Source organism: Artibeus jamaicensis, unplaced genomic scaffold (genome assembly GCF_021234435.1).
Source record: "Artibeus jamaicensis isolate MK-2021 breed Jamaican fruit bat unplaced genomic scaffold, CSHL_Jam_final contig_3214, whole genome shotgun sequence".
NCBI lineage: Eukaryota > Metazoa > Chordata > Mammalia > Chiroptera > Phyllostomidae > Artibeus > Artibeus jamaicensis.
This window is the reverse complement of record NW_026521760.1, coordinates 4,528,880-4,673,058: the sequence shown is the minus strand read 5'-3', so window position 1 is coordinate 4,673,058 and position 144,179 is coordinate 4,528,880. Positions and strand designations below refer to the sequence as shown.

General features: G+C 35.5%; 1 protein-coding gene across 2 annotated transcripts; it reads left to right on the top strand.

The window, feature by feature from the left end:
- Positions 1–41,274: 41,274 nt before the first annotated feature.
- CHD1 (chromodomain helicase DNA binding protein 1) lies at positions 41,275–120,275 on the top strand. Of its 2 annotated transcripts, XM_037153819.2 has the most exons (37): positions 41,275–41,744; positions 43,799–43,992; positions 63,841–64,042; positions 64,987–65,112; positions 66,884–66,945; positions 68,831–68,980; positions 69,120–69,388; positions 70,997–71,222; positions 73,509–73,609; positions 73,812–73,990; positions 75,313–75,440; positions 76,188–76,404; positions 77,063–77,152; positions 78,398–78,588; positions 79,270–79,458; positions 81,325–81,487; positions 82,712–82,864; positions 85,238–85,309; positions 85,670–85,819; positions 88,364–88,512; positions 88,873–88,969; positions 89,105–89,200; positions 91,121–91,297; positions 96,319–96,479; positions 97,787–97,828; positions 98,929–99,059; positions 101,957–102,095; positions 102,309–102,459; positions 103,318–103,440; positions 104,454–104,579; positions 105,054–105,326; positions 105,687–105,827; positions 110,763–110,941; positions 115,937–116,033; positions 116,892–116,943; positions 117,486–117,696; positions 119,068–120,275. In XM_037153819.2, the coding sequence occupies exons 2-37, from the start codon at positions 43,940–43,942 to the stop codon at positions 119,411–119,413; spliced, it is 5,412 nt and encodes a 1,803-aa protein (XP_037009714.2). In that variant the 5' UTR covers positions 41,275–41,744; positions 43,799–43,939; the 3' UTR covers positions 119,414–120,275. The 2 variants fall into 2 exon arrangements, with proteins under 2 accessions (XP_037009714.2, XP_037009713.2); XM_037153818.2 differs by lacking the exon at positions 105,054–105,326.
- Positions 120,276–144,179: the final 23,904 nt, after the last annotated feature.

Below are 144,179 nucleotides of genomic sequence, written 5' to 3'. Positions count from 1 at the left end.
CAGAGCCAGCAGCTGGCGGAGTGGGGTTGCGCAGGAAAACTCAACCAGACTGACCCAGGTGTGCTGGCGGTTGGCAGATTCCAGGCATGGGGTTGTGAGGGGCAGACCCAGTGAGGGCGCAAGGCGGCAGGCTGACCGGGTCATACATTCATGCACAGATACACCAGCAAAGTAGTGAGCATTGAGACAGACTGCTCAGGCCCCAGCAGTGGGAAGCAGCAGAAGAAACTGCTATTGCCCCGCTCTGACCCCACCCCCACATACAGCGTCACAACCGAGTGACCTGGGCAGCCCCGCCCTGGTGAACACCTAAGACTCCGCTCCTCCTACATAATGGGCACAAACAGACCAAACATGGCTCAAGAAGAACTCAAAGTCCCAGAGCCCATAACTCTAAGTGACGAAGAAATAGCCAAACTTTTAGATGCATAGTTCAAAACACTGGTGATCAGGATGCTCACAGAACTGGTTGATTTTAGTCACAAATTAGAGGAACATAATGAAGGCTAAACTAATTGAAATGAAGGAAAATGCACAGGAAAGAAATGGGGATGGAAAGGAAACTGGGACTCAAATCAAGGGAGCAGACCAGAAGGAAGAAAAAAATGACCAAACAGAAAAGGATGAAGAAACAAGAATTCAGAAAAAATGAGGAGAGGCTTAGGAGCCTCCAGGACATCTTTAAACGCTCCAACATCTGAATTATAGGGGTACCAGAAGGGGAAGAGGAACGGCCACGAGTGGAAAGCTTATTTGAACAAATAATAAAGGAGAATTTCCCCAATCTGGCAAAGGAAATAGATTTCCAGGATATCCAGGAAGCTCAGAGAGTCCCAAAGAAGTTGGACCCAAGAAGGAAAACACCAAGGCACAGCATAATTATATTAGCCAAGATTAAAATGAAGGAGAGGATCCTAGAAGCAGCAAGAGATAAGGGGACAGTCACCTACAAAGAAGTTCCCATCAGACTGTCAGTGGATTTCTCAAAAGAGATCTTACAGGCAAGAAGGTGCTGGAAAGAAGTATTCCAAGTCATGAAATCCAAAGACCTACAACCAAGATTGCTCTATCCAGCAAAGCTTTCATTTAGAATGGAAGGGCAGATAAAGTGCTTCTCAGATAAGATCAAATTCAAGGGTTCATCATCACCAAGCCCTCATTATATGAAATGTTAAAGGGACTTACCTAAGAAAAAGAAGATAAAAAGGTGAACAGTGAAAGGACAGCAAACTCACAGTTATTAACAACCACACCTAAAACAGAAGCAAACTAAGAGGACAGCTAGATCAAGAACAGAACCATAGAAATGAAGATCTCATGGAGGGTTAGCAACCGGGGAGTGGGAGAAGGAGAAGGGGGGAGAAGGTACAGAAAACAAGTAGCATAGACAGTAGGTAGAAAATAGATAGGGTGGAGGACAAGAATAGTATGGGAAATATAGAATCTAAAGAACTTGAGACACATGGTCATAAACTAAAGGGAGGGAATGGTGGGGGAGGGGGTATGCAGGGTGGAGGGGAGTGAAGGAGGGAATAGAACAACTGTAATGGCATAATCAATACATTTTTTTTAAGTTTCAAAAATAAAACAATAATAAACCCTTCAAAACCAAAAAAATGGTTCTCGAGCCATAGAAATATCTGTAGCCTTCCTGCTATGTAGTAGCAATTGTCATTTAATGTTTTCTAGCATATTTTTTTCTTTCAAGATAGATTCCCTTATTCTAAAAAAACAAGGACAGAATCCCACCATTTTAAAAGAACTACAATCAGGATGCTTTAGAAAACTTATGATTAAAGTTATCTAGAAATCCATTTGATGACTTTATCTTATTAACGTGATATCCTGTTTTTATTTTTGTTTGTTTGAATGTCTGACCCAATTGGATGCACATGCTGTTAGATTGATAAAATACTGGTAGCTTTTTGTTTTCAGAATAAACAAATACTATTCTTAACTGTGTGTCTTCAAAATATCTTCCCATTGTATTATTCTTTATGAACAATATCTAGTAGAGGGGAAGTTTTAATGCTTCTTCCTTCTTAGTGTCTCGTAAATTATTTCTCTTTTCTTCTTTCTGACACATCCTACTGAGCTTTAGATCAGCGTGACTATGGCAGATTCCTAATTTCTCTATCCCTCTCTCTCTCTGTCTCTCTCTTTCTCTCTCCCAGAAACTCCAGTCTCTTCTGTACCTAATGGCCTTATTATTTTTTCTAAAATTATTCCATTAGATCATTTTATTATTTAATAATTTGCTATTTCTGGCTGAAGTAGCGATTTCTTTGTCAATTATCTTACTCATTTTTGTAACCTTCATTCCCAGTACCAAGAATGCCTATATTAAATACATTTTTTTAATTAATGGCTTTGAAAGTATTCCAAGTAGGTGCTAGAGGAGTACAAAGCAGAAAGCAAGTAATGCTGCCAGGAAAAAGGACAGCAAAGTAAAATAATATATAATGAGCTCTCACCGTAGTTCTCCAAACATTCTGTGAGCTAGATATCATTATTCTCATTTCATAGATGAGAAACTAAAACTAAAAAGTTAAGTGATGACCAAGTGGACACAGCTTAAAAGTGTCAAGACAAGAGTCAATGACAGATCTGACTATAAAACCTGTTTGTGTCTTTTTTCTGGCCTCAGGTAGTGCCATCTATCTTTTCAATCATGAGTATTAGTTTCCTGGCTGGAACAAAAGAGGGAATTATATGATAGAGAAAATAGTATGAACAAATAGGTCTTCTTATACATGAAACATTCAGTTGTCAACTATTTGAGTTGTCAAATATTTTTGGAGCAGAGTTCCACCACCACTTCCTTTGCTAAAGTAGGTAGACAGACAGACTGGGGATCCTGCCAGTGGTCTACAGCAGGATTTGGGGTAAAGAGTAGAATTATCCACTAAGGAGTTAGCCATGGTAGTATGCGTTACCAGAGGTGTTTTAGAGCAAGATGGAGCTATTTTCTCTCTCATCCTCAAAGGTAACCACTGGTCTAACCCTTAATACTTAGTTTCTGAAGTTTCTATTAATAGAATCGTGCAGTTATATTATTTGTCTGGTTTCTTTCAGTCAGCATTATATTTGAGAGATTCACTCATATATGTAACTATAAGATATTTTTATTTTTGCTGCTGAATGATATTCTATTTTATGAATACACCAAATATTACTTATCCACATTTTATTATTATTTTATGAGGGGTACCCTAAAACAGAATTTCTTTATTAAAAAATGTGCATTTACCCTGGCTGGTTAGTTCAGTGAATTGAGTGCCAGCCTGAGAACCAAAGGGTCACTGGTTTGATTCCCAGTCAGGGCACATGCCTGGGTTGTAGGCCAGGTCTCTGGTTGGTGGCACATAAGAGGCAACCACACATTGATGCTTCTGTTCCTCTACTTCTCCCTCCTTTCCCCTCTGTCTAAAAATAAATAAATAAAATCTTTTTTTAAATTTGTACTTACTCTTACACACTTAAACTTCAGTCACCTTCAAACTACTCTCCATTGGGTGCAAAATACCTATGAAGACATTTTTCCACTGCTCAAAACAGTTTTTGAACTTGTCAGTTTTGATGCCTTTTGTGTTCCTAAATCACCCAGCATGAAATGGGCAAACATGGTAAAAGAGTCTTCAAAAAAAATTCACTGAACCTGAATGCAGCCTCTCACAACAATGCCAGCTGGTATACTTATACATTGGGTTCCTAGAACAATCAACTAGCAAGGGAAACCTATATTACTTCAGGTTTCGGGTGGTTCCCCTCCCCCTCACATTGTGCTGAGAAAACTTAACATGAGATCTATTTTTTTAACAAATTTTAGGTGTACAATATACAGGATGAGCAAAAACAGGCTTATAGTTGAGCAAAACAGAGTTTATTCTCATATTATTATTTATTAATTATTATATTGTTTATTTATATTGCAACTAAAAATTCCCTTTTGCCCACCCCTGTATTATTGCTTACTATAGGTACAATGTTTTACCAAAGATTTCTTGAGCTTATTCATCTCACTTAATTGAAACTTCATGCCTATTGGTAAATTACCGCCCATTTCCTCCTCTAACCAGCCTCTGGTAACCACCATTCCAGCCTTTAACTTTATGAATTTGACTATTTTAGATATTTTATATGCCTGGAATCATATAGTATTTGTCTTTCCATGTCTGGTTTATGTCACTTAGTGTAATGTCCTCAAGGTCCTTCCCTGATGTTGCATACAGCAGAATTTTCTTCTTTTTAAAGGCTGAATAGAATTCCATTGTATGAATATATGTGTGTGTGTCTATATCACACTGTTTTATAATTTACCCACTCTAATTCCACCTGGGTTTCTTCTAGTTTGTAATCATAATAAATAATGTCATGAACATTCAGTATAGGTTTGATGTGTATGTGTGTATATTTCTGTTGGGTGTGTACATAAAACTAAAATGCTGTTCACTGAGTATGTGTATCCATTCAATTTTAGAGATCATGTCATTTTTCCAAAGTTGTTGTACCAGTTATACTCCTATTAAATATGTATGAGAATTCTTTTTTTTTAGGATATGTCATCAACTGTTCTTTTAAAAAAATATTTTATTGTGCCTTGGCTGGTGTAGCTCAGTGTATGGAGCATGGGCCGTGAACTGAAGGGTCTCCAGTTTGATTCCCAGTCAGAACATATGCCTGGGTTGTGGGCCAGGTCCCGAGTGGGGACCACATGAGGAAAAAAAACACACACTGATGTTTCTCTCCCTCTCTTTCTCTTTCCCTTCCCCCTCTTTAAAAATAAATAAATAAAATCTTTTTAAAATTATTTTATTGTTGTTCAATTACAGTTGTCTGCATTTACCCCTTACCACTTACCACCCACCCCAGCCAAACCTCCCTCCCTCCCTTGTTTCCATCCCCTCTTGGTTTTGTTCATGTGTCCTTTATAGTTGTTCCTGAAAACCCTTCACCCCTTCCCCCCCATTACCCCCTCCCTCTTCCTCTCTGGTTACTGTCAGTTTGTTCTTAATTTCAGTGTCTTTGGCTATATTTTGCTTGCTTTTTTCTTTTGTTGATTAGGTTCCAGTTAAAGATAAGATCACATAGTATTTATCTCTCACCGCCTGGTTTATTTCACTTAGCATAATGCTCTTCAGTTCTCTCCTATCCATGCTGTTGCAAAGGGTAGGAGCTCCTTCTTTCTTTCTGCTGCATAGAATTCCATTGTGTAAATGTACCACGTTTTTTTTGATCTAGTCATTTACTGAAGGGCACCTAGGTTGATTCCAGCACTTGGCTACTGTAAAGTGTGCTGCTATGAACATTGGGGTGCATAGCTTCTTTTGGATTGGTATTTCAGGATTCTTAAGGTATAATCCCAGCAGTGGAACTGCCAGGTCAAAAGGCAGTTCCATTTTTAGTTTTCTGAGGAAATTCCATACTGTTTTCCACAATGGCTGTACCAGTCTGCATTCCCACCAACAGTGCACTAGGGTTCCTTTTCTCCACAGCCTGGCCAGCACTTGTTTGTTGATTTGTTTATGATGGCCATTCTGACCAGTGTGAAGTGCTATCTTATTGCAGTTTTAAGTTTCATCTCTCTGATGGCTAGTTATGCTGAACATCCTTTCATATGTCTCTGGGCCCTCCATATGGCCTCCTTGGAGAAGTGTCTGTTCAGGTCCTTTGCCCATTTTTTAATTGAGTTGTTTGTCTTTCTAGAGTGCAGTTGTGTGAGTTCTTTATATATTTTAGAGATTAAACCCTTGTCTGAGGTATTATCAGCAAATATATTTTCCCATACGTTTGGTTCCCTTTTCATTTTGCTGACGTTTTCTTTAGCCATTCAGAAGCTTTTTAAATTGATCAGGTCCCATTTGTTTATTCTTTTTTTTATGTCCCTTGCTTGAGGGGACATATCAATGAGGATACTGCTTTGTGGAATGTCTGAGATTTTCCTGCTGATGTTTTCCTCTAGGACTTTTATGGTGTCATGACATGTATTTAAGTCTTTTATCCACCTTGAATTTATTTTTGTGCATGGTGTAAGTTGGTAATCGAGTTTCATTTTTTTTGCATGTAGCTATCCAGATCTCCCAACACCATTTGTTGAACAGGCTGTTTTTACTCCACTTTATGTTTCTTTTCCCTTTGTCAAATATTAATTGACCATAGAGACTTGGGTTTATTTCTGGGCTCTCTGTTCTGTTCCATTGGTCTTTGTGTCTATTCTTATGCCTGTACCAGGCTGTTTTGATTACCGTGGGCTTATAATGTATGAGAGTTCTAGATCAACACCAATTCTTAGTATTCAAACCCACATCACTTTTAGTACTGACATTTTACATTTAACAATTTCGGTCACTCAGCAATATTAACTCACTGTAGTTTTAGTTTTCATTTCCCTATTGACTAATGATGAGTGCTTTGCCATATATTTATTGATCATTTGAATATCACATTTATTATAATGTACATATTCAAGTTTCATGTCCATTTTTCTATTGTTACTTTTCTTTCTAGGGTTTCTTCTTAATAAGCAACAGAAATGTCTTTTTCTGTCTATAACTTGCCTTTCCACTCTCTTAATATCTTTTAGTAAACAGGGGTTCTTAATTTTAATATTATCCACTTTGTCAATATTTACCAATCTTTTCCTTTATGGTCAGTTCTTTTTGTAATACTGACTATGGAATATTTGCCCATAGAAGTAGGATGATAAATAAGAGGTGTTCCTAAGAATCACGAATCAGTTAAATATACAATCAAAGCAGGCAGAGAATGGGAACAAGTGAGCAGTGTCCAAGTCATGCACCTTTAAGTTCATGATATGTGGGTTTGCTGGGATGACATAAAGCTACAAAGTTTAACTGGACAATATATCTGACTCAGATTTCCCTGACAAATAGGGTTCAGTCTAAGTTTCTTTGGAATGACCTAAGGAAAATCTGCCATGCATTCAGGAGCAACCTTGATATGGGAGGCTGGGTTGCAGCACATCAGGTTGCCAGGGCACTGCTTTCATGATGTACTCTGATTCCCCACCCAAAAAAGCTTAGGTCCTAGATGTCAGCCAGGCTTGGCATGAAAAAATAAAAGATAGCATAAATGAGCTGAGGAAAATATTAAAGAGTTGGTTAATTCGATGAATTACCTTAAAAACCCTGAATTGTCCTCAAAGGGGTATAAATGTAAAGGCCTATAAGGTAGGGAGAGGAATCTAGTATTTCCCATGTAGTCTTTCAGCCTTGATATTTAGTATAGTTTTCTATATACTTTATATTGTTCCTTACATATTAGAGAGTACATTACTTAGGTTTTTTTTCCATTTTAAGGGTCAAATTCGCTTCTGACAAATACAGGTAGATGAGAGACATTTCTTTGCTTATTTAACTGAGAAAAAAATCAATCAGTTCATTGACTAGATCCAAGGAATGAAAGACAAATAACTAGGTCTCTCTCTCTCATCATATTTATTAGCAAAAACACATATTGAGGCAGTGTAAGATAGTGGTAATGAACACAATTTCTAGAGCCAGATGGCCTAGTTTCAAATCTCAGCTTCAACACTAGCTGTGAAATTTTGAGTGAAACATTCAGTCTCATTTACCTCATCTCTAGGTTGAGAATGAGAAATGCTGACCCTGCCACTAAGGTGATATAGTAGGGATGATTAATTTTGTGGTTACTACAGAGCAATTGCTTGACAATATTTTCTAGCCATGTCCATTCTATTTTCTTCTGCATTAATTTCAATCCCAGATAGCCTCTCCTCAGACAGGCTCTCCACAGACAGTAGCAAAATTGCCACCAGTAGCTTGAGGTTTTTATTATTGCATTTAAATCTGTTATAAGGAGAGCTATTCTGCCCCCAACAATACCAAAATACAGCTCAGAAATTATCTTCCTCTATTCTATTGTGTAGAGCTATCCATGACCCAAGCTCTGTGGCTAGGTTAATGTGATTTTCTGACTGAATCATGTAATCACTCCTGGATTAAAGCTTGGGGGATCAGTCCCAACCAAACAATGTGGGTTGACAATGAAAGAGAGGCAATGCCCTAAAAAATGCTGATGGATGATTGGAAGGAGAATGTGTTGGCTAAGCTAAAACATCAAATTTCCAAGAACAAAGGGGATCATGTAGGTTTTCTTGAGCAGTTCATCCATGTATCAAACAAAGGCTTATTCTTACAGGGGCCGAAAATGGGGAAGTAGCAATGGATGCTGTGGTGGCAATAAATGTGACTAGCTGAATTGGTGGAGTAATATACTCTTTGAAATTTAACTGTAACGGACTATTTCTTGGGCCTGTAAAGCATATAGCAGTGGAAATAATTTTTTAGAATATGATTGGTGCAGTAACTGGTCTAGATGATGGATGATGGACCAGTGGATATGGAAATGGAGAATTTTGAGCAGTGACTGCTGAAAGCACATGGAGAAAGGGTTCAAATGGTAGGTTATCAGTGTTATGCAGTTTTTCTTAATAAATCATATGACAACGACTAGGGGTATTAGAGGTTCAGGAAAGAGAATAAAGTCTACCACTTTGGTGAATGCATTTACAAAGACTGTGATGTGATCTTTGAAGAGATGCAAATATTTCATGAAATCTATGGTGATAGCTTTTCAGAGGGGTTAGAGGTTTGGGATTAATGAGAAAAGTTTTCCTGGATTTCCTAATTCCAAGAAGTAGATGACCGGGTGGTGCTGTAGTACAGGGCATTGTGTTGGAAGAAGGAACATATGAAATTTCTAAGAGTAATATGAGCATGAGGATAGACAATTAAGCTCATATTTGTATTTCCTCATCTGAATCATAGGGCACAGTGTTTCTGTCTAGTTTAGTACCTGACTGGGGCTGTGTCTGACTCATACCAGACACTAAAAGATATAATCTCCACTTGCTGTTTCTGCCTAATGGTCTCCGTTATTGTCAGCTGTGGCCAAATAGGGAACTCATAGGCTGGGCCAGCTTCCCAGTCAGTGCTCTCTTGAGGTCCTCCTCATCTAAGCTGTAAGTGCAGACCAGTTGCTGATACAAGAACCTAAATTCTGCTTTCATGTTTTCCAAGACAGATGTGTAAATTATTCTGTTAGGGTAAGTTGGATACTTCAAACATAGGCATGGCCAGAAACTCACACATAATCCCACAATGGGAAACAGGTTATATAAATAAAATTACTAATATGTCTATGATTAATTAGTAACAGACTTTAAAATGTCATTTTTTAGATTCTATATTCATTCATTCAAAAAATATTTGTTGAGCACTAACGTCCCAGAAAAAATTTTACAGTGCAGGGAATGTCTCTTGAATATAGCAGATAGAAATTGTTGCCCTGATCCAATTCATATTCTATCTAGGAAGGTAAGACAGACATTAAACAAAATAATTAAAGTCAACAGTATGGAAGAAAATGCATTATGTCTGATATTTGCATTAAAATATAATAGAAATAAAAGTAGTGGGAGTGTAGGTTAAATAAGATTGATAAAATATTGATAATTGTTGAAGCTTAGTGATGGAACATGGGAGTTTGTTATACCATTTATAGACACAGACACAATTGCTTATTTATAATAAATGCTATATAGAGAAGTAAAGCAAAATAGAAAAATAAGGATTAGTTAGTGTACAATTATAAACAGAGTAGTCAGGATAGGCCTGCTGAAAGGTGAAATCTAAGTGAAGATCATATGGATAGGGTCACAAATTTACTCACTATACTCTAATTTATATAATGACAATGAGGTCTTTTCATTTTCTGTAACCTATCTGACCTACCTTGTGAGCTCCTATCCTTTTGAAAAGCAGGAAAAAAAAGAACATAAATTTAAATCAACCAGAAAACCTCAGCTTAATCTACTTGTTGTCTCAAAGGTGTAGGATGAGACATGTTCATGAGGCAATGTGGAGACACAAACATCCATAGTGAACACAATGTTGTCAGTTAATTATAAGAGACCTAAAGCACTCAGGTATATTTTTATGCCTAGCCCAAGTTTATCATTTTTATGTTCTCATCTTTCTTGCACAACTTCCCTCTCCCACACCCCTACAATTGCTCCCTAGCTTTTCCTCAAAGTAACACTAACCGACCCCAGATGGCTCTACCACTCTTTAATAATTACGTCATTTTCTTACTTTATTTTCTTATTAAAATATAATTGCCATTAGAAGGAATTCCATTGTCCAGACCATCAGGAGGAGGGCCTCTACAGTGTATCCCTACAGCCACCCTTCTTTTGGTTAAACTCCAATTGTGATTTTAGCTCATTCTATGCTTATCATTATAAGAAAATAAACATTCAAGGACTTCTGACCAAGATGAAGGCATAGGTGGAAACATAGTGCCTCCTCGCACAACCAACATTAAGGATGACAAAGATTTAGAAACGGAAACACAACCAGAACAGACAGAAAATTGAACTGTATGGAAGTCCGACAACCATTCAACCAGATTGGTAAGAGGGGCAGAGTCAGCAGCTGGCGGAGGGGGTCGCAGCAGGAAAAGGCAGTGGCTGCCACACCCAGGAGCGCAGGCAGCCCCAGGCAGACCAAGGTCACACATTCGTACTCAGATAAACTAGGCAAAAACAGGCAGCAAGACAGACCATGCAATTCAGGGCTCTAGCACCAGGAAATAAAGCCTAAAAGCACCGATTAAAAAGGTGCTGTAAGAGACTCCAAGCCTCACAGGAGAATTCCTTGGAGAGACCCACAGGGTCCTAAAATGTACACAAGCCCACATCAGAACCAGCATCAGAAGGGCCCAATTTGATTGTGGGAAGCGGCAGAGGAAACTGAAATCTGAGAGAGAGCAGAACAAGTGCTACTGTTCCCTCTCTGACCCTGCCCCAACATACAGTGTCCAACCCAGGGATTGGGTTGCCCTGCCCTGGTGAATACCTAAGGCTCAGCTCCTCACTATGTAACAGGCACGACCTGACCAAAAAATTGTGGCTCAAACAGAAGAACAAATCAAGGCCCCAGAGTCAATACTTTTAAGTGACCAAGAGATAGCCAACCTATCAGATACACAGTTCAAAACACTGGTGATCAGGAGGCTCACAGAACTGGTTGATTCTGGTCACAAAATAGATGAAAAAATGAAGGCTTCACTAAGTGAAATGAAGAGAAATGCACAGGGAACCAGTAGTGATGGAAAGAAAACTGGGACTCAAATCAATGGAGTGGACCAGAAGGAAGAAAAAAATAACCAAACAGAAAATGATGAAGAAACAAAAATTCAAACAAATGAAGAGAGGCTTAGGAGCCTCGAGGACATCTTTAAATGTTTCAACATCTGAGTTATAGGGGTGCCAGAAGGGAAAGAGGAAGAGCAACAAGTGGAAAACTTATTTGAACAAATAATAAAGAAGAACTTCCCCCAATCTGGCAAAGGAAATAGACTTCCAGGAAGTCCAGGAAGCTCAGACAGTCCCAAAGAAGGTGGACCCAAGGAGGAACACACCAAGGCACATCATAGTTACATTACCCAAGATTAAAATGAAGGAGAGGATCCTAGAAGCTGGAAGAGATAAGGAGATAGTACCTACAAAGGAGTTCCCATTAGACTGTCAGCTGATTTCTCAAAAGAGACCTTACAGACAAGAAGGGGCTGGAAAGAAGTATTCCAAGTCATGAAAGGCAAGGACCTACATCCAAGATTGCTCTATCCAGCAAAGCTTTCATTTAGAATGGAAGGGCAGATTAAGTGCTTCTCAGATAAGATCAAGTTCAAGGAGTTCATCATCACTAAGCCCTTATATGAAATATTAAAGGAACTTATCTAAGAAAAAGGAGATAAAAAAGATGAACAGTAAAAAAAACAGCAAACTCACAGTTATTAACAAGCACACCTAAAATAAAAGCAAACTAAGTGGACAGCTAAAACAAGAGCGGAGCCACAGAAATGTAGATCACATGTAGGGTTAGCAACAGGGGAGTGGGTGGAGGAGAGAGGGGAGATGGTACAGAGAATAAGTAGCATAGACAGTGGGGAGAAAATAGACAGGGGGAAGGCAAGGGTAGTGTGGGAAATGTAGAAGCTAAAGAATTTATGACACATGGACATGAACTAAAGGGGGGGTGTGGGAAGGGGTGTACAGGGTGGAAGGGAATGGAGGGAGGGAAAGGGGACAACTGTAACATCATAATCAATAAAATACATTATAAAAAATAAAATAAACGTCCTGTACTTGCCTCAACCTTATCTATTTTCACAATGTCTTGGTGACCTTAATTCAGTGACTTGATACATTCTGCTTTTTGTAACTTGCATTAATATAATTTCATTCTACAAAACAGATATTTTCACCCTCATCAGTTCTACTCAACATCAAGAATTTTAACACTGATCCTTCAGATTCCCTCCCTAAGCACTGCCCTCAACTCCTTATTCCCTCCAGAAGCTGCCTTAACCTCTTCTTCTTTTTCTATTTCATTTAATCCTCTCTTTTGAAAAACCCCAAGCTAGTTTTTCTTAACTTTGATCACACTTCATGGTTGTGAATAGTGCATTAAAAATAAATGAAATTGTAGTGGATAGAGTATATCAAAATTTATTGCAAGTAATGAGTAAGGTTTTTATGTGAAACTTTTGTTTCAGCTTTAACATATATACTGAATATTACACACACATGTGAACTGGGTTATAACACATTTCCTATTATGGTTACTGGTGCTTTGAAAGGCTAGCTATCGGGCTTAGCTTTTGATATGTTAAATGCAAGTAAAAAGAGTTTGAGAAACCTTTTCACTCTCTAGGTTTTGCAAGACAATTATCTTCTTAGAGAGGTCAGGAAAGTCAGCTTTTGAATCTAAAGCTCATCTGGTGTAGCTTCTTTTGTGCAATAGCCTCTGGCTCCTTTTGTGCAATAAGCCTCAAATCCAGGGGGAGGAAAACTGCAAAGAAGCACTAGGTTGTATCAATATAATATTGTAAACTATTACCCTATTAAACATGCCAATTATGAGTCATGGGTTCCAAATAGATTTTCAGTTGCCTAAACAATAAGAGAAGTTTTTTCTTTTTGACCCCAGGACATTTGAGGAGATGATGCAGTGATGGTTTAGAAATCCCTTGGACAGCTTTTAAAGGAGATACTAGTACTTGAAGGACAGTTTATTTTCAACAAACTCATTCAGCCAGGTGTTTATGTATAAGTATGGTCATTATTCCACTTCCTTACTTCTGGGCTTCAACAGATGCACTTTTTCCCACTAGAGTGTAAGAATTTTTGTTGACTGCTATATAATTAGTAGCCAGAACAGCATCTAGCATATACAGCATGTACTCAAAAATATTTGTTGAAAAAAATTGCTGATTTAAAGTGTAGTTTTGCATGTATCTTTAAGAAAAGTATATTTCTATGTTACTGTCAGTATTTAACTAGATATTGGTAAGGAAAAGAAAGCAAAGGGAACTAGATAGATATTGAGCTCAATAAAATAGGAACAAGCCTGTTTGCTTCACCAGGAAGCTACAGTTTACCACTGCAGAGGACCTTGGACATCGTGCACTGCCAAGAGGATTAACACCCCCCCCTTCCCTCCTCCGGTACCAGATTATCAGGGGGTAGCAGGGGAAGGCAGGCACACACACAATAGAAGTCAAAATGGTGCAGAGGGAGGTGCTGGACCAATGAGGCCTGTCAGCGTGGCATGGGACAAGAAGAGACTGGTTAGGAGGTGAGCCCCTCCAAAGCCCACAGAAGCCCGGGAAGTTGATCAGTTCTTTTGAAAGAGTACCTGGTTCATCCCAAACCCAAACTAATATAATCCCAGGGGAACAAAGAAGCACTCTCTCTCTTTAGCTCGTGACATGTACTTGCATGATGTACTTGTTCTCCATGGCTATGTGGCCCTAGCAGCCACATGGCGCTTGGATGTGCAACTCTACATGCTGGGTCCAAGAGGGAGCTTGAAATGGACTGCAGCTGAAAACGTGATACACTAGCTGGATGCTGGACTGGACTGTAATCTGGAGAATAAACTCTGGGCAGGGTCTTCATCCTGGCCCTACTGGAGACAAGACTGGACTTTTTCCATGGTGAAATGGACGAAGATGGAACATTGAGAAGTCAGGAGGGGAGTTTCCTTAATTATACACCATCAATAAACCATACCACAGAGACACATCCTCCTGTGCGGGTCTCAGGAAATTCTTTGCTTTAAACGCCACAAAAGCCCCACTTGCATTGTGTATCTGATGTAGGTCAGTAACACCTATGTTGGTGGCAAAATGACATCAGTTATTATGGGCAATTGAGCTTCAGTTCAGCAACCTCAGTACTGGAGTTCTGGCTAAAAAAGAATTCAGAACCAAGACTCAAATATAAGAAAAACTATTTAGAAAATCACATAGATAAAAGAAGTGAGTCGTAGAAGAAACAGGCACAGAAAACGAGTTACAGAGGCAAGAGGACTCTTGGAGCTTAGGGGCAGGTGAGAGACAAGGAAAACAAGCCTGGGGAAAGGGGATGGGATGGGGTAGGCACTGGTGAGCTCCACAGAGAGACACACTGGGTCCTCCAGCGGGAGGGTATTTATCTGGAAGTCTCAGGGGAGGATCCCAATAGAATATTCATCAGCTTTCCAGGTGTCTTTTCAGAGTCGTGGTCTCTACTGATTGGTCAGTATCAGAACAGGTGCTCATTAGTCAATGCAGCTGGTACTGATGTCAGCCATGGTATCACTTGTCTGGTTTTGCTACTTTTCTGGACCTGGAGCTGAAACAGGACTGAGGCCTGGATGTATTTGGTGTGGGTCAGAACCTTGTTGTCCTGGGGGCTTAATGCTTAAGGCCTATTCTCTGGCCTCCTTGTTCTTCCCTCACCCTAAGGGTATCTAACCCAAATGAGTAGCAACATGTCAGGGGATGAAAGGTCAGGGGAGGGTCTGAACTCCACAATCAGTGATATGAAAGGTCACTGGGGTGGGGGGGTATCTAACTGTATGACCAGAGATATGAAAGGTCAGGGGGCCTAAACTGCATGACCAGCAATATGCTGGGGGAGGAAAGGTCACCCTGGGGGTAACACCTTGTTTTCCCATTTTTGCCCATTACTAGGCACCCAGGGCTTTCCACCCTGTTAACCTTCTATACCTGGCCAATGTCCTTGCTCTGCTCATATCTGTCTAACTGCCTACCACACCTAGAATCAACAGTTAGCAACAAAATGGTCATTACTCCCACATAGTCATTGGGTTTTAAGGTGCTTGTGCTGTAGACTACTGGGCATGACAATGGTGATGGTGTCTACATTACCTACAGAGGTCCAGAATACAGAAATACAAGTCAAAATACCAAGATTCAAGATTTAAAAGCCAGAACTTAAATATAAATGCAAAGTTTAGGAAGTAGAGGAGATGGAATGAGAACTCAGGATATGTGTAATAAATGGGCCCAGAATTGTTTCTGCAAATACAATTGAGTAGTTTCTTAGACATATTTCTGTTAAGAATTTTCAAGACTTGGTGACTATTAATTTGGTATGGAGGAAGAATAACAATGATTAAGGTCATTCATTTGGGAGAACTGGGAATATAGTGATTGCATTAAAAAGAGACGGAGACTAGGTGGGGGGATAGTTTTGTTACCCCACAGACTCATTATCTTCATGAATTAGTTTGACTACAATGAATTTGAAGTCTCTGTGGAAAATTCAAGTTGAGAGGTCAAAAAGGTCTTCAGAAATTCTCATCTAGATCTCAGAAAGGAGGTAAGAGTAGACTTAAAGATTTAGGAATTCATTTGTGTATAAGTGCTAATTAATTTCAAGGACTAATTTGAATGCAATGGAATAATACAAAGAAAAGAGAGTGAAGGATGGAAAGAAGAGGTAGTCTAATATTTAGCAGAAAATGGCAGAAGATAATCCAGTAAAAGGAATGTATATGAAATAGGACCAGTGGTACTTAAGAAAATAAATTTGATATCCAGGCCTTGCTTTCTTGTCCTTGACACATGTGATAACCAAAATGAATCAGCTTATTCAAATTTCTTTCATTCTCTTTATTTTCACATATACATATGTTTACTGTTGCTAGTTGAAATCCTAGGAAATGAAATCTGAGATTCTGAGATCTACATGTTGGAGGCATGCTGGAGGTGGTAGTTACTCCTGGGAACAAGATCAGTGAGAGATAGGAGTAGGATTAGATACAGATGGAATTCTAACAGAGGCTTCTCTTGACCTACTATAGCACTGAAGCTTTTTGGAACTCTGAATCACCGCAACAAGGCCAAGTTGTTTTATTTCCACATTGACAGACCAAGTATAAACTTGATTCAGTAACTTTTTTAGGTCAAAACAATTTCCAGAATAAATGTAGCTATGAGCAGTTAGCAGCCAACACTGTAGGCAGATGTAGCATGAATGCTCCAGTCTTCAAAGGGTTGCAGATTCAAATTTATATTTTTTATTTTATTTTTTTATTATTGTTCAAGTACAGTTGTCTCCATTTACCACACCTCCCATCCCCACCTTCCACCTTTGATCCTACCCCTCTTTGGCTTTGTCCATATGTCCTTTGTACATGTTCCTTAATGACCCCTCCCCTTCTTTCCCCATTATCCCCCTCCCTTCACCTCTCTGGTTATTGTCAGTCTGTTCTTTCTTTCAACACCTTGGTTATATTTTACTTGCTTGATTGTTTTGTTGATTAGGTTCCACTTATAGGTGAGATCATATGGTATTTTTCTTTCAATGCCTGGCTTATTTCACTTAGTATAATGGTCTCTAGTTCCATGCATGCTGTTGCAAAGGGTAGGAGTCGCTTCTTTCTTTCTGCTCCGTAGTATTCCATTGTGTAAATGTACTCATATACACAATGTTTGATCCACTCATATACTGATGGGCACTTGGGTTGCTTCCAGCACTTGGCTATTGTAAACAGCGCTGCTATGAACATTGGGGTGCATAGGTTCTTTTGAATTGATGTTTCAGGATTCTTAGGTTATAAACCCAGCAGGGGAATTGCCAGGTCAAAAGGCAGTTCCATTTTTAGTTTTTTGAGGAAATTCCATACTGTTTTCCACAATGGATGCACCAGTTTGCATTTCCACCAACAGTGTACTGGGTTCCCTTTTCTCCACAACCTCACAAGCACTTGTTTGTTGATTTGTTTATGATGACCATCCTGACCAGTGTGAAGTGGTATCTCATTGTGGTTTTAATTTGCATCTCTCTGATGGCTAGTGAGGCTGAGCATCTTTTCATATGTGTGTGGGCCCTCTGTATGTCCTCCTTAGAGAAGTGTCTGTTCAAGTCTTTTGCCCATTTTTAATTGGGTTTTTTGTCTTCCTGGAATAAAGTCATGTGAGTTCTTTATATATTTTGGAGACCAAACTCTTGTCCAAGGTATCATTGGCAAACATGTTTCCCATACATTTGGTTCTCTTTTCATTTTAATACTGTTTTCTTTAGCCATGCAGAAGTTTTTTATTTTGATGAAGTCCCATTTGTTTATTCTTTCCCTTATGTCCCTTGCTTCAGGGGACATTTCAGTGAAAATATCGCCACCTGGAATATCTGAGATGTTCATGCCTATGTTCTCCTCAAAACTTTTGTGGTGTTACATCTTAGATTTAAGTCTTTTATCCATTTTGAGTTTATTTTTGCGTATGGTATAAGTTGGTGGTCAAGTTTCCTTTTTTGCATGTAGCTGTCCAGATCTCCCAAAACCATCTGTTGTAGAGGTTATTTTTACTCCATTTTATGCTTCTGCCACTTTGTCAAATATTAATTGACTACAGAGACTTGGGTTTATTTCTGAGCTTTATATTCTGATCCACTGATCTATGTATCTGTTCTTATGCCAGTACCAGACTGTTTTAATTACCATTGTCTTGTCATATAGTTTGGTATTGGGTATGGTGATCCCAACTACTTTGTTCTTCTTTATCAAAGTTGCTGTAGCTATTCGGGGTCATTCGTGGTTCCATATAAATTTCTGAAATATTTGTTCAATATCTGTGAAATATGCCATTGGTATTTTAATAAGGATTACATTGAATCTATACATTGTTTTTCATAATATGGACATTTTGATGATGTTAATTTTTCCAATTCATGAACATGGTATATGCTTCCATTTATTTGTGTCTTCCTTAATTTCTTTCTTCAGTGTTGTGTAGTTTTCTCAGTACAGGTCTTTTACCTCCTTGGTTAGGTTTATTCCTAGGTACTTTTTTGTTGTTGCTATATCAAATAGGATTTTTTCCTGATTTCTGTTCCTGATATTTCACTGTTGGTACACAAAAATGCCTTTTATTTCTGAATACTGACTGTGTACCTCACTGTTTTGCCAAATTTGCTCATTAGGTCGAGTAATTTTTTGGTGAAGTGTACAGGGTTTTCTATGTACATATCATGTCATCTGCAAACAACAACAGTTTTGCTTCCTCCTTTCCAATTTGGATGTCTTTAATTTTGTTTGCTTGTCTGATCACTGTGGCTAGGGCTTCCAATATTATGTTGAATAGAAGTGGTGAGAGTGGACATCCTTGTCTTGTTCCTGATCTTAGTAGAAAAGCTTTCAGTTTTTACTCATTGAGTATGATGTTGGCTGTAGGTCTCTCATATATGGCCTTTATTACATTGAGCTTTGCTCCCTCTACTCCCACTTTGCTGAGTATTTTTATCATAAATGGGTGTTGTACCTTATCAAATGCTTTTCCCACATCTATTGATATGATCATGTAGTTTTTATCTTTCCTTTTGTTTATGTGATGTATTACATTTATTGATTTGCAAATATTGTACTATCATTGCATCCCTGGGATGAATCCCACTTGATCATGGTGTGTGATCTTTTTAATGTATTGCTGGATGCAGTTTGCCAATATTTTTTTGATGATTTTGGTGTCTATATTCATTAGTAATATACTCTAGTTTGCAGGCCTGCGCTCAATTACTGGAGGTATATTTTTTCAGCCTTCTTTTGCCTGGGAAATTTCTTATTTTGCCTTCCATTTTAAATGAGAGCCCTGCTGGGTAGAGTGGTCTTGGTTGTAGGCCTTTGTCTTTCATTGCTTGGAATGTTTCTCACCAGTCCCTTCTGGCTTGTAGTGTTTGTTAAGAAATTCAGCTGCTAGCCTTATGGGAGCTCTCTTGTATGTGATTTCCTGTTTCTCCCTGCTGCCTTCAAGATTCTCTCTATGTCTTTAAAATTTGGCATTTTCTTAGAGTAGGCCTCTTTGCATTAATCTTGATTGGGACCCTCTGCATTTCCTTGAACTTGCATGACTTTTCCCCTCTCCAGGTTAGAAAAATTTTCTGTCATTATTTTTTCAAACAGCGTTTTTATCCCTTGCTCCTTTGCTTCTCCTTCTGGCATTCCTATGATTCAAATGTTGTTATGTTTCATATTGTCTTGTAGTTCCCTTAATCTATCTTCATATTTTTTGAGTCTCACATTTATATCTTCATAGATATAACCAAGGTTGAGGGAGCTCTTCTCTTCCCTAAGAGAAAGTCAATGAAAATGTCTCTCCTATGCTTTTGACCTTTACGGTTTCCTCATACTGCAGTGCTATCATGGGTACTATGTTATGTTATTTAGAACTATCTAAATAATAACAAATACAATTTTTGCCAGAAATTTTCAAAGCCTATCAAAGTTCTTTCTAATTTTAACAGACATAGAGATGTCATGATAATGTGCTATAAGTAATGATTTTTTTATAGATCGTCTAAACCTAATACTACACAGTACAAACCAAACCTAAAAATTTTGTTTAAAAAAGTATGTTTCTGGGTCACCTTCTTTGTAAAGAGTTCAGATAATGTGAGTTAATAATTTTCATGTAAGTAATTATTATTAATTCTGAGGGGGTAAACTTGACATTGTTCAAGCCTAAATTTCCCCAGGTCTCTTCTCAATCTACTACAAAATTCATGACTAGTTTACATTTCATGGACATATATTAAAGAAATGGTTCATGGGTGGGGGTGTAGTAAGAACAAAATTAAACATACTCTGCCATCAAGTGGCTAGGTTATCTGAGATACATCACATAAGATCTTTAGGCTTTTATTCTCTTACTTATAAAATAGGGGTTTAGACAATTACTAAGGACTCTTCATGCTCTAATGGATACATCAGAGGTATAAATGATCCATCAGTAATGATTTTAAGTACCATGTAGCACGTTACTGAAGGAAGTGCTTTAAAAGCAGAATTGTAAAATTTTGCCTCAGACATGTATGTAATCTATAGAACTCTTGAAAGTAGTCTATGACTGCCCTCTCCTGTTAAATATATAGTGAAGATAAAAAACAAACCCAATACAAAGCACTTTCATTTTTAAACATAGGATTCCTACCTCACTTCCCAAAAAATATGCATTTACTCAGAAAGGAGAAAATATATTAAAATACTCCATTAATGTGAGTTTGATCAGACGTTGAGAATTTTTATGGTTAAATGAGAAAGCCCATGGCTATCATTGTATTTAGAAATTTACCCAAGGAAATAATAAGCACCATATTAGGCATCATAATTTGATGTCATTAAATGTGTGATACATACAAAGCATGAAAACATTTTAAATGTCATAAAGGAGCAGAGATAGACACTATTTGCTAGACACTAGACACTATTTGCTTCTGAAAAAGCAGCAGTTTCTGTTAGTATATATGCTTGCCAAAATCTCAAAGTTCAAGGATGTATCCCAAATATCTTCGTCTCCTGACAACCAGTGGTGTTATTAGGTATTTGATTTAAATTTCCATTGTTTTTATTATCAGTTTTTGGTTGTTGTTTTGTTGTGAGCATCATAAATCAGCATTTTTAAATTGCAACATGGATTCCCTTACTTCTATGTTCAAAATATAACTATTTCATTTGTTATTATAAAGTTGAGATACAACTCACATACCATAAAATTCATCATTTAAAAGTATACAAGTGGTTTTTAGCATAGTCACAAGGGACAACGACTCTTTAATGAATGCCTACTATGTGCCAGGTTTCTGTTTCATTTGATATTCATATACTGGAAGTGAGAGCATTCAAATTACAACATAAATATTCCTTATCTATTCCAGATAAACTGAGCAATGTTGGAACAATTCTTGACTAGAGATTAATTTAGCTAATGTGGGAAATGGCATATGCTTCCAGAGTTAGAGACAATGCAGAGTACAGAGTCAAGAATCATTTCCCTTTTGGCATAGCCTGGCTTGCTCATGAGCTTAGATTAAATCTCTCGTATTCTTTGGATAGATATGGAATAGTTTGTCACGAGGTAGAATGGGAGATCACAGAATTTTAGAGCTTGGAGATGCCTTAGAGATCATTTATATCTTATATCTCCACTGTACAGATCAGGGAACCAAAGACCAGAGAGAGTTAATGACCAGCTTAAGGTCACAAACTGGAAGCAAAGCTTTGCGATTTTTGCCCAGCGCTTGTTCCTCTATAACAATTTCTTACCTGTACTTCTTCAGGAACCCAGAATTATTGGAGGAGCCTACAAAACTTCTGGGATGATGGAAGAGTGGCTAAGTGGAAGACCCTCTGCATCCCTCCCTAACTTCAACTCTGGTATCTCTACTTTTACTTCCTTCACTTCATAAGATTCTATTTTTAAAAATATATTAATTATGCTATTGCAGTTTCCCCCTTTTTTCTCCCCTTTATGACCCTCTGCCATATACCTGTCCTTCAACCTTAGTTCCCCCACCTTAGTTCATGTGCGTGGGTCATACATTTAAGTTCTTTGGCTTCTCCATTTCCCATACTATTCTTAACCTCCCCGTCTGTTTTGTACCTACCAATTATGCTTCTTATTCCCTGTACCTCTTCCCCCATTTTCCCCCCTGTCCCCTCCCCACTGATAACCCTCCAGGTGATCTCCATTTCTGTGAATCTGTTCCTGTTCTAGTTGTTTGCTTAGTTTGGTTTTGTCTTCAATTGTTGATAGTTCTGTGAGTCTGTTGTCATTTTACTGTTTATAGTTCTGATTTTCTTCTTTTTCTTAGATAAGTCCCTTTAACATTTCATATAATAGGAACTTAGTGGTGATGAACTCCTTGAACTTGGCCTTATCTGGGAAACACTTGATCTGCCCTTCCATTCTAAATGATAGCTTTGCTGGATAGAGTAATCTTGGATGTAGGTCCTTGCTTTTCATGACTTTGAATACTTCTTTCCAGACCTTTCTTGCCTGTAATGTTTCTTTTCAGAAATCAATTGATAGTCTTATGGGAACTCCTTTGTAGGTAATTTTCTCCTTTCCTCTTGCTGCTTTTAAGATTCTGTCTTTATCTTTAATCTTGGGCAACTTAATGATGATGTGCCTTGGTGTGTTCCTCTTTGTGTCTAACTTCTTTGGGACTCTCTAGGCTTCCTGGACTTCCTGGAAGTCTATTTCCTTTGCCAGGAAGGCTCACAGCAAGGGGAACTTGGGGAAGTTCTTCTTCATTATTTTTTCAAATAAGTTTTCAATTTCTTGTTCTTCCTCTTCTCCTTCTGCCACCCCTATGATTCAGATATTGGGCTGAATCATAGAACAGATCAAAAACCTATGATTCAGTTTAAAGTTGTCCCAGAGGTTTCTAAGCCTCTCCTCATTTTTTCAGTTCTTGATTCTTCATTCTGTTCTGGTTGAATGTTTATTTTTTCCTTCTAGTCCAAACTGTTGATTTGAATACTGGTTTCCTTTCACTGTTGGTCCCCTGTACATTTTCCTTTATTTCCCTATTCATAGACTTCCCCTTTTCCTCTATTTTTTTTTTTACCATACTCAACCATTTCTGTGAGCATCATAGCAGTATTTTGAATTCTGCATCTGATAGGATGGCTATCTCTTCATAACTTAGTTGTATTTTTTTCTGGAGCTGTTTTGTTCTTTATTTAGGGCCATATTTTTTTTTGTCTTGGTGCACCTGTTGTGTAGTGAGCAGCAGAGCCTTGGGTGTTTGCCACGGCGGGGCAACCCACGTTGCTGCATTGTAGTACTGTCTGTGGGGAAGGGGTCTGAGAGGGAAGAGTGCCTCTTGCTCAGCTCTCAGCTAGCTTTCAGTCACCTCCTCCGCTACCCAAAAGCAAATTGGTCCCTTCTGGTGCTGATTCCCAGGTGGGTGGTTTTCTGTACATTCTAGGACCCTGTGGGTCTAATGAACTCTGCTATAAGGTTGGGAGTTTCTCCTGCCACCTCAACCCCCACAGGCTTTTTCAGTCAGAGCTTTTGAGGCTTTATTTCCCTGCACTGGAAACCTGGGTTGCAGGGTCTGTTTCACTCCCCAGTTATTCCTCCCGGTTTATCTGCACACAAACGTGGGACCACCTGCTCCTCCAGCTACCTCCCTGCCTGCCCCGGTCCCCCAGCTGCCACCTTGCCATGAGTCCTCTCCACTTCAGCTGCCTGTCTCCACCCTCCTATTGGTCTGGATGAATGTTTCTTAACTCCGAGGTTGTCAGACTTCCATACAGTCAATTTTGTCAGTTCTGGTTGTTTTGTTTTTAAACCTGTTGCTGTTCTTCTGGTTGTGTGAGGAGGCAAATTGTATCTACCTACGCTTCCATTTTGGCTGGAAGTCCCCCACTTCATAAGATTCTAAATGAGGTTTTGTTTAGATAGCATCACTGCTAAAAAGCAAATACATTAAAAAATTGGGAATTGCTAAACAGCTTCATAATGTCCACAGAAGGTATGTGCCTATTACTATACATACAGTTTATTCTGTCTAGAAAACTGCTCAAAACCACCTACACACTTAACGTGTCTCTTAATAAATGGTATATGTCTTGAGAATTGCTTCTTTTTCATACTAGCAGAATTTAAAAATATATGTTGTGTATATTTGAAAAACCAAAAAAATAAATATTTTTTTATTGTCCTCAAATGCAGGTACAAAAATTACAGAAAAAATACATGTGGGTAGGTGATTGTATTTACTAACTGAATGCAAGTCTACCTACATTTGAAAAGCATATTTCTGACCAGTTTCTGTAATATTAATGTAAACTGCAAAACAGTATTATCTTCCCTAAACCACTTCAATTTAAAAAATAAAGTACTTATAAAGGGTTTAAAGTCAAATGATGCCTAAAGGAGTAATAAAGATGCTTTTCTGATAGTCTGCTCAAATACATGTTCTAGTACTAGTATAATACTACCAGTAGCATAGTAAGTATTTATGTTTCCTTGGGGGACAGGTTGTTAAGGCATACTCGGTACCTGGAATAACCAACAGGCTTATTAAGTGTCATGAAAATGCAGGTAGGCAAAAAGAATCACTACATCAAAGCTCTTTAAAAGCCTTTTTATTTTTTAAATATTTTATTTATTTCTTTTTTAGAGAGGGGATGGGAGGGAGAAAGAGAGGGAGAGAAACATCAATATGTGGTTGCCTCTCATGTGCCCTCAACTAGGACTTGGTCCTCAACCCCGGCATGTGCCCTAGACTGGGAATCATATTGGTGACCCTTTGGTTCACAGACTGGCACTCAGTCCACTGAGCCACCTGAGGCAAGGATAAAATTCTTTTTAATAAATTTACTTCTGTAGAACTTTGATACTTTCTTGGGTAACTTACTATATTGGTTTTCTATAGCTGCCATAACAATGTACCACAGTCAGGGTGGCTTAGACAGTAGGAAATTTAGTTCCTCAGAGTTCTGTGATGCTTGAAGCCCAAGATCAAGGTGTCAGCGTGGCTTTCTTCTGAAGTTTCTCTCCTTCCTTGGGTTGTCAATGGCTGTCTTCCCCCAAGTGTTCACATGGCCTTCCTTCTTCTATACCCTACTATTCCCAATTTCTTCTTATAATGGCACCAATCAATTCCATTAGGGCTCACTCTAATGACCTCATTTTAACTTCATTATATCTTTGAAGACTCTATTTCCAAATACAGTCACATTCTTAGGTGCTGGGGGTTAAGACTTCAATGTATGAATTTTGGGTAGACACAATTCTGTTTACAACACTTACCATGTAGTAGTAAATGCTGCTGGTAAATCTTTAACAAGAAGCTGCTCTAAAAAAAAAGCCCCAAATTCTAATATTTGCTGATTTCTGTGGTAAAAATTCTCCCATCATAGCCAATTTCAAGTTACCAATGTGATTCCTCTGAGTGCTGAGTTGGAAAGAGATATGCAACAGAACACCACTTTATGGTAGTTGTAGCATAGAAATACAAAGATGTAAATAACCTCAAGAGCATAGATCAGGAGTCAGCAAACTTTTCTGTATAAGGCCAGGTAGTAAAACACTAGTTGCTCAACTCCATGTTGTAGCAAGAAAGCAACCACAGATATGTAAACAGATGGGCATGGCTATATTCCAATAAAACTCCAGTTGCAGTTGGCCTTTGCCTAGTGATAAAGAGCTGCGGTGATCTAGTGTTCTAATTGCTTCTTCAGCAGCTTCCACCCAGCCCCTCATGTTTCAGCCTTCCTCCCCACCTCCCTGATCAGGTTTTCCTGTTACTAGATACTGGCAAGCCCTGAGCCTTCTCAGGCTAGATCAGTAAGAAAGTACACTACTTAGACATCCCTTTAAGGTGGAACTTGCCCATTAGGATGTGACAAGTGTTATTAAGCTAACTGCCTCCATCTGTAGTATTTTTCAAGCTCTGCCACAGTGTTCCAGTTGAGGTGACCTCTTCCCTGGTGGCCCTCTTCCAATGACTGAGAGCATGGGGATGGAGGGGCCTAGCCATTTCTGCACAATGTAGTATTACCCTGATGTATCTGCTCTAGTGTTCCACATTGTGTTGGCTGAGCTATTATCAGATCAGCACCACATCTGAAGCTTTTCCTTCTCAATCTTGCTTTCTCCTTTTTCTTCCTTCCAGAAGACTTCTTGTACTCCTAATATCATGTTATCTTCTATTTCTCAGAACAGTGACTCAGTTGGTAATAGTAGTAGTCTGAGAAAGCAGGTGGTAAGATGGGGTTGGGGAACAAGATCAGAACAGTCTCACTTAACCAGAACTGTCAATGAACCTCTCACTGCATGTGGTATTTGGTGCATGGACAATCCCTGGTAGACTGCGGTGACCTGGTTACTAAAACTTTCACCATTTGCGATTTGGGAGAGTATTCTGATGCAGAAGAAATTTCCTGGCTGGGGCAAAAATGCAGACAGCTCAAAAGCTGTCTATGTGTATAAACAAGCTATTAAGTTGCACTGCAGCCTACAGAAGGTTAATGAAAACCCGTAAGCAGTTAACATATGAAAACTCACTGTGTATTATAGATGGCTTCTTTAGTAGCTTCCAAAGAAACCCTTATCTTATGCTCTGTGTGTGGGGCGGGGGAGAGGTGCAGAATAAAAATTTGAACATCAAACTCAGAACATAATCAAGAAACTTCAAAATAATGGAAGCCCATGCCCTGGCTGGTATGGAGCATCATCCCATAACTGAAAGGTTGCAGGTTCAATTCCAGGTCAAGGAACATACCTACATTGCAGGTTTGATCCTCAGCTGGGGTATAAGCCTCTGTGACCCCCTGGTCCAGATGCCTATGATCCCTGGCCTGGGCACTGGTCTTGGTCTGGGCATGTAGAGGAAGCAACCAGTCGATGTTTCTCCCTCAGACTGGTGTTTCTCTCTCTCCCTTCCTCTCTCTCTAAAAACTATGAAAAATGTCCCTTTGTGAGAATAAAAACAGAAACAACAAAAAAACCCAAACAATCAAAACCCTGGGTAACTTGTTAGAAAATTCAGGACCCTGATACAGGGGATGGGGACAGCTGTGTGTAAGTCCCCAAAGATTCTAGCTCCTGAGACTCCCCTGAACACTCAGAGCCTGCAGAGGTTGCACCTTTCTTATTAAAAGCTGGCACAGCAGAAAGCCACTTTCTAGCATTGACAAAGTTAATTAACCTGGCTTATTCACAAATGGGTCACGGATCCATTCCTTCCCAGTTTGGGGGTCTTTTGTGGTTAAGCGGTAATGCTCAAACCTTTTTAAAAGGTAAGATAGGTGTTCATGCACCAGTTGGGAGAAAGGCCCTGCCTCATTCCCTTTCAAAATCTGCGCTAATATTTGGAACATGTCAAAAATTCCAATGTTCACTCATCACCCCCATAATTCCAGTTTGGCTTTGAATACAGTCACTTTATCTGCCAACCTGAACACAGTTGTCATTCCCCCTGTAGTAACAGATTGAGTTTGTTGAACAGGTTAAATTCGTCACACAAGTAAGCAAGTTTTGCAACTGATTCTATGTCACTGAAATGTGCTGCCAATGGTGACTTTTTCTAAAAGACATCTCAGGAGTGGCTCTCATAACTCAAAACGTTTGGCCAGTGATCTACCTTTAGAAAGCCATCTCACTTCTGTGTACTGGAGAAAACGTGTGCTCTGTGTCTATCTCCTCACACAGGTGTGTGAAATGTGAGTTAAGGACATGTACTTTAATGTGGTTGATAATTTTAATCACATCCTGCAAAACATTGTTAAATTCAGGTGACATTTTTCAGATAGCCAGCAGTAGACTCACATTCAGAAGCTACCTCTTTGACCCAAGTAGTGAAACCAGAAAGCCGTCCAGTCATGGCAGCTGCTCTGTCTTTGCATATACTGACACAAAATGACCAGCTCGGTTTTCTTCATATGTAATCATTCAAAGACTTGAATAGTTCTGCAGCTGTGGTGTTGGTTGGCAACAAAAGTCCACATGACATATCCTCATGCACATCCCCCTGAAAAATATATCATACAAACACAAGTATTGGTGCCTTGTTGTCAATATTGGTAGACTTGTCAACCTGGATTGTGTACCACGGTGATTCATTAATCCTAACAATTGTGCCTCGATATCCTCTGCCATTTCAGCAATTCATCTAGTTATGGTGCTCACTGAGAGAGGAACACGTGCCACCTTTTGAACTGCAGCCTTTCCTAAACGTTCACAACAAATGTCATTAGCAGCAGGCAGGATCATATTTTCACCAATAGTAAAGGGCTTCTTAGCTTTAGCAATGCGGTTAGCCATTAAGAATGTACTCAGTGTAGACACACTTGATGAAGTGGTGGCCTTCAGTAACTGTTGCTGTTCTTCGTGTTCATGTTTCTTGTCTTTTGAGAAACTCCAAAGGCTTGTCTTTTAATGCAGGGTACTTGTTTTCTATGCGATGAAACAGTTTTGAAGTCTTTCATGGCTTCATTGGGTAGCCAGTCACTATATTTTATACAAAGCAGGGTTGGAGAATGTGAATCACCTTTCGGAATGAATCCGTAATTTAAGTAGAACTTAAGTATTTTCTTTCAAATGAAGCTCTCTTTCTGTTGGCAGTCTTAGAGTCTTCTGCTGTTAGAATCATTGGCAGTCTTAGAGTCATTGGTTCTTTCCCCTTTTTCAAAGAAGCTCTCCAGTGACATTTAATTTTTACCCATTTTGGCCAGGATTATCATGTGGGCTTACCAAAACTGTGCCTGAGACAAGTGTGCAGTGTGGGAAAGAGGCATGGACAGAAGTGGTAAATAAAATAACAGGTGGGCCACATGCAGACTAAAATAAGTGTCAGATTCTGACTTAAAGCCTGCCACCAGATGAAGCTGTACCAATGAAGTACATCAACTCACTTGCCACCATAAAGTCTACCACCAGAAAGTTTAATTGTCAATGGACGCTCACTGATAGGGTTTTGATATGAGTCTGCAAGCATTTGATTTATTTTGGTCTCTGTGCAGTCAAACCTCTGTGCTAATGATAATCTGTATTTGCAGCCACTCCCCAGCACTAGCATCACTGCCTCAGATCATGGGGCATTAGATTCTCAGAAGGAGCTCACAACCTAGATCCTTCGGCTATGCAGTTCACAGTAGCATTCATGCTCCTATGAAAATCTAATGCAGCTGATCTGACAGGAGGTGGAGCTCAGGTGGTAATTCAAGCTATGGGCAGCAACTGTAAATACAGATGAAGCTTTGCCACTGCTCACCTCCTGCTGTGAGGCCCGGTTCTTAACAGGGTGTTGGGGACCCCTGGCCTAGAGAATAACAAATATTTGGCTTAGATCTGCCCATCCATAAATTTATTAGAGTGTCAAAGGGACTGGTTTACACTAATCAATTAAAATTAATCAGGCTGACTTCTAAAGCTGTACTATGTGGCTACTATGGAAGAAAGGTGGAATGGATGTTGGATCAATAATGCCAACTTCCACTACGGGCACTTAGCATTTACATACCACTTGCACCCTTACTACTTCATGGAATTATATCACTATATTTACTTAAATCAGTAATAGCGTTAACTTTGTGATGACTGTGGAAAAGATGGTAATAGGATACTCTGATTTTATTTTAATTCTGTAGAACTTTTATGCTTTACTTGTAATTTACTATTGTATTTTTTAAAATCCCACAAAATTTATTTTTAACATATGCTTAAATTTCCCAAATCTTTTATCATATCAGCTTATGAGGGAGCTTATTTTCCAGCAGGGGAAAAGGTAGTAGACAAGTAACATATGTGAAATGAGGCAACTATAAATCATAATCATTATTGTGAAGAAAATAAACAATGTAACTAGAAAAAGTAACAGGAAGGCCTCTCTGAGGGAGTGACATCTGGTCTGAGATCTGAAGGACAACAAATTGGCTGTATAAGAAAGCTGAGAGATGCATTCCAGGCCCAGAACCACCAGGGCAAAAGCTTACAAGTGGAAAGGAAATTGGCTGGCTGAGGACAGAAAGAAGGCCAAGTGAAACACAATGAGTAGGGGGGCAAAATGGAGGGTAAGACTTTAGAGAGCTAGACTGAAGTGGGATTATGCAAGCCCTTGGAAGACTATAGAAAATAAAATGGATTTTCCATAAAAGGCTGTTAAACAGTGGAGCAATACCATTTATTATATCCTTTTAAAGACACCTCTGGTTTCTATGTGAGAGTGGATTAGGGGGAAAGGGTAATAGGAGAGAAATGAAAAGTATGAAAAATAGGCAAGATACTCTTGCCACTTTCTTCCATGTAGTACTGGTAATTATACTAGATGACTTTCTGTCTTACACAGTTTTTTTTAAATAAGTTTGTTTAGCCCTGGTTGGCAAGGCTCAGTGGACTGAATGCTGGCCTGCAAACTAAAAGACTCCCAGTTCAATTCCCAGTCAGGGCACATGCCTGGGTTGTGGGCCAGGTTCTCATTTGAGGGCAAATAAGAGGAAATTGATCCATGTTTCTCTCCCTTTCTCCTTCCTTTCCCCTCTTTCTAAAAAAAAAAGAATTAAGTCTTTCAAAACATAAAAGTTTATTGAAACAGTTTTGAAAATGTCCAGTTAGTTTTATTTATTACTGTATCATCATTTAAACTTAGATATTAATTTAATGATGAAGACCCTTAAGACATCAAACTTTGACAAAGTACTCAAACTTATTTTCCCTTCCCTTCAAACATGTCTATTATTTGTCTTGGCTAATTATTTCAGATGAATCAAGTAGGCTAACCCACCATGTCTTCTGTAAGTGTTCTTAGTGACATTTATGAAATAGTTTCATGTGACTTTTACTTTACTTACATTTCTCTATTTAAAGTTTTACTAACTAGTCAGAGGAGGAAAAATAGGTGATCTACAATAACACATATTAAGAAATCATAAAATCAAAATCATTTTAAAGTAAAGCATTTATGCCTTTATATAACACTTGTACCAAGTCTCCAAGTACATCAAGTTTCAGGTTGAAAAATTAAGATCTATGGAGAATTTAAAATATGAAATGAGGCAGAGAAGTTTCTAGTTAAAATATTCTTACTTCAATACATAAATTAGTCTGAAATATTAGCTAGTGCTCATTCTACTGAAGTTCATTAGTTTCCCTGCTGTTCCAAAAACATAAGCATACTCTGGCCTTAAGCTTTTTGTCCTTGTTCTTCCTTCTATACAAATGCTCTTGCCCCTGCCACATATTTGCAAGTCTCTCTTCTTCACTTTATTCAGTTGTAGGCTCCCATGTCTGTTACTTATTAGAGAAGCTCTCTGAGACCCTGTTTAAAATATGGATCCCATCACACTCTTCCTCTCCCTCTCCATATACATATATATAATATATATTTTATATATATATATATATATATATATATATATATATATATATATACAATTTTTTCCTTCATAGCACTCACCCCTATCAGATATAATAGGTTTATTTTAAGGTTCCCCTCATAGGAATATAAATTCTAAAAATGCAGGGACTATTTTGTTGTTGATTGCAGTATCTCAAACACCTAAAACAAATGGCATAATACATTGATGTTCAAACCAGTTGTTGAATAAAATGTGTCCTGATCACATTAAGACCTATATTCCTTGCATTAACTGAGTCTAGGCGGTCTTCAACTGAAAATGATTTAACTATATTCTGTTCAAGTGGAGACTTTCTTTGCTCTTATATTGTGAATCTTTGGGACAGGATCTGGGGCCTACATCCTCTTTGTCTTCAAGAGCATAAGTGCCTTTGAAGCTAATGTCATCAGTTTGACCACTGGCCAGTCCTCTATAGCCATATATTTCTAGTCATTTCTAGCCAGACATTTCTAGTCATTTCTATAATAGAGCTCTAAGTATATTAATCATGGTTGTTTTAAATTCCAGCCTGATAATTCCAACATTCTGGCCATGTTCAGTTCTGATGCTTGCTCTATGTCTTCAAACTATTTTTTGGGAGGGTATGCCTAGTAATTTTTTTCTTGATAGCTGGATATGTTGCACTGGGTAAAAGGAACTGCTGTAAATAAGCCTTTAGTGATGTGGCAGTGAGGTGTAGAAGGAAGAAACCATTCTAGTTCTATGATTAGGTCTCAGTCATATAGTGAGCTTGTGTTTCTGGGTGTCATAAGTGCTCCTCAGTTTTTTTCTGCCCCCTTAGGTGCGACAGGTTGAATAGAGCAAACTGGAGTTGGTTATTTCCTTTCCCCTAGGTCGTTAGGGTCTGATAATATCCCAGCAGGTTAGGCTTTGGTTAATTAATGAGGTTTCCCTGAAGGCAGACCTTATTTGGATGGACAGAGTGCTCTGACATATTGCAAAATAGTTCCATTTCCCCTCCTCCTGATAGAAACATGGGATTATTATTTTTTTTTTGGTCAGATATTTACTGTGGGAACCTAGCTGAACTCCTAATATTGTACCCCTCCTTCTTTGATTGGGTCCTCTGACTTTTTAACTCTCAGTCCATACTGAGCCTCTAGCAAGTCATCATTTCCTGTTTAGATTGTCTTACTCTGGACTGGTTCCCACAGTGGTTTCTGCTTGATTCCACTCAGGTAAACTATGATTCCCTGTATATGCCTTTCTCTCCAATCTTGAGGGCAGAGGTTTGTTCTGTGTCCTCCCCTCTCTTCTGGATCTTTTTCATTCTGTTACTCCGGAGTGTGACTTCAAAGCTCTTTACACATGGAACTGGAAAAAACTTAATTCTTTAACTTTGTTACCTCCAAAGATTCAACCTCATTTCACACCCTGGACTAACCCTGAACTATTTAAGCACTAATAAAGGTACTGCCTGTGAAATAGGAATTTTGAATATCCTATATTCAGTCTATCACCTCCTATCCATCCAGCTCACTTTACCTTGGCAGTCAGTCTTCAGCCTCTCAGAGACCTCCAGTCAGGCCACTGGGCACCCCCCACACATTACTTTTTACTTACAACAAAATCCCAAACCTGCTTGAACACAATTATTTGGTTCTCTGGGCAGAGACCCAAGCAATGTTAACAACATAATTAGGCCACTGATTTCTCTTAAAATTCACGACCACAGGCCGCAAATGAGCGGTCAAGCCAACCTGGCTATTTTACCATGCTTCCATAGGTAGTTCGGACTCAGGTTCTCTGAGGTATTTCCTGTTATCTTAAACTCCTACACTCTACCCATTTTCAGTAGATGATACCACTCCATAAGTCACTGAACATACAGAAACCATCAGAGAGAATTTACTTCATTTTTAATCCAATATTCAAACCTCTCTGCATCTGTACTTACCTTCTCAGCCTTCTTTACTGAGGGCTAAAATTGAAAGCGCCATTTTTTTCCTGTTGTAGGCACCCAACTCTTGACACCTGTTTTCTCTTTTTAATATTTTTGTTGTTCAATTATACCATGTGTCTACTATAAATCATCAATTTTTCATTCTCTGCTTATTTTCTACTTAAAAAAAACCTTGACTTCCTCCACCTACCACCACACATCTAACCTTTTCACAGCAAAGCTTACACACATGCACACACAGTTTTTATTTAAAAAAATGATCTAAAGTATTTCTCTCTCCACTCCCAATATTTCTTTTTGATTTTTATCTCCACATTTCCAAATAATATGCTTGTTATTCATTAACATATTTAGGTACTGTGTGGTATATAAGAACCTCCGCAGAAATGTTATTTTTACACCCTAAATTTATGTTGATGCCATCTTCTCTACATCTCCAAAACCACTTCTATAAACCTAACAGCCATTACATATTGGAATACCTTTCTGAGTGGAGAGTCCCTTTCACCTTCCTACTACTAGCCTTTTCCTACATAGCAGATAGAACAATCTTGGATAAAGTAAATCAGATTATGCTACGCTCTAGTGTAAAAACTTTCGATGGCATCCTTTTGTATTTGGAGTTAAACCCCAAATGCTTTCCATAGCCCACACAGCTCTGGATCAAAGGAGTTAACTGTCTCTTCAATCTGACATCAACTCGATTTCTCACTCACTGTGTTTGGGTGCTATACTTGCTCCAGCTCATCACACACAACAAACTCTCTCCTACCTTAGGGTCTTTGCACTTGTTTTCCTTTCTGTTATCCCCATTGTTCCTGCTATAATAGGCTCAGCCTCATTTTCTTAGTTGCAGTTCAAAGAAGCTTTCTCTGACCACCCTAGTGCTCTTTTCATTTATTGCTCTTTACACTCTCTGACATTATCCTCTTTCCTTTACAGAACCTATCCCAATTTGTAACATTACTTCCTTTTTCATCTTTCTTCTCTCCCTCCCCCAAACTAGAATGTCAACTCCAAATGAGAAAAGTCCTTGCCTATCCTGCTAGGCACACAAACACATCTGAAAAATACTTGAATACATATTGCAATCTGGACTAAATTTAACTAGCCCAACTAAAGTATACATTGTATCCAATAGGAGTGGGATAGTAAATAATAAGCCTGGAAATCTTTTAAGGTATGAGTTAATTGACCCACTTCCAGCTGTACCCAGTTTTGATTCTTTTACAGTCCTCTAGGGCCCTCCTGACAAGGGACACTAAGGTTTTTTTATTTGGGGCAAGGGTACCCTCTTCTGGCTGGTGCAGATCCTTTTGTACTCAGGAATGGGAAGTGCTTGGGGGGTGAGATAGTCTGTGCTCTGAGTCTACTTGGGGTTTTATGGTATGCAACTGCTCTACATGGAGGACTGCCTACCAATTTTCTTTTAGGGAGATTTCTTTTGCACTTAGCTAAAGCTAAAAGACCTTATTGGGTCAGGTTTCTCCTTAAGTTGTCAATTCTTCTGGACTTCTGTTTCTTAGCAACAGCTGGGACTCTACCCATCCTCATTGTTCTCTGCATTAGCCTCAAAAAAAAAAAAAAAAAAAAGACAAAAAGTGGGTATGGCAGCCTGCAGTTTGCCATTTAGTAACATTCCTAGACATAGTGCATTCCAATCCTTGAGGCTATTGATAGACAATGTGAAGGTTCATCACACTTTTGTGAGGAATAGAAGGGGATAGGTAGTGGAAAATACTTTGGAGATTGTTGAGGAATAGAAGTCCCTTTATACCCTTTACTCCTGCCTGAGATTCCAATTCCTATTCCTAAAATTTCACTTTCTAGAATTCGATGTATAAAGTCATTCAAAATAGGTGGCAAACTTTTTTAAAAAAAATTGTTGTAATTCAGTTAGGCCCTTAAGTAATTTCTTGATCTGGTTATGTAGTCTAAGACCAAAAGCAATTGTTTTTCCTATAATGTTAAATTTGCCAAATTTGGCATAAGTTGCCAAATCTGTTCCAATCTACTTTTCATCTGAGAACTTTGTTAAGAATTCCCTTTTTTTTGTAATGTACTTTTCAAAACTCCACATGTAGTAAACCAGTGCACTTCACATTTTTTTATACTTAGCTAACAGGTTCTCTAAAGCCCTACCTCGGTGTGTAGCAGTTTATTCTTTTTCATTGTTGGGTAGTATTCCATCATATGAATATACTTTATTTTGTTCTAGTTTGAAGTCATAATGAATCAAACTGCCATTAACATTCACACAGAACAAGATTTAGCAGACACTTGCATTCATTTCTCTTAGACATACACTCAGAGAGAAACTGCTGAATTAATGGATAGGCCTAAGTTCAGCAATAACAGATACTACCTATCAATTTTCCAAAGTTGCTGTAACCACTTTACACACCTACCAGTGATAAATTTTAGTTGCACTACAATTTTATTTAAAACAAGAAAGATAAACATAGACTACTTATAATAGTCATATTCCTTAGTTCTGCAAATGCATTGGTTATTTTGTTGCTGCTTTTAAGCAAGGCTGAATTTAGGCTAAGTAGTTAGGTAGAGTAGATCGTCATTCATTAGCAACCTTATCAAACCACAAACCACAACCCACAACCATTAGGATTTCACCAAAAAACACTACCTAACTTGCCATTCTTGAGAGTAGAATTTCTCAACAATGGCACTATTGTCATTTGTGGCCAGATAATCCTTTGTTGTAGGGGATTGCCCAGTAACTTCTAGGATCTCTAGCAGTATCCCTGGCCTCTACCCACTATATATCAACAACACTCATACCCTCTTCATTGGGGATGACCAAAATTGATCGAGATTTTGTCAAGTATTCCCTGTGGGACATTGGGGATGACCAAAATTGATCCAGATTTTGTCAAGTATTCCCTGTGGGACAAAGTCTTGCACTTACCCCATTAATAGCCATTATTTTCCAAATAAGTGTCCTTGCCTCTCCACACTTCATTTAAACTAAATGTCAGTGCAGTGCTAATATGATGTCCATAGTTTTTCAATGCTAATGGCACATTAGAATCATCTTTTAAAAAGGAAACTTTTAAGGAATATGTTAAGGTCTCACCTCAGAACAATGGAATAGAATCTCTTGAGGAGCATTTTAATTGTAAAGCTCCTTAGGTAATCCTAAATTTTGGCACAATTGAGACTACTTTAACACATTGTCCTTCTCAGGAATATATGCTTTATAACAGATTTTCATCAATGACTTTTAAAAAATTAGTAGAATATGAGGCATTGTATATTATTTGGGGATTAGATGGCTCACAGACATGCTCAATCACACCAATTAGTTGATCACCTGGCCTATAGCCCATAACTCTAAACAGTGGTTATCTGTTCAGTTCCTGATTGAAAATTTTTTCCAGAATCAGACTTTGAAAATATTAATGTATTTTGTTTTTTTTGATGATTAGTAAATGTGTTAACCCTTTCAGCCAACTTTTATAGCTAACTCTTCCCTTCTAACATATTCAACCTTTCTCAAAAGGCCATTTCCCATTTTTTGAAATACTTTGTCTTTCACTGCCCCCTCCCCACAAAAACCAGATTCATATTCTTTCTCAAGTCAAAGTCAAACCACATGAAAGAGAAATTTATACTAATTTCATTTCTTTATCACATTCCACTTCAATCTGGCTTCTGGATGTATTATTCCAACAGAATAGTTTTTGTTAAGGTAACTGAAGACCATCTTGGTACTAAATCCAGTGATTACTCAGGCCTTATTTTATGTAACTTCTCAACAGCATAGGTCACTACTCACAACTCCTTCCCTGAAGCATTTATGCCTTTGTCCTCCACTGTACACCCTTCTGAGATCTCAACTCTTCCTCCAGCTCGCCTTCCTCTACCTGGCTAAAAACTAATTCAGTTCTTTACTGCACACTTCTAGGCTGTCTTCCAAGTCTATTTCACGTACTCATATGTATACTCAAGACTTTATAACTTCTCCCTACACATTTAAGTATTTTTCAGTCTAGTTTCCCTTCTCAGCTCCAGAGTTCAATCTAAAAACTCAGTAAGTCCTAAATTAAATTTATTTCTCCACACCTACCCATCTCCAAGCTTACTATATATCTCAAATGGGTGTCATTGTTAAGCTCTGTCCCTTGTCCTAACCCTGAATCGAACAAATCCTGTGGATTATCTCCTTCCTTAGCTATACTTTCCATTTCCATAATTTTACTACAGTCTTAGTTATTTCTAATCATTAAGCCTCTTAATTAATTTAAGAATATTTTATCTACTTTGATGTGCCGCTATACCTTTCTTAGAATTTATAGTTAAATTCTTCAATTTGCAAATTCCATCTTCATCACCCAATTCCAAGTCCTTCAAAGGTTCCCCCTTGTTCCAAGGGAAAAATCTAGGTCTTTCTCCTGGCTTTTGGGCCTGAATGGCCTGGCCCCTATGCAGCTTCATCTCCTTCAGTGCTCTCTTCCACTAGTACCAAAGGTATGGTGATGAAGTAACTTATCATTTAAACAAGGACATCTCTTCAAGGGGATCTTCAAGTAAAAAAGGTTGACTTAAGACAAAGTAGAATGTAAGCTGACATCATTTCTGACTCCAGAATTTTTGTCAAATCTCTTCACTTCCCTTTTACCTAATTCTTACCGGTTCTTCACTTTTCAAATCATGTCACTTCCTTTGGGGAGACTTTTCTGACTAGGGTTCTACATTATGAATTCTCACAGCACTACATGCTCCTTCATACTTTATTTATTTATTTATTTTTTGCTTAGGATTTTGTAGTGTGATCGTTTCCTGAACTAGCCTTTAGCTATTGAAAATGCCTGTTTTTGCTCTATTATAATCCCCTGCCCCAGCAGAATGTCTGGTATACAATTAATTAAGTGAATGTCAATATAGTGCACTGGGGACACAAAGAGTCTGTGTTCAAGGAGCTCATGATGTTTAAAAACAAATGTTCTATTACAATGACATGCTGCATTTACAGAATACACAACTTGATGTGCTAAAAGGGACATCAAGAGAAAAGCTGCCTAACATGTTTCATAGGGTGTCAGTACAATTATGTCATGGCACTCAACAGTTCGTGAAGATTTAAACAAACCTGCAAGAGACTGATTCATAAGACAGATGGACTATATCCATTTACAATGAGAGCGATATCTTTCCAATGACCTGAGGAAAGTGTGGTTGGAGTGTAGAGTGTGCTGAAAATGATGGGGGGAGATGCTGGACTCAAACTGTGAAAAGACTAAGTAATTAAAGTATTATGTATGCAAATATATGTGGCATATTGAAATATATGTATTTAAAGCAGGGGATCAATTTCAGAAGATTTCAAGTCTGAAGGCAGCCTACAGTATGAACTGAAAAGATGTAAAGAAAATAAGGCCTATTTAAATAAAATATTGGGGATTAAGAATAAAAACTGAAGACAACAATAGATGAGGTAAAATGGACAATAAATAAAGGATCTGAAGAAGGAATGATAATAGCACTAATATACTAATTTGATACTTTGAGGTTAGCTTTTTTCTTACTCTGTCTGCACACTTTTTGTATCCACTTAAACACCTATTACATTTTATACAGTGTCTCTTATTTAACTTGTGGTGACTCATGTATACATTAGTACAAATGCACAAATACAGTGGCTATAAACAAGGCAAATGAGCTGTTGGTGGTTATCGGAACACTCTAGGAAATTTTTCCCAACAATACCTAGGACCTAGAAATTTTGCATATCAGAAGAGGGCAGGAATGTAAGTGTCAGGCACATGTAGTTAGGAAAAAAATTCCTAGATGACTGTCTCTTGTCCCCTGCCCAACACTGAGAACCAGAGCTCCTCAGTTTCTTCTACAAATTTTGTGATTAAGAAAATATGTACAGTAAATTTTCACTATAAGGTGACTTGGAACTTTGTGGGTTCAATTTGTAGAGGACTTTGTAAACTTAAGTATCATATTTGGAAGCCTTTCTATTTGGCAAGGAAACAGAATGGGGGATGATGTAGGATGAGATTCTAGGGTATTTTAATCCTGATTGTTTTAGCAGTTTCTATATGCAAAATCCTCTGTGTCACAAGAACATAATTATGGAATTAAAATCCTATCTTGGCATCCAAACATTAACAGAAAAGCACACATCACTGTCTTTGTTACAAATCTACATCTAAGGGTATCTACCTATTGGTAAGTACTCCTAGTAGAGCATACCAGAATTAAAGACTCACAAACCGCTGTCCTAGGTTTTATAAAATATTCTTTTGAAAGAATATCAAATTTCTCCAGTAGAAAATCAGATAGTAATAAAGACCTCCTGATTGATGTTAATTTTCAGGGACTTTTACAAGTCATGTGTGGAGATTAGCAGTCATTCTAAAATTCCATGCTGGTGTCACCCCAATAAACTTAATAAAAATAAAAAATAAATAAAATTCTGTGGAGTCAAATTAGCGTTTTACCAGATATATAATCCTCCAAGCATAACGCATATGTATATATGCGACATATCACATTTAAATGGTAAATCAGTAGTTTAGAAAGGTTTGACATGTGCTTTCAGAAAACATACAGATTATGCCCATACAGTAATGATAAAAATGTAGCATCGTTTTATTTGAATACTTTATCTGATTAATACTTCTGATTACAAAATTCTTTATCTGCCATGGTTATTGCTTTTCTGGGGATTTTATTTTTCACTTACCACTTTAGTAACCTGAGAAAGAAATCAACAGGAGGTACAAAAAGTTCCTATCATTAGGTACCTTTACCACATTTTAAAAACATAATACTAAAAATCAGCACTTTGTTCCTACTTTTAGGGACTTCAGGGATGGAATTGTTCCTCACAACCCAGCAGTATAGCTATCTGATAACTAGAGGGAAAGGAAAGAAAAAAAAAAAAAGAGGATGAATACAGATCATTTTGCAAAGTATAGTAGTTTCATTCTGTTGCATTATTTGTTGATCACAGACATACATTCCTGAGTAGACCATGTGTACCTGTTTGCTTTTCCCTATGTCCTAAGGTGAAGATATCCTTGCATGTAACAAACACATATTTGGAATTATGTTTTGAGATCTTTCTTGAAAACTTTGAACCAAATTTTTATAAAATTTGGTTATTTCTCACATGCTGAAAACATTACTTTGGAATGCGGTTACCACATTCAAACTCATCTGACTTGGAAGGTGGGCCTTTACATCAAATCAAATAACTAAAAAATGGGATTAGAAAATTTCAAAAATTTCGAGTGATTCAAGATTATATGGATCAGAAAAATAAGTATAAGAGATTTTTTAACTAAAAAATGCTTTCAAAAGCAGTGAAGCAGGACATCACCATGGCTTGAAAAGACAGTATTTCCTTTGACACCTCTAAAGGATTTTGTCTGAGGCCTGTTATGAAAGAAACTGTCAACTAAATTGCAGCCCCTTAAACTGAGAGTTACTAATGTCCTTCGAATTGCTGTTTTGTTGCGATTCTGCATCGCATGCTCCACCCCGCTCTCCAGGTAAGGAACCTAGAAAGGTTGTAAAAGTCTTTTTCTGTTTTGTTTTGTTTTTTTCCTGAACCAGGCCTGCGCTGCCCACAATTGAGTTTAAAAAAAAAAAAAAGCGGCACAGGATGTCAACAAGTAGGTCTCTATTTTTCTCTTCTTCTCAGGTGCTGCCCCGCCCACACGGTGCATTAAGCCCCCAAGAGAGCCTCTGTTACTTGTCACCTCTCCGTAAGAGGCAGGAGGTGACCACAGCTACCCAACAGTGAGTTTCCCAGGCAGCCCGGTGTGACGCAGCAGGCCCCTCCCCACCACGTCCAGACGGCACTCAGACCCGGGCGAGGTCTGGGCGACAGGACCTCACTCGGCCCCTCCAACTAATCCAGTGTGCCCCTTCCGCGGCTACCCATACCCCGTCATATTCTTCAGCATTTCCCCACCTCCCTGCCTCCCCGGTCCTTCTCAGTCTCTCAGCCTCGTGATCCTTGCGCAACCATCCAGAATAATGTTCATACCCGCACGGAGCGAGCCTGCAGCTCCCACTTCCCGGAACACAACTCAGAGCCGCTAAGGGAGAGTGCCCAACCAGGGATCAGCGGCCCACAGCTTTGGTCAGAGCCCTGAGGCCTCCGCGTAGTGGGCGTGCGCGCCCCCATCAGCGCGCGTGCGCGCACTCGCACGCCGCCCGTTTTCAGTACCAATCGTTTTCTTTCTCCGCCCAACAACTGCACAAATCTACCCCTCCCACCGCCCGCGTTCTAGTTGGAGGGGTTCAGCGTGCTCGCGCCCGCTCGCCCGCCAGCCAGCCTCGCGCTGAGTGGGGAAGGGGAGTGAGCCGAGGAGCTTACGTCGCGCGGGAGGCGGAGGCGACGGCGACCTCGGTGGCTGTAGCGGTGGAGGCGGCTACGACCGAGACGGTTGCGCTTGTTCTCTCGGCGTCATGGCGGCTGCTGGGAGCCGATAAGCGGCGGGAGCGCGCGCGTGGCCGCTGGGGCGACGACGACTGCCGATCACTTCTTGATCTTGCTGCCCTCTCCGTTGGTGCTTCAATAATGAATTGATTGTTGGATCAGCTCCGTAGGGGATCGCGCTTGGTGCCGCCGGCCGGGGCTCCCCTTTTGCTCTGCGTCCTTCCCCTTCCCCCTCCCCTTCACGGACTCCTGCTAACCCCCAGGCACCCGGAGCCTGAGGACTCACTCGGCTGAGGAGACCGCGGGCCGGGCGCAGCGGAGGCCGCCGATCCGAGTCGGCTTCCTCCGCCCCGCGAATCGTGCACGCTAGCCGGTAAGAAAGGGGGCGGCGGGCGGGTCAGGATGGGGTGGGCAAGACGGGAACCGGCTAGGCGGTGGGTGGAGGCGGCGCGGTGGCCGGGCGGCGGCCGAGCGGCTGGACTCCGGGCGAAGGCCAGGGCGGCTTGCGGCGGCCGGCGGACGGGCTCGGCGCGCAGGGGGCGTGTTTGTGGTGAGCGCAGGCCGGCGCCGCGAAGCGCATCCTCGGGCCGGACGGGCAGGCAGCTTGGCGGTGGCTCTCGGGCCTCCTTGGCACGGGCTTGGCGGGGCCACGAGGGGAAAGCTGCGAGGTTCAAGCATTGAGCTTTTGGCTGGTGTGTCGGTCTCACAGCTACCCGGGCTCCCTGCACGTGGGGAGCAGCGGGGAGGGGGAGGGGGCGGTGGCCCAGGCGAGCCTGGGAGGGCGCGGGGCGGGTCTGCGAGAAGTTTGAGGCGGGAAGAAGGGCTCCGGGACCAGGATGGAGGCATTCGGAGGCCCGCGGGCGGGGGCGGGGTAGGGTGGTTCGCTTAGGGTGAGAGGTTGATAGCGGCGGAGTTGCAGTGGAGAGAAGAGGGAGGGTTTTCGGTCTCCTTTACTAGCTCGAAAACTTAGCGGAAGCAAAGCAACTGTTAAAAGACGGAACACCGAAGAGGATTGAAGAGGTTTCACGACTTAGGGAAGAGTCATTGTTAAGACGTTTGAAAGACTGGAGATAGGTGCATGTGCTTGCATCTTCAGAACTTGTGGTTGTGAAAAGGGCCTCAGAAAGAGGACTTACTCGGGGAAGGAAGATGAGGGGGGAGGGAAGGAAGTTACAATGTACAGAGAAAGCCATTTTGAGGGGCGAAAGGAAGGTGAAAGGGAAGGAACGAAAAGGAGTGAACTTTCTCTACGTAGAGGGCCTTCTCGGGAAGGAGGCAGTTTGTTAAAGTACCTAGATTTTTAACACTTTAATAGTAAAGCTCTTTGACTAGTTAGGATGAATAGTTAACATAAGGAATCAATGTTGCAGGGAATAGTTACTTTTTGGATAACCAGTTCTTGCAAAGTGTACCGGACTGTAGTCTCTGGAGAATGAAAATCTTGATCTAGATGCAGAGTTTGCTTGATCTAGATTGAGTTGGCAACGGTTTATCCGCCCCCCCGTTGTGTGTGTGTGTGTGTGTGTGTGTGTGTGTGTGTGTGTAGTGGAAATCATCGTAGGAGTGAATTGTCTTTGCTGAGGTCGAAGGACAGCTCCGCTCTCAGTCGGCTGTCTCGGTACTTTCTGGCTGGGGAAGGATCTGACGTCTCCTTCCCCCGCTTCTTCCTCTCCCTCCCCTGCCAGAGATCTCCTTTGTTTATTCGTGGATGGCTTGTAGGTGATTCTCCAGTGCTGTGCTGGTATCTTGAAAGGTAGAAATGCTGTGTCTTGAGCCATGATTCTTTTGCCCCAAATCATAGTATATATTTTATTACCTTTTTTAAAAAATGGAATCTCTGCAAGTCCAAAATGAATAAATATTTTTTCAGTCCACTGTCGGTTTACTTGGGAAAGAACATATTTATTTTTTAACACATACATTTTGAGATTATATGATACACTTTTATTCTGGTTTTATGTGAGCATTTTCAGAATTTTCCCTCACTCAAGTATATGAAGTCCCTGATGATAGGCATTAGAGTTCTATTAAGGGTAACCTTTCCCCCCCTTTATTTGTGTCACCAGGTACTTAATAAGACTACATTTTCTATTCTTGGGATATATGTATATGTTACATACCACCACTTTGCTTTAGTTATCTATTACATGTATTTATAGATTACTACACAGTTGTAATTAGACTAAAAGTTTTATCACTCCACAAATATTTTAATTTCTTCTGTCAAAAATAAGCAGTGGTGTGCTAAATTATAATAAGTAGTCAGGAATGTAGTTAATAGAAGCCTAGGTATTTTAAGTGAAGACCTCTATCCCTTCCTTATGCCCTCTGATCTTGTTTGTGGCTTAGATTAGTTTAAGTGCTTTGTAGACTTTTTAATTTTTTTCTCCTCAGGAAATTATCTTACTTTCTTTGTGTATATTTTAGGTGAATCAAAAAGGCTCCAGGAGACCTGTTAATGTTGAAGAAAACTCATCTGAATTTTTGATATTCAAGGAGTCAGTATTTATATTCATCTTTTAAACTGGGAAGATTTATATTTCATTTCAAAACTTGTTGATATTTACAATGAATGGACATAGTGATGAAGAAAGTGTTAGAAACAGTAGTGGAGAATCAAGGTAAGCACTTACTATCAAGTATTTATGAAGAGAATTGAAAATTTTGTGATTCTTTTAGTTTTCCCGATAGGTGACACAATTTTCAGATTCATATTCTCTTATCTATCCAAATAGTAAAAAGTAAAAAGTTTCTAATATCTGAAGCTTTGTTGGTCATAGATTTTAATTATTTTTTTCCTTTGAGCTATACAAAATGGAATTTATAGAAAATTGTCTTAAATCTCTTTGGCTGTTTATACTGTTTGGGTTAATAGAGCTAGAGTAAGTAAAAAAGGAGGCATTAAAATTATCTCCAAATGAAAACAATAAGAATGTCTATACTCACCTTTTTTCTGGGATTTTTGTCTTCTCTACCTGTACTGTCCAATATATAGTAGTAGCCACTAGCCATGTGTAGCTATTTAAATTTGACTTAATTAAAATTACAAGATATTCAAAATTTAGTTACTCATTCACACTAGACACATTTCCACTGCTAAATAGTCTCTTGTGGCTAGTGGCTACCACAATGGACAGTACAGACAGAAAACATTTCTATCACTGCAGAAAGTTACTATAGACATTGCTGATCTGGGCATTTGTTAGAAGTATTACAGCAGGAACCCCCCCCCCCCCCCCCCATTTTCTTTCACATTTGAGTTTTAATTATGTTTACACAAGTTAAAGGTTCTTACTTGGGCAGTGTCTTTGCAAAGAAGATACAGTTTATGTAAGCTATTTTAATGTGTAAGAAATCTTTTGAAATACAAAGTCCTTAAATTCTTTTGTAGACTTCAGAGTTTGAGTTACCTGCACATTACTAATAAAATCCATGTAGTTATTATACAGCTATCATATGTGGAGATGAGGAATATGACATTGGAATCAGAATGCCTGATTACTTATCCCAGTTCTACTAATTAGCCGTGTGAATAAGGGCAAATTATTTAACTTCTGAGACTTTGATTTTTGCACTTATAAAATGGGGATTACAGTATTATTTATATTATTTAAAGTTCAGGATTGAAATGCTACACATAAAGGGCTTAAAGTAGTTCATGATATAATGCGTACTCATTATTTGCTTATTATAATTGGCATATTTTATGTAACATAGGATACTACACAACTGAAACATTAATTACAGTGATAGATAGGAAACAGGAAAGTTTTGGCTTTTAGGAGAATTTCAGAAAAAATGCTTCATACACAATGAGGCAGTTTGTGTTTGTAGCCATGCTGGCTATTCTTTAAGTTTATCGGCTTTTATAGGCAGACTGGATAATAAAAGCATCCTAGTGAAAAAGGAGCAGTTATGGAAAGCAGCATGGTTTAGTTGAACAAGTACAGATTCAGGAGTTACAAAACCTGAGTCGACCCCATCTTTTTACTCACTGGTTCTCTGAATAATTTCATTACTGTGAGTGATTTTGAAGTTTCATGTTACCACTTAATTTACAAAGTGTAATAATGTTTTAGACAACAGACTAGAATCATCAGAGTTGAGAGGCTACCTAACAAGACCTGAATCTCAGCTTGATTCAGTCTCTGCAGGTATATGGACTGTAGTAAGTGAGTAGGAAAATTACATTGTCCACATTGTCTTACTCATTAGTGAGCGGTGAGATAGTTAATAGGTAAAAATATCTAGAGGAAGCATAGGAACCATGCTACCCACAGAAGAAGAATGGGATTCTTGAGAGCAAGAGATCATCTTCTATTATATTCTGATCTGTTTTAGTAATTTTTTATATATTTTGCCATATCTAAAGCAAAAGGAAGTACAGGAGTAAGTGAAATTTGATAGTATAGGTAAAAAAAAAAACACACCCAGAAATTAATTTAATCTTTTACAATGCATACTTAAATAATTGCAAACCATATCCCCCAGTTATTCTGAGTCATTATTTCACCCATACAAGTTTTATGTCCTGAGAAATGTGATCTAGTTCTTAAAACTGCCTTGGTGTTTATCAGAAGGAAGACTTCTACTTTACTTTCATTTTCTTCCTGACTGCTGTTTTGCTATCCTTTTCCTTTGCTCTGCTGTCATTGTTATGAACTCTGAGGTCCCTACACCCCTGCCCCACTGCAGCCTCCACTGTTGCCCAGTCTTTCATAACAAGGCAGTACAGAGAAGGGATATTATACTATTTTTTTTAAGTGTGGTAAACTTTATAGATATAGGAATTTTCTTGTAAAAAAAACAAGTTACCTATGAATATTAATACAGAGTGATAAGTGAAGAAACATTCTGTTTGGAAAATGTATATACATTGTAAATTTGCTTTTTATTGGCTAGAATTTTTAAATGTATTTTTGCTTTAGATTTTCTTTTTTTCTTTGTGGGAATTTATGAAATGAAATAGAATTAAGAAAGGACGGCCATTTGGCATTTAAACTTGGTATAATTAGCTTTCTACTAAAAAATATTATGATTCTTTTCACGTAGAAAGTTCTCTAACCATTGTCAGAAAGGAAAAATACATGCAGGAAATTGTCTCTGGCCATGCTGTAACTGTCAATTTAGAAAGTTATTTACTAAGAAATGTGGGTCAGGATGCACCTGTACACCAGTTTCAGCTCAGCATAAAGTTTATTATATCATTGAACTCAAGTTTTCTAAAGATAGTATTGGAAGACTTGAAAGCATCAGTTCCAACCTGTGTGAATATATGTTGTTATTTGCAACCAAGTTTTACTAATCCTATTTAGACAGTTTTTAATTTTTAAGTTAACTTGAATGATGATGTACTTCAGAAATAGATTTATGGGTAAAGACCAGAAATATATCGTCATGTTCTCCTGATTTTTGAATGATTGATATACATGCTTAATACTCAGAAGAAACTCTGTTTGCCTGTAGATTAAATTTTTAATAAAATACGTTTGTCCATGTAAATTTGAGAATTTGTTTGAATAACTATAATTACTATATATATTTCACTCTTGAAAGTTCTTATAGAGTGAAAAAACTTGTTGGTGATGTGTGATAATGTTAGTCATTTAGAATTAATGTATAGCTGGTAATTGAGATTCGTTGCCCTGATTCTTAGAATTCTTTTCATTTTATTTCATTACAACTTTTTATGGTATTAACAATGCTTGATTTAATTTATTTATATATATGTTTTAAATATGTGCATGTGTAAAGTTTATATTTACTTAGAGGAATGCTAATATTGTGCTTACATTCCCTTGGCTTATATAAAATATTTTAATTATTGTTTTAGGCTTCAAGAATCTTTAGAAATACAAAATCTGAACCTTTAAAGTAATTTAGGGTAGGCAGTTAGTAGGAAATAGGATCAATGGAGATGTTCTAAATGATAATCTCCTTTATAGAAATTCAATCTTTAAGATTTTGTAATGGCTTTGAGAAGTCCAACAGTCTAAATTACTTGTTAAGTTTAAGGAACACCAAGTCAAAGTTAAATTGAACATAGGATACATTTTTCACCGTCTGTTTCAAACTTGGATATATTACATTTGCTCTGTGGTACACAGTTTTATGTTGAATATTACTATGGTACACCAATTTTGGTAATGCTGCATTTGTGTATACACATACTAGAAAGATTTCTTGCCATCAGAATTAGTTTCTTTCACTAAATGAATTTGAACAATTTTTAAAGGTACAGTGCCAATTAAAATGTTTCCTGAGCTTGCTTTGCAGTTACCTCAGAGTATTAAAAAAAAGTTCATTCTTAAGTTTCAAAAACTTGTGCTAAGAAGTTTTGAGGAAGATAGAAAAATGTGAAATTTCAAAGGTAGCATGGCTAGAAATCATTGAAATAAAACTAATGTTTAAAATTTCCTGTGATGTTAATTGCAGGAAAATGTGACTCTTTTTCATCTGATGTTTTGTTAATTTCTATTTTCTCAGTTTAGATGCTTTCTGCTTCTCATGTTAATTTTTTTATTTCATCAAATATCTTTATGCTCCTGAATCTAAGATCATCTTCTAACATCATTTCTTAGGCTTTCAAAACTCAAACTGTTAAGCAGGAGCTTAAGTAATAGGTTACTCTCTCTCAAAGTAGAATTTACTAAATTAAAAATTTCACAGAATTTCCTAGGATTGTGGTTAATCTGGGTCTGTAGAGTATTCAGACTTTCAATCAGTATGGATAAAATTGTATGTGACTTGACTCTCAAAGACATTACTTTTATCTCTATAGGCATGAGATAATGTGGACAAACATTAATGTGTAGTTGCCTCATATTAATGTTGCCTAAGTGGTTGCTTATTTAAGATCTTGATCATTGGTGGGTCACATCTTTAAACACAGTTCTGTGTTTAAAAATAAGAGTATTTCCTCATTGTCAAAAGATAAAAAATAGATGGAGAAAACATTTTGTTCTACATTTTTTATGGAAATTTTTTAAACATACAGAAATACAATAGTTGCAGCTCCAGTTGTCCTTGGACCAGCAGCATTGGCATCACCTAGGAGCTTGTTTGAAATATACAACTTTGGGCCCCGCTTCAGACTAACCAAATCAGAATCTTTTTCAATGGATTCCCAAGTGATTTCTTTTCATATTAAATATATATGCATATATGTGAAGCTCTTTGCCTGGAGTCATTAAGCACCTTGCCACATTTTCTTTTATTGTTGTTATTGATGCTGTTTTTGTACATGCTTTTTATTTTCTGGGAACCCCATTAAAAAAAACAGTATCATAGGCCATGCCAGCAAGAGGCTGGGTATCCTTTCTCAAGAAACAGTAATAATGGCAACCAGTAATTACTGAGTTCTTATTTTGAGCCAGGCATAATACATACAGTGCATTACATGAATTTCTCACATTTCACCTTCACAAAACTCCTGTTATGTTGCAGTATTAATGATTCCCATTTGCCAGAGGGGAAACCTAATTTATAGCCATATTTTAAAATCTTTTTGGAAAAACCATTAACTAAATTCTAGATTTGACTTTGGAATTCATTGGTTTTTTTCATTGATTTGCTCTTTTCTGTTCCAGGATTTAATCAAGAGTACCATGTTGTATTTACTTGTCAACTCTCCCCAGTGTCCTCTTGGTCTGGGAGAGTTTCTAAGTCTTCTCTGACTTCCTTATCAGTCTTGAGAAGTACTGGCCAGGTATCCTGTACTATGTCCCCTAATTTGAATATTTGTCTATTGTTCTTATTAAGATAAGCTAGGGTTCTCAGTTTTTAGAAAGAGTATCAGAGAAAAAGTGCCCTTCTAGTCACATTGTATGGGGAGTATAACATCTACATGGCATTACTGATGATGTTAACTTTCATTACTTAGCCAAGGTAGTATTTGCTGGGTTTTTTCCACTATAAAGTTACTGTTTTTCCCTTTCCATACTGTATTCCCTTTTTGAAGCATGTCACTCTGTTTAGCCTACTCTCAAGTGGGTGGGGGTAGGAGTGAGAATTAAGTTATTATCATCTGTTATGAGGGGATGTCTACATATATTAAGTGGAACTCTTCTGTACAGAAGTCATTTCTTCCCCATTTATTTAGTCATTTATATAAGCATGGACTTATGTATATGTATTTTATACTTTGGGTTGTAATCCAATAATTGTTTATAGTGTTTACATTGTTCTAGGCTTGACCATTAGGAGCTCTTTTTCAAGTTGGCTTCTGATGTCTTTTTGCTACTGTCCTTTTGCCCTAGAAATAACCATTTCTCCAGAAAACACTGATTCCTTTTGTCGGAGAAAAGGGTATGAGAAACCAAAATTTGGGTGCTTGGTTATGTTTGTTGCTATTCAGGTGTCACTGCCTCTGGGCCCTTTGAGCAGATAAACCAGACAGCTAGGTAATAATAGGTATCTGTACTGAACCATGTGTATCTACAGATCTATAGTTGTTTCTGTATCTGTCCATCTATCTGTATAAGGTAAACATGAGTTTGTATAGATGTCTCCAATTCTAATCCTGTTCTACAGGATTCATCCTAACCTTTTTCTTGCTCTTTTTTTTTATAACTTCCATCTCCAACGGAAGGAAAGCTGTCTCTTACCATCCATGCATTTCAACCTCAGTATACAAGTAAAGCTGTTTCAGAATTTTTAGGCAATACTGTGAGAGTTTACCAACTAGAATATAATGTTTATGTACAGTGTACAGTTGCTGTTAGACTTACAGTTTCTAGTCAAAAAACTGTTTTTCCAAGTTACCCAGGTTAGCTTCATTCTTCCCTATTTCCTCTTTCATTATGTTATATCATAAATACGTAAGGAAGTTAGATTCATTTGTTAATCACTTGCATTCTTCCATCCTGGGATCCTCAGTCACATGGATGGATTTTTTTAACTTGTGTGTACTACATTTATTGTGTGCAGTATAGTTTTGTGGGTTTTGACAAATACATAGAATCATTTATCCTTCACCCCAGTACTGTGTAGAAAGATTCCTTTACCCTAAAAGTTCCCCTGTGTGTACCAGGTCTACTGAATCAGAGTTTTCATTTTAACAAGATTCCCATGAAATTTGTATGCATATTAAATTCTTGTGCATGTATATGAAGCTGTCACCTGGAATCATTCAGCATCTTGCCTTGTTTTAAAATTATAAATTGACTTGAAGAAAGATTATTATAATATAGAGGTGATAATGGAATAGCTGGTTTATATATACAATCAAGAAAGTATATTCACATTTATGGGGCCATATAGTATGCAGGTGAGGTGAAAGAAAATCAGATTGGGCTCATTACTGGAGTGATGTAATGAGCTATGTATGGGAAGCTATATATGAGTTCTTTAACTTTTGTAATCTTAAAAATGATGAGAAATGATACAGTTTGTAAAGAAAGGAAGAACAAGTGGTATGTATTTAGAAGATCGATGAAAAACAAGGTTTTTACAGAGGTCATAGTCCCCCAATAAAGAAGTACAAGTTCCTTAATAACGAGAATGTATTGGACATCCTACCTTTGCAGTTCTTTTCCCTGAGGTTTATTCAGTGTTATGCTGAAGTTGTATGGTTTACCCCCAGGTGGGGAAAGAAGGAAAAGAAAGCATACCTGAATAAATGCTACATGTACTGAGAGACGCCCACAGGAGTATATTAATTATGCTTGTGAATGGACTGCTCAGAAGCACTGGTTTTAGGGAAAGACTTTAGGGATCTATTGTTCCAGAATCAAGTTCTTCTACTGAATAACTGAGAACATTGCTATTTATATTTAAGAGTATATTATGCCACTATAATGTGAGGTGACTGCTTACTCAAAAAGTCAACTTTAAATAAATGTTAAACTGCATTCAGTAGTTTCTTTAGTGTGCCTAAATTAAGTGAGATTTAATTATTATTGAGATTAAAATATAGAAGACACAAAGATTGGCTAAACAGTACTGGCTTCTGAGATTCACTATCAACATTGTCTCTCAGAGTTGAGACATAAGGCACAAAAATAGTGGGGAGCTCTTTTCTTAATGCAAACCATTCACATTAGCTATTTTACATCTCTCCTGTTGCTGCTTTCATAAATACAATTCTGCGTCCTCACACAGTTATTTAATTTAGATAGTAATTCTCAACCTTTTTCATCTCATGGTGTACATAAACTAATTACTAAAAATCTGTGGCACATCAAAAAATACATGTTTTGTTGATCTGACCAAAAAAATAGGATATTTTTTTACTCATTCATCTCAGACAGCTATTGTGTTGGCTGTTGTCATTTTCTAATTTGACAACCTAAGGGAAAAGAGGTCAGATTCCCTGACTAATAGGTGTTGCAGGTTTTAAAAATTCTTGGGGCACACTGGTTGGAAATTGCTGATTTACATGATTGAGCAACTATACTGTGTGCTAGATTATCCTTGAAATACTAAAATTTGAGATTCTTGTTACTAATTTATAGTCAAGAAAGAGACCTAAGCCTTGAATATTTGTAACATCAGGTGGATATGGTACAGAGAGATACAGGATGTAGGAGACGGAGAAGTTTGGTCATAAGACAAATGGTTAATTTCTGCAGCAAGCCCAATATCAGGATGAAATTTTAAAAAATATTTTTAGAGATCATTTAAAAACCTGTCAATCTTAAATATTGTGTGTATTAAAAGTCCTGGCAATGTAGCTTTTATAAGGTGAGGTATTTTGACAGATTTAGGCAAAAAGTAATTTTTATACCCAGGAAAAATGATGTTAGAAGGCAATAAATACCATGCCAAAGAGTTTTTACATAAAGGAATGATGCCATTGCTGAGATGGAGTTACAGTGTAAATTCCCTCAAGAACACTATTCTTGTTATTGTCCTTGAGTTAGATTATAATATGATTATTGCCATGTGATGCAACTACTGCAGTATTCTTAGTTATGTGTCTGAATTTTGTATTACATTAATAAAAGTTTGATAAGAAAGGAAATTTTTATAAGAAAAGAATAATTACAACTAGTTGTACATGAGTACTAAAAATACATGTAATCTCTTTATTCCAGTTTTAGCATCTATTTTATACAGAAGGATTGGCCTACAGTGCAGTAGCTTATCCCAGTCATACTGTACTACATTGATTAACTTATTTTGCTCTGTGACTCACAGTAGTGGGAGGGTTTTTTTAATCACCCTAGGGTATGTTTATTGATTTTAAAGACAGGGAGAGAGGTGGGAGGGAGGATGTAGGGATGGGAGAGAGAGACAGAGAGAGAGAAGGAAAGGGAAACATGAATGTTAATGAGTGACATTGATTGGTTGCCTCCCATATGTGCCCAGACCTGGGATCAAACCCTCAACCTACGTATGTGCCCTGACCAGAGATTGAACCTATGAACCTATAAACCTTTTGGTGTACGGGTTGATGTTCCACCAATCAAGCCATTTGGCCAGGCATGGAGGGGGTTTTTTGTTTTGTTTTGTATTTAGGTTTTGCTTACTTAATATTAGAGAGAGGGAAAAGGAGGGAGAAAGAGGAAGAAAAACATCAATGTGAGAGAGAGACATTGATTGGTTGCCTCTCAAACCTGCTACCCTGGCATGTGCCCTGACCAGATATTAAACTGGTGACTGATGACACCTAACCAAGCTACACTAATCAGGGCATGGAGGTTGTTCTTAAATGCAGCACACTCCCAAGGGTATGTGCAGACTGTGATAATTTTGTTAGAAAGTAAAGCACATAGTACTGGGAATTTGGGGGGGGGGTTGTGAAAGTATTCATTAATTTTTAAAGCATATAAATATTTTTTAAGCAAATTAATCAGTCTCTTTAAAATTCAACTTTTAAATGTAGACATTTATTTTATTTGTGCCAAGTTAAGACTGTAGATAATTTTAGGCATGTGCAAAAAGTAGTAACAGTAAAATGAACCCTCCTGTAATAATCATCTACCTTTAACATAGCATATTTCAGCTCATGGCCAATCTAGTTTACTTTCTAAATTTTACCTACTACTAACCCCTCCTAACTCAATTATTTTAAAGATTATTTTGAAACATTATATAATTTATACCTGTGTTAGACTTCCATGTGGTAGGTAATACCAATGAAGAAAAAAAGTAACATTATCAAGTTTTACCTATGTGTCGTAATTATAAATTATACAGTTTGAGAATTATCATATTATTGATAGTATAACAAATTTAATGTATTTTGTAGAACTATTATTAGTGACTTTCAAGTATATATGCATATAGCCCATATTTCACATCTTATTTTGAATGCTTACTACAGAAACTTTAGAATTTATTGCCTTTACTTGGAAGTAACATGACTAAATCTTAAACAGTCATGCTAAATGTTACCTACCCTTCCTAGATTATATTTGTAGCAGCTTTATTTTCATTTATTTAATTAGAGACTTTTAAGATGATAGAATTACACTGTACTTTAGGAAAGTTTACTTTGTAATAGAATTTTTATCTTGGATTGGTAATTTATAATACTAAAAGAAACTTATATTTGTTTTTCAAAGCAGTGACACGAACTGGTTTTTAGAACCATACAGGTAGATAGATGCTTTCGGGATTTTTCTCAAATATTTAGTAGTCACTTTATGGTTTGCAGTTACAGATAAAATGGATAACAAATTTTAATATAATTTTATAGAATTTAAAGGTGGTCTGATCTAGGCATCATCTAGCTAACTGAACCCTTCTCATTTTCTAAATGATTTGTTCTAGGCTAATATATTTTAAACAGTGAGTTGTAATACATTAGAGGATCATGATCAGATATTTTTTAATTGAAACAAATAATGTAAACTAGAATGAAAAATACACTTCTTGCTCTGGCTGGTGTGGCTCAGTTGGATGGAGTATCATCCCATAAACAAAGGTTATGTATGAGTTTGATCGATTTCCTATCAGGGTGCATGTACCTAGGTTGCAGGTTGGATCCCTGGTCTGGGCATTGGTGATCCAAGGTCTAGGTGCGTGTGATCATTGTCCCAGCGCATAGGGGAGGCAACCAATGGATGTTACTCTTTCACACCTATGTTTCTCTCACTCCCATCCTCCTTGCTCCCATCCTCACTCCCATCACTCCCATCCTAAAATTTCCTTTTTAAATTTTTTTAAAAAGGAAAGAAAACACACTGTTCTTGTGGAGTATTATTTCATTCAGCTTTTATTGGGTTTACATATTCACACAACCATGTATACTGCATCATAATCTAAAAATGTACATTATATAAGTCATAGTCCAAAAATTTGAAAGCCATTGCCTTTGGCCATTAATTACTTTTTAAAATTGTAATTATTTACTCATTGCTTATTATTAATTTCCATATTGTTTTTCTAGTTTTGTTAAAGTAGATTATGTTCTATAAAAATAACTGAAATGAAGGCCCCGACTTAATGAATTCCAGGGTGCAGGAAAAGGAGAGAGGCCAGTATAAAAATAATTGTAATATTGTGAGGGAATTATTAGTAGAATCAAAAAAATATTATGAGCACATGGGATGGAACAGTGACCTGTGCCTGGAGCAATTGGAGAAGGTTGCACAAAGGGTATGATATTTTTTAGTAAAGAGTAGGAAGCTTTATCAGTTGCTTCTGAGAAGAATGTTTTCCAGAGGGAAAACTATGGGGTACACCACCAATACTGAGCTCTAAAATCACTCCTTCCATAAAGCTTTGCTCTTGTTTTATATCCAACCCCAGTTCATCAATCAATTTAAGTAATTGATCCATCTTTATATCGTTGATTCTCAGAAGTTTTACTTTTGCCACAACATTTTGTTCCTACTAGAAATTCTTGTACAGTACTTGTTTAGTTGAAGAGATGAGCAAGTGATTTCAAATAATATATGTACAAAACTTGTTCTTCCAAAAATTTTCATTACAGGGACATATAGTGTATTGGAGAATCACTTAAGGTGCTATTATATAGGGTGGGGCAAAAGTAGGTCTACAGTTGTGAGAATGCAAAACAGTTTATTCTTGTATTGTTAGTCTTTGATTACTGTATTATTTTCCATACAAACAACTGTAGATCTACTTTTTTCCCACCCTGTATATTAGAGATCTCAAAATCATTTGGGCTCAAATATAGTTAGTTTTCAATTTCAGGGAAGTGAGCTCTAATTAATACATAAGGTTATCCAGGTACTTTGTCTAGTGGGACAGCTTTATTATCTTTAACATATGGCTTCTATTTGCTCCAGTAGTTGTCATTTTTAGCCAGTAGGAAGAATATGGGAATGTGGAGGATTTCAGGCAAGCCACTTCATTTTGAAGGCTATCACATTGAAATTCCACATCATTTCTAGCCATCTCTCATTGGCCAAATTCCATTAACATGACCATACCTAGCTAAAAGAGATTCTGGGAAATCTATAGCTGGATGGATGGATGCCACTGAAAACCTAAGGGACAGTTATGTATTAATAAAAAGCAAATGATGGATACTGGATGAATGGGGAGAGGCAAGTAGACAACATATATATATATACATATATGTGTGTGTGTATATATATATAGTACAAGTGTAAAGGAATCTTATTTCAAAATAAATTAATCCTGTCATTCTAAAAATTAGGGGCTTTCATTTTTCTGAATTTTCTTTCAGTTCATATGTACTCATAATTTGTACACTTATAGTTTTGGTATTTATTTTCTTCATTTAACCTTCTGTGGACCTCAATTTGTTTGTTTATTGTATGAAAATGAAAGAATTAAGGAAAACCCAATGTCTGGCACAGAGTACCAGGTAGTAATTACCATGTCTTTATTTTTTTCACGAAAATTTGTTTCGAAACTTTAGTACATTTATAGGGTTATTGTTTTTAATCCTCACCCAAGAATATGCTTTTATTGATTTTAGAGAGGAAGGGGGAGAGAGAGAAACATTGATTAGTTGTCTCCCATATGCACCTTGACTGGGGATTGAACCTGCAACCTAGGTATATTCTCTGGCAGGAAATCAAACCTGCAGCCACACACTGTATGGGGTGATGCTTCAACCATGTCACCTGGCCAGGGCTCTGTAGGTTTTATTCGTAAACGTGTTATGTATTTATACTTAAGGCAGTCCAAAAAACACTTAAGTAAACTTTGATACAATGATTCTGATCTCGAACTCATGGAAAAAATGTTCAAAAAAATGTCTGATAGGTATCAATGTTGAAAGCCTGTATTTTAGACAGTATACTTTACATCTTATAATCTTCACAGTAATTCTTAATTATGTTTATTATTTCCATGTGGCATAAACCTGAGACTCATGGTTGTATGGGTATAAATATAATTACAGTGAGCAGAAAGGGCTAGAATGCTAGTCCGGGTTGAACTTCAGAACACCATCAGATGACCTCTGAATTTTCTCCACAAGTGTTTTATTAAAAAATATTCTCAGAGGAGGGAGTGTGTGGGGGGTGGACTGGAAGAAATTAGCCAAGGATCGTATATGCAAAGCCCATGGATACAGACAATAAAGTGGTAAATACAGGAGTGGCGGCGGTGCTTGGAAGAGGGAAAGGGAGAGGGGACATGGGGGATATCTGTAATAGTGTCAGCAATAAAAATTTTTAAAAATCTTTCAAAAACTCGGCCCTGCTGGTGTAGCTCAGTGGATTGAGCACCGGCCTGCGAACCAGACAATCTCGGTTGGATTCCCAGTCAGGGCACATGCCTGGGTTGCAGACCAGTTCCCTGCAGGCCAATTCCCAGCAGGGGACGCATGAAAGGCAACCATACAATGATGTTTCTCTCCCTCTCTCCTTCCCTTCCCGTCTAAAGATAAATAAGTAAAAAAATCTTTTTAAAAAAAATCTTTCAAAAACTCCCCCAAGAAATTTTTTTTTAATGGCATTGACACTTCAGTAGTTAAGGGGGAAGGGAGCAAGGCATTAAATGAGAATTTAATGTAGCATGCTTGTTCTTTAGAATAGTAAATACAATTCTTTGATTGTGTATGCATTAGTGAGTATATTTTTCAGGCACACAGCACTAGTTTTCTATTACATTTCTGTGGAAAATCAGTTTACCTTCTACTAATATATGCTATAGCATTCCTCCCTCTTCTTCCCAGTCTTAATCCATCCACTTGTTTAAAAAAATAAGAAACTATTCTGGAAATGGCATGAACTAGAAAGAAAATCTTTCTAGGGACAAAAGAAGTAAGTAAACGCATACATTATTTAAAAGAATTAAAATGAGAAATCATTGATCTAACAGGTAGACTAATTTACATATGTTTAAATATGCAGTCTTATTTTCTTTAGTGCTATTGTTTTGAGATGTTCTTTTCATTTCTCTTCAGTACTTCTATACCAACCCTAATATCATTTTCTTGACTACTTGTTATCTATTCCAAGGTTAATCAGGGCCAGTTGTTGTCTGTTGGTGATCTGCTGGTAAGGAAAGCACCTGCCCATTGGTACCATTTCCTTGGAAGGTCATTCATTATTTTATTCATTCTTCCTTTATGTTCTGTTGCAGACTAGTTTCCAATTCCTGTGATAAATAAGGCAAAGAATACTTGTAACGTAAAAGTATCTTTCTGTATTGAGAGTACATCATTCAGTATATCCAGTACAGGTCTTAGTGTGTCGGGCTTTTTGTTTGTTTTTTTTTTAGCTCAAAGGTGAATTGGGTACAGAAAACAGAGGTTGCTATTCTGCCATCTCTTGGGCTGAACTAATACAGACTCTTTTCTACATACAAATATATGAAAATGCCAAGTAAAATAGAGCAAAGGGGAAAAAAGTATAGGTGCATGCCTGAACTTGAGGGAAAGCTTTCTTTACACATACCAGGAACAAAAGATATCTCAAAGTCAGAGCAATAAGCTCTGAGCAAACATGATAGCACAGGGGATATTTGGAGGAATATAGGCCCCCATGACAGGAGTTGAGGTTGGGATAGGAATTCAATATTTGACTACAGAATTATGTGTCCTTAAGGCTGGAACCCTGGAAGGGTTGCCTTCTCTACAAAGGATCTAGAAAAACTCCCAGTATATGCCTAAAAAGACATTTTTTGTTGTCGTGAGGATAAAATGGAAGAGTATGAAAATATTTTGAAGCCTGTGAAGAGCTATTTTAAATTTTGTCTTAACTGGTGTATAGATGACCATAGAAAGGGCCATAAGGGCCAAGCAGATAACATAATTGAATGGAGCTGGCCAGGTATAAGACCTTGGGGGTAGGGGAGGTGGGGGGACAACAGGTGAATTGGAGATCATGCACATCATTTAAAGGAATCGGTGCTACTTACTAATAGACAGTTGTGACCATGTGGTAAGTGGACCCAGTGTTTTCAGCTTTCTGATTCTTTAAAAGAAGCTTCTTACTGTTGCTCCCCTTGCCCCAAGATTTAAAATTAGATGACTTCGAGGGGGAAAAACACAAAAGAAGAAAAGTACAGAGGCAGAGAAACCAGGAGGAAAGAACAAGAATGTTTATATGAAGGACTTAGACTTATGATGTTTATAAACAAAAAAACAGAGAGTAGGTAGTACTAATCATTTATTAATTCACAAATAATGTATACTTGTATTTTCTGAGTCTGTCCAGTAAAGTGCTAGATAAAACACTCTTGCATTCATACTAGCTTATGTCAAGTACATACTAAGTGCCAGACATCCTGCTAGGTGTCTTACATAGTCTGGGAGTGGAAGTCTAGGAAAAGCTCAATTCAAGAAGTAGAGGATGAATAGAATAGGAGTATGAGGGGAAGAGGTGGCGTGGTGATTAACAAGCTTTCCAGATAGGGAGAACTGGTTTCATACCAAGGCTATGAAGTTAGAACACATGGCAAATTCAAGAGCTAGAGGAAGTCATGCTAGAGTGTAGAATAAAGATATAAGAGTTGCTTTAAGATGAAATTAGAGAGGTAGGCAGAGATCACATTTTAGTCATTTTTATCCTAAGAACAAAAGTAAGCCATTAAAACCCTCAAGATCAGACATAGGGCTGCTGGCTTCACAGGTACAGAGAATGGAGCCCAGGCATATTCAATTTAAAAAGTGGAGAAGGATGGTGATTTTGATGTTGGTTAGAGTTTGAGAAGCATTTCTATAATCTAATCCATAGATAAAGAATTGTAACATTTTAGTTATATGGAATTTACAACAATAGCTGCATTATAAAGTACCTAAAAATTTAACTTAAAAAAACACAGTTTAAAAATGGATTACATGTCTTGCTGAACAGAAAGTTAATTTTTTTCTGGTCACTTAAATCATTAAGAACAATGGCTTATAATAACCATGGGAATATTGGGGGAAAAGTATTGGCCTCTCTAAGAACCTGTGCAGACCTAAATTTTGAACACTTTTTTCAGCTTTTTTTTTTTTTCTGTCAGTTGCAAACTTTGAAGGCAAATCAGAAGAGCAAAAAAGGGGGAGTACCTTCTAGCTTAGCCCCCATTGAACAGTCTCTGGGAAGTACAACTTATTCTGCTCATATCTTACTTGTCAGAACTTAAGCTAATAGCCACACTTAGTTGCAGGGAGTTTGTGCTTTAGACTTTTATACTGAGTGACCATAATATTGGAATTTATGTTATTAAAAAAAAAAAAAGATGGCATGCTGAGTTAGGCACCCAGCAGTTAGGCACCTCTTTTTCTGTACACACATGCATGCACACACTCACAGAGTATCCAGCCATGTAATATGAAAAATAGAAACATTTATTGAAGATACATGATACAAGAAACTGTACATAGGACAATGATGGCTCCAATCCCTTTCAAGTAGGCACCTTGGGATCTCACACAGTTCTCCCAGTATCTTTTCCACTGTTCAAAACACTGTAAAATCCAATGTTGTAATCACTGTCAGCTGCCTTGTTATATTTCCTTGAGTTTCATCAACAGTCTGAAACCTTTTCCCATTCAAAGATGATTTTAGTTTTGGGAAAAGCCAGAACTTGCGGGGCACCAAATCACCCACGTGACTCAGCTCCACGCCAGCCCCATGACTTCTGGCTTTTCCCAAAACTAAAATCACCTTTGAAAGGGAAAAGATTTCAGACCGTCAGTTAAATTCCGGAAAGTACAATAGGGCAGGTGATGGCGATTGGGAGAACTGGGAGAGGTCCCAAGATGCCTACTTTGAAGGGGACTGAGGTGTCATTGTCCTATGTACAATGTTTCTTGTATGTTGTATCTTCAGTATATGTTTCTACTTTTCATATTATGTGGCTGTATACCTTCTGGACAGAACTCCTGTATCTTTTATTTGTTTTTATATATATCCACATACCCATTAAACATCTATGGAGTTCTTTAGTGCTCAGTATACATAACAGAGGGCAACAAGTGAAATTCCAATGCTTTAGAAACATGGTAGAATATCAAAGGTGTAGAATACCAATAAAACAAAAGAAAACAAAATTACAGTGATTATTACATGGTGTTCTCACTATGTAGTATGTGTAGATAGCAGTATGGATAGGACGATTCAGGAGTGCTAAAGGATACCTGATTTAATGTTGGGTTGAGAATGGAGTCAGAGGATATTTATTGGAGAAGTACCCGTGAAGTGAGGCTCAGGTAGGAATTATATAGTGGGGTAGAGTGAAAGAAATAATTTCGCAAAAGCAGGAAGTGGAAAGAGAAACTTGCTCTCTGAGAATTACAAGTAGTTTGCCACTGCTAGAACTAAGGCTTTAAGTAGGAAACTGTCCGAGAATTCAGGAATCCTGAATACCTTCATAGATGTTTGAACTTTGTTACAGAAACACTTCAGATTTATAAAAGAAGTTATACCATGATCAGACTTTTATTCTAGAAAGAGCATTTGCATGATGGGCTGAAATATAATTACTTTATTAGGAAAAGACTTTTCACCTATTTTAGTGCAAAATTTTGTTTGAGTATAGATCTTTGCTCCCCCCCCCAACCTGTATATATTTTTCTTTCAATTTTTAGGAATTTAAAAAAATGAATTAATGTAAAACAAAGAAAGACATGATTCAAAAGCTCATGACTTATTTCAATCCATGTTCTTTCTGCTTCATTCTCTCCCTCCTTCTGTATGTAGTCATTTTTAACTTAATTGTTGGTTTATACTACCATTCTTGTGTTGTTGTTGTTGTTTTAAGTATAAGCAAATACGTACAGATGTTTTTACCTTATACAAAGGAAGCTGACTGTAAACACTGTTTTGTGTATGTGGGGGTGTTTCTAACTGTATCCTGGAGATCATTCTACGACTACATATTTGATATTCCTTGTTCTCATTCCTACTAAGAACTAAATGAAATAAATAAATACTTCATACTTCTAATATCTAAGGTAAAGACATTTTAATAATAAATCTATACCATTACAGTAGCCTCAGTTCAGGTTGTTTGCCTTTATCTCCAGCCAGAACTATGCTTACTAACAAGGAATTTTGACTAGTTGTCCATATTGAATCAAGGTATAATTAAGAAGATAAATGCATGATTGCCTCCCCATGTTCACTTAATTCATTTGTCTACTTTTCAAGTATTTGTTGAGTAGCCACCTATAGAAGTTACTGTGGTAGAGACTCGGGAAAAAATAAACAGGACCTACAAGGAGCTTAAAAGCAATTAAAGTGATACATCTCTGCCTAATTATTCTTTCTTAAAGAATTAGTTCAACTCTGCCTTCTTCTAAATGTTTCACTATTACTGTACCAAACTTGGTTGTATCTTCAGTGCTCCCCATACATGTGGATCCATTATCTTCAATATAGTACATAATGGTATTTATTGGTTGACATGACCATCTCTCCATACCAGGCTAGAAGTTCTTTTAACTGTAAGGACTGTCTTATCTCATCTTCCCAGTGCCTAACATGGTAGTTCTTAGTTAAGTTTATTGAATAAGTAGATGTCTCTTTATCTGTCAGGTTAAAGGAGAAATGAAATTGTATGTAAGGAAAAATACCTTCTCTAGTACTCTTGCTGAAATTTCTCTCAAGGGATCCAAGTAAAATATGGAAAATTTTTTGTTGTTTATTTAATTAAAGGGCACTATGCTGTTTTTGGGTGTCAACCATTATGACCAGTGGATAGAAATTGTAAAAATAATTTTTATATCATAGTCCTTGAGAAGCAAGTTTTTACTGTTTCTATGAAGAAAAATGTTCCACTATAGATTTTTTAAATATCTATGTATTTGTTTTCATTTAAGCATATTTGTTTGCATTCTAATTTATATCTCACTTTTGCAATCAAAAGTCTTGCAAACTTTTATGTCTGTTTTTCCATGTAGAAACTATTAATTCCTTGCTTTTAAACAGGAGAAATGACTTTTAGAAAGGAATTGCTTTCAACATTGAAGTCGGTTTTCATAGAGTAATACCTCCATCTGGTGGTTTTTCTGAAAACTACAGCAGAAGACATGCAGAATGAGTATTTCTGTAGCTAAACTGCATTACCTGTTGTTTCTCATAAAGCCAGATGAAATCACATAAAAAGCTGCCTACCATGTGTATCAGAAATTTTAGTCCCTGGTTTTCAACAATTCGGAGTCAACACCATGTGAGCAAGTAGCCTTGGGGATAATAATTTACACAATCAACTGTTTAGTTCAGACCATATCCATGCTTCCTCTGACTGAAAATTAGTAATTGGAAAAATGATAGTTTTTCAATTAACTGTTAATTGCTTTCACATGTGTGTATAGCAGTTAAGCAAGATTGTGAGAATTTGCTATTATTTCAGATGTATTACTGTGGAATCGTGACAGTGTCAGTGGTTTTCTCAGAGAAGCAATTACTGATTTTATTTTTTAGTATATTGTATTTTAGTATATTGTATTTATTTTAGTATATTGTACCCTAATTATAATAAATCACACTTCCCTGGAATGATAAACTATAGATACAAACTTGAAAACACATAGAAATTACAAGTTTCTTTTCTACCTGTTACTATGAGAATTTTCAATACATTTTTTATAAGATTTTATTTATTTATCTTTAGAGAGGAAGGGAGGGAGAGAGTGAGAGAAATATCAATGTATGGTTGCCTCTCGTGGGTACCCTACTGGGAACTGGCCTGCAACCCAGGCATGTGCCCTGACTGGGAGTCGAACCATGATCGTGTGGTTCGCAGGCCCGCACTCAATCCACTGAGCTATACCAGCCAGGGCTTCAGTACATTTTTTAACATTTTTTTTCACACGTCTGTATTTACTATAGCTAACTAGCCTTTTATGGCTATCGTTTGGCTTAAACTTTCCAAATTTTTAGCCCAGGATTCTGTACTTAATAGAACATGCTCATTATCTTGTAAGACAATTATGATCTGATTGCTTATATTTTGGTCCAAACTACAAAATCTATTAACCCTGTCAGTTACTACTATAGAGTACCATTCCTTTTTCTGTTTGCTTGGCTATAGAAACTTGAAATATGAGGTAGTTTAATGATTTGGGGCTGTCAGCTGACTGTTTAAGAAAGATTAAATTCCTAATGAATTTTGTTTGAAATATGTTTTCTTTTAAATTGCAGCCAGTCGGATGATGATTCTGGGTCAGCTTCAGGCTCTGGATCTGGTTCAAGTTCTGGAAGCACTAGTGATGGGAGCAGTAGCCAGTCAGGTAGCAGCGACTCTGACTCTGGATCTGAATCGGGCAGTCAGTCAGAGTCTGAGTCAGATACATCCCGAGAAAACAAAGTTCAAGCAAAACCACCAAAAGTTGATGGAGCTGAGGTAATAAATAAAGTATCCAGTGAAAGGTAGATTTATAACATTGACTTACAGCGCTCTTAATAGAGCTTTTAGAAAACATTAATTTTAAATATTAAAATTTACTCAGTGATTCTAAATTGTGGTTAAATATCTGTAGAATAATTGGCTCAAAAAAGAATCTGTAACTATGAAATAGCAAATACAAAATCAACATACACAAAATCTTTTCAACCTCTTTCTGAGGTGGAAATTGAGTTTCATAAATATTCGCTGTCAAGACTTTGTGAGATATTTTTGTTAATCCTACAGTGTCTGATCTCTACTTTCAAGATCTTCAAGGAGACATTTTATTGCTAGTAGCAGGAGACTCTGCTTCCTTGAAGACACTTGGTAGAATAGGCTAAGGGACGTAGAATAGGCTAAGGGACATTTGGTTTGTCAAAGCTACTACAAGATTTAATAAAACTTTTCTACACCTCATAATAGCATAAAGTAGTGTTACTTAAAGTACTAATCTTAATATGCTTGGATCAGAGTACCAGTCATAGGAAGCTTGCATCAGAACATAAAGCAATGCATAACTTTCTTCATTGAGAAAATATTGCTACCAAAAAAAAGGGTGCTTAGTAATATAGTTGATTTGCATTCTGATTAAGTTCTTCATGGTCACTTCACACCAGTTAAAAAGAATAGGAAACCACTTTGAGTAACACTGGTGTCTCATTAGTTATCACTTTGTTTTTGAAAGTTATAACTTAGGTTAATATTGTCTATGAAGCTTGCATAAATTTTTAATATATAAAGCTCAACATTTAAATTATATTACACTATTACATGTAATGTAAATAAGGGAGATGGTCTTAATTTATTAATTGGAGGCAGTAAAAACTATGCTGCTTTTCAATAAAAAACCTCTTCAGTTTTTATAAAACTTGAACCTTTACTCATTCATATTTCTATTTTAGTTTTGGAAATCTAGCCCTAGTATTTTGGCTGTTCAGAGATCGGCAATGCTCAAGAAGCAGCAGCAACAGCAGCAGCAGCAACAGCAACAGCAGCATCAAGCTTCATCTAATAGTGGATCAGAAGAGGTGAGTTTTCATTATGAAAGCTACTATTTTAAAAGTAGGTATGATGCCCCGTCATTGTAATAAGTAGATACTTATGAAATTATTAGAAACACGTGTTTTGAAAGTATAGGAGATAAATTTGATTATGTATATCTGAATCTTGAAACACAAATATATTTCATCTAATATTTGTACTTTTAGGGATTAATCTAAGGCATTGGAAATTTATGTGCATTTGCTCATCAAAGCAAAACTGGAAATAACCTAATATATGAATGAAGAAATAATATACTCTTTAAGTCTTATTTGTACAGAACATTAACAGAATTCTCAACATGTTTTTAAAAGAATAGGCAGCAGCTGTAAACAGTACAGTTCCTGTGCAGATAGATGTGAGCATATGTGCATGTATGTTTTAAGAACTGTTTTAAAACCTGCCTAATGGGAGAGAAAAATAGTAAAATTTTGAGTGTATGATTTCTTTTTGAGGCCATACAAGGCAGTAGTAATGGTCTTCAGAGTTTATAATAGATTTTTTTCCAGTTACAGTTGATTTTCAATATTATAAGTAGTATCAGGTGTACAGCATAATGGTTGGACATTTATATAACTTACAAAGTGGTCCCGCCTGATAAGTTTAGTGCCCACCTGGTACCATACATAGTTATTATAATATTATTGACTGTGTTCCCTTTGCTGTATTTTTCAAACTCATGACTGTTTTGTAATTGCTAGTTGGTACTTCTTAATTCCTTCACCTTTTTCTCCCAGCCCTCTAACCTTGCTCCCATCTGACAGCTGTCAATTTGTTCTTTGTATCTATGAGTTTATTTCTGTTTTTTATTATTCATTTATTTTGGTATTTTTTTAGGTTCCACATAAGTGGAATTATATGGTATTTGTCTTTCTCTGTCTGATTTATTTAGCACAATACCCTCTAGGTCCATCCATGTTGTTGCAAATGGTAAAATTTCATTCTTTTTTATGTTTAATATTCTGTTTTTCATATGTCCCTCATCTTCTTTATCCTGCTGTTTATTGATGGATACTTAGGTTGTTTCCATACCTTGGCTATTATAAATGAAGGGTCTTTTTTTATCTCTTTTTATAGCCTTTATTTTTAAAGTTTATTTTGTTTGATATAAGTACTACTACCCCAGCTTTTTTTTTCTATTTGCATGGAATATCATTTTCCATCTGTTTACATTCAGTCTGTGTGAGCGTCTTTCGACCTGAAGTGGGTCTCTTGTAGGCAGCATATGTAAGTGTCTTATTTTTGTGTCCATATAGCTGTCCTATGTCTTTTGATTGGAGTATTCAGTCCAGTTCCATTTAAAGCAGTTACTGGTAGATATATAGTGATTTCCATTTTATTTAAATTTTTTATCTTTTTTTTTTTTTTCTTAAAGAAGTTCCTTTAACATTTCTTGTAATACAGGTTTAGTGGTGATAAACTACTTCAGTTTTCTCTCTTTTAGATTTAAAGATTCTGTTGAGAAATCAGCCTATAGTTTTATGGGAGCTCCTTTGTATGTAACAGATAATAGGTTTTAAAGTTTTGTACAAAATGCTGACATTGTGATACATACCTAATTTCACTGGCTATGTTATAAATTCAAATTAAAATGTTACTAATCATTCTATGTGCTAACAGTATAAATAACAACATAGAGAAAAAGAGGTTTTACAGTTACTGTTATTAGCAAGGTGAACTTTAAATAGTATGACCAGCAAAAATGTGTTTAATGGTTAAATTGCATCATTAGTAACATGAACTTAATTTTTTCTACAGGATTCTTCTAGCAGTGAAGATTCTGATGACACAAGTGAGGTCAAAAGGAAAAAGCATAAAGAGTATGTCATTTTGTTCAACTGATTAATTACTGTCATATTAGGAAAATCCTAATGATTCTGTATTTCTTTCTCTATTAGAAATTGTTGCCCAAAGTGTATTTATATAATTTTTTGGTTCATGACATTGTATCAGATTAATTTAAACCATTAATTCATATCTTTCTGTGATGACCTAAGGTTTTTGTGTCAGTTGTTTATCTACGATAACCTCTCTTTCTTATGTATTTTTAAATTTCAAAGATATGCTTATTCATAATGTCAGAAAAATCTTAACTTGGGTATAAAGGTGTAAGCTAATGATGGATTTTGGGTGATTTTGTTAATTTATGGTAATGGTTATCCTTACTATTTATCTGCACATGAAATTTATTTACTCTTTAGAACTCATTTAGGAACTCAACAATAATATCCTAAAGAACTTGACCTAGAAAATGTTAAGAGTACCTTAGATTCTCAGTTGAGATACCTAGATTGTCTGAGTTTTTTTCTCTCTCATTTTTTCCAAAACGTTTTTCTATTGTCTCTTATTTTTCAGTTTTCTTTGATATTTCATGCTTTCACTTTGGCGCTCTGGCTTTGAATTTGTTATTCTACTTTATGCACTTGATCTTATGCATCTTTAATATGAAGAAGACTTGTATCTTTTATTTAGTTTCTTAAAACTTAGTCATTAATATATCAACATTTTCTGTAAGTCTGGTACTGTTAATAGATATAAATATTATGTTTGTCTTGGATCATATATGCTGTACATATCTATTGGATCATCTGTTCCATCCTTCAGGAATCCTACTGTATCATCTTTTCTATCCCTTTATTGCTATGCTATAATCTAATTTTCTCAGATCTGTCTTCTAGTTTACTAAGTGCATTTTCAACTACTGTGTCTCACCAGTTAATGCATCTGTTCCCCTGAGTTAGTAATTTCTAAACTCAGCATGGGTGCAGGCAAAGAATATTTTAAGAAGCAAGTAATTGGGGATGATAGACTTTATTGGATAGAAAAATCATAATTGATATATAAAAATATGAAATGGAGAATTTTTCATATATTCTGTCTCTTGTTAATCTTCATGTGTAAACTCTAAAAAGATTTCAAGATAAAAAACAACTTGTTTCTCTGTTGTGTTTTTGATATAAGCCAGGTTTTACCATGTATATTTGTTTATGTAATTATTAACATAATCATTGATGCAAGAGATGCAGAGCAGTGGAGTAGAATCAGTGACCCTGAGACAAAATATAGTGTATATGTATAAGAATTTAGTATGTATCTTTCATTCGTAGTCTATATTATGGCAGAATGTTATGTGCATCCAATATTTTGTCTGTACATGTTGATTGGAATTAAATAGACTAAAAATAGTAATAAAGGTAATTGAATGTTTAGATGGATTGATTTTTTAGAGATTTTTTAAATCCCTATTTTAATTTCTTCATGAACACGTACTATTTTTAAAAATCAGTTTTGAAGTATATATTTTTTAAATTAACTATCTCCAGAAAATCGAAAGAGATTTGAATCTTTTTTATGTTTTGTGAGGGCAGGTATAATTATTATAGTATGTTCTTTAAATGATTATACTATATTTTCTCCATAATGATAGTCAAAATAACATTTACATATTTGCCATTTATTTCGGTATAAACTAAATGATTAACAAAACTCTGGAGTTATAGGGAGAAATCTGTGTCAAATATTTTCTAGCATTTTTCTTTTTTTTTTTTTTTCACAGACATCTAAATGTTTTTAGCATGCATGAAAGCAACAATATTTTTATTGTTAAGTAGAAGGCAATTTTTTATTTTCTTGTATTTTATTAAAGATAAAGTTTACTATATAATATAAGTATAAATAATCATAAATTATATATTTTATGTACAGTGAAGATTGGCAAATGTCTGGGTCAGGATCTCCATCTCAGAGTGGTTCAGATTCTGAATCTGAAGAAGAAAGAGATAAAAGCAGTTGTGATGAAACAGAATCTGATTATGAGCCAAAAAACAAAGTTAAAAGCAGAAAACCTCAAAATAGGTAAGTATAGTTTGTTCTAGGTTTATGTTGAAAACTGTTGGCTATAGGAGGTATTCATTCTTTTTGTATATATTTTCTCATTTATGGTTTTATACCAATGTTTATGTAAAAAAAACACCTCTCTCCTTGTCTACTCTAGATCTAAGTCAAAAAATGGAAAAAAGATTCTTGGACAAAAAAAGAGACAGATTGATTCATCTGAGGAGGATTATGATGAAGACTATGATAATGATAAAAGAAGTTCTCGTCGTCAAGCAACTGTCAATGTGAGCTATAAGGAAGATGAAGAAATGAAAACAGATTCTGATGACCTACTTGAAGTCTGTGGAGAGGATGTTCCTCAACCTGAGGAAGAGGAATTTGAAACAATTGAACGGTTTATGGATTGTCGGATTGGGAGAAAAGGAGGTATTTTTAAAAATTTATTGTATACTCTGGTTTCTCTTCAGATCATATAAATCTTTTGCCTTTAAAAAACCATTTATTATTTGGTGATTTCAATAATAATACACTAGATTAGCTGTGGCTGGTGTTGCACAGTGGGTTGACCACTAACCTGTGAACCTAAAGGTCACTGGTTCAATTCCCAGTCAAGGCGCATGCCTGGGTTGTGGGCCAGGTTCCTGGTTGGTGGTGTGCGAGAGGCAACTGACTGATGCTTCTCTTCCCTTCTTTCTCCCTCCCTTCCCCTTTCTCTAAAAAATAATCAAAATCTTTAATAACAACACTAATAATAATAGATTAAATAAAGTACTTCTTGAAGATTTTTCAATTTTGAAAGCCAAGAGGATAGATTTTCTTCTGTTTTACTTATTTGCTGCAGAATATACTTCACTAGCTTGAGTAGTTTTTTTTAACAAATATCCATTTGACCTTGGTTCATATATTACAGATAATTAGAAAGTTTTTAATCTGTGTGCTTAGTTTTTCTGTTACCATGCCTAAATAATTATCTAGGTTCATTCTTTCAATTTCACAAATGTTTTGGTGTTTTAAAAAATGTGTTTTTGTTTTATTACAAATATGTTGGTTATTTTTAGTTGCCTTGGCATGCATTTTTTCTTTCTGTATTATTGAGATATAGTTGACGTATAACATTGTATAAGTTTAAAGGGACATACATGTATTGCAAAATGATTGCCACAAGAAGTTTAGGTAGTATCAATTATCTTATAGATATAATTAAAAAAAGAAAAAATTCTCTTGTCATGAGGGCTTTTAGAATCTACTCTTTAGTAACTTTCAAATATACCATTCAGCATTGTTAACTGTAGTCATCATGTTGTACATTATATTCCTAGTACTTATTTATTGATTTTGAACCTTTTCACCACATTCATCATATTCCTCCTGCCTCTGACAATTATAAATCTAATTTCTTTTTCCATGAGTTTAAGATTTCATATATGAGATCATACAGTATTTGTCTCTTTTGTCTGACCTATTTCACTCAGCATAAGGCCCTCAAATTCCATCCAATTGTAACAGTGGCAGGGTTTCTTTCTTTTTTTTAATGGCTGAATAATATTTGTGTATGTGTGTGTGCGTGTGTGTATGTATCAGACTTCTTTATCTGTTCATCTGTTAATGGACACTTAAGTTGTTTCCGTGTCTTGGCTATTGAGAATAAGGCTGCAGTGAACATGGGGGTACAGGTATTTTTTTGACATAGTAATTTGAGACATGCAGATTTTAAAAATGATTTTAAATTATATTAGTTTCTAATTATCAGTCTCTCAGTCATCAGTTATTATAAATTGCTATATGCTCTTAAGTATGCTACTGTATTTTGAACATGATTCTAATTTTAACAGGATTAAACTAGATATTTTTTCTGTTCTAAAATTTTGAATTTTTATTATATATGTGTATTATAACTTCACATAAATTTCTGTGCCCTGATACTTTTCTTATTTAAGAGAGCATATATTTTTCTATTCACATTCTTCAATTTGTTAGTTGAATGGTAGTATTCCTATAACAATTACAGGGAGTGTATCATGCTTTCTTTTTCAGCTACTGGTGCTACTACAACAATCTATGCAGTTGAAGCAGATGGTGACCCAAATGCAGGATTTGAAAAAAACAAAGAACCAGGAGAAATCCAGTATTTAATTAAATGGAAAGGATGGTCCCATATTCACAATACTTGGGAGACAGAAGAAACCCTGAAGCAGCAGAATGTTAGAGGAATGAAAAAATTGGATAATTATAAGAAAAAAGATCAGGAAACAAAAAGATGGTAAATATGTTTTATATTATACTTAATATTTTTATAGCTCAAACATCATTACCAAGGTTTTTATTAATAAGGAATACATTGTCAAGAATCAAATGGTAACCTAAAATAACTTATTTATGGATTTATTTGTATTACATTTCAAGCTAAAAGTTCTAGGAATACCCCTACCTAAATCCTTGATAACAGTCACATAGACTGTCTCATATATTGTAAATTTTTTAAAGTATGTTTTATTGGTTACACTATTACAGTTGTCCCATTTTTTTCTCTTTATCCCCCTCCTGCTTGTACCCTACCTCCCACCAGCATTCCTGCCCCACTTAGTTCATGTGCGTGAGACATATGAGTCTCATCCAACTCATGGGTTGTGCATATGAGTTGTCTTCTCTCTTTCCTGTACTCCTCTTCACCTCCCCCTTTATTTTGTACCCACCAGGGAATACTTCTTATTCCCTGTACCTTTTCACCTGTTCATCCCCTTCCCCATTGAGAACCTTCTGTGTGATCTCCCATTTCTGTGATTCTGTTCCTGTTCTAGTTGTTTGCTTAGTTTTTGTTTTTGTTTTTTAGGTTCAGTTGTTGATAGTTGGGAGTTTGTTGTCATTTAACCTTTTTTTATCTTCTTCTATTTCTGAGATAAGTCCCTTTAGCATTGGATATAATAAGGGCTTGGTGATAATGAACTCCTTTAACTTGACCTTATCTGGGAAGCACTGTATCTGCCCTTCTATTCTAAATGAAAGCTTTGCTGGATAGAGTAATCTTGGACGTAGATCCTTGGCCTTTCATGACTTTGAGTACTTCTTTCTAGCACATTCTTGCCTGCAGGGTGTCTTTGGAGAAATCAGCTGATAGTCTTATGTGTACTGCTTTGTAGGTAACAGTCTCCTTATCTCTTGTTGCTTTTCAGATTCTCTTCTTATCTTTAATCTTGGATAATGTAATTATGATGTTTCTTGGTGTGTTCCTCCTTCGGTCCAATTTCTTTGGGACTCTCTGAGAAGGAATTCTGTTTCCTTCACCAGATTGGAGAAGTTTTCCTTCATTATTTGTTCAAATAAATTTTCAATTTCTTTCTCTTCCTCTTCTCCTGGCACCCCTATGAGTCAGATATTGGAACGTTGAAACTTGTCCCAGAGGTTCCTCGGCCTCTCCTCATTATTTTGAATTCTTCTTTCATTCTGTTGAGATTGGATATTTACTTCTTCAGCTCCAAGTCATTGATTTAAGTCGCAGTTTCCTTCCCCATTGGTTCCCTCTATATTTTTCTTTATTTCTCTTTGCATAGCCTTCGCCACTTTTTCTATTTTGTGTCTGTACTCAACCATTTCTGTGAGCATCCTGATTACCAATGATTTGAACTCTGCACCTGGTAGATTGTCTTCTCATTTCTGAGTTCTTTTTCTGGAATTTTGATCTGTTCTTTCATTTGGGCTATATTTCTTTGCCTTGGAGCACCTGTTATGTTATAAGGGGTGGAGCGTTAGATATTCACAAGGGTGGGGTAACCTATTTCACTTCCTGGTGGTGCTCTATGCAGGAGAGGGATCAGAGAGGGAACAGTGCCTCTTGCTCAGCTCTTGGCTAGCTTTCAGTCACTTCCTCCTCTACCCACAAGCAAATTGGGCCCTTCTGGTGCTGATTCCCAAGTGGGTGTGTTTGTGTACATTCTAGGATCCCATGCATTTCTCCAGTGAACTCTCCTGTGGTGCTGGGAGTTTCTCCCACTGTCTCAACCCCCACAGGTTTTTTCAGTAAGGTTTTCAGGCTTTAGTTTTCCAGACTGGAACCCTGGGTTGCTTGGTCTGTCACACTCCCCAGTTTTTTCTTCCGGTTTATCTGCATGCTGATGTGAAACCATCCAGTGCCTGAGGGTCTGCCATCGGCGGCCTTGCCATGGTTCCTCTCCACCCTGGCTGTCTGTCTCTGCCCTTCCCACCAGTCTGAATGAACATTTCTTCTTTAACTTCCATACAGTTTGATTTTCTCTCAGTTCTGGTTATTTTTTTGTTTGTTTTTAAATTTTTTGTTGTCCTCCTCTTGCTTTTGTGAGGAAGCAGAGCATATCTAACTGCTACCTGCACCTCCATCTTGGCTGGAAGTACTAAATTTTTTTAAATTAAAAATGAATCATACTTTATTTCTCTTTCAGTTTCTTTATTGTTTAACCTGGTTCATGAGATAAGTGACAAAATGAGAGATTTCATGCTACTGATAGTTTTTGGAAGGACGGGGGTTATTTAGGTGAAATTCTGAAGTCTGTTCCTGGATTTAACAATCTTTCAGGTTGAAAAATGCTTCTCCGGAAGATGTGGAATATTATAATTGCCAGCAAGAACTTACAGATGACCTGCATAAACAGTATCAAATAGTGGAGCGAATAATTGGTTAGTAATAAGTGATTCTAATCACTTCTAATAAGTGATTCTGAAAAAAACTTAAATTTACTGCTTATACTTTAAACACAGTAGGTTGCTTGTATATATATTAGAGTATTATAAAGCAGATGGCTAATTTTTACTTGTAGTTTTTACCAAGAAATATTTGTTGGGTAAGATTTAATGTAAATATCTCTGATTTATCTCACAGCTCATTCCAATCAAAAGTCAGCAGCTGGGTATCCTGATTATTATTGTAAATGGCAGGGCCTTCCATACTCAGAGTGCAGCTGGGAGGATGGTGCTCTCATTTCCAAAAAGTTTCAAGCATGTATAGATGAGTATTTTAGCAGGAATCAATCAAAAACCACTCCTTTTAAAGATTGCAAAGTGAGTATTGTTTGACATTTTCAATTACTGTTGACATATGTATTTATGCATCATAAATATTACAAGCCCAGAATAGCTGGATCCTGATTTCAGATAGGCTAAGGAAGAGAACTGCTTGGTTGGTAGATCTTACAGGAAATGACGTTCTTGTAACTCCTGTGTGATCTTAGATGTGGCACTGTATTTTAGCTTTGGTAAGGAAACTTGTTTCAAAAAGATGATAAACCGGTGGTGCTAGTTGTGGTAAGTTGGGGAGGCCAACCAGAGACAATACCTTTGAAAGTGGGTGATGTGATTGGTTTAGAAGGTAGCAAATACATTCTTTGAAGGTAGGAAAGGAAAAGAAGCATGTCCCTATAAGAAGGTATCCTAATGAAAGAGCTTTTGTATTTCAAGTTATTTTTTTCCTTTCTTTTTTTTTTTTTTTAATTTATTTAATCATTAGAAGGGAAGGAAAGGAGAGGAGGAGAGAAATATCAATGTATGGTTGCTTCTGGTGCATCCCTTGCTGGAAACTGGCCCGCAACCCAGGCATGTGCCCTGGTGGGGAATCGAACTGTGATTGTCTGGTTCGCAGGCCCGCACTCAATCCACTGAGCTACGCCAGCCAGGGCTCAAATTATTTCTAATAATAGCTTTGAGGTCTAGTACCACTAGAATTTTTCTTTTTTTTTTTTAAGCACCTTTTTTTTTTTTTTTAATTGATTCTAGAGAGAGGAGAAGGGAGGGAGGAAGAAAGGGAGAGAAACATCGATGTGAGAGAGAAACATCAATCAGCTCCCTCTAGCATGTGCCCCAGCTGGGGACCAAACCCGCAACCCAGGCATGTGCTATAACTGGGAATTGAACCTGTGACCTTTCAGTTTGTAGAATGACTCCCAATCAACTGAGCCTGACTGGCCAGGGCTAGAATTTGTTTTCTTATTACATAGTTGAATTAAATTTATAATGATAATTTAGAAATCAGAAATCAAGTGGGAGGGGAGGCCAGTTTTGTGGTTTATTTCTAGGTCAGAGCTAGAGCAATGATTAAAGTGCGTAGGTGACATAGCTTTTGTTTATGAAATAAACGAGACCCAAATATTTCAGCAAGAACTTAATTATCTCTAATTTTTTTATTCAAAAGGATGACAAAATATATCACTTTATATTATTGTTATAGTAACAGAAAACAGTCTTCTTTCTTTTGACTGAATTCTGAGGTATATTTTGATTCATGTAATTTCGTAGCTTGATTTGAGATGTTATTTCAAAATTTAAGATTTTTCATTCTTTGATATAATTTCTTACATTTACTAATATAAACGTTTATTCTACTAAAGGTATTAAAACAAAGGCCAAGATTTGTAGCCCTAAAAAAGCAGCCATCCTATATTGGAGGACATGAGGGTTTAGAATTAAGAGATTATCAACTGAATGGTTTAAATTGGCTTGCTCACTCTTGGTGCAAGTAAGTATATTTTGAATCATTATTTAATTTGAGAGGGTAAACATTTTATAGTTGTAGGAGTTGGAAAAGATTTCCACCAACATAAAAGATAAGACCTTTTAGTATTTATATGCAGGTCTTTGGATTTTCTTGTATATAAACAATACTTATTACATACTAAGAAGAATAAACAGTGCAGTTTTGAGTTTAAGCTGTTTGATTGTCAGAGTACTTAAATAAGTTTTTATGGAACTTAAACTGAGAATATATACACATTCCTAGCCCACACTAGTCCTGAACTATTTCTTTTCATCCCAATTATTTCCGATACTCATTTAGCCTTCCATTTTCCCCCTTCTCTCCTATGTCCTGCTTGATTATTGCCAACATAAGGTGACTCTGGGGTGCAGTTTTTTCAAAACTTTATATCACAGCTATAAAGCTGTGGTATATTGTCTTTCTGTTTACTTAGTATATTTGGACTCCACCATTTGCTAATGGATTGAGTACTAGGCTATATAACTGATTAATTGAAAAGTACTGTCAGTTTTTTAAATTTCTCTGACCTAAATGGTAAATTCCCTGTACTTCTCTTAAACCATTATGTCCTTACATTTATTATATAGCTAATAAAAATAGTATGTTGTATGTAACAAGTATCAGATTAGTTTTATTTGTTTGTATAAACATGTAATGGATTATGTAAAAACATTTCTCTCTAAATTTGAATCTTTGTTGCATACATGATTTTTGTTTTTAACTTTGTAGAGGAAATAGTTGCATACTTGCTGATGAAATGGGCCTTGGAAAAACAATACAGACGATCTCATTTCTGAACTATTTGTTTCATGAACATCAATTATATGGGCCTTTTCTGTTAGTAGTACCACTCTCCACTCTAACTTCCTGGCAAAGGGAGATTCAGACATGGGCTTCTCAAATGAATGCTGTGGTTTATTTAGGTGACATTAACAGCAGAAACATGGTAAGTGTTTTCTCCACAAATTTAGAAATCTAGGCATACTTTTCTTTGAAGACAAGTATTTCACTCACTGATCTTTGTAGTTTTAATTTCTAATATAGAACTTGCCAAAAAGTAAGTGCTCAATGCATTTTTAATTGGCTGTAATTAAAAATTAATTTTTGCTTTAGTGTTAACTTTATAGATTATGTTTTCTTTCTTATGGAAAGTTCCAAATGTACACAAAAGCAGACACAAGAGAATAGTAAACCCTCATGTGCCTGTCTCCAGCTTCACAATTTTAACTCATTGTCAGTTTTGTTTCATCTGTATCTCAAGGTTGTATTTTCCTCCTAATTATTGTGATGCAAACCTCAGATATCATATTTCATCCATAAATGTTATTAAATGAGTTAACTAGTAGTATTGAGTTAACTTTTTTCAGTAAGAAGTATATAGTATTAAAAACATGTCTGCTTTATTTTATAGATTTTGATAACTGGTATTTACATGGTCAATATAGCTTGTTGGATTGTATAAAGAGTAATTTAAACTATTTTATTATGTAAAATATATACATAATTTTTATGTATCTTTTGAGTGGATTTTATTTTAGATATTCCAGTAAAAGTATACTTTTTAAAATGTGTATCTTAAAATTATCTTTAAAATTTCTTGATAGATAAGAACTCATGAATGGATGCATCCCCAGACCAAACGGTTAAAATTTAATATACTGTTAACAACTTACGAAATTTTATTAAAGGATAAGGTATGTATTACCTATGTTTTTGTTTGATGAATGTTAGTGTTTCCTTTACAATGTGTTGTGGATAACTTAAATCAAGGGTCAGCAAACTATAGCCTGTGGGTCAAGTTTGGCTTATTTTTTTACGACCCTTGAACTGAAAATAATATTTACATTTTAAAAGGTTGTCAAAACAAACCAAAGAGTATACAACAGAGACCATACATTTGTTTACAAAGCCTAAAATATTTACCATCTGGCTCTTTACATAAAAGTTTGCTTACTCCTGACTTTCATGAAACTGGTTTAGTGTAGTGTCTCCTTTAAAGGAGAAGGGTATCTAGTTAACAGGATTTAACTACCATTGTGTGCAGTACTGTGCTAAATGCTTTATAGCTATTGTCTTATTCTATAGTTAATATCTTAAGTAATTCCTATTTACTGCACATGATATTGCTATCTCTACTTTGTTAGAAAGGAAAATCAAGTTTCAAAAAAGTTAATGGACTTATGTAAGGTCATACAACTATTCGGCAGCAGAATCAGGCCTGTCTCTGTTTTAACCGAGAGACTTGTGTTTATATATGAGAAATCTGTAATTCATAGAAACCATACAGTAAATTATATTTACACTTGGAGTGAGACTGTTCCAAATTTATATTCTGTTTTCTTTAAATTGACATTAATAGAAGCTTTTACTGGGCTTCAGTTAATCTCTTGTAAAATTTTAATTTTTATTATTTTTTTAAATAGAATTCTGTGTTGTTGTTGTTTTTATCCTCACCTGAGGATATGTGGATATGTCTTACTGATTTTAGAGAGGGAGCAAGAGAGACAGACAGGAAGAGAGACATTGATCAGTTGCCTCCCATATGTGTCCCTACTGGGAATTGTACCTCCAACCTTTTGGTGTATGGGGTGATGCTCCAACAAGCTGAGTCACCTGGCCAGGTCTCTTCTGCAGTTTTTAAGTGATATTATTGTTTTTTATCCTTTATTTTCCATCTGTAATCTAATAAAATTTTTTTCAGTATTATGCTTTGCTTTTTCATAGCTAAATCGGTCATGGAAGGAACTTTATTTTATTGACATAATTGATTTGAGGATTCCAATTAATCTTGAAATGATATAATTTTTATTTGAAAATTGGGATAGTTTGTTTTTAATTCGCTTCATTTTAATAATTTGAATTCAGTCCAAATGGGAAGCATGAGTTTGAATTCACTTTTTCTTTTAAAATACTAATTATGTTCTTCTATTTATTTTAAGGCATTCCTTGGAGGTCTAAATTGGGCATTTATAGGTGTAGATGAAGCACATCGCTTAAAGAATGATGATTCTCTTCTGTACAAAACTTTAATAGACTTTAAGTCCAATCACCGTCTTCTTATCACGGGAACTCCTCTACAAAACTCCCTCAAAGAGCTTTGGTCTTTGCTTCATTTCATTATGCCCGAAAAGTAAGATAAATTGGGATATAAAATTTTAATGTTCTCATGCTAAGTTTAGTAGGAAATAATTCGTGTATGTAATAAGGTCAGGAAGAGGTTTTACTGCCCTAAAACATTGGACCACAGATTATGAGTTTATATTTGTAGTGCTGTTTTAATCTTTTTATTTTGCAAATAAATAAGCTTGAACTCATTTATAATAAAAATAGGTTTTGCCCATGTTCAAAGTATACCTTTCTTAAAAACTCAAAAATGATTACTTGCTGGTAATCCCATTTTCTAAATGAGGAAAATTAGACTATATATATATGTATATATATATAGACTATATATAGACTATATATAGACTATATATAGACTATATATATGTATATATATACATAACTTGTTTTAGGTCCTGTATATACTCTTTCTGTAGTTTCAGAACTTTAAGATTGTATCATTTGAGAAGTATGCTAGTGATAATTACTCCCACATTTGAAAATACTTCATCTTTATTTAACTCAGGGAGAATCATAATTTCTATAAAACAACTCCATATGTTTTATCTTTATATAGTTATTAAAATGACTAAGTTCAGCTAATTTTTTCCTAAAAATCTATTTTTTGTTTACATATGAATACACTGAAAAATCTCATAATGCAATTTGACTTTTTTTAGTGATTCTTCCATTTTCTTAAATTTGTAAGGTTTTCTTCCTGGGAAGATTTTGAAGAAGAACATGGCAAAGGTAGAGAATATGGTTATGCAAGCCTCCACAAGGAACTTGAGCCGTTTCTGTTACGCAGAGTTAAAAAAGATGTGGAAAAATCGCTTCCTGCCAAGGTTGAGCAGATTTTAAGAATGGAAATGAGTGCTTTACAGAAACAGTATTACAAGTAAGATGTAAACTAAGCACATGATCTGAACATTTAATTCTAAAGGACCTCCCTGTACTTGTCACACCGAGGTGTCCCCATCCACCCAATAGGGTAGCAATTCTTGAATTTTAGAATAGGTTTATTCTGTGGCATATTGGGGCAGAGAGAGATTTAATGGCATCATCTATCATGGGCGATATAAGACTAAATAATTCACTTTCTAATACATCATCAATTGCTTTTCTCTATTTTATATTGTCATTTTATAGAGGGTTCCTTTTCAGTGTGAGGATTTCCATGGTACTAAGGCATTATTATGTAATTATAATAATTATGTAATTGGCAGATAGAGGTAGAGGCCTGGAAGAGAAACTTAGAAAATAATCCTAGGCCTGTTTTTTTATACTAATATTAATCATTTTATATAAATTATGCGCATCAGATCTACATAATAATGAATCAAAAAATTTTTTTCTAACAGCTATTTAAACATCTAATTGTATAAAGTGCATTGCTACATGCATTTGAATTCTCAGAAGCATTTTATAGTAAAATCTGTAAGCACTATATGTTTAAAAATAAATTTATCACATGAATTTTTGCTTTTATTATGGAAAATTTCAAACATACACAAAAGGTCATATAATAAAGTCTCATCACTCAGTTTTTTCCAACTCATAGCCACTCTTTTTTAATCTGTAGCAACTTCCACTTCCTCCACCTGCTATCATTTTGAAGCAAATCAGAGATATGAGGAAGGAGCCCCCAAAAACCCTAGAATTTATTTATAAAAAAACCGTGTGTTAATTCTTACATGTTTAAACATCAGGCATCTTTATAGTACTTTCCATTTGATGGAATGCACCTAGCAAGATTTTTTTTTCACTGCTCAAAACAGTTTTTGAACTCACTGATTTTGAGGCCCTTTTAGTGCTTCTGCCATTTTTTATTTTGCTTTTTCAACCTTCAAAGCATTTCCCTTTGAGCACATTTTTCATCTGGGGAAACAAAAATAAGTTGCTCAGGGCGACATTGGGTGAATAAGGAATATAGGGCATGGGGGTCATGCCATTTTTGGTCAAAAACTGCTGAACACTCAGCATAATGTGGGGAGGTGTGCTTCCCTCCTGAAATGGGCAAGCATATTGAGTCTTCAGAAAAAATTCACTGAAGCCAAACGCACCCTCTCACAACAACCATCTGGTACACCAATACAGATGGGTTTCTAGAACACTCATCTAGAGAGGAAATCCTGTACTATAGGCCCTCCACAAGATAATTTAGGATTTTGGGGGTCCTGCCTCATAAGTATTTTAAGTTATGTTGTAGACTAACACTGTAAAAAGAAAAAAAATAAAAGGTGGTAGAAAACAAAGTAGATCATGGCAAGAAGAAATGCTGTGTTGTATAATTTAGATAACCACCCATAATTTTTCTCTGACTTGTGTATGTATTGTATAATTGTAATTTTAAGAGAAATCAGTGTGGCTAAACCAGGTATCTTTATGAGGATTCTTTTAGGTCTGTGTATTAGCTGCCTGATAGAATAAAACTTATGAGAAGGTTAAGATAGATAATACAGTTGGCCATTTTTAAAGTAAATTTTTTGGAAAAGGATTAATACACTCTACTCACTATGCTACATTAGGCCTTTACCATTAATTATGTCTGATAACAATTTATCCTTAGTCTTATGAACTAGGTTTATCAGTCTTGTAAACAATCTTTGGTCTATAATACGACATTGTGAACTTCACAGTGGTACAATTTTGCTTTGGTGCCTGTGTTTGTGTGTGTGTGTGTGTGTGTGTGTGTGTGTGTGTTTAGAATTCATTCTGGTCATTGTTCTCTGCTAAGCACTATTTTCATAATTTTTTTAAACAGATGGATACTAACCAGGAATTATAAAGCCCTCAGCAAAGGTTCCAAGGGCAGTACCTCAGGCTTTTTGAACATTATGATGGAGCTGAAGAAATGTTGTAATCACTGCTACCTCATTAAACCACCAGACAATAATGAATTCTATAATAAACAGGAGGCCTTACAAGTAAGAATTTTAAATTTGGGTAAAACAAAATTCTAGAAATGTTTATTTCAGTTATAACTAAAAATGACTTTAATATATTGGTTAGAAGTTCTCTTTGATTAATGGTATATCTAAGTAATGGTAATTTTTACCATTTAGCCCTTATCAAAATCCTTTAAAATTAAAACTTATTCGATTATTTTGATTATTTTTCTGAAAATGAATCTTTCTAAATATGGGCTGTTGTAATTTATCCAGCAAGTCTTGTATTTTTTATTGTAAAAATATTCACTAATAGCTATTATGCTGAATTTGTAAAATGTCAAATAGTAGTCTTAAGAAGACTTTTTTAAGATTTGAAAATTTTACGATACAAGTTAATGGGAAAAAGGTCAAATGACAATTTTAATAGATTTTAAAACAATGTACAGGTACTGGTTTTGTGTTTCATAAGTTGCAGGAAGATACCCAGTCATTAAACAGTCTACAAAACATATGCTAGTAGATTACATAAAAGACTGTACAAAGTTCACCTCTTTTTTATTGTACACAGTCTTAAGAAGGCTATCTTGACTTCAGATCTTGCCCTTCTTCTCACTGCTGGAAGACAAATCAGAAGTGTGAGCAAAGTACAGTTGCCATCCAGCTACAGTAGTGCTTTGAAGTGCTGGGATCATAAAATTCCATATGTATAAATTAGAATATGTTTTTTTACTCTTTTAAAGTTTAGTTTCTACTTCTTCCAGTGTATTGTTTTTCAGCTGAGATTTTTTGTTTATCCTTTCCCAAGAATATGGTTTTTTATTGATTTGAGAGAGAGAAGGAAACATCTATGCAAGAGAGAAACATTTATTGGTTGCCTCCTGTACACTAACCCATACAGGATCGAGTACAACTTTTTGGTGCAAGGGACAATGTTCCAACCAACTGAGCCACCCGGCCAGGACTCAGCTTAGATTTTTGGAGAAATAGTGTAATAAATATGAAATAGAGTAAGACCATGTCTTTTTTTCCCTCCTGAAAATACAAAAAAAAACTAGGTGCTAAAAGGCAAGGAAAATTTTAGCTTAAAGCATAGAACAAAATGTTAAATGTCCTAGAAGAATTAGTAAACTGAAAAAAACTTTTTACATTATGAACATTTAAAATGTCTGTTTAACTAAACTGAAGTGTTAAGTGGGGCATTTGTTTCATTTGATTGGTTCTTTTAACAATTATAACTGTTGTAATTTATTGTTTCCTTAGCACTTAATCCGTAGTAGCGGAAAATTGATTCTTCTTGACAAGCTGTTAATTCGCCTAAGAGAAAGAGGCAATAGAGTTCTTATTTTTTCTCAAATGGTGCGGATGTTAGATATACTTGCAGAATATTTGAAATACCGTCAATTCCCCTTTCAAGTAAGCATTTTATTTTGTCATTTTTGTTGATTTAAATCTCATATAATTCCTCAGCATGTTCTGTGAACCTTCGAAAATCTTTTCTAAATGAAGTAGATTTTTATATAGACTACTTTTAAGAAAATGTTTAAAAATTCTATTTGTCATTACTCCCTTTTTCTTCTTGACCTTACATTTAGCAGCAAAGCAATTTAAAATTTTTATTTTCTTTTAATTCTGTGTTTCTCTTCTATGCTCAAATCTGAAGGAGCAGCCTTATGTTTTAGGCTTTAGTGTGAGCAGTCCTTGTGAATGTTACCATGATTTGCTGATTTTGAAGGTTTATGTGTTTAGAGTTACTCTGAAGCATAGCTTACTGAATAAAACTAGATGACTTTAGAGGGTACCAGAGACCAAAATGGGTTTATATTCTGTCTATACAGTATTTACTTTGAAATTTATTCAACATAAAGTAAATATGAATGAGTGTTTAGTGTTAGAGTCAGGTGTTAGTTCCAGTACTTTTACATCTAATAATTTTAATCCAATATATGCAGCTAGTGAATTGCTATGTATAATGAGTAAAATCCATATTTGCTATGTGTAATGAGTACTTTTTTTGCCCAAATTTTTGAGGGAAAAATAAGGATGTGTGTTATACATGGGTAGTGCCTGAAATACCTTGTTTGTATCTTTCCTTATGTGTTGTATAAAATTTCTTGTACCATAATAGGTTCAAAAATAAATGCTGAAATTCATCTATAATACGAAAAAAACCAAGTATCTAAATATAAATAAATAAATAATTGAGTTAAAAAATTAAAATGAAAGATCTTTTTTCTGTGTAAGTTTGGGCCAAAAACATCGGTGCACATTTTACATGAAAAAATACAGTGTGTGTATTTAGTCCAGTCAGTAAAATAGAAGTAGAATTATATTGATCAAACTCAGCATGCATAATCCCTACTCTGTTGGAGTTTACAGCAGGGTAATTACAAACCAATAACACATTACTATTCTGGTAAGTGCTATGAAGCACAGGTGGTTGGTGATATGGACAAGATTGAGAGAGAAATATGTAGTCATTTAAGGGTAAAAGTAGAAAGAGTGCCTTTGATTTTTTTTGATAGCTTTATTGAGATAAAATTTCTATTTCATACAATTCATTCACTTAAACTGCACAATTCATTGATTTTTTTAATATATGCGTATTTACAGATATATGTACCCATACCATAGTCAGGTGTAGAATGTTTTTAGCATCTCAAAAACAAACTATACCCTTTAGCTAGCTATCACCTTCTGTTTCCCAATTCCCACTATGGCTCTCTTGGTTTGTTTTTAAACAAATCATTATACATACATGGTCAAATAAAAATCTAGTACAGTAGTGCTTGTAAACAACCGTTCTGTGTTCCTAGTACCTTTTCATTTCCAGATCACTTCCCAGAAAGAATCATTTTTAACTGTTTTTGTTTTAGGTCATGCTTCAAAATATGATATACCACTATTTTTTTATTTTAATTTTTAATGCATTTTTAATCCTCACCAAGATATGTTTTCTTGATTTCTCTCCTATTCTCACAGGAGAGAGAGTAAGGGGTGGGGAGAGGGAGAGAAACAGATGTGAGAGAGACACACTGATTAGTTGCCTCCTGTACACACCCTAACTGGGGGTCAACCCGTGCAACCTTTCGGTGTGCAGATGACATTTCAACCAGCTGGGCCACCTGACCAGGAATGATATACCACTGTTTTTTTTAAAGGTTTCTTCTAATTGTAATTTTTAGTAAAAAAGAAAACACATTATTTGAAATTTTATTTTATTTTGGATGTGTGTTGATTTGCTAGTGTTAGTAAGCACTCAGTATGTCAGGCACTGTATGCTAAGTATTTTACTACATTCTCTTCACAGAATCTTCTGTGTTCTATGAAGTACTACTGTTGTGTCCATTTATTGAGGAGGAAACTAAAAAGGAAAAAAATCAAATCACTTCCCCAAGGCACCTATGAACATAAATGTGGGCTATTTGTTTAAAACCTCCAAATCAGTGATTCTCAAATTTTAACTGGAGGGTTTTTCTCCCTCAGAGTTTCATCAGTCTGGGATGGCGCTCAATAATTTGCATTTCTAAAAATGTATTTCTTACAGTGAGTCTCCAGCAGAATGACAGGTTGTGCCATTTACTATTCTGGAAAGCAGTCCTAGTAGTTAAGAGCACCAACTCTGGAGACAGAATACCCACCTGGTCATTGTTTTACTGCCTAAAAAGTACTTTCTACTCTTACAGTCTTAGTAAAAGCAATGCTGCATTTCTATACATACTTAATTTTATAATTTATTTTAATTCATTTAAAAATTTTTATATGATATTTTAATGTGTTTTATTCTAGAGATTAGATGGATCAATAAAGGGGGAATTGAGGAAACAAGCTTTAGATCATTTTAATGCAGAAGGATCAGAGGTATGAATGCTTTTAAAATTGTAAATTAGTCATTATTTTAGCCAATACTATTTTAGCATAAGGCAGTTCATTTGCTTCAAAGTAAATTAGACCACTTTCATTAGATATTTTTCTGTACTTTATGTTTATTATTCTTTTTTGTATATTATGTTTATTATTCCTATGTATAGAGCTGTATTTTGAAGTCTTGTTTGATTTTATAGAAGTGTATATATTTTATTAGTATTTTTTAAAACTGCCTTTTGGTTTTATTTGTTAAATATTTTTAAATTCAAAAGGTCAATTTTAAAATCTCATTTTGATTATTTACAGTTATAATTTTGAGACTTTAAAATTGTGCCTATTTATAATTCCTTATAGGATTTCTGCTTTTTGCTTTCCACAAGAGCTGGAGGTCTAGGAATTAATTTAGCTTCTGCTGACACTGTTGTTATATTTGATTCTGATTGGAATCCACAAAATGATCTTCAGGCACAGGCTAGAGCTCATCGAATCGGGCAGAAGAAACAGGTATTTTTTATTCCCTTATTTAACTTTTTTAGAATCTTTTAATGATCAGTGTGATCTTGATTTATCCTCTTGGTTAGATCTTTAGAACATGGTCATTGTTATATGAGGAACTCAAATTTACCAGAATCTCCTGGGAAGTCTGACAGAACTGAGATACCTATGCCTGAATAGAATCATGCACTCTCTTTTGATAATATATTCTGTTTACAATTGTAGGGTACAATGTTTTTCATTCAGTATAAAACTTAACAATGTCTTCATTGTATTTAACTGTTTTATTTTTGCCTCGGCCCGCGAGGCAGTCAACGGGGTCCGCGGATATACCTGTAACGGATGAAGGGGGATGGGACAGGAGGCGCGAAGAATGGCAGCAAGACAAAGGATTCTGATCAAGCTGCAAATTTATTTCAAAATGGAGGGAGTTATATAGAGGAGGGTAGTAGAGGAAACACAGTGGATAGGGGGCTTCAAGGCGTGCTCTAGCCTACGATTGGGTGAGGGGCGCATGGTGGGCGCATGATCAAGGCACTGATTGGTGTGCCACCTGCATGTCCAGGAGGTGGAGTTCTATGGCTCCTAACCGCAGCGTCCTGTTATTCAGGCGCAACCTTCCGGTCTGATTGTATCAGCCTGTTTCAGGCTTATCCCAGCCCCCAACATATTTTAACTACTTTAACTCAGAAGATTGAAAGAGATTTTGCTTAGTACATTGCTACCTCTTTGTTAGCCTGTATTTTATACCTGTGCCTCAAAGATTTTCTGTGTAAAAAAGCCATTCTAATTTTATAGTTTTTGTACGACAGTTAGGCAGTTGTAACAGGCCTTGAGAAAAACTGTTGCCATTTTGATACCTTGGTTCTTGTATTAATTTATTTATGTCCATCTATATAGTATTTCACAAATTTCACCAAAGCAGGTAATATGAACAAATATCACAAAAAGGCTTAGTACATTTAGTCATTTTTAATGGCTTATTAAACATTCATATTTTCTACTGAAAGATATCCTTGATTTAAAGCTAAAAATGTTTGTATTCAGATAATTATCATATGCCTTACTAGGAATATGTCATGCTTCTTCCTATAATTTTTTTATACTCTGGTATAATATTGCATACCCCTAAATGAAAGCTTGTATAAAGTAGTAGTTCTCAACTTCATTAGACAAAATGCAAATGACCCCTTTTTATGACAGTTGTTTTTAGTACCCTTTTTTATCTTGAAATGGATACATGTAATTTGAAAAGTCATTCTGATGCCCTAATAGTTATTTAGGTTAAAAAGAGAGAGAGAGAGAGACTTCTTTTCAAATCCCAGGTATTCAATGTATATGACTAAACAAGGATATAAAGAACAAGTTTAGAGTTGAGAAAATAAGAGTGGGATTCATTCTTTTGAAGAACTACAAAAGAAGGTAAAAGCACAGGGGTATATTGGTACATAAGAGGATAAAAACCAGTGTTAGATTAAATAATAACAGACTTACTCATTATACAGAGGGGAACTTGAAGTGGGAATGACAATATGCCAAGGCAAATTGATTGTAGACTTAAAAGAGGAGAAAGTGAGAAAATGTGATATTCTCACAGGCAAGCTGGGCCTAATACATATATGAAGTCAGAATATTCCTGTGTTATGGATGAGATAGGGAATAATGATTAAATGCACCAAACAGGTACTTCCTATATTGAAATGCTTAACACAAAGACAGACTTACATTCCATTTATACTATTTAAAGACCTTGGCCACCACATTTCCTAGTAGGTGATAAAAAATAGAGCCTGTAAGAACGATACTATAGGAAGTTACATGGTCAGCCTCTGAGAATAAGAGTATCTGAATAAGATCACAACTATGCCACAAAGTCCAGAATAGTGCAGAATATCTAGTATCTCTGGTTTCTGTACTCTAAATACTGGTTAAGTCCACCTAATTATTGTGAATATTAACAATATTCCCGTGAACTTTGAAAATATCTCTGCATGGCAGTATTGTTTGTTACAGAACCAATGACTTTGAGAAATAGTACAAAATTACTACATTTCAATTTTTGTCTATTTTGGAAAGCTTTGTTCTATCACAAGACCTTATCATAACTTGGAGATTGGTTTATAGAATTTCAGATTATGTGGAATATTGAAATATCAGAATTGAGGAAACTGGTTTAAGGTAGTCATAAGTTTACCATTTTTTTCCTTTTTTCATAGTTAAAAAATAATTTAAAAATTACTAGCATTCTTAATGTAAAGAAAGCAAACAAAATGTCCTAATCAAAATGTAAGAAGGGAGGACATATACCCTCAGAATAATCTCTGAATTGAAGGACCTTAGCTTTGAACACATTGAGATAGATATATATCTATATATGTGTGTGTGTATGTGTATATGTGTGTGTGTGTGTATGTATATATTTCTCGTTTTCCTTTTAACCAGTTGAAAACTTCATGTGGGATGAGCTTCAGTATATATTACAATATTTGGGCACTTCAGGTTTGCATAACAAATTCTTTATTTCAGTTTGTTTCATCATGCATATCTTTACAGGTAAATATTTATCGTCTAGTTACAAAGGGATCAGTGGAAGAGGATATTCTTGAAAGGGCCAAAAAGAAGATGGTATTAGATCATCTTGTGATTCAAAGAATGGACACAACTGGGAAGACAGTACTACACACAGGTTCTGCCCCCTCAAGGTAGTTACTTAAAAAAAAAAATACTAATTTAGAATCCACTAATTTTTTGGAAATGTTGCATACTGTAAGCAGAACATTGAACTCTGTTCAGTGTTCAATAATTTTTTTTTTTAAGCACTGGACTAATTTCTAGTCAAAGACGTACATTTAGTACCTAGTTTTACTGCTCTAGTTTTATAATCTTGGGGGAAACCCCTTTAACATTTAGGCTTCGCATTGTTTTCTTTTTAAAATAAGTATACTGCTGATGCTTTACCGACCCATCATGTAACTGTTAAAAGGTGACTGTGTCAATAATTAATAAAAGTCCTGTGTAAATGTTAAATTTTTAAGTGTAAGTATTGTTTTTCTTGATTATAGTTCTACTCCTTTCAATAAAGAAGAGTTATCTGCCATTTTAAAATTTGGTGCTGAGGAACTTTTTAAGGAACCAGAAGGAGAAGAACAAGAACCCCAGGTGAAAAAAACAAAAAAAAAAACAATAAAAAACCTTGCCTCAAAATGTGTCATCCATTTGAACTGTATTTAAGTATAAAGTATACTTTCTTTAAAATGTATTAAAGTGTATTTAAAGATTTCTTTCTAATTACAGGAAATGGATATAGATGAAATCTTAAAGAGGGCTGAAACTCATGAAAATGAACCAGGCCCTTTAACTGTAGGAGATGAATTACTTTCCCAGTTCAAGGTACATTTTCTTTAAAATTTTTCTTTATAATATAATGTAAATTGAGAGGGGCTGTTTTTCTTGATATTTTTGTCGTAAAATTTGCTATGATGTATAAAATTATTTTTTCCTTATTCTGACAAACCAGTAGCAAACTGATTTAAAAGGGATCAAATCATTTAAGAATAGTTAACTTTTAATGGAGTGGGGAAGGATATTATTTACTTAAGTTAGCACCTAGAACAGTAGTCAGCAAATAGTGTACCCTTAAATATATGGGTAAAAGAATGACTGTGATCTCTTACTTAGATTTCCATGACTGATGTTTTTTATCTGATTTTTACTAGAGCAGTTTTGACGTTAGATTAATTTAAGCATTATCACAACTAAGAAAACTCAAGTAAATCGGTCAAAGATAGCAGTAAGCTCCTATTAGTACTTACAAATACCCCAGATTTGGTGAGGGCTAAAAGGTTGCCAAGAGTCATAGCAATGTTAAGTCAACTGACCTCCTAGAGTTAAGTTGTGTGCTAATTATTTAGTATAGAAAAGCAGGTTTCTGTGCATTCTTAGCTGTTTTCCATGGACCACGGTTTGTAAGGATCAATTCAGTTTGTCATTTGTTCATTTAATAATTTATTGGTCACTTGTACAGCGACACAACAGTGAATAAAAACTTTAGTAATTTTAATAGGTTGCTCCACTGCAATGTAGAGGGTGTACTGTATTGGAGAAAGAATTAAAAGGGAGATGAGTTTGAACATTATTTCAGTAATTGTGGTGAGAGGTGAATGTTTCTGAAACTTGCACTGACTCTGGCTATAGTCTAATTAACATTTTCTTTTTAAGATTTTATTTATTTATTTTAGAGAGGGGAGGGGAGGGAGAAGAAGAGGGAGAGAAACATCGATTAGTTGCCTCATGTATGTGCCCCTTTTGGGGACCAGGCCTGCAACCCAGGTTATGTGCCCCCTTGACTAGAATTGAACCAGTAACACTTCACTCTGAGGGATGATGCTCAACCAACTGAGTCACACTGGCCAGGGCTAATTAACTCTTTCTTTATATGAAGTTATACTGTCAGCTTCTCTTAATTTGACTGATTGAAAATTTGGAAAAAGCAAGTTAACTAGAATATACATTTATGCAATATTCATTAATTTTATACCAGTAGTTTGTTACACAGCTGGCTTTAAATAACACATATGAGAGAATAAACACTATGTTTTGAGCCCCATTCCTTATGATGGATAAGCATCATTTTCTTGTCTTCATCCAGTTATCTATAATTCTTAATGTATTGATATTGGCAATTACCTTAAATTAGTGCTTCCTGTATACCAGACTGCCCAGTTCCTTAAATATATTATTTTATTTAATCCTCAAGAAAGTTAGTGTGCTATTATTATCTCTTCTTTTAGAAGTAAAAAACTAGGGCTTATGGAAACTAAATAAATTTAAGGTTTTGGGGCTCCTGTAGCTCCTCAGTAGCTCTTTAAGTACTAGTTTATCGTAAAAATAAGAATATTGGATTGTTCTATATCACTGGGTAGTTAATGAACTGGTGGGGTAATTCCTGCAGAAGATGATTTAGTATGTTGCTACTATGAATTACTTGATTTTCTGTTAACTTTTTCTAGTTCTTTGGTAATAATTTAATAGTAGGACAAAAGAGAATCACTCCTAAAAGAGAATTCTTAGAAGTCATTTGTGATTTGATGGACTTTGACCTAATTTTTTTTTAAACAGTGAACTTAGGTATTTTAGCATTCAGCATTCTTACTTGGTTTAATTTGTAGTCATATTCATTATCCTGAGAAACTTCAAGTTTTATTGTTTTATTCAGGTATGCCACTTCCTGCCCCCTAAAAAAGAAAAATAAAATTTAAGGGTGAGGTTTTTTTTGAACCCTTATTCTGTTACTATTCTGGAATTCATCAGGTTGCCAACTTTTCCAACATGGATGAGGATGACATTGAGTTGGAACCTGAAAGAAATTCAAAAAACTGGGAAGAAATCATTCCAGAAGATCAAAGGAGACGATTAGAAGAGGAAGAAAGACAAAAAGAACTCGAAGAAATTTATATGCTTCCAAGAATGAGAAACTGTGCTAAACAGGTGACTTTTTAATTTAAAAGATACTTTTATAATGTAAGGTTATGTATGTCTGGACTGATGTCTTTTGTTTGGTAGTTTTCTTATAATGTCTTTACCTGGTTTATTAATACTTGCTTTATAACTGAGTTGAAGAGTATTCCTTTCTCCTCTTCTTTTTTGGAAAGAATTGTGTAGAATTGGTATTATTTCTTCATTAAATGTTTGCTAACATTTGCCAGGGAAACCATCTAGGCCTGGAGTTTTCTTTGTTAGAAGAATTTTTAACTATAACTTCAATTTCTTTCATAAATATGAACTATTCAGAGTATTTTGTTTCTTTGAGTGAATTTGACAGTTTATTTCTTTCAATAGATTGGTCTTTTTTATCTAACTTGTTAAATTTATAGATATGAAGTTATAATATCCCCTCGTTATCCTTTTGGTGTCTGTAGCATATTTATTGATTCCCTTCTCTTTTTATTTTTTACCGTAAACTTTTTACTTTTTGGTGTAATATAAGTTAATAAAGTTAAAAGTTTTAGGTGTGCAGTTCTATAACACATCATCTGTATGTTGGATTGTGTGTTCACCACTCCAAGTTTCATCACCATGTGTTCTACCTTTCCCCTCTCCCACTTCTCCCCACCCCACTTTCCTTCTGGTATTCACCATACTGTTGTCTGTAGGGTTTGTTTTGCTTTTCCCTGCTTAATCCCTTCACCTAATTTTTTCTTGTTCATTCTAGTTAGAGGTTTATTTAATTTATCTCTTTAAAGAACTACCTTTTGGTTCTTTGATTTTTCCGTTTTAAATTTTATTGGTATCTGCTCTTTTTTCTCTTCTTTTTGGCTTTAATTTGCTCTTTTTTGTGTTTTAAGATACAAGCTTAGACCACTGAATCAAGATCTTCCTTTTCTAATATTAGCATTTAATGCTACAAGTTTCTAAGTTCTGCTTTTCTGGATCTTCAAATTTTGGTATCTGTTGTGTTTTTCTTTTCATTCATTCAAAATACTTTTTTATTTCCCTTGTGGTATCCTTTTAACTTGTAGGGTTCCCCCCCCAAGAAGTATGTTGTTTAATTTCCAAATATTTGGGAGATTTCTCCAGGTATCTTTGCTATTAATTTCTAGCTTACTTCTGTCATAGTCAGAGAGCATACCTTGTGTGATTCCAATTTTTAAAAACTTGATACTTATTTTATGGCCCAAACTAACAAAATACCAGATTTTAAAAATAATGGTAACAGTGTTATGACAAGTTATTTTGGAACCTGCTGCAAAAAGGAAAAAAAATACTGGATTTTTTTTTTTTGCATTAACTTTTGCTTTTTAGAACATAGCATTATAATATTGTCTTGATTACTGAGCTTTTGGTGCCACTTTAATTTTTGAGTCTGAGGTAAGAGGGACTTGCCTCACCCTAGTCCTTGTCCTGCTACTCTTCTCCCAAGGGTAGAGTTTTTTTGTTTTCCTATAGCTATATTAGGTCTTCTCCTGTGCCCTCAGCCTAGTAGGTGAGATGGGTCTGGCAAGATTTCCCGCCTGTTTTTTCAAAGGTTTCTGTCCCTTTAGTTCAGGGCTGCACCACAAAGTAGTTTTCTGTAATTTCCCTCATTGCTTCCAGTATTTCTCATGAGCACCTGGTGAAGGTTTGTGGAGAAGCACTTCAGATTGGATGCAGGTTGTGCCTTTATCTTTGGTTCGCAGTAATTCTGCTCTCATGGTAGCCCACATGCAGCCTTTAGCAAATTTTACCTAACTAATTTTACTATTGCCTGCTTTTACTATTGCCTTATACTGCCTGCTTTTATGGTACTCGTTGTCTACTATTCATGCTCTTCACAAGTGGCAGTGTTCAAGCCTCATCTCTTCTTACAAGCTGCTATATTTCCTTATATTTGAGACTACTAGATTGCCTTACTGTTTTGATGTGTTTAAGGAAGTTATGATTTTTAAATTAGATTTTATAGATTATTATTTTGTTGTCTGGGTAGGTGCAACCTACCAACTTTCTATACCCCACGCAGAAATGGAGCCAAATAATGTGTTTGGCCCGAAAGTGCCCATGTATGCAGTTTCTTGTTTGCGTTTATTTCTGCAAACCCTATAGTGGCTTCCTTTTACAGTAGATGGGAAGCATAGCATTATATTAGATTTTGTGAAAGACTGAAAGGAGGTTAAAACAAATAAGGACTAAATGCCCATTCTTAAAACTTTCAATAAGTGTTTAGCAGATTAAAGGTATTCAGACTATGTACTGAGATTTGGGAAAAATTCTAAACACTTACAGAAAATAGATTTTGGTTTATTTTTTAAACAACTAATGGGTGTTTAGTAGTTTTAGTAGGCTTTTATGTGGGTTCAACTGGCATTTTTTTCTTTTAAACATCTGATCAACTTAATTAGAATACCAGTAAATGGATACTTAGGAGAACAGGGAGAAAAATGACACATAATCTGTCCACCCAGGGATAACCACTAGTAATATTTTTACATAATTCCAATTTTTTAGTACATATAACTTGCCAAACTTGAATAGAATATTAATTCGGAAGTTGCTTTCTTTCCTTCGGCAGTATATAATGAATGTTAATTATTCTACAACACAATTTTTAATGGCTTCTCAGCTTTCCATTGCATAATTTGTCTAATCTCTTTGATAAACATTTAGATTGTTTTCATTTCTTTCTTTAATTTTGTGATATAAATGACTTTATTGGCCAGTGTAACTTAACAGTTCTGATGGCAGGGAAAACGCCCAGGCATGATGTTACTGGATCAGCACAACGATCATTTTCAAGGCTTTTGATGTAATATTGCTAAATTGCCCTCAGTCCCAGTTTAAATACCTACCGGAAGTGTGTTATTTTTCTTTTTTCTGTACCATTACTTATATTAGCTATTATTGCTTAATTGGTACTGTTCAAATTGATGGATTAATAAAAGAATTGGGGGACTTCCGCCAAGATGGAGGTGTAGGTGGAAGCACCACACCTTCTCGCACAACCAAGTTTAAAAACCACAAAGTTTTAGCAACAACAACACAGCCAAACCACAGAAAATTGAACTATACGGAAGTCTAACAACAACGGACCCTTCGGCCAAACCGGTAAGAGGGGCAGAGCCAGCAGCAGAGCAAGGTCAGGCAGGAAAGATCCACCAGACCTACCTGGGTGCTTGCACCAGCAGCGGTGGGCGGACCCACTGAGGGCGCAAGGCATTGGACCCACTGAGGGCTGATCGTGGTCACACATTGGCACACAGATAAACCAGTGAAGGAGCTAGCAGTAAGACAGACCTCACAGGCCCCAAGGGAGAAAGAGGCAGAGGGGACCGCCATTGTCCCTCTCTGACCCCGCTCCCACATACAGCATCACAAACTAGCTACCTGGGTGGCCTCGCCCTGGTGAACAACCAAGGCTCCTCTCCTCATACATAACAGGCACAAACAGATCAAAACATGGCTCAAGAACAACTCAGAGCCCCAGAGCCAATAAATCTAAGCGACCAAGAAATAGCCAAACTTTCAGATGCACAGTTCAAAACACTGGTGATCAGGATCCTCACAGAACTGGTGGATTTTAGTTACAAATTAGAGGAACATAATGAAGGCTAAACTAATTGAAATGAAGGGAAATACACAGGAAACCAATAGTAATGGAAAGGAAACTGGAATTCAAATCAAAGGAGTGGACCAGAAGGAGGAAAAAAATGACCCAAACAGAAAAGAATGAAGAAACAAGAATTCAAAAAAATGAGGAGAGGCTTAGGAACCTCCAAGACATCTTTAAACGTTCCAACATCCAAATTATAGGGGTACCAGAAGGGGAAGAGGAACAGCCACGAGTGGAAAACTTATTGGAACAAATAATAAAGGAGAACTTCCCCAATCTGGCAAAGGAAATAGACTTCCAGGAAATCCAGGAAGCTCAGAGAGTCCCAAAGAAGTTGGGCCCAAGAAGGAACACACCAAGGCAAATCATCATTACATTAGCCAAGACTAAAATGAAGGAGAGAATCCTGGAAGCAGCAAGAGATAAGGGGACAGTCACCTACAAAGGAGTTCCCATCAGACTGTCAGCAGATTTCTCAAAAGAGACCTTACAGGCAAGAAGGGGCTAGAAAGAAGTATTCCAAGTCATGAAATCCAAAGACCTACATCCAAGATTGCTCTATCCAGCAAAGCTTTCATTTAGAATGGAAGAGCAGATAAAGTGCTTCTCAGATAAGGTCAAATTCAAGGAGTTCATCATCATCAAGCCCTTATTATATGAAATGTTAAAGGGACTTAAAAAAGATGAACAGTGAAAGGAGAGCAAACTCACAGTTATTAAAAACCATACCTAAAACAAAAGCAAACTAAGAGGACAGCTAGATCAGAAGAGGAACCATAGAAATGGAGATCACATGGAGGGTTAGCAACAGGGGAATGGGAGTAGGAGAAGGGGGCAGAAGGTACAGAGAATAAGTAGCATAGATGGTAGGTAGAAAATAGGGGGTGGAGGGCAAGAATAGTATGGGGAATATAGAATCTAAAGAACTTGAGACAGGTGGTCATAAACTAAAAGGGGAAATGGTGGGGGAAGGGTGTGCAGGGTGGAGGGGAGTGAAGGGGGAAATAGAACAACTGTAATGGCATAATTAATAAAATATATTTAAAATAAATTAATAAATAAAACAGAATTTTAATATAAAAAGGAATTGCATTTCTTTGCTAGTTTAATTCTCATTTTTAAAAAATGTACCAGTGGGGCTTACATAATTTTATGCTTCTATTATTTGATTAATTACACTTTCTTGTATTTTTACAAAAGGTTAGTGAATGTTTGCCTGCTGATTTATAAGAATGCTTTGCTTATTAAGGTTAATGACTGTTAATGTGCTATATTTTTCTGTTTTATTGGCTCTTAAGTTTTATTTATAGAGCATTTAGACATAAAAAACATTTGGATTTGTTAACTGTCAATTTTTTAATGATTTTCTTTGCTAATAATAGAGACCTTCTTCAAGCTTGGGTACATTTTTTATTTCGAATTTCAGGTTAGTTTCAATGGAAGTGAAGGGAGGCGCAGTAGAAGTAGGAGGTACTCCGGATCTGATAGTGATTCAGTCTCGGAAAGGAAAAGGCCAAAGAAACGTGGAAGACCACGGACTATCCCTCGAGAGAATATTAAAGGATTTAGTGATGCAGAAATTCGGCGGTAAGATGATACAACACCATTTTACTTCATCTTGTTTTTATTAGAGGGTGAAACTAAAATAGAAAACTCATAGTTTTCAAACATGAAGTATTAGAGAAGACTAATATATGATAATTATTTAGGGTTTGGGTGGTTTCTGCTTTTGGGTGTTCCTTATAACTATTAGGAAATATGTTTGGCATCTAATCTTTGCATATTATTTATTTATTTATTGTTAGTCTATTTAGACTGCTAAACTTTTTTGGTTTTATTAAAGTAGTTCAGAATAGTGGCCTTTTTGATAATGAATGTATATTTCAGTATATTAGACTTATTTAATAAAAATTCTCACTGCACTTATATGACTCCCAACTAATGCCTATTTTTATGTGAGAGTAATTTAGTTTCATATTTTTCTACTTTTTAAATTACAAAGTGACTTGTTTTTTTAAAGTAACCATATTAAGGGTATTTCTGATATGTCCAAGTAGGAATTGAGGTAAGATTGAGTATATGAAATAAATTGTTTTTATTTTTCAAAATATGTTTATTTCTATATACAGATGTATTTATGCAAAATAGAATGACCATTTACTTTTGTTTATATAATAAGTTTGCTCATGAAATTTGTAAAAAGGTTGTTCATTGTTGTATTTTGAGAGTATGTTGTTTTTTTTAAGCCATTGTAACTCTTTTCTTTTACATCATAGACCTGACCAATAAAGTTCTTCCTCATTCTTTCTACCAGAAAATTAAATATGTTGTTAGATTTTATTAAGGTTATTTTATGACCACCTGATTTGCTGGACTCTCTGTCTTTAGTTGAAGAGGCATTTCAACTTCTACTTTTCCTGGATATTTTCTCTCATCCATCAACCACTTGGGTAGCTTTGTTCTTAAGTAAATTTTATTTTCTGTTGTTGGTTTAATACTGTATATCTGAATTAATACTTTATAGTTAAATTTTATCAATACTTGGAATATTAGGAAGTATAATATGATTGATAATTCTGGAGACACTTCCTGTGGTCGTCTTAAACCTTTTTTTTTGTCTTGTGAAAATAATAAAGTAATTTCTAAAATAAAATTTAGCTTCTATTGTTTTATTTATATTGGTTTCTAAACATCATCCTGGGTGTTAAAATATGTCTTGTTTTATTTGGTATTTGTTAATGTTTCAACACTTTGGTTTCTAGCATAGTTTATTCATTTTTGGTAGTAACAATACCTTGAATTAATTTGGGTGCTAACAAGCTTTTTTCTTATTTTTGTACGTATATAATGGGTAATGAAACCTGCATTTAAATCAAACACTTATTTTCTGTTAGGTTTATCAAGAGTTACAAGAAATTTGGTGGCCCTCTGGAAAGGTAAATACATCTGTTATTCTTACAGAATTACAGTGTGTTTTATGTGCTTGTCAGCTTTATTTGTTTATACTCAGTTTAGGTACTTCGTTAAATTTGCTTTTAATAGGCATTTACAAAGTTCATCTGTATCAACCAAAATCCAAGTATAGTTTTGAAAAATGATTTTGTACCATCCTTAATTCTTTCTAGTCTCTAAAATTTTATCTGCCAATGAAGCTTTCTATAAAATACTTTGCATTTTTATAAATCTAAGGTATTTTTCAGATGTTTTACTTACTTTTTATCATAAACTTATAAACTAACAGATTTATTCTTAGAAAAACTGAGTTGATAGCCTACCTATGTTAAAGACAGTTTTATTTTCCCTTACTAGGGAAGTTTCGCTAAATACAGCTTCTTTTATACAAACTATTAAAATCCAAGTTGTCAGGACAGGTTTGTTTGTTTTTAAGTTATCAGTTAATCTAAATTATTGTTGGTAATTTGGGTATTCTTTATTCTTTTGTGGCAAACCCACTATCTGGATGTAGAGTAGCAAAGACTCAAATTGGTTTAACTCTATTTTTTCTCTCTAAAACTTCCTCTTAAAATAAAGGTATTTTCTGTTTTATTTTTAGATCATTTGTATACAATACAATGAAAGACTTGAATAATTATTTTTTGATATAAAATACATTTTAAACATTAATAGCTATATTGTCTATTCAGTTCATAGTAATACAGGACTTTTATAATACCTTTTTCATTTATAATTCTAACACTTAACCACATCCTTTTGAATTTAAGATCTTATCAGTGATGAAAAGCTCTGTTAGAAGTATTAGGTATTAATCTTCATAATATAGAAGTGTTATATGTTAATGATTAATCTTCACACTTGAAGTATACCACTTTGCTCTGTAATGAACTGATTAACTTTATTATTATTCTTGAATGTGTAGATGAATTGTTTCCTCATCAGATCTTCCTGATTTTTATATATCTTATGCCAATTTTATGAACTAGAATTGACAGGGAATGTAATAGTGTGATTTGTACCCTTGAGATGGAGTGAAACTTAGTATGCATATTTACCTGAAAATTGTATTATTTTATTACAGATTAGATGCAATTGCTCGAGATGCTGAACTAGTCGATAAGTCAGAAACAGACCTAAGACGACTAGGAGAATTGGTACATAATGGTTGCATTAAAGCTTTAAAGGATAATTCTTCAGGAACAGAACGGACAGGTAATGTTAAAATGAGAGTGATTTAAAGATCAGTAAAGGGCAGTTTTAAAATATGCTTTTACAGAATTATGCAGGTGCTATATCTTAAGTTATTTATTCATTAGTCTTAAAAGATGCTTTACATGACTTCTGGCCAAGATGGAGGCGTAGGTGGAAACATTGTGCCTCCTCACACAACCAAGTTTAAAGACAACAAAGTTTTAGTAACAAAAATGCAACCAAAACACAGAAAATTGAACTGTATGGAAGTCTGACAACAACAAACCATTCAGCAAGACCAGTAAGAGGAGAAGAGTCAGTGGCTGGTGGAAAGGGGTCACAGCAGGAAAATGCAGCAGGACCAACCCAGGAGCGCAGGTGGCGGTTGGCAGATCCCAGGTGTGGGGTGGAAATGGGCAGACCCAGTGAGGGCACAAGGTGGCTGGCTGACTGCAGTCACACATTCTCATGCAGATAAACCAGGTGAAGGAGCGAGCAGTGAGACAGACCGTGCAAACCAGGACCCCAGCAATGGGAAGTAAAGCCTAAAAGCACCAATTGGAAAAACTTTCCGGGTCAAGGTGCCAGGAGAAGCTCCCAGGCTCACAGAGAGTTTGTTGGAGAGACATGCAGGGTCCTGGAGGGTGCACAGGCCCACACACCCAGGAGCTGGCGCCAGTGGGGCCAAGTTTGCTTGCGGGAAGCAGCAGAGGGGACCAAAATCTGAGAGAGAGCGGGGAACAAGCACCATTGCCCCTCTCTGACCCCGCCTCCACATACAGCGTCACAACCCAGGGACTGGGTTGCCCCACCCTGGTGAACACCTAAAACTCTGCCCCTCCTATGTAACAGGCACGAAAAGACCAAAACATTATGACTCAAGAACAGCTCAAAGTTCCAGAGCCAATACTTACTTCTAAGTGAACAAGAGATAACCAACCTATCAGATGCACAGTTCAAAACACTGGTGATCAGGATGCTCACAGAACTGGTTGATTTTAGTCACAAATTAAAGGAACAAATGAAGGCTAAACTAAGTGAAACTAAGGGAAATGTCCAGGAAACCAATAGTTGATGGAAAGGAAACTGGGACTCAAATCAAGGGAGTGGACCAGAAGGAAGAAAAAAAATGACCAAACAGAAAAGAATGAAGAAACAAGAATTTAAACAAATGAGGAGAGGCTTAGGAACCTCCAGGACATCTTTAAATGTTCCAACATCCGAATTATAGGGGTACCAGAAGGGGAAGAAGAGCAAAAAGTGGAAAACTTATTGGAATAAATAATAAAGGAAAACTTCCCCAATCTAGCAAAGGAAATAGACTTCCAGGAAATCCAGGAAGCTCAGAGAGTCCCAAAGAAGTTGGACTCAAGAAGGAACACACCAAGGCAAATCATCATTACATTAGCCAAGATTAAAATGAAGGAGAGAATCCTGGAAGCAGCAAGAGATAAGGGGACAGTCACCTACAAAGGAGTTCCCATCAGACTGTCAGCTGATTTCTCAAAAGAGACCTTACAGGCAAGAAGGGGCTGGAAAGAAGTATTCCAAGTCATGAAATCCAAAGACCTACATCCAAGATTGTTCTACCCAGCAAAGCTTTCATTTAGAATGGAAGGGCAGATAAAATGCTTCTCAGATAAGGTCAAATTCAAGGAGTTCATCATCACTAAATCCTTATTATATGAAATGTTAAGGGGACTTACCTAAGAAAAAGAAAATAAAAAAGATGAACAGTGAAAGGAAAGCAAACCCAGAGTTATTAACAACCACACCTAAAACAAAAGCAAACTAAGTGGACAGCTAGAACAAGAGCGGAACCATAGAAATGGAGATCACATGGAGGGTTAGCAACAGGAGTGGGAGGAGGAGAAGGGGGAAGGTACAGAGAATAAGTAGCATAGATGGTAGGTATAAAATAGGGGGGAGGACAATAGTATGGGAAATACAGAAGCTAAAGAACTTAAGACACATGGACATGAACTAAAGGGGGGAATGGTGGGGGAGGGGGTGTGCAGGGTAGGGGATTGAAGGGGGGAAATGGGACACCTGTAATGGCATAATCAATAAAATCTATTAAAAAGAAAAAAGGATGCTTTACACAACAAAGCTGTTGCTCCATATGGGAAATGGGGGACAGAATTATATTGAAAGCAAGAGCATGTTTGCCTGGTTTAATTCAAACTGGAAAGTAATGTGAGGAATTACTGTTGTACTGTATTTTTAGAATACATGACTGGGAAAAGATACTGTAAGAATACACATGTAATATTGGTTTGTGACATAGTTACTTTATCATGTTTATTTTTCAATTCATCCACAAATAAAATATTTATTTAATTTATTATTTTTTATCCTCACCTGAGGGCATGTTCATTGATTTTAGTAAGAGGAGAAGGAAGGGAAAGAGTGGGGAGAGAACCATCGATGGTGTGGAGAGAAACATCAGTTGGTTGCTTCCTGCACATAACCTGACTGGGAACCAAACCCACAACCTAGGCACATACCTCCACAACCTTTCAGTTTATGGGTTGCCACTCCAACCAACTGAGCCACACTGGCCAGGGCCACTAAATAAAAATATTTAGATTTAGTAATCAGATATACTGAAATAAAATACTAGAAATCTTAAATGTTGGCCATATTAATAGACTGATATATCTTCTGCAATTGATAAAACACTTAAATACCTGAAATACTTTTTATGAATTCATATCTGCTATATTTTAATCACTAATATGTACTGAAAAATTTTGTAGTGAAATAAAAGGTTTGCTGGCAAGTCCCCCAATAATATAAATCATACTAATATAGGTAAATAAGTAATACTTATTCACATAACTAATGACATGTTGCTTTTTTATTTTGTAGAGTTAAATATTTTGTACTTTTTTTTTCCTTTTTAAAAAAAAATTAAGGTGGTAGACTTGGAAAAGTAAAGGGTCCAACATTCCGAATATCAGGAGTGCAGGTGAATGCCAAGCTAGTCATCTCCCATGAAGAAGAATTAATACCATTGCACAAATCCATTCCTTCAGATCCAGAGGAAAGAAAGCAGTGAGTTGATGGTTTCCATTGTTAAAATATTTATGGTTCTTCAGTAATTTGGGTATGATTGCAGTTTTAAAATGTTTCTTAACGTCATTGGCTACTTGACTCAAATGTTTTTAAACATAAAATTAAGTTCTAATGACTTAGTATGTTTTTCAAAGTTAATTTTTAATAAGGCAAAATTGTAAACTTGACATTGGTTATTAACTTTAATGCTAGGTATACTGTCCCATGCCATACAAAGGCAGCTCATTTTGATATAGACTGGGGCAAAGAAGATGATTCCAATTTATTAATTGGTATATACGAATACGGATATGGGAGCTGGGAAATGATTAAAATGGATCCTGACCTCAGTCTGACGCACAAGGTAATTAAATATTTATTGATTCTGTTGCTCATTAATGCTGAATTTAATTTTGCTTTTAAAATGAACTATGAGTCAAGAAATCAAGGTTCTAACTAATTGTGTGATCTTGGCTTCTTTAGAACCTGTTTTCATGAAGGGGTTAAATATAAATGATCTCTGAGATTTTGCTTTATTTTTGTTACTAAGACATAGGTTTATTTATAATTTTTTTAAATATCAAACTATGTTTAGGATTTTTGGTGATTTGATGTTACCGTATTAAGTGAAAATCATTGTATTGCCTGGAATGGAAAACACAGAGGCTTTGCTTTATTCTTATCATTTAAGTTACCATTTTATGTTTTCACTTCACAAACATATGGGAACCTTCAGATAATGGTATTTTTGTCATTTGATACTATAAAGCAAAACTTAATAGTTTAGATTCCCACTGTAAAATTTTTCCCACAATGCCTGTTGTAGGTCATCTTCTAGATAGATGATATTTTGTATTCTTGGAAGTTTTATATGCTTTATAGCAAATAGACTTTTATAAGAATACTATAGTGTTTAGTAACACTGGATGCTAGATACACTATAGGACAATGAAAGAAATTTCTAACTTTACACTTTGTGTTCTTATTTCAAATAGAGGGATTTTTTTTCATATGTATTTATTTAGGATTCTTTCCAGGGAAACCAAATCTTCTGACGTAGCTATTTTAAAAAATGTATTTTACATTTTACATTCTAAGCCATTAAATTTAAAGAACTTATAATTTGTTAGTGAATTGTATGTTTTTAAAATGAATAAAAAGTTTTAGCTTTTAAATTTTTCATGGTATTAATTAAAAACAACATGAAAAAATTGCTTTTTAGATTCTTCCTGATGATCCTGATAAAAAACCACAAGCAAAACAGTTGCAGACACGTGCAGACTACCTCATCAAATTGCTTAGTAAAGATCTTGCAAGAAAAGAAGCTCAGAGACTTTCTGGTGTGGTAAGTTAAAATTCAGATACTTATGAGCAGTTTACTTTTCAGTAAGATAAGTCTAGTTTACTGATTATCCTAGATCAGCGATTTTCAGCCTTTTTCATCTGTCACATATAAGCTACTAAAATTCTGTGACAGACCCCCAAAAATATACTTTTTGCTGATCTGACAAAACATAATAGGTATACTTTTGATTTCTGCAACACCAGATGGCTATTGTTATGTTGGCTGCTGTTCTTTTTTTATTTGACATTCTAAGGGGAAAGAGGTCAGTGCTCCTGACTGAACAGTCAAGTATTGCATGTTTTAAAAATTACTGCAGCAAACCAGTTAAAAATCACACTAAACATCTTGGTTAATATGCACTTACACGTAATTTCCTATAATTTAGTATCTATTTAAATATGGTAGTACTTTTGCCTTAAATTTTCTCAGCATTCATGTTAACACTGATGAGTCATGCCTTTCAGAAGTGAGATAGGTTTGGGGGAGGGTTTTTGCTAGTATTTGGAAAGGAAATAGGGTGTTTAGCATAGAGTGCTTTTGGAGAGGCCAGGCCTCCATGGCTGTGTTATTTGGAGACATTGGAAAGCCTAAGGGACAGCATTAAAGATCACCGAACTTACGTATGTGGAGACTCCAAAAGTAAGAAAAAGACACTAAAAGAGAGGTGATCAGAAGAAACTACAGCAATCTTTAAAAGTTTACCTATGACCACAATGTCACAACTACCTGTGTACCATTAAATATAATTTCTAATGCTGTCTTTGGTAGCATTAATTTTAGATGAGGATACTAATTTAGGAGGATGAAAAACCCTCCCATCTCTCTTTAGTTCTACTTCTCTCTTCATTCCTTTTTGTTAAGTTACATGACCTTCATTGACTCTCTGAGCTGGTTATATGAGGATTAGGTAAAAATATGTGTTCCTTTGGCTTTTTTGATTGAAAATTTAAGAAGTTTTTTTTTTAATAAATGGAATCTATGGAGTTGATTAGAATAAAAATAATTATTTTTAGGGAGGTTCAAAAAGGAGAAAAGCTAGAGCCAAGAAGAATAAAGCAATGAAGTCTATAAAAGTCAAAGAGGAAATAAAGAGCGATTCTTCTCCTCTCCCCTCAGAAAAGTCTGATGAAGATGATAAGGTAAGAATGTGTTTCAGAAGAGGAACCTATTATATAGAAAGGAACATGGCATGTTTTGGTATATTTTACATTTGAAATTTGAACTAAGGCCTGAAATTTTACTTTTGGTTCTGAGGTTTTGGGGGTTTTTTTAATAGTTTACTACATAGTCTCATTTATGGAACAGTATTCTATTCATCTAATGTAATGTTATTGTATTATAATACACTACACTAGAGAGAGAGAGAGCTCAAAGGTCCTTCCTTTTCAAACATTTGCCATTTGAATGAGGTCTGTCTCCTTTAATTTTATTATGAATTTTGAATGGGACTGGCTTACATTAGTTGTTTTAAGAAGACATTGCATGTATCATTATTAATGGGATTCTGGTTATTTCAGAATCCACATACATGCAGTTGATAGCCTGCAAAAAAAATAAATTAATCTTTGTCAAGATTTGGTTAGTAATACATTGGCCATACTTGCACTTTCCAGGATGAGATCACTTCTGTGAAACATCCAAATAAAAAAATTAAAACAGAAAGAGACAGTGAAGAAAAACCTGAGCCAGATGTTTGTATAAAGAAGGAACCAGAAGAAAAGAGGGAAGCAAAAGAAAAGGAAAGTAAAAGAGAACTTAAAAGGGAGATAAAAGAAAAAGAGGATAAGAAAGATATAAAAGAAAAAGATTTTAAAGAAAAAAGAGAAAACAAAATAAAAGAAGTTATAGAAGCTATGCAGAAAGAAAAAGACATAAAGGAAGAAAAGGTATGCAAATCATAATGTAAACTTTAGAAAGTTACACACTCAGCTTGTTTACATTTTAGGAGAATAAATTGCCTATCAGCCCAAATTAGACTTAGTAACTGAGTTAAAAACATGTGGGTATCTCGTAGAAGAGAAAAATAGGTTTAAAATTTTTTTTTAATACCTGTAGGGTTACATAACAGAGTAGCTTTATTTTTGGTTTGTCCAAATAAAATCAGAAAAAATAAAATAGATAAAAATATTAAATGTGAATAAACAATTATAGACCATAATAGAGAAATTGTTTTCTGGAAGTGTTGATCATTTTGACTTTGTTATTGATGGGTTTTTGTTTTTGTTTTATTTTAAATTTTTCTTCAGTTGAGTGAATCTAAGTCTGATAGCAAGGAAAAATCCAAGAAATCTTCAGTGTCAGATGCTCTAGTTCATATCACTGCAAGTGGTGAACCAGTTCCCATATCTGAAGAATCTGAAGAACTGGATCAGAAGACATTCAGCATTGTAAGTAGTAGTAGGCTTTCTGGTTTTGTAATAATTCTGACATTTAAGTTGCAATTAAATTTTTTAGAGCTTTTAATTTAGAAATTTATTTGAATTTGCTTGCACTGCAATTCAGGTTGAAAAAAGCAACATATTTGAAAGGTATCTTAAGTTTAGAATCAATTTGGAAAAACTTCTTAATAAATTAAAAACTTGAAGGAGAAGCATTTAGGGACTACTTAAGAGTGAACTTTTTTCCCCCTTCTATAGAATTTGTAGAATTTCAAACTTTTAGTTTGTGAACCTATATAATAGTGCTGCTTATGTACAGTGAAGAGAGTAGCTTCTTTTCAAGTATTTTAGAAAGTACAGTAAAAACAAAGTGAAATTTTTTAAAAATATACAGAATATACGCCCTGATGTTTTATTACTACATTCAGTAGACAAAAATTGCCCTCTGAAATAGATATAAAAGTTTCTAAAATTTGTGTACCTATCCCCTGGCCTAGTACAGGTTGATAGACTACACTTTGAGTAACATTGGTCTAAAGTATACTGGTTTTACATGTTACCATGCTTTTCATCAAAGTAAGGGAGACTGTAGCTTGTCTTTTTCCAGTGGGTTTATTAATTTATTTTAAACTTTTATTTTAAAATTACAATTTACATTCAATGTTATATTAGTTTTAGGTGTACAGCATAGTGATTAGATATTTATATAACTTTAAAAAGTGATCTTCTCCATAAGTCCCCCAACCCCCACTCCCATCTGGCAACCATCAGTTTATTCTGTCAGTGAATTTGTGTTTATCTTGTTGGTTTATTTTGTTTTTTAGATTTCACATGTAAGTGAAATTGTATTGCATTTGTCCTTCTCTGTCTAACCAATTTCACCTAGCTTAACACCCTGTAGGTCCAAATTCATTCTTTTTTTTATGGTTCAGTAATATTCCATTGCATATATGGAACACATCTTTATCCATCTTTTGATTAGAGCATTTAATTCATTTACATTTAAAGTAATTATTGACAGGTATACTTACTGCCATTTTATTGTTTTGGATTGTTTTTGTAGTTCTTTGTTTCCTTCTTACTCTCTTGCTCTCTTGTATATTGATGACTTTCTGTAGTGTTGTGGTTGGATTTCTTTCTCTTTTGTTTTTTTTTTAATAAAAATTTTTAAAAGATTTTATTTATTTTTAGACAGGGAAAGGGAGAGATAGAGTTAGAGAAACATCAATGTGTGGTTGCTTCCTACATGGCCCCCACTGGGGACCTGGCCTGCAACCCAGGCCTGTGCCTTAACTGGGAATCAAACTGGCAACCTTTGGTTCGCAGGCCGTGCTCAATCCACTGAGCTACACCAGCCAGGGAAGATTCCTTTCTCTTTATGTCCTGTATATCTCCTGTAAATTTTTGATTTGTGGTTACTATGTACTTCATATATTATTTATAGTTATTAATAAGTATTGTTAAATATATAGTCATATATTATAGTTGTCATCATCTAACACATTACGTCCTATTTATTTATTGGTGCTTTTCTACTAGAGTGCAGGTTCCATGAAGGCAGGGTCTCTTTTATTTACTGCTCTTTAAAATTTTTTTATTTGTTTATGCTGTTATAGTTGTCCACATTTCCCCCCTTTGGCCCCACAACCCAGAGTGTCCCCCACTTCATAATCAGTCCCTTCATATGTATTCTTTGGCTAATCTACCTTCACCTTCAATCATCCCCACCTCCCTCCAACATTCTTACTGCTAATTGTCAGTCTGTTGCCTGATTCTATGCCTCTAGTTCTCTTTTGCTCATTAGTTTATTTTGGTCATTAGATTCCTCTTATAAATGAGATTATATGATATTTGTCTTTTACTGAATGGTTTATTTCACTTAGCGTATTAGTCTCCAGTTCCATCCATGCTGTTACAAAAAGTAGGAATTCTTTCTTTCTGCTGTGTAGTATTCCACTGTGTATATGTACCAGTTTTTTAATCGACTCATCTAGTGATGGGCAATTAGGCAGTTCCCAAATCTTGGCTATGTAAATAGCACTGCTGTGAACATGGGGGTGTATAATTTTTTTTGAATTGGTGCTTCAGGATACATAGGTTATATTCCCAGCAGTGGAGTTGCTGGGTCAAAAGGCAGTACCTTTTTTAGTCTTTTGAGGAAATTCTATAATATCTTCCACAGTGCCTGCACCAGTTTGCATTCCCAACAGTGTACTTTTCTCTACAACCTCACCAGCACCTATTGTTTGTTGATTTGTTAATGATGGCCATTCTGACAGGTGTGAGTTGATACCTCATTGTGGTTTTAATTCGCATCTCTGATGGTTAGTGATGTTGAACATTTTTACATGTCTATGGGCTCTCTTTATGTCCTCCTTAAAGAAGTTTCTATTCAATTCCTTTGCCCATTTTTTAACTGGGTTATTTGTCTTCCTGGTGTTGATTCATATAAGTTCTTTACATGTTTTAGATAGAAAACTCTTGCCCAATAAATTGTAAACAAATATGTTGTCCCATGCAATCAATTCCCTTTCCATTTTGATGGTGGTTTTTTTAGCTGTGCAGAAGTTTGTTAATTTGATGTAGTCCCATTTGTTTATTTTTTTCCTTTATTTCCCTTGCCCTGGAAGAATTATGGGTAAAATATTTCTATGTGAGATATTCATAATTTTACTACCTGTGTTTTCCTCTAGGATTTGTATATCATGAGTTATATTCAAGTCTTTTATCCATTTTGAGTTTATTCTGGTATATGAATTCTGGTGGTCTAGTTTCATTTTTTTTGCATGTGCCAGGCCAGTTCTCCCAACACCATTTATTAAAGACTTATCTTTTACTTCATTGTGTGTTCTTGCCTTCTTTATCAAATATTAATTGGTGATAAAGACATGGGTTTATTTCTGGGCTCTCTGTTCTGTTCCATTGATCTGTGTTTCCGTTATTATGCCAGTACCAGGCGGTTTTGATTACAGTGGCCTTGTAGTATAGTTTTATATCAGGTATTGTGATCCCTCCAACTTTGTTCTTCTTTCCCAAGATTGCTGAGGCTATTCTGGGTCATTTTTTTTGCTCCACATAAGTTTTTGGAGTATTTGTTCTAGATCTGTGAAATATGCTGTTGGTAACTTAATAGGAATTGCATTTCATCTATAGATTGCTTTGGGCAGCATGGTCATTTTAATGATGTTACCATGTTTTGCTGTGTATACTGCACACTTTTTTTGTCTAAATCTTTGAGGGAAAAATAAGGATGCTCATCATACATGGGTATAATAAGAGTTCAGGTCTTTTACCTCCTTAGTTATATTTACTCCTAGGTGCTTTTTGTTGTTGTTGTTGTTGTTGCAGTAGTAAATGGGATTACTTTCTTAGTTTCTCTTTCTGATCATTTTGGAAGTATAAAAATGCCACTGATTTACGAATATTGACTTTGTATCCCGCTACTTTGTCAGAATCATTTATTAGATATAGTAGATTTTTGGTGGAGCCTATAGGTTTTTCTGTGTATAATAGCATGCCATCTGTGAATAATAATAGATTTTATTTACGTGGGTCCTCTTTTTTTCTTAATGAGTCTGGTTAAAGGTTTGTCAATTTTGTTTATTTTTTCACAAAAGCAGTTCCTGGATTCATTGATCTTTTGAATTGTTTTTTAGTCTCTGTGTCATTTATTTCTGCTCTGATCCTGATTACTTCCTTCTTTTACTGTTCTTTTTTCTGAGTCTAGAACAATGCCTAGAACATAGTGTGCACTGAATTTACATATATTGAATAAATAATTTTTAGTAGATTATAAACTACAAACATTGAGCAAGAAACAAGGAATGTATAGAACAGGTATGAATAATGCTAAAAATTAAGAAAGATATTAAAGATTTTTCCTTTTTATAAAAAGGCATCAGGCCTTGTGAGTTCTAATTTTATCTAAGAAATATAAGATTCCAATGCTATTTAAATTATTCTTGATAAAAGATGGAAAACTTCCAACATGATTTGGACAAATAGGTCAATAAAACAATAAAGTACTCAGAAACAAACCCACACATATATGCACATTGAATTTTTATAAGAAGGGCCTTGAATAGCAGTGATGCGAGGCTTTCTTTTCTTAAATAAATGGTGTTAGATCAACTAAATATGTTGTTTGTAGTTAATTCATCCTTACATTTATTGAATTAACCCAACTTGCTACTAGTGGATATAATTATTATATAATTATTATATTATTATATTATATTTATATAAGTAAAGCATCCATAACTTCTTTTTTTAGTAATATTTTTAGTTTGGCTTTGGTATAGGTTAGTTTTTATTACAGAAATTAGAGTTCAGCTGAATCATACAGTTTTTAGTATATTGTCCTTTTGTCAGGATGCCAGTGATATGTAGGCCAAGGAAAAGATTGGTTTCTATCAACCACCCCCAACTCAGTAACCATCAAAATATGATAGTAACAAAATTTATCATTGGTCCCAAAGGATTAGAAGACAGACAATTTATACTTGTAGCTATTTTTATTTTAATAGCTTTGCCAGTTTATTTTATATAGCTAGCTCCTTATTTTTAAAATATTTTATTCTGTTAATAGTGGATATAGGATATTAAGTTGTATTTTGATGTATTTTATTATATTTTAATATTCTGTGTTTAAGACTGCTTGCAATGGTATTTACAGTGTAAAAAGTACCATTTTTATAGAAGGTAAGTGAAATCCAAAGTGTTTACTTACACAAAGACTGATTTTAAATGTTAATGAAAGACCTACTTTCCAAAGAGAATCTGAAAGGGAAACCCCTGGTATTTTTAAGAGGTGTGAGGTGAGATTTAATGTTTATTTTAACATCAAACAATGCTATATTTACTCATGTAAAGATCATTGAAAGATCTTTGTTGAATTTATATTTTTGATACATGTATTTATGTTCTTATTTTTCTCTTTTACAGTGTAAAGAAAGAATGAGGCCTGTCAAAGCAGCTTTGAAACAACTTGATAGGCCTGAGAAAGGCCTTTCAGAAAGAGAACAACTAGAGCATACTAGACAATGTTTAATAAAAATTGGAGACCATATCACGGAATGTCTGAAAGAGTATACAAACCCTGAACAAATCAAACAGTGGAGAAAGTAAGTGATGTACTTTTCAGAAACACTTCAATTTGTGGTTATGTAGCCATCTATTTCTCTCTTATATTTCAGTTTATTTTTCTACTTTTGAAATTCAGTAACAGTTATGTTTAAAGAGGTAACTTGAAGATAGATGATTGATTTTATTACTTTTTCTTTAAAGCTTTTTAATTCATAAGCGATTACTTATGCATCATAATAATCACAGTTGGTATCTCTGCCTTTAAATAAGAGATAATGAACACTGTTTCATTAAAATTCATATTGTTTTATATCCTTAAATCAACAATTCACCAAATTAGTAATATCTTTAGAGATTAGTGTGCCAAACACTTTATTGTTACATATACTTAGCAATTCATCTTTTGGGTATGAGTGTGAAGCCTTGTAAAAATTAATATCCTCAAGCAATGTAAAGTGCACAATTTTATTTTCCCCTTTATTGTAGAAGCAGTAGCAATACAGTTGATATTAAAATTGTAACTAAACTGCTATAATACTATACAAATCACTTAATGATGACCAGATCCAGATGAGTATTAAACTTAACTATTATACAAGTTTGGGAAAAAAATAAAATAACACAAACCAGTCCCTGATATCAGTTTATTAGTCTACTGATTTCTTTGGTATATGCGTGCAGCTACACATCAAAACAAAAACTATAGTAACATTTCTAGAGGAGTGATTATGATTAATCTAAAGTTTAAAAAGAATTCTGTACTTGTTTCTTTTCTCCTTAAATTCAACCAGGACTCCTTTTAGAGAGAGGAGATAGGAAATTGGTCATGGTCACTAGGCTTTTGAAAACAAGTACAACTATGCTATTATGTCTAAAGAAACTAAAACCATGTATGGACAGTAATAATAGCCTGAAGTCATGTGCCTATAATGCCACTGAATATTCACTAGAGTTGGCCTCAGAAGATGTGCTCAGTGTTCATCTTGGCTAATTTTGGGCTTTGTGGCCTTGAACAGTTACCAGTATCTCTGAGCTCCCAAATACAGATGTTGTCATTTCATCTGTGAAATGACAACATCTGTATTTGAAGCCCATTATAAATTTTAAGGCACTACGTATTTTTTACTTACTAAATGATAATGATAAGATATATTATGAGTAATGGGGGGGAATAATCCTAAAGTACCACATTCATATATTCTGGCTTAGTTTTTTGTTTTTAGTTAGAATATATATACTGACTAGAGATTTTAATGCTTTCCTTAAATGCCATAAAACAGTTATTTCATCCTTTTCAAGTCCTTTCAAGTCATTTGATGATTCCCAAAGCTTAAAGCCAGAGAACAAGAATAAAGTTCAATTATACAAGGTCTGTCCAGAAAGAAAAAGTCCAGCCATTGTTAATATAATGAGAACAGTTTGCATGACGTCTATGTAACCTGGCAGACAAGGAGAGTGGACTGTAATATGCATGTATGAATAGTGATGCCTTCACTCTACTAGTCAGTGGAAGTGGTATGTACCATTGAGTGAACATGTGTACTCTGTGGATGTCACATTCAAAATGACTGAGTGAAGAGCAACAGATCTACATCAAATTCTATGTTAAGCTTGAACATTCCTCCATGAAAACTATTTTCATGATTCAGAGGGCTGCAGCTATGGGCAGCTTTATTGTGAAAACACAATTGCTCATGTGTCATTCTTGTACAATTTTTTGGTGATTGGCAGCTTTATTATGAAAACACAATTGCTCATGTGTCATTCTTGTACAGTTTTTTGGCAAAACATCAAATCCACCCAGCTTACTCAGCCCCTCTGCAGCTCAGGTTTGGTGCCCTGTGATTTCTGGCTTTTCCCAAAAGTAAAATCATCTTTGAAAGGGAATAGATTTCAGACCATCAGTGAGATTCAGGAAAACGTGACACGGGAGCTGATGGTGACTGGAAGAACTGTGTGAGGTCCCAAGGTGCCTACTTTGAAGGAGACTGAGGTGTCATTGTCCTGTGTACACTGTTTCTTATATCTCATATCTTCTTCAATAAATGCCTCTATTTTTCATATTACATGACTGGGTAACTTCTGGACAGACCTTATATACATGAGGCTTCGATGAGAATCTTTACATTCAGAATCCAAAGTGAAATTTTCTGTCAGTGGCTCCCAAACATGTCTTGATTGTTGCTTATGTTTGATAAAATTAGGAAAATAAAGCAATGGAGTGGATTATTTTTAAAGCTAAATTTAGTTAAAGGATTATATTAAATGTCTTTCCTGTTTTTAGTTTAAAAGAGCTTGGTTTCTACCTGGAAGTTCATTGTGTACTATCTACCACTTTTTTAGAACTTACAATTTATATTTTTTGAGTTGTAAAAATAGAAAATCTATTTTACTTTGGTACAAAGATAAGAAATAAACATCTTGGTGAAATTATGTTGTGACTAATACAAATATAATGCTATTTTGGGTTTAGCTGATTAGGAGAAGGGGAGTGAGGAGAGAAAACCTCTAAAACAAGAGAGATAAGTACTTGGGAGATTTATTTCTTCATATTTGCCTTTACCTCCAAAGGTTTGATTCTGCTTTTTACCCAGCTGGGCAACTTACCTTTTTGTCCCCACCCTCCCTTAGTTTTATTTATCCTGACTTCACTGATAATGGATTACATGGGGTAGTGGAGTCTAGGGAGTGCTTCTCAATTTTTTGGAACATTTATTATCTGTTGTCTGTTAAAAACTCTCTATTGGTAAAGAACTTATTAGACTTTGAAAAAGCAAAACGGAACTTTCTTGATTTGTTTTGGGACTGTATACTATATTAGCAAAACTCAGCAAGTGTAAACTTAAAAATTATACATTTTATTTTATGTATATTTTATCTTTAAAGCAAAGTAAACAGGTACCAACTATTGATATGTATGCTGAAGTACTTAGAGGGAAAAAATACTAATACCTGAATTTTTCTTTGAAATGCAAACAAAAATTAAATGGATTGACAGAGGGATGAATGTATAAAGTGATATGTCATGAAGCCAGCATATTAAAATGTTAATACTAAAATCTAGGTGGTAGGTACATGGGTGACCATTGTAAAATTCTTTTATCTTCGATGTGTGTTTGAAAATTTTCATGATGTTGAAAAAATTAAGAAAATAATCTCTTCATATGTATTGTGAAAGTTTCCCATTAGTTTAAAAAAGCCTGATAATAGATTCTATGCCTTAATATGCTATAATTTATATCAATACCCCAATTTCACAGACTAGGAAGTATCATTATAGAAGCAAATTGTGAGAGTATTATGCATGTATGTGTCCATTAAGTATGAGCATATGGGTGACAGCTCTTTAATTTTGCAATGTAATTTTAGTCTTGTTTTTGTAAAATTAGAGACGAAAATATTGATAAAGGATAAATATCACTATATGCAGCAGTGAAGTAAACAGGCTTCATAAAATAAGTTTATTATAGTAACAGTAATCAATATAATTAATGAAACAAAGAAAACACTGAAAAAGCCACAACTGACATAAGAACACTGACATGAATTCTTCTAGAATAATTATTCACCTTTGTATGCACATGTGCTAAGATAATTTTGTGGTAAATACATAACTCACAGGCTTACACATTCCAAAATTTACTGACACCCAGCAATTTTTTAGTCATTTACTAGCCAGCAGCTATTCCTACATGTCGATGTTCAAAATCAAAAGGTTGGGAATTACTTATCTTAGTGGAAAGTGAATTAGAAGCCCTGTGTTCTAGCTTTACTCTGCTATATGAATTTAGGTAAGTCATTTAGCCTCATTACTTCATTTGCTTGTTCATTTTAAAAAATAGGTGCCATATGTAGTATGCCTACGTAAAGGTTATTTGTGGATTAAATAATAGAAAAGAGCTTCAAAAATATAAAAACTGTATAAAGCACCTATTTTCAATAGTATCTTGTTCCAGACTTTATAACTTAATGTGTACTTTGTAGTCATAAGCAATAGGTGCTTGAATATTTGAAATCTGTGTCGGCCATTTAGAAGTCTCTAAAGTAAGTGCTTTTATATGATCTCTTCCATAAAACAGAATGTAAAGTTATTTTCCAGATAAGGGTTTTTGCTTTCTCAGACCTTCCTTCCATCATTGTCATCGGAGGATGGCTTTTTTCTGGGTAGTCATTATTCATACAAAGAGGTTTTTTCTTTTCTAATTTCTTAAAATTAATTGACTCATTAAAGATGTTTATATTGGGTAATATGCCAAACTCCATCATTGGCTAATTAGTAATTTCTCTACCTATTTATATAAGCAAGATTCGAAATCATTTAAAAATACCTACTGAAAAACATTTAAGAAAAAATTGTGAATATGTGAGATCATTACTATTTCAGTGGTAGCGGATAGACATCAACTCGGGTATCACTGATTATGAGTGGCACCTTACTGATGAAGCTGTGTTGAGAAACATTCATAGGCTGCATCTGAATTTATCATGATAGAGTACTATGATCAGTTACTAATTCTTGCCTTGGAGTGGGAAGAGAGGCCTAAAAATTCCGTGCTGTCCATGGTTCACAGTGTCCATTCATGTTATTCTCATGACCATTACATCAAAATTAGAAAATGACATTGTTTCTTAATGTATTATTTAGGACCCCTTTTTTTCTTTACAAGCTTATATTACTAATGTTATATTTACTCCGACTACTAACGTAATTTGTTCCTTTTATAACTAATCTGAATCATGTTCTGAGTTCCTTCCTGATTTGTAAATTTACATCTCTGGTTTCAAATTAGAATTGATTACTACTTTTCACTGGAAAAAGTATAAAAATGAAGGGACTGGGAAAAGAAGTAAAACCTAATGTTTAGTTTCATTTACAGTTATACCATATATGAAGTTTAAAAAAAATACTAGAAATCGTCTTCTTAGACTTTATTCTGTAGAGGGTGAAGTATGTGTATATTTTTGTTTCTGTAGAGGGGATTATGAAAAAGCAGATATTTCCCACCAGATCAATTTGTCTTTTCTTCTTTTAGAAACCTGTGGATTTTCGTATCTAAGTTTACTGAGTTTGATGCAAGAAAATTGCATAAACTATATAAGCACGCTATTAAAAAACGGCAGGAATCTCAGGTAAATTAACATCTTTTTCTTATTTATGTTACTAAAACAGACATTTTTTCTTAAAAAAGAATTGAATGAGTAAATGTAGAAGAATTAGTGAACAAGAAACAAGATATTAGCAGTCTAAAAGTTATCTCCTTCAAGATGCTTATTAATTTCATAGAAAAACAATAACTTAGAGAAGGAACCTCCCCTACACCACTGTAAATAAGCAATCGAGGTTAACATCACCAGTGTAATACTGACTTCGTGAGCCACCTGATAGGATATCCTGAGAAAAGGTACATCAGTTGTGTGGGTTACATAATCTCAATCTAATCACAAGAAAATGTCAGACAAACAATTGAGAGGTATTCTTGTACCTCTCAATAACTGTCTAGTACTCTTCAGAAATCTTGAGATAATGGAAGACAAGAAAAAACTGAGGAGCTGTCCCACATTGAAGGAAGTTAGACATGAAAACTGTGTTAAATGGAGTTCCAGATTGGATCCTGGAGCAGAAAAATAATCTTAGTGGACATATGTGAAATCTTAATAGTGTTGTCCCAATGTTAACTGCTTACTAGTTTTGATCATTACGCCATGGTTATATAATATACTAACATTAGGAGAAACTGGAAAAAAGGCATATGGTAACTTTGGTATTATTTTGCAGCTTTTCTGTTAAATCTAAAATTTATTTTAATAAGTCATGAGACAAATACTTTAGATTTTAAAAAAGATATCTGCAAATGCTGCATTTATACATTCTAATATCTTATGTAAGGACTTCTTTCAGCCTTGAGATTTTTTTTAGGATTTTTCTTCCTGTTTTGTAATGGTTTTGACACCATTTGCAAGATTCTTACATATGTGCATTTATTTTAGCAAAATAACGACCAGAACAGCAACTTGAATGCTCAAGTGATTAGAAATCCAGGTAAGTCAACCTTATTATTGTTTTGGAACGTAAATTAAAACATTGTTTTCCTTTTGGGGGTTTGTTTTAGATAATAGCACATAATGAGTTTATTATCTTAAATAATAACTTTTTTCTTATTATTAACCCTTTCATAAATCAGTTTTCACTGGTTTCTAAAAATTACAAAATAAATGTTGAAATGATAAATTGTTAATAAATTAAAAAATAAATTTAGAATGCAATAATGTGTTTTTTTCTGTATAAGAGTCACAAAAATTAGACAGAAATTGTCTGTCTGAGAAGGAAATAGGCTTTATATATTTCAATTGTGATTTTTCACATTTCAGAATAAAGTGACCCTTTTCTAAGTCTCAGTACTGCATTAACAGACTATTTCTAACTACCTACATTTGCTTTAACTGCCTGTATTTGGGAAAGGATTTTCTTTAGATGGAGTTAAAAAAGGAGTTCTTGTAATCTAGCTGCAAAGTTACTTTTTTTTACCATGTAGTTTTTGAAAATCATAAACAAAAGTTGGATTTTTTTTTTTAATCTAACAGAAGTGGAAAGATTAAAAGAGAATACAAATCATGATGATAGCAGCAGGGACAGTTATTCTTCTGACAGACACTTATCTCAGTATCATGATCATCATAAAGACCGACATCAGGGAGATTCTTACAAAAAGAGTGACTCCAGGAAAAGACCCTATTCCTCTTTTAGTAATGGCAAAGATCATCGTGACTGGGATCACTACAAGCAAGACAGCAGGTAAATTTAACAATCGGTTTTTAAATTTTGCTTATTCATGTCTTCCTTTTTTATTTTATTTACCATATTTGACCATATTGGTCTCTTCAAACTCGAAGTAATCAAGGAAGCCTCATGTGAGAATAAGGTGTTTCTTTATAAATAAAAAAATGAATTCTAGTACATTTTTATTTGTATTAAGAACTTTTTTTAATTATAAATTTAAGGTCAAAGAGATGAAAGTGTAGGGAGTTCTGTAACTATGTCATGGGATTCATTGTTGGTTTTGGAGAAGATTAGCTCAAAAACTTCAGAATAAAATAGGAATGTGGATGAAATTTGAAGGAGGAAATTCTTTATTCCATTCCATTAAAATAAAAAAGGGAGGGGGCAGAAATTTATGTGAAGACATCTTATTGCAGTTAAATTTAATCACAGCATCTGGGATGGTCCTGAAATCAGGATGTTTTGTTTGTTTATCGTTTTGGCTTTTGTTGTTTTTTTAAGCTTTTAAACAGTAAACAATCTGATTCAGTATAACACTATTCCTTTATTGTTAAAGGAATATTTTCACTAGTTAATGATCATCACCACAAGCAAAATACAAATGAATAACAGTAAAGATGAGAAATAAAGAAATTGAAATATTTTTATTTTAATTGTGCTCACTGCAATTTTTTCTCTATGAGAAGCACTGTCATAAATATATCAAATGTGGAATGGCTCTTAAAATTAGAGGAGGGCACAAAATGAAAAGAAAAAAACTGTATTTGTAGTAGTAGATATTTCAATGTACTTTATTTGAAAAGGGGAAACATTTTAAAGATGACTTTTCCTTAAACTGCTGTAGTTATGTTTTAGCAAACTGCTCCATTTAGGAACATTGCAATAATGACACATGTGTAATTAATCAAACCTAAAGAAAGCTTTTGAAAGGTGTCATTAAACCAATGAAAATTGTCTTTTACAAGTTATTTCATAGACGGCCTTTTAGAAAGTTAGTTTGTCCTGCTAGTGACTCATAAGGCGGCTCTGATTTCGAGTGTATTCTAGATAGTTGTAAGTTATCTTAATTCCAGCTTCTAGATAATTAGGATGCAATAATACAAAAGGTGCATAAAATAAAAAGTAGCAACTAATCTAAAATGAGCATGTAAAATTAGATGCTGTTGAGGTGGTCTATATAGTTCACTGCTGTTTTATGAATCAAAGGCATACAGAGGTATTTCTAGTGATTTTTAAGCTTACTTATAAAGGTCTATAATGAAACACTGACCTTGTATACAATTAAAAGTATGCTTTAAAGTATTTTTGTTTTATTTTTAATAAGATTTATTTGGAGACATTTGATTTGCATTATTAATTTAAAATTCCTAATTTCTCTTTTGTTAGATACTACAGTGATAGAGAGAAACACAGAAAATTGGATGATCACAGGAATAGAGATCACAGGTCAAATTTGGAAGGAAGTTTAAAAGATAGATCTCATTCAGATCATCGCTCTCATTCAGATCATCGCTCTCATTCAGATCATCGGTCAAGCTCTGAATATACACATCATAAATCTTCCAGGGATTATAGGTATCACTCAGATTGGCAAATGGACCACAGAGCTTCCAGTAGTGGGCCTAGATCACCACTAGATCAGAGGTCTCCTTATGGCTCCAGATCTCCATTTGAACACTCAATTGAACACAAAAGTACACCTGAGCATACCTGGAGTAATCGGAAAACATAACAAAAACTGATGTGTTGTCTTTCTGGACTTTTCTTTTAGCCATATATCATAAACCAACACAGTAATTGCCTTACATGACTTGAAAGATATAAACAGATCTTCTATCAGTAGCAGTATTGTTACTTCTTTCCAGGATGCAAGGTCTATTATCCCAACAGAAGAGAAAATATTTTTATATTTAAGGATTATGCTGCACTGTACTACAAATATTGTAGTACATTTTTTTTTCTTTTTTAAAGAAATTGAAAATGTTTACTATTACAGGGACCTCAACACTGCCCTTCCATATAGGCTGGATAAAACTGTTTTTAAGTCAGTGGTTTTAGACTGACCTCCATTTAAATTATGTTTGTATATGAACTTTACTCTGACCTGTGATCATGTTTCAGGAAGGAATGAAAGAGAGTTCTTTTCTTAATAAAGAAAAAACACTCAAGGATTTTGTTCACTTTCCAAAGCTACTTGTTTACATTGTACACTGCGACCACCTTGCCGCTTTTCATCACAAGCTTGAATATTTAAATTCTGTACTTATATCTGTAAAATAGCCAGGAACTTCCTGTTTGTGATCTATTATTATGCCTTTTTACATACACAAAAAAATGACTGTAAATTATTGTAAATAGATTAAATGAGCTTTCCTTCCTTCCCTTTCTCAGGCTTTTTTTGACTGTTCCTTTCCCTACCAACTCAGGCCTTCTTATTGTTTAAAAAAATCAGTGTAATAACACTTTTTAATGATTTGTCTTGATGGAATCATTGTTTAGAATGTAAAAAATGGGGAAAGGGGCCACCTAATTCCATTAGTCCTCATTTTATATTGACTATTTTATTAAATACATGTTATTTTTTTTCCTTTTTATTTTTTGGTCAATATTGTGTTTGTAGTAAGAAAATACTGAGATAATAATGTAAGATCTAAACTGCGTGCTCTGGAAACATTATTTTCAGATGCATTTGGTTTAAAAGGGTAGGTGTATGAACACTTTGAGAATCCAAAACGGCCAAAAGTTATTGTAAATCCATTTGTTTTCCCGTTTTATGTGGGCAATAATGTCAAATGTGCTATGCAGCCAGGTAACATTTTAGGTAAATTTGATTGACTTTTAATATAAACTGTTACAATGCACACTGATTGTATATAAAAACCTTATATATGACAAATTAAATTTAAGAAAAAGGATATGTGGGCTCCTGTAATTTTCTGCTGCATTTTTATTCCCTCAAGCACTTAACTTTTTTTTTAAGTAGTAACATTTAGTTACCAGAAAAAAAAGGATATTTTGATAAGCAGTTGAATATAATTAATGTGTAGCACTACAACTAAATCTATTTTGAAGACTATATGAATCTATAGAGTAAAATTTAGATCATTGAAATTTTTGTTAGACTCTGGTTTTCTGCTGATATTTTAGAATGCCTTATATTTATTCACAGATTTTTATTTTGTCATATTCAGTGAGAATTTTTGACTCATGTAGCATACATTCATTCTTGGATGTGTGCTGTGATGTAACAAATTTGAATCTTAACTTTGACAAATGTATTGATATATTCCAATAATATTTTTAAATGTGCCCCTATTGATTTAGCTGTGGGAGCAAACTATAGAACTTTGTTCATAGATGTACTTTTTAATATTTTTTTATCCAATTGGGTCTAAAATTTACACTATGGATACAAAACAGAGCTTTCTTCCTTTTTTTTTTTTTAAAGCAATGATTTCTGTTTTAGATAGTTACCCTGAAGAATAATGATCAGTTTGTTCTTGGTATATCAGATAACATGAGGAATAAATTCAATTTTTAAATATTTATAATTAAATATAAAAGTGATAAAACAATTTAGTGCCAGTACACATTTTGTAACCTTTTTACTTTTTACTACATTTACTATAAATGATTTTATTTCATAAGATAGCACTGAATAAAAATAAATGCTTTTTATTAAATCAGGGTTGGCATTTTTAATTTATCACTTTGTAGCTAAGACATTTGCATTATATCTTATTGTGCAGATTTCGTAAAAGAACAGTATTAAATTTTTTTGAGACAGTGGAATGGACTCTAATTTTCTTAACAATTCTACATTTAGTTGAGTATTTCAGTCAACTGTTAGTGGAGTTGAATGAAATCTAAAACTGTATGTAACGTTAATTGATGGAAAATATGTTCATTACTTGTAAGAAGTCAGCAATTACATTGAAAAAAATAAGCCATAAATTTATTAAAACACAATGAAGAGGAACATTAGTACATAGATATAACAGGGAACATTATAAAATATGCCTAAATTTTGTCTTTGACATGCTCATTCTGCTTTGCATTTTTATCCACTTGTGTTTAATTTTTCAAGGATGAGAGATTATGCATAGTACTGTACCAATTAACCCACCACTTTCATAATATACAATAAATGATTCTTACTAAAAGCAGTGGCCTGTTTGCTTATAAAGAAAATACTTTTGCTTAGGGAATGTTAGAAAGTAATATTCAGACTGTAAAGCTGTGGAAAATTGGAGTGTGAATGTTTTGTTCATTAATTTCAGAGTGAGTGACTTATTAAAATTAAAACCTTTACAGTTTTATACAATATAGTAGGTTACATGTAATTTTTCTTTTGTATTTTTGTAGTTACTAATGAAAACATTGTGTAGATTGTATACTGATTTATACATTTCATTTTCTTAAGATTTATCAAGAATATGTACTAGAGATAAATGACATAATTTTTCTCTGCACCATGACTGCTTCTGACTAGAAAATGATCTTTGGTCCATAAATATTGTAGCTTTATAACTGACACTTTTGTGGAGGAGAGGGAAAAAGCAACTAATTTTTTGTGACTTTTTTAGATTTCATCTGAAACTTAAATGAACTGGCAGTGTGGCTTAATTGTTGAAACTTTGAGTAGTTAAATAATGCAAAATATGATTTAAAGTATTTCTGAATTTCACGTCCCACTGTATATTAAAGAGGTGTAAGTATCTCAAACAAACAAAAAAAAAACCCAGCTCATAGTGATTCTATTAAATGAGCAAAGGATATTGGTTGCATATTTAAGCATAATAATATAGATACCTGTATCAAACAGGTTACTTACATTCAAAACTCAATTAAAAAATACAAACCTATTGAATGCTTAAGTGGAGGCTAACTAGTCAGTAATACAACAGCAAAAACATCTTGAGAGAAAATGTCAAAATTATATTAAAATTCTTAAGGCATCATATTTTAAATACTTAAAACTCATTTGGAATGTTTTTAGACAATAATTATAGTGGCTTTGTAAAGTGGTTTATGCAATTTATTTAGAATCTAATTTGCTTGATTTTATTACAGAAAAATCTTTGGATTCTTTATAAAGATTCGGGGCTAAGAAATAGTAGCTATGTTAGAGAGTGAAAGATGTGATCACCTGGTATAGTAGGATTAAAAAAATAACTTTCCAGACGTTCCCAGGTATCTATATAAATTGTCCAGTGAAGCTTCATGTACCATACTTTCTATCCTAAAAGACTATCACCTTGTCCTTTAGTTTAAAAAAGAAACAAACACGCAAACCTTTATTTGAAACAGGATTGATGGTTCAAACTCCCAGATGAATGAGATTCTTTTAATTTCACGTCCCACTGTATATTAAAGAGGTGTAAGTATCTCAAACAAACAAAAAAAACCCAGCTCATAGTGATTCTATTAAATGAGCAAAGGATATTGGTTGCATTATTGATATAACATGTTTTATCTGAGAAATGTGGGTTGCATTGTAATTTCGTTGTTGTAGGTTATTGCTGTTAGGTTTCACATGTGTAGAATGAGCTGTGGAATTGAACTGTTATTGTACTTGTTTTTTTTCTCTTCACATCTTTGTCTCATGTTCTGTAGTAGCTGTATGTGAGTCTAGGTGTGGTTTTACTTTCTTGTACAGATTTTGTCTCAACCTATTTTTAATTTCTGGAAGTTCTGTGGTATTGCTATCATGCGGCTTTTAATTTCTTTCTTCTGTCTCAGTGGTTTTAGTATTTTTTTTCTCTTTCCATGCCTGTGGAGTATTTTCAGCTTCAACCAGTCCCCTGAATTCATCTCCATTTAGATATCTAATAAGTATCTAATCCTAAAACATGTAAAACCAGATTCAACCCTTCCCCACCAATGACCTTTAAAATTTTTTTCATTGTTCCATAATATTCAGTAAATGAATGTGTTCACATTTCAGCACTCTCATCTATGGCACTTTACTCCTAGCAATTTCTGTCCTTTCATGCTACTTCCATTTCTCTTCTTAGAATACACTTAGAAGACTGCTTCTGGATCTTTATATTTTGTTCCTTCTATAAGAATGCTTGTAACTCCTCAGGTCTCCAAATTAGTACCTTGTCCCTTTTTTAAAATTTATTTATTTGGGCAAAAGTCTATTTGAATTAGGTAACACTAAATCAGAGTGATTAGGCGTGCACCACCAACAGGAGCTCAGGGAAGAAATACAGAGACAAGGCTGAAGCAAAGCAAGGAAATGGGTTGCCAGTACCTTAAAGCCTAGGTGGCTGTTTGTGATTGCTTGTCCTTAGTGCATAGGTGTAACCTTGAAGTATTTATGGATTCAGATTTTGGTTTGCTTATGTAGGCAGCCATGGCAGTGGAGTCACCTCAGTCTAACAGCCTACTTATTTAACAGTTCTAGGTTAAAGTTCTAGGTTAAAAGATCTCTACCATGGCCACTGTAATTAAAGATTATCTTTGATAGAATGAACCTGCTTGTTTAGCTTTAAAACAGATTTGTTTCACCTGGGGCCTCTCACATAAGCCCCAGTTCAGCTTAAGTCAGACTCAGTCTGCCTCTAGCCAGTTTCCGGATCCAGTGGGGAAAAAAGAAATGTTCAGATGAAGTCTGAAAGCTCATGATGCAAAAACGCAAAGCTAGAGTCTTGGATTCAAGAGGGACTTACCTGTCAACACTTCAAATGACAGCGACCTCAAGGTGACCCAGCAGGTACATTTACTTGGTTGCTAATTGTTCCTGGGGTGATGAGGGGAGGTCACCTTTGGTTTCCTCTTCTGACCCCAGAACTGTTAAAAGATAAGTTGAGGTGAATTAACTTTTAACAGTTTGAGTAAAAATTGATTTAAATAGGGCGGCACCAAACTGGAAGTGCTTAGAAATATTCACACCCTTGTCATTTTATATTCCTTACTTTGTTTTTTTCTTCTAGCTCACTTATCACTACATCTTTATTATTATTTTTCCATTTGTCACTGAGTGCATTCTCACTAGAATGTAAATTCCATTCGGGCAGGAACTTTCATTTTGTTCACTGCCATATCCTAGCACCAAAAACTTTAGGGCCTCGTATCAACTGTATTTTTTCATTATTTTGGTATTTTCCCCAGAAATGCTATGTCTAATTACTGGATTTTTTTTCTGGCCGTTGATATCTGATTTGTTAGTATTACTGTAAACTTTTATATGCCTTACCAATATCTGTTACTAGAATTTGTTTACTATCTTCCAGTTTTTAAACTTGATTAATAAGAATCACCTGAGGTACTTGAGCAATGCTGAAACACGTCAGTCTCATTTCTAAGAATTAAAATTGGCAGAGAAAGGCCCCAAATAATATGATATGAGAGATGTTAATATTTATTTGAAACTTGAGTAATAGATTAATTCTACTGTTATAGATAATACATTATACTTACATATAAGTGAAAAGTTGATTTCTGTAATTTATGGTTACTTAGGGATTATAATGAGTCTGAAAATCCAGAGATATGTAATAGGAAATATAAAAGATTTTTGTTCTTTGATATTATTTCTTTATCCTTTGAAAGAATATAATATATGTTTAAATAGTATGATACACGATCTTTTCCTAGTTGCAATAAAGAACCCAACTTGTAAAGACATTATAATGCAAGAGAAGTTTGTTGCATTTCCAATGTTTTTAAATGAAATAGCAAAAAATCCCCTTTCACTGGTACTTGGTAATTTTTTCTCATTTAAGAAATTTAGGTCAGGTTTAGGTAAGATGAATTCATCTTCTTTAGATATATAGCATGTTGAATTTTGACACTCTAATGCAAACACTAACCTACTTGAGATGTAAATCATTTCCAGCCTAGCCCCAGGCAACTACTAATCTGACCCTACTGTTTTACTTTTTTTCACAATGCCCTATGGATAGAATCATATAGAATTTAGGATTTTGAGCCTCCTTTTTACTTAGCATGTTTTTAAATTTCATCCATGTTTTCACATTTATCAGTAATTCACTTCTTTTTATTTCTGAGTAGTATTCTTTGTATTAAATATACTACAATTTGCTTTTCCATTTAACAACAAAATTTGGGGGCTATTATGAATAAGGGTGCTGTAAATATTTATGTGCAGGTCTCTGGGTAGACACTGAAATTTTTCTTTGGCAAATAATTTGGAGTAGGATTGCTGGGTTGTATGATAAAGTGTATGTTTTACTTTATAAAGACTACCAAACTATTTTTCAAAGTAAATATACCATTTTACATTTCTAGCCACTACAGATGAAAGTTCTTATTACTCTGTATCCATGTGAGCATTTTGTGTTGAAGATTTTTTCATTTAGCCATTCAGATAGGTGTGTATTGGTAACTTTATTTGCATATTCCTACTGACTAATGATAGTCTACATTTTTAATATATTTATTTGCCATCCTTATCTCTTTGGTAAAGTATCTGTTCAAATTTTTTCCAATTTTATAAAATAGAATTGTTGATACATGTCATCTATCAAATAAATTCTCCAATCAACTGAGCCACACTGGCCAGGGCTAAATTTTGTTTTTTTCCAAAATTGTTTGGATCTTCTAAATTCCTTTGCTTTTCCACATACATTTTAGGATCAACTTGTCAATTTCTACTAAAAAGCCTGCTGGGATTTTTATTGAAATTATATTGAATCTATAACCTTTTTGGAAATACTGACAATTTAACAATATTGAGACTTCTGACTTATGGACATAGTATATATCTCCATTATTTGGGTCTTCAATTTCTCTCATCAGTGTGTGGTGTGTTTTCAATGTAGAAATCTTGCACATTTACTGTGAAATTTACCCCTTAGTAGTTCATATTTTCTGATGTTATAAATGACTTTAATTTTTTAAGTGTTCACTGGTATTTAGATTTAATTTTTATTCTTTTGACTTTGTCATACTTAGAGTACTAGTAGCTTGTTCCTGATTCTTTGAGGGTTTTTTACATAGATTATCATATCTTCTAAGAAAAAAGTTTTATTTATATCTTCACAATCTTTATACCTTGTCTTCTTGCCTTAATGTACCTTCTGTGACCTCTAGTGTGTTGATAAGAGTGGGTGTCTTGACTTTGTTCCTGTCTGGGGTCAGGGGAGGTAAGAATTCAGTCTTTCACCACTGGGTTGGTTATTAGTTGTAGGTTTTCTTGTAGATTACCTTTTGTATCTTATCAACGGAGTTCCCTTTTAGTATTAGTTTTCTAGGAACTAAAAGTAAAACCACATTTGCTTTTTATTCTTTAAGTAAGCATAAGTACTTATTCATGGGATACATGCACCCGTTGTACAACTTCTTACAGAATCTGATTGGAGACTGCCATCCTCATTACCTGTTCCACATTGATTTTCTCTCTTTCTTTCAATCAAAGAAACCATCGAAAACCAGTTCAGACTGGGACGGGATCTAATGGTGAAACTGAACTATCTTAGGCTGGTAATTAAGTTGTGTTGGACTGATGGACATTATTAAATGTTTTCCTTGAAAATTTAAAGTTTCCTGTAGCACCCTGCCATTCTCACTGCATTTGCAAATTACAGCACCAGCCCAGACTCAGCTTTAGTAATTCATTAAAATTTAACTGATTTATTCTTACCTGCTTTATGCACTCTCTCTTCCTGTCATACTATGTCAAGTATGAAGTTCAGTTCATGTATATTAGGTTCTCTTGGAGAGTTTTGTCATTCTTCAGAATTCAGCTCATTTGGTTGCCTCATGACTTCTGCTCTCTAAATAGTTTCAAGAAAAATTAGGTTTAGATTAACCCTCTTTTTTCTTGTTAGGGTAGGAGGAATGTTCTCTTACAGTTAATTAAATCATCAGAGGGAAAGTCTCAAAGGGGTGGATTTTTTTAAGTGGACTTTAGTAAGGCGTAGTATACATATAATAAATTGCACTGTTGGTATACAGTTTGGTGAGATTTGAGAAGTGCATACACTAACATAATTACAGTACAGAATGTTTCCAACATCCCAGAAGTTTTCATTGTGCCCCTTCCCAGGAAACCACTTACTGATCTGCTTTAAATTACTACAGATTAAACTTGTTTAATTGGAGTTTAATAAGTAAATTAAGGAAACCATACCATATTCACTTCTTTTGTCTGACTTATTTTGCTCAAGGTAGTGTTTTGAGGTTAGTTCATGTCATTCGTTCCTTTTTTGTTGCTGTGTGCTATTTCACTGTATGGATATACTGCTCATTGGGTTTCCAGTTTTTAGTTAATATGAATAAAACCTCTGTGAACATTCCTTTACAAGTTGTTTGTGCATATGTTTTTATTTCTTGGGTAAATACCTTGGAAAATTATTGCAGCCATATCGTAAGTACCTATTGAACTTTTAAAGAAATTGCCAAACTCTTGTACAAAATAGCCATACCATTTTAAAATATTTGAATGTTCCAGTTGTTCTGCATCCTTGCCAGTGCAATTTTATTATATTGTTGTGTAATGCAGTCACATTATGGTTTTATTTGCATTTCATTAATCTATTATTTGCAGTTCAATTATGGATTTACTTTATTAACTTATTAATATAAACTTGGCCATTTATGTGTATTATGTGAAGTATCTGTCAAATCTTTTGCCCATTTGGTAGCTGGATTGTTTCCTTGTTATGGATTTGGAAGTGTTATTTTTTGTTATATTTCTTGATGGATTTTATTTTTTAGAGCACTTTTAGTTTTACAACAAAATGGTTCAAAAGCTACAGAGATTGCCATATACCCTCTGCCACACATTCGTAGCTTTCTCCATTTTCATTATCTTCCATAAATATTTTTAATGTGTTCTGAATGCCAGTCGTCTGTTAATATGTATAAATATTTTATCCAAATCTGTGGCTTACATTTTTCAACAATAACTTTCAAAGAGAAGTTAAATTTTTATGCAGTTTATTTTCTAATTTTCTCCCCTTAATATTTTATACATTTTGTATCCCATCTCAGAAAACCGCCATATGGTCACAAAGATTTTCCTATTTTATTTTTGGTATAAACAATTAAATTTTTTTATTTTTTTATTTTATATATATATTTTTATTCTTCCAGTACAGTTGTCTCCATTTTTACCCCACCACAGCCCCCTGCCCCACCCACCGCCACCTCCCACCCTTGAGCCTATACCCCTCTGGCTTTGTCCGTGCGTCATTTGTGATCTCACCTATAAGTGGAATCTAATCAACAAAACAAACAAACAAGCAAGCAAAATATAACCAGAAACATTAAAATAAAGAACAAACTCACACTGACCAGAGTGGAAGGGGAAGGTGTTAATGGGAGATTTTTCTATTTTTTTTCTAGGATTACAGTTTTAGCTAGGTTTAGTTCCTTGTTTCATTTTAAGTTAATTTTTCTTATAAGGTAAGAGCTGGGGTTTATTTTTTCCTCTATGGATACCAGTGTCTCCATATTTTATTGAGAAGAGTGACAATATCCTCATTGAATTATTTGATCTCTCTATGAAATATCAATTGATCAGGTTTGTGTCTATTTCTGATAGATATCATTTTATACATCTATCTTTATGCCAAAATAAAAACATCTTAATTACTATAGCTTTATAGTAATTCTTGAAGTCAGATAGTAAAAGTGCTCCAACTTGGTATATTTTTCAAATTGTTTTGCCTACTCTAGGTCCTTTGTATTCTTTTGCATATTTAGAGTCCACTTGTAAATTTCTAGCCTGAAAAGTTTTTTTAGAATTGAAATTGAAATTGCCTTGCATCTGTAGATAAATTTGGAGAGAGATTGGCATCTTAAAAATACTAAATCTTCTTACCCATGAATATGGTTTATCTCTCCAATTATTTATGTATTTAAATTTTCCAAATGTTTTTAGTGAGTTGGACTTAACATTCATTTTGTTAAAATTATCTCTACATATTTAATATCTTAGATGCTATTTTAAATATTTGTTTTCATTAACGTATTTTAATCTAGTGTATAGTTATACTGTCAAGTTTTGTGAGTAGACTTGCACCCTGCAAACATACTAAGTTCAAGTATTCTATAGACTTGGGGAATTAATTTCTCTTAAGTGTTTCTATATGCATGATCATGTTTGCAAATAAAAATATCTTTAATTCCTTTCTAATCTGTATACTTTTTGTTCTTGCCTTCAATAGGTAGGACTATCAGCACAATATTGGTATGAGGAAGGAGGTGACTTGACACTCTTGTCTTAAAATTATCTCAGGGTGAAAGCATCTTTCTCTGTTAAGTGTGATCTTAGGGACAGATTTTTTATAAATGACTTATTATGGTTAGTAATTTACCTTCTGTTCTTGGTTTGTGGAGGAATTTTATCAAAAATATGTTGATGTTTTGTTTATAATTAATATGAATTTCAAATTCTAAACCAACCTTGGTTTCCTTGGTTAAACTCTATTTTATCAAGGTGTATTACCCTCCACATATACGCTGGATTCCATTTGCTAAGATTTTGTCTGGGATTTTGCATCTATGTTCATGGTGATATTAGCCTGCAGTTTTTTTTTGTTTTATTTTGTAATTTCTTTTCCTGTTTAACTATAAGGATAGTGCTGACTTTATAAAATAAGTTGAGAAGTATATTCCTTACCTTTATTTTCTAAAAGAGTTTGTGTAAGGCATTGCACTGTTAGCTTCAACCAAAACTGAGTAGAAGGTTCAGAGATATCTGATATCCTTCCTATCTTTACATATCCACAGCCTCCCAGACTACCAGAATTTCTCACCAGAATGGTGCACTTATTATAATCAATGAACCTACACTGACCCATCATTATCACTCAAAGTACATACCTTACATTAGTGGTATTATATATGTTATGGGCTTAGACAAATGTATAATGACACTTATCCACCACTATAATATCATACAGAATAGTTTCGTTTCCCTAAAATATCTCTATGCTCTGCCTATTCATTCCTTTCTCATACCCCAACCCCTGGCAACCGCTGATCCTTTTAGTGTCTCCATAGTTTTGCTGTTTCCAAGGTGTCATACAATTGAAATCATACAATATGTAGCCTTCTTTCACTTAGTTTTATGCATTTATGTTTTCTGATAACTAATTTCCTTTTAGCTCTGAAGAATAACCCATTGTCTAAATGTAACAGTTTCCTTGTCTCTTCGTCTACCAAAGGATGTCCTTGTTGCTTCCAAGTTTGGGCAATTATGAGTGAAACATACAAAGTTAATGTGCAGGTTTTTGTTTTCATAAGTTCTCAACTCATTGGGGCAAAGAGATTGTATGGTAATAGTATGTGCAGTTTTGTAAGAAACTGTCAAACTATCCTCCCAAGTAGCTGCACCACTCCCACCAACAATGAATGAGCATTCCTCTTGCGCTATATCCTCTCCAGCGTTTGGTTTGGTGGTGTCAGTGTTTTGAATTTTGGTTATTCTAGTAGGTGTGTAGTGGTAGCTCACTGTTATTTTAACTTGCAATTCCCTAATGACATGATATTGAGCATGTTCGCATGTTATTTTTAAAATTCTGGGTTTTTTATTTGCACTTCTCTGTATTAGCAATGAGTTCAAGCATCTCTTCATGTGTCATATTCGTCTGAGTGTTTTCTGTGAACTGCCTATTCATATAGTTTGTCCATTTTTCTATCGCTTTTCTCTTTTTCTTGTAGATTATTAATTGTTTCTTTGGGATGCTGGAAAACTATTGCCTTGTTGGTTTAAAAGAGATACAACCAAACATGTGCCTCTCTTTTTTTTTTTTTTTTTATGCTGAGTGAAATAGGCCAGGCATTGAAAGACAAATACCATATGATCTCACCTTTAACAGGAAGCTAAACAACAAAACAAACAAGCAAACAGAATAAAAACAAAGACACTGAAATAGAGAACAAGTGGGCAGTGACCAGAGGGGAGAGGGAAGGAAATTTAAGGGGAAAAAAGGAGAGGGATTTTGAGGAACAAGTATGAAAGACACAGGGATGAGGACTAGGGGGGAGGAAGTGGGAGGGAGGTGGGGAGCACGGGGCAGGGGGGGCTGGGATGGGAGAAATAGACAAAAAACTGTACTTGAAGAATAACTAACTAAAAAAAATTTTTTTAATTGAAAAAAAAAGATTTATTTATTTATTTATCTTTAGAGGGGAAGGGGAGAGGGAGAGAAACATCAATGTATGGTTGCCTTTTCTGCGTCCCCTGCTGGGAATTGGCCTGCAGGGAACTGGCCTGCAACCCAGGAATGTGCCCTGACTGGGAATCGAACAGCGATTGTCTGGTTCGCAGGCCCATGCTCAATCCACTGAGCTACACCAGCCAGGGCTGCCTTGTTGGTTTAAAATATTATAAGTATACCCTTTCTATTTATTATCTACGATTAACTATTTTATGGTATCTTTTATTGAACAAAAATTCTTAATGACAAGCAAATCCATTATCTTCCTTGCCTTATGGTTTTGTACTTTGGATTTTGAAGTCCTTTATCTTCACCTTAATCACATTATCTTCTATTCATTTTTTTTTACAGTTATAGATTTTACATTTAAGTTTTTGATTCATTTGGAAGCCATTTTGTTTATGGTTTTAGGTAAGAATATAGGCTTGACATGTATCAAGTTCCTGTCTATTCTTATGTATTTGCATCTAAATTTGTGCTGTTTGGTTTCAGTTGTCCACTTGTCTGACCCCTTTATTATTATATCACAGGGGTCTTGCTGTGCAGTGGGGCAAATTGACCCTCTTTGCTATTCTCAAAGCTGATACAAACATTTATGTATATTTAGATGAATTTTTTTTTTCTTTGTACACTGTCTATTTGGGCCTTAAGATTTCTAATTTGTACAAATTAAAAATGTATAAGGAAAAATGTGTGATATATTTGATGCAGAATTTCTCTGGCTGGATTTATGTTTTTGGTCTATGCAAATCAATATAAAATAGTTGATGTCTCTGTTGTAATGATATGTTTACAGTGTGTTTATGCCAGTGTCAAAGCAATTAGCAGAAGTATTTTTATATTTTAAATTGGTTTATTTTATATTCCTTAAGTATTTTGGAGCTGAATGTATACATTTAGGGGTTTTTATTATATAGAATCAGAGTCAGAAAATTAATCTTAGAATTTGCTTCCTTTATTTCACTTAGATAAGAAAATAGAGACATAATTAAATTGACCTGCCCAAGTGGATAGAAGTTAATTTTTTGTGAAGTCAGTAGTAAGCACATGTTCTTTAATTTTGGCTTCATTATATCAATAGCTTTGAATGTATCTGCAATTTTTTTTCCTGCTGAGTCTTTGATTCAATTATAACATAGGAAAACTTTTGGCAAAATAGGTTTTTCTAGTGTTCAAGAATTTTTCCACATTACTTTGTTCCTTCATGCCTCTCGATTATGAGCGAAAATCGTTTGGGTGGGAACAATAATCCTCAGTAAATTTGGGCAAAATTGAGACTAGAGGATGACCTTTTGGTAGAAATCTCTTATTGTGACAAGAAGTATGAACCTGTAAAAGCAACTGCTTTCAGAATGTGCATTTCTCAATGTGCATTTCTCACTGTCTACAGCTTCAACTTCAGGATACAGTGCAGTGCATTGTACTTTTATAACATCTTATTTATAAGTTCTCATATTTATAACTTCTAATTGAAATAGTAGGATGTCTGAGCAGAAGCATGTATTTTACAAAACATGTTATTAAAAGGCTTTGGTAAGGATGCATGTATTTATTTAAATGTTCTCTCTAAAGGCCATCCTATTAGATTACAAAAAATTAATGTAGATAATAATAGAGACTTAATTTCTCTCATAAGAGACATGAAAGTTGTAGCGACTTTGTAATGTGTCAACTTGGCTAGGCTGAATTGCATTCCGCAGAATTCCCTTTCCAGTATGTTGCCAGTTAGGGTGAGCCACAGGGGAGGCTTCTGTGGGGTATTTGGAGGGCAGAAGTGAAGAAGGACTTCCACATTTGGACTGTCAAAAAGGAGGGAGCTTGTCTTTTCATGTGTTTTTCACCAACAGCAAAGATATCTTTCTCAGAAGCCTCCACAGCAGATTTCCCCACATAATTCATTGGCTAGAATTGTGTATTTGTATATACGCATGTGTATGTGCCTGTGGCCAAACCAGTCTATGGCACGGTGACTGGTGTAGGTCAATGAGGGTTTGCCCTGGTGCTGCAGTAGCTCACCCTTTCCTGAGTGAAGTGATGCTCAGTGAACTAAACTGGGATTTAGAAAGCAGGAGTGAAAGAGGAAAGGCAAACAGTAGTGTCCATCCACTGAGAAGCAAACAGTAGTGTCTGCCACACAGTGGATGTTTTACCTGCCTTATATCAGACCTCTTTCTCTGAAATCCTTAAAAAATGCACCAAGTTCATTTTCTTTTCACATAGTCTCCCTTTGTAATCCCATTGACTTTCACAGCTTTAGGCTTTATGTTTCCATTGTCAGCATAAAGGGGGTGGTTCCATTGTCAAGACCCGGCAATTCCACTGCTGGGATTACATCCTAAGAACCCTGAAACACCAATTCAAAAAACCTATGTACCCCAATGTTCACAGCAGCACAATTTACAATAGCCAGGTGCTGGAAGCAACCTAAGTGCCCATCAGTAAATGAATGGATCAAACTACTGTGGTACATTTACACAATGGAATTCTATGCAGCAGACACAAGGAAGGAGCTTGTACCCTTTGGATGGAACTGGAGAGCATTATGCTAAGTGAAATAAGCCAAGCAGTGAGAGACAAATGCCATATGATCTCACTCTTAAGTGGAAACTAATCAATAAAACAAGCAAGCAAAATATAACCAGAGACATTGAAATTAAGAACAATCTGACAATAACCAGAGGGGAGGTGGAAGGGTTTTCAGGAACAACTATAAAGGACACATGAACAAAACCAAGGTGGGGTGGAAGTGGGGGACAGAGGTGGGGATGGCTGGGGTTGGGGGGGGAGTTGGGGGGGGGGGGGGGGTAAGTGCAGACAACTGTACTTGAACAATAAAGATTTAAAAAATAAAGACTCCAAAAACTCCAGAGTGCTGTTTTTAGAGGCTCATTGGGCATATTCATCTGGTTGTCACCTCAAACTCTTTAATTTTTAGCAACCTGTTATAGCACAGTGAATGATGGAATGTCATTCATTCAACCATTTTTGTATCAAAAATGGTTTGCAGAGTTTCAAGCTGGAGATTTCTCACTGGATGATGCTCCACAGTCAGGTACCAGTTGAAGTTGGTAGTGATCAAATGGAGACATTAAGTGAGAACAATCAATGTAATACAATGCAGGAGATTGCCAGGATATTCAAAATATCCACATAATAAAGTTATTGGTGAAAATGAAAAATGTGTCTTATTTTATAGATTTACCGGCCAACACAATATTTTTCCTGTTCTAATTTTAGCCACTAAAGCTATAAAATATCACTATTTTAATAGAAAAAATAAGAGATTGTAATTTTAATTTAATGTGACTAATAATATTAATTGTATTTATTTGAATTGATGACATAATAAATAGTAATAAATAGGAGCAAATGTTTTAATCTTGTTGGCAAATCTCTACTCCAGCATACACAGCTGGCTATATATAAGTCAGTTTGAGGGTCTCTGCAAAGAGTAAAACTAGACTGCTATCTGACACCATATACAAAATTTAACACAAAAAGACTTAAAGACTTGAATATAAGACCTGAAACAATAAAATACATACATGAAACCATAGGACCTGAACTTACAGGCCTTGATCTCAGAGGATTTTTTTTTTTGTAAACTTGACCCCAAAAGGAAAATAATTGAATGGGACTACATCAACCTAAAAAGCTTCACAGCAAAAGAAAACCATCGACAAAATTAAAAAGGCAACCAACTGAATGGAAGAAGATATTTACAAGTGATTCCTCCAATAAGGGGCTAATATCCAAAATAAATGAACTCAAAAACAACAAAAATCTGACAAAGTGGGAGAGGACCTGAATAAACAGTTTTCAAAGGAATACATGTGGATGGTGAACAGCTACATGAAAGGAGGTTCTCTGGGAATCATCCATAACACATCTGGGCCATGCCCTTATCTTCCCCATTAAACCTGCTCTCATCACAGGGTAGACTTCTATGGCTGAGCCTGTTCTTTGTGATTGAATTAGGGTTTTCCAGAGAAACATCGTACATAGAGAATATATATAATATATATGTGCATAGAGAGAATGTGTCTATGTATGTGTGTTATGCATATATATGCATAACATGTATGTATGTGTATATACATGCATAACGTGTGTGTATATATACACACAGATTTTAAGTCATTGGCTTACATGATTGTGGGAGAAGAGAGGGTAAGTTAAAAAAGATGAAAAAGAAATACTTCAGAGAATGGGAAAGAAAACATTTTGGAAGATACATGTGATGGCGTTGCTGTGATTAAATAAATAAGAATGAGCAGACCCTGGCTGGTGTAGCTCAGTGGATTGAGCTCAGGCCTGCAAACCAGATGATCGCGGTTCAATTCCCAGTCAGGGCACATGCCTGGGTTGCAGGCTAGTTCCCAGCAGGGGGTGCACCAGAAGCAACCACACATTGATATTTCTCTCCCTCTCTCCTTCCCTTCCCCTCTAAAGATAAATAAAATCTAAAAAAAAAAAAAAAAAGAATGAGCAGGATACTCCAATAAGTCATTCCCTGTGACTGTCTTCTGTATCCTCCAAGTGAACAAACCTGCTTAGCTTTCAACTCTATAAAATAGCAACTACAGGTGATTGCTATTACTGACCACCTTGCTATGGGTTTTTACAGTATTACATGGCACCTGTAAGGCCATTGTTTTCATCATTTTACTGTTGTCAAAACTAAACACGAGAAGTTAATTCTTCCAGGATCACAGCCAGTGATGAGTAGGGATAAGATTCAGATATAGTTCTTTCAAATTTCATTATCCTTTGCTCTTTCCACTATGTTATACTTTCTGCATAACAACCATCCTAACAACTGACATCATCAGGGCATGGGGGCAGAGATAGGCAAGGAGAGAGGACACTATGGGGAGACATACAAAAGGACACCTTTGCCATTGCACTGAAAACACATACAGGTCCACTTTGCATTCTGCTGGTAAAGTGTCCATGTTATTTCTCTCAGCTCTTTAGTACTGTCCAGATGTCTCTGAAGACCAAAAGCTTTTTGCTTGGTCAATGCCAAGTAATAATTATTAAAAGTTGATCGAGCTGATTTTTTTGACCATTGTAAATCCCCAATTTCCAAAATTATTTCATAAAACTCATGAAAATATGTGAGATGCAGTTATCTCTATAACATGTTGCTGTTTATCCAGTGCGACAAAAAGAAATGGGAATTCCTGTGTTTCCAAGATGCCAAAATCTGTATGTGATATGTTTCAACCATTGCCACCACCAGAGGGCAGTATAAATCCACCCATTAAATAAAATAAAGAGAAGCCATTACTTTTTGACATGTTCTGCACATTTTTAAAAAATATATTTTGTTGATTATGTTATTATGATTGTCCCACTCCCTCCCCTTTTTCCCTCCACCCTGCACCCACTCTCCCGTCCACATCCCCCTCAGCTTAGTTCATGTCCATGGGTCATACATTTAAATACTTTGGCTTCTCCATTTCCCATATTATTCATAACCTCCCCCTGTCTATTTTGTACCTACCATTTATTCTTACTCCCTGTACCTTTTCCCCTATTCACCTTCCTCCACCTCCCCCTCCCCACTGACAACCCTCCATGTGATTTCCATTTCTGTGATTCTGTTCCTGTTCTACTTTTCTTCTTGTTTGCTTAGTTCATTGTTTTTGTTGTTGTTGTGGTTTGGTTTGGTTGTTGATAGTTGTGAGTTTATTATCATTTTACTGTTCAGAGTTTTGATAATCATCTTCTTAGAGAAGTTCCTTTAACACTTCATATATAATAAAGGCTTGGTGATGATAAACTCCTTTAACAACCTTATCTGGGAAGCACTTTATCTGCCCCAAGTGATAGCTTGGCTGGATAGAGTAGTCTAGATTGTAGGTCCTTGCTTTTCATGACTGAATACTTCTATCCATCCCTTCCTTCCCGGTAATGTTTCTTTTTCTTTTAAGAAATCAACTGACAGTCTTATGGGAACTTCTTTGTAGGTAACTGTCTCCTTTTCTTTTGCTGCTTTAAAAAATCTCTCCTTATCTTTAATCTTGGCTAATGTAATTATGATGTGCCTTGGTGTGTGCTTCCCTGGGTCCAACTTCTTTTTAACTCTCTGAGCTTCCTGGACTTTCTAGAAGTCTATTTCCTTTACCAGACTGGAGAAGTTCTCCATTATGTTTTCAAATAAATTTTTCATTTATTGCTCTTCCTCTTCTTCCAGCATCCCTATGATTCAGATGTTGGAATGGTGAAAGTTGTCCCAAAGGTTTCTAACCCTCTCCTCATTTTTCTGAATTCTTTTTCCCTCATTCTGTTCTGGTTGAATGTTTATTTCTTCCTTCTGGTCCAAACTGTTGATTTGAGTCCCAGTTTCCTTCCTTTCACTGTTGGTTTCCTCTACATTTTCCTTTATGCCACTTTTCATAGCCTTCACTTTTTCCTCTATTTTTCAAACATACTCAACCATTTCTGTGAGTATCCTGATTACTGGTGTTTTAAACTCTACATCTGATAAGCTAGCTATCTCTTCATCATTTAGTTCTATTTTTGGAACTTTGATCTGTTCGTTCATTAGAACAATATTTTATGTCTCTGCACAGCTGTTATGTTGTAAGGAGCAGAGCCTTAGGAGTTCACTAAGGCATGGAAACACATGTCATTGAGTTGTGGCACTGTCTGTTGGGGAGGGGTCAGAGAGAGAACAATGTCACTTGCTCGACTCTCAGCCAGCTTTTAGTCACTTTCCCCATTTCCCACAAGCAAATTGGGCCCTTCTGGTTTTGAATCCCAGGTGTGTGCACTTTTGAGGCTTCATTTCTTGCCACGGAACCCTAGGTTGCACATTCTGTCTCTCACAAATTTTTATTCCTGGGTATCTGCACACAAATGTGGGACCACCTGGTCCCCCAGCCACCACCTTTCCTAGCATCCTTTCCAGGTTATCATTCAGCATAATGCTCTCCAGACCCATCGATGCCGTCACAAAGGATAGAATCTTTCTTTTTCCTTTCCTTTCCTTTCCTTTCCTTTCCTTGCCTTGCCTTGCCTTGCCTTGCCTTGCCTTGCCTTGCCTTGCCTTGCCTTGCCTTTGCCTTGCCTTTGCCTTGCCTTTGCCTTGCCTTTGCCTTGCCTTTGCCTTGCCTTTCCCTTGCCTTTCCCTTGCCTTTCCCTTGCCTTTCCCTTGCCTTTCCCTTGCCTTTTTTGCCTTGCCTTTTTTGCCTTGCCTTTTTTGCCTTGCCTTTTTTGCCTTGCCTTTGCCCTTGCCCTTGCCCTTGCCCTTGCCCTTGCCCTTGCCCTTGCCCTTGCCCTTGCCTTGCCTTGCCTTGCCTTTCTTTTTCTTTTCTTCCTTTCTTCCTTCCTCCCTTCCTTCCTCATGGTATTACACTGTGTACATGTACCACAGTTGTTTGATCCACTCATTTACTGATGGGTGCTTAGCTTGTTTCCAGCACTTGGCTATTGTAAATTGTGCTGCTATGAACATTGGGATGAACAGGTTCTTTTGTATTGCTGTTTTAGGATTCTTAGGGTATAATCCCAGCAGTGGAACTGCCTGATCAAAATGCAATTCTATTTTTATTTTCTGAGGAAACTCCATACTGTTTTCCACAGTGGCTGCACCAGTCTGCATCCCCACCAACAGTGCACCAGGGTTCCCTTTTCTCCACAACCTTATCAGTACTTGCCATTGGTTGATTTGTTAATGAAGGCCATTCTCACTGATGAGAAGTGGTATCTCATTGTGGTTTTAATTTGCATCTCTCTGATGGCTAATGATGCTGAGCATCTTTTCATATGTCTTTGGGCCCTTTGTCCTCCTTTGGGAAGTATATGTTCAGATCCTTTGCCCATTTTACAGTTGGGTTGTTTGTCTTCCTGGAGTGGAGTCATGTGAGTTCTTTATATAGTTTGGAGATCAAACCCTTGTCCAAGATATCACTGGCAAATATATTTTCCCATACAGTTGGTTCCCTTTTCATTTTTCTGAATTTCTTTAGCCATGCAGAAACTTTTTATTTTGATGAAGTCCCATTTGTTTATTTTTTCTTTTATGTCCCCTGCTCTAGGGGGCATATTGGTGAAAATATTGCTACATGGAATATCTGAGATTTCCCTGCCTATGTTCTTGAAGACTTTTATGAAATTACAACTTATATTTAAGTCTTTCATTCATCTTGAATTTATTTTTGTATATAGTGTAAGTTGGTGGTTGAGTTTCATTTTTTTGCATGTAGCTGTCCAGATCTCCCCACTCTCCCCACTTCAGGTTATTTTTACTCCATTGTATGCTTCTGCCCCCTCTGTCACATATTAATTGATCATAGAGTCTTGGGTTTATTTCTGGGCTCTCTATTCTGTTCCATTGATCCATGTGTCTGTTCTTATGCCAGTACCAGACTGTTTTGATTACAGTGGCTTTGTAATACAGTTTGGTATCAGGTATTGTGATCCCTCCTACTTTGCTCTTCTTTCTCAAAAGTGCAGCTGCTATTCTGGGTCGTTTATGGTTCCATATAAATTTTTTAAATATTCTATATCTATGAAATGTCATTGTTATTTTATTTTTATTTTTTTAGAACTTATATTTTTTATTTAATTATTGTTCAAGTACAGTTTTCTGTCTTTTACTCCCAGCTCAGCCCACCCCACCCAGTGCTCCCCACCTCCCTCCCATTTCCACCCCCCTTAGTTTTTATCCATGTGTCCTTTATACTTGTTCCTGTAAATCCTTCCCCTTTTCCCCTGAAATTCCCTCCACTCTCCCCTCTGGTCCCCGTCAGCCTGTTCTCTATTTCAGTGTTGTTGGTTATATTTTGCTTGCTTGTTTGTTTTGTTGTTTAGGTTCCTGTTAAAGGTGAGATCATATGGTATTTGTCTTTTACCACCTGGATTATTTCACTCAGCATATGCTTTCCAGTTCCATCCATGCTGTTGCAAAGGGTAGTAGATTCTTCTTTCTTTCTACTGCATACAATTCCATTGTTATTTTAATAGGGATTGCATTGAATCAATAAATTGCTTTGGGTAGTATGGCCATTTTGATGATGATAATTTTTCCAATTCATGAACATGGTATATGCTTCCATTTATTTGTGTCTTCCTTAATTTCTTCAGTGTTGTGTAGTTTTCTGAGTACAGGTCTTTTACCTCCTTGGTTAGGTTTATTTGTAAGTACTTTGTTTTTCTTGTTGCTGTAGCAAAAGGGATGTTTTCCTGATTTCTCTTTCTGATATTTCATTGTTGGTGTACAAAAATGCCTTTGATTTCTGAATATTGACTTTGTATCCTATTGGTTTGCCAAATTCTCCTATTAGGTCGAGCAGTTTTTTGGTGGAGTGCATAAGGTTTTCTATGTATAATATCATGTCATCTGCAAACAATGACAGCTTTGCTTCCTCCTTTCCAATTTGGATGCCTTCCTCTCCCATATATTGTATGTCATTGACCTTTTTTTGTTGTTGTTTTCAGGATTTCTCATCTATAAAGGGTAGCAAGTATATAAATATGAATAAATATCAGTCTGTAGTTATTTATCTACTTGCAGGAAAAAAAAGCAAATAGCATTATTTTGCATAGTTTTATAAAACTGATTGATTTTTATAAGAACAGTCACTGTGTATGAAGCCTTGTAAGAGTCTATGCTGCCATAAATGCATTTTTTAACAGATGATACTCTGGGACTGGTGGCAGGGAATCAATTTTCCAATAAAGTTCATTCATCTTATTTCCATTATCGTATTTAATCACACTTGTGTTTAGTGGCTGTATGTGCAAAATCATTGCAGGTTTAGATTTCCTTGCTCCAGCTTTTGCAGATTCACATTCCAGGTTCACATTGGAGCCCTGCTCCTTATTTACATTTCCTCTTTTTTTCTAAGTCACAGTATTTTCATTATTATTTTCATCACTCCTTTTAATCTTTAATGAACTTTTAAGCTATGGATTTTTTTCTATTAGAATGATGATTAAAAATGAAAATTTAACAAATTTAAATGGTAATATTAACTAATGAAAACACAACGAGCAAAGGGATAATGCTTGAGGTGAGTTGAATGTTAAGCAAGAGATTCTGATCAATACAGTCCAAAAACTTCTAAAAGCTTAGAAATATTTAGAGCATAATGAGGTTTTTTAAAAATCATATTTTAATTGTTATGCTTTTATAGTCGTCTTGATTTTTCCCCCTTGGTCTCCCTCCACTCAGCAACCCCCCACTCCCTCAGACAATCCTCCCACCATTGTTCATGTCCATAGGTCATACGTAGAAGTTCTTTGGCTCCACCATTTTCTATACTGTATTATTCTGTAACTACCTATTTATGCATGTTAATCACCTCACCTCTTTACCCATTTACCAAAACCCCTTCTTTTTTGGTAACCATCAAAATGTTCTGTGTATCCATGATTCTGTTTCTGTTCTTGTTTGCTTAGTTTCTTTTTTAGACTCAGTTGTTGACAGATATGTATTTTTTGCCATTTTATTATTCATACTTTTGATCTTCTTTTTCTTAAATAAGTCCTTTTCACACTTCATATAATAATGGTTTCATGACGATAAACTCCTTTAGTTTGTTCTTGTCTGGGGAGCTCCTTATTCTGAATGATAGTTTTGCTGGGAGAGCAATCTTGGCTGTAGGTCCCTGCTTGTCATGACTTTGAATATTTCTTGCCAATGTCTTCTAGCCTGCAAAGTTTCTTTTGAGAAATCACCTGACAGTCATATGGGAATTCCCTTGTATGTAACTAACTTCTTTTCTCTTGCTGTTTTTAATGTTCACTTTATTTTAACCTTTGGAATTTTAATTATGATGTGTCTTGGACTGAGCCTCTTTGTATCCATCTTGTTTGGAACTCTCTTCGCTTCCTGGAATTGAATATCTATTTCCTTCATCAAATAAAGGAAGTTTTCTTTCATTATATTTTCAAATAGATTTCCTATTTCTTGCTCTTTCTCTTTTCCTCTGGCAGCCCTATGATGCTAATGTTGGACATCTTTAGTAGTCCCAGAGTCTGTTTATCCTATCTTCTTTTTTGGGGGATTATTTTTTCTTCTTGTTCTGATTGGTTGTTTTTTGCTTCCTTATGTTCCAAATCATTGATTGGATTCTCAGCTTCATCCACTCTACTATTGTTTCTTTGTAAATTGTTCTTTATTTCAATAGCATATCCTTCATTTCTGACTGAATCGTTTTTATGCTATTGAGGTCCTCACTAAGTTCTTTGAGCATCCTTATAAATGGTGTTTTGTGCTTTGCATCTGATAGATTGTTTATCTCCATTTCATTTAGCTATTTTTCTTGAGTTGTAATCTGTTTTTTCATTTGGGCCATGCTTTGTTGTCTATTATTTTGGCCATCACTCTGTTTGTTTCTATGTATTAGATAGAGCTGCTTTGACTCCATGTCTTGGTAATGTGCCCTAATGTAATAGGTGTCCTATAGGGTCCAGTGGCATAGCCTCCCCTGTCACCCAAGGTGGGTACTTGAGGTTCACCCTTTGTGTGGACTGAGTACACCCTCCTCTTGTAGTTCAGACTTAGTTGCTGTTGGCAGATCAATGGGAGGGGTTTACCCAGGCCAGTCAGCTGCAAGGATTGGCTATGAGCACTTACCACTAACCATTGCTTTCTGTGGAGGATCAGCTGTGTAAGGGCAGGGTAGTGGTGCTCTAACACGGTCTATAGCTGTCCACTGGGTGAGCTGGCCCTGGGGTTTCCCAGTTGAGGCAGGCCAAGCTCAGCCCTCATCTGTATTTTGCCTGGGGCCACACTGCCTGAGGTATAAAGCAACTGAGATGGCTGCCACTTATGCTGGGCTTGGAGATTCCCAGGCAAAGCCAAGCTGTTACTCTAGGCTGGCTGTTGCTAGTGCCTAGCCTGTGGCTCACTGAGGCCAGATGTTCCTTATTTGAGAGGATTTAGGAAGCTGTGAAGCATGAGCCAAGACCAGCCATTAATATGGAAAAGCAGCTTGGGTGGGTCTATAAGTTCAGTGCGGCAGAGTCTCTGAGGATCTCCAAGGCACGTCAAACGGTGTTAGCCAGGTTGATAGAGTCTCAGATATGGCACCATTTTACCAGCTCCATGGGTGAAGGTTTAGAAAAGGGACCATGGCTTCTGCTCTCCTTAATGGCAAACACTTCAGTTCCTCTCTTTATGCCACTGGTACCTTTCAAGTTGCTACCCTAGTGCTGGAGCTCAGAGTGAGGGAGTCTGAGTAGGTGAGTCTGTGTGTGGGTTCTTTAAGAACTGTTTGGAGCTCCAGAAGTTTCTTCCATGGATTCAATCCCTACATTTTTACAGCCAGAACTCCTCCTCACATGGGTGAGGGACCACCCCATTTTGCATATACACCCCCTCCTACCAGTCCGGATGGA

Excerpts from the sequence above, each read along its gene's own strand:
- CHD1 (XM_037153819.2), top strand. The coding sequence starts at position 43,940 with ATGAATGGACATAGTGATGAAGAAAGTGTTAGAAACAGTAGTGGAGAA. Across the intron at positions 73,991-75,312 it reads CTCCTTTTAAAGATTGCAAA|GTATTAAAACAAAGGCCAAG; the intron begins GTGAGTATTGTT and ends ATTCTACTAAAG. Across the intron at positions 91,298-96,318 it reads TGAGAAACTGTGCTAAACAG|GTTAGTTTCAATGGAAGTGA; the intron begins GTGACTTTTTAA and ends TTCGAATTTCAG.